The following is a 144179-nucleotide window of genomic DNA, read 5'->3' on the forward strand; positions in this document are numbered from 1 at the left end:
AGAGAGAGAGATGGAGTATGTGTGTGTATATGTTTGATAATGATGTTGCTGGTGAGGCTGGAATTGGTGGGAGGCAGGCTTGGTTTGGAAAATCTCACTCTTTCCATAGAGATAAAAGAGTGGAAATAATCCCCAGTCTCAGTGCTACAGCCTTAGAGGCTGCTTGAGTCTCAGGGGGCAGAGAGAGAGACCATGAGGGAACTGAAGGACCCTCTCACATCCTTGCTGTTCAAAGTGTTGTCCACACATCAGCAGCTATGGTGTCACCCGGGTGCTTGTTAGGTATGCAGGATCTCAGTTCCCACCCCAGATGTGCTGAATCAGAATCCACATTTAACAAAGTCTCCGGGTGATTCATGTGCGTAGTAAAGTTTGAGAAGCCCTGTCTTAGGAGACCAGGATGGAGTGGGGAGATGGAAAGGATCTGTCTTATTTCGACAGTGTGTCTTATAAGGGCTTGCCCAGCTTGTCAGTGTGCCATGGGCTTCAGAGCTAGAAGATGTTGACTTCTGTCCTGATGCCTTCTGTGCCTCGGGACAGTCCCTTGACCTTGTAGAGCTCCAGTGAAAGTGTTAGTCGTTCAGCTGTGTCTGACTCTTTGCAACCCCGTGGACTGTAGCCTACCAGTCTCCTCTGTTCATGGAATTCTCCAGGCAAGAATACTGGAGTGGGTAGCCATTCCGTTCTCCAGGGGATTTTCCCAACTCAGAGACTGAATCCAGGTCTCCTGCATTGCTAGCAGATTCTTTACTGTCTGAACCACCATTTGGCATCTAGTGTTACCATGAAGATTTAGAAGAATATAATAGTCTGGCACAAACCCGAGGGTCAATATTTGTAATTCTGTTGTTCTTCCCTCAAGACACTGAGGATTGTCCTCTCTGAAAAGGTGAGCAATCAGGAGGCAGTTCAATGGCAAAAGATAACCAAAGTCTGTTAAGCAATTTCTCTGTGTCAAGCTCACTACTAATTGTGTTCGCTAAGGGATTTTAGCCTGGAGCCAGGCTGCCTGGTGCAAAGCCTACTATGAGACAGTGGACTGGTTATATAACCCCTCAGTGCCTCAGTTTACGCATCTGTGATATGGGTTTATTATTAACTTCCTGTTTCTTTGTAAGCATTATATGAGTAGTTTTTCCTTGGTAACCCTTGGGGTTGGGGGGGTTGGATGTTAAAATCCATGGATGCTCAAGTGCCTTATATAAAATGGTGCCATATTTGCATATACCTATATGTACACTCTGATTATACTTTCAATCACCTCTAGATAACTTATAGTACCTAATACAATATAAATGCTATATGCTGCTGCTGCTAAGTCACATCAGTCGTGTCCAACTCTGTGTGACCCCATAGACGGCAGCCCACCAGGCTCCCCCGTCCCTGGGATTCTCCAGACAAGAACACCGGAGTGGGTTGCCATTTCCTTCTCCAGTGCATGAAAGTGAAAAATGAAAGTGAAGTCGCTCAGTCGTGTCCGACTCTTAGCGACCCCATGGACTGCAGCCCATCAGGCTGCTCCATCCATGGGATTTTCCAGGCAAGAGTACTGGAGTGGGGTGCCATTGCCTTCTCCGTAAATGCTATATAAACAGCTGTAAATACAATATATATGCTATATAAATAGTTGCAGCAAATTCAAGTTTTACTTTTTGGAACTTTCTGAAATTAAACTATTTTTGATCCCTCAGTTGGTTGAATCTGCAAATACAGTCCCTACGGATATATAGGGCCAAATGTAATACATACATGTTCAGTGCTTAATGGGGAGTCTCATATGTAATGAATAGTGAACAAACACACTTATTAACCCACTTATTTAACCCTCACTGCAGTCTCTGGAGGAGAGCAGTATTATCCTTATTCCATGGTTGAAAAGCTGTGAAGCTAAGAAAGTTGCCTAGGGCCACATGGCTGGGAAATGCTAGATCCAAGATTTGAACCCACATCTCTCAATCTCTGAGACCATGTACCTCATTAACTCATGGTTCTGTTCTGCTCACATTAAGAGGTCAGGAAAGTCACCCTGCAGCCAGACCAGCTGCCCTAGGAGTTGCTCTTGGCTTCCTTCCTTATGGTAGTCGAGGCAAAACCAAATGGAAGTGGAAGAAATCAAAGTGCCAGGAAGTGGAAAGGCACCCTTTCAAAGCACTTGTGCTGATATTTAACACATCCCTTTGAAATACTCTGCTCATAACCTATCAAGGGCAATTTGGAAACATGCGCTCACGGAAGAGAGCGTGGTTGCTTTTTGACACTGCTGTTTCTATTATATATACAGCAACAGCCATACCGGCTCGACCTGGACATGATTTATTTATGGGGCAGCCCAGCCCCAGCTGAGCTAGCCTTCCATGCTTGCGGTAGACTGCACTAGAAGAAAGGGAATGCACAATTTGGGGAGGTAATTATTTTTCCACGTGTTCATTAAAAAGAAGGAATTTTCCAATTACCGCTGGAATGAATAAAACTTTTGAAATAAAAAATTCAGATTAAAATCTAGAGAGAGTTTGTACTAGATTGGAAACCAAGAGTCTTGGGTTCCTTGTAGCTTAGTGTACTTTTCAGATCCCAGTCCTGTCTCTGTACCTTACCAGCTACTTCACTTGTCTGAGCTTCAGTTGCCACATCAGTAAGACCGGCATTCTGATTGTTCTGGGAAGATGTAATGAGATATCACACATAGAGAGCTTGATGCAAAACCTGGTATATTGTAGAGGTCTAATGAACTGTGGTGTTGGAGAAGACTCTTGAGAGTCCCTTGGACTGCAAGGAGATCCAACCAGTCCATTCTAAAGGAGATCAGCCCTGGATGTTATTTGGAAGGAATGATGCTAAAGCTGAAACTCCAGTACTTTGGCCACCTCATGCAAAGAGTTGACTTATTGGAAAAGACTCTGATGCTGCGAGGGATTGGGGGCAGGAGGAGAAGGGGACAACAGAGGATGAGATGGCTGGATGACATCACTGACTCGATGGACGTGAGTTTGAGTGAACTCCAGGAGTTGGTGACGGACAGGGAGGCCTGGCATGCTGCAATTCATGGGTCGCAAAGAGTCAGACACGACTGAGTGACTGAACTGAACTGAATGAATGTTTGGCTTCCCTGGTGGCTCAGTGGTAAAGAATCCACCTGTTAATGCAAGAGACTCAGATTCAGTCCCTGGGTTGGGAAGATCCCCTGGAGAAGGAAATGGCAACCACTCTAGTATCCTTGCCTGGAGAAATTCCATGGACAGAGGAGCCTGGTAGGCTACAGTCCATGTGGTCACAAAGAGTCAGATGCAACTTAGTGACTGAACAACAAATGCATGTTTGCTATTATTATAAACAGTTGCAGAAATGGCTTTGAGACTGAGGGCAAATAAGTTTTTTTTTTACGTGGTTTACCTTTTAAGGCTTCTCTAGCGGCTCAACGGTAAAGAATCTGCCTCCAATGCAAGAGACACAGGAGCTGCAATCCCTGGGTGGGGAAGATTCCCTGGAGGAGAAAATGGCAACCCACTCCAATATTCTTGCCCAGAAAATCCCATGGACAGAGAAGCCTGGTGGGCTACAGTCCAAAGGGTCGCAAAGAGTCGGACACAACTGAGCACACACACCCAGCACTTTTTAAAACTAAGAAAGTAAGGCAAGATTATTTTTAGGTTCCTTCTACATCAGCCATCAGTTCAGTTCAGTTCAGTTGCTCAGTCATGTCCCACTCTCTGTGACCCCATGAATTGCAGCACGCCAGGCCTCCCTGTCCATCACCAACTCCCAGAGTTCACTCAAACTCACGTCCATTGAGTCAGTGATGCCATCCAGCCATCTCATCCTGTCATCCCCTTCTCCTCCTGCCCCCAATCCCTCCCAGCATCAGGGTCTTTTTCAATAAGTCAACTCTTCGCATGAGGTGGCCAAAGTATTGGAGTTTCAGCTTTAGCATCAGTCCTTCCAAAGAACACCCAGGACTGCTCTCCTTTAGAATGGACTGGTTGGATCTCCTTGCAGTCCAAGGGACTCTCAGGAGTCTTCTCCAACACCACAGTTCAAAAGCATCAATTCTTCTGCACTCAGCTTTCTTCACAGTCCAACTCTCACATCCATACATGACCACTGGAAAAACCATAGCCTTGACTAGATGGACCTTTATTGGCAAAGTAATGTCTCTGCTTATTTGCACATTTTTCTTCTGAGGTCCTTTTGTCTGGGTCCCCTTATGAACAGGAGAAAGAATCTATTTCAAAAAAATCCATCTCTGTACCTGTCTATCTTATATCATACTATTGATATCAGATGCCCATTCCAAAAGGACGAAAAGGATAAATTCCCTCTTATTCCTCCTAAAGGAATAAGAGGAAAAAATTTCAAAACATTTCCATTCCTTGAGACTAAGCAGAAGGTAAACTTGTCATTTGAGTAGATACAGAGTTTGTGGGCAAGACCTTCTCTTTTTAACTTATTATAATCTTTATAAACACAGTACAGATCTTGGTCTCAGTTTAATTGCTGGATATTTCATGGATATCCGACTTTTCTTTCCTTTCTTCATTTATTGCTAGTTTGAAAGGAGTGGACTAAGTCTAATGAAATCCACCTTGCTACAAAGCTACCTCACAAAATGTTAAAGTCTATCTTCTTTCCCCCCTTAGACCAACATCTTGAAATATAATGGTGATTAATAACATTTTTATAGGAGGCATATTGTCTGAAATATTTTAATGGCTGTTGGTGAAATTTATTCTGTAAGATCTAGTAGAACGATGTAATTTCCATGAGTAATAGTTATCATGAATATTATGCTCCCTAGGAGGGAGAAGGGGGGAAGGAGAGAGGAGATGGAGATAAGGAAATGACTCTAACCTGACTGTGTGTTATTATAAATGAAGACAATTATTCCTTGCATTTGAATACTCTATATTATCTGATATATATTATATATATAATATCTGATGATATCTGATACATAACATAGTAACATATGTAATACGTTATATAATAATATAATAACACACAACCTTTTTTATTTCATCCTCACAGTCACTTTGTGAAAATGACATTTTCCCATTATTCAGCTGAGGATCTCAGTGTGTGTATGTGTGCTGAGTCTCCTGAGTCATGTCTGACTCTTTGCAACATGATGGACTCTCTGTCTCTGGGCTTCTCAGGCAAGAACAGTGGAGTGGGTCGCCGTGTCCACCTCCAGGGGATCCTCCCCACCCAGGGATCGAACCCGTATCTCTTAGGTCTCCTGCATTGGCAGCTGGGTTCTTTACCACTGAGCCACCTGGGAGGCTCTCAGAAGTTTGCCCAAATGCACCTCTGGTTAATGAAGAACTAAGGGTCCCACCCACTTTTCTAGACTCCAGGTTCAGTGCATAAACTGTAACACAGCTTTTCTGGCATGAATCCAATGCAATGGTTTACAGCCTGTTTTTCCCACCTTTTCTCCCCACCGCCTTCATGCCCCACAATTGACAAGTGGATTATTTGGTGGACAGAATATCCACATTAACTGAGAGTTGCTCCAGAGAAATACCCTTAGAGCTAATTTTCAGAAAGTTGGAACCCACTTTATTCTAAAAACTCCATAGGGGCAAAGAAATCTTTTGATTCAGAGAGCACTTCAAGATCTGATATGGTTTGAGCATCTTGTGGCTAAGAGCATCAACGGTTCTTTTAAAGTTCCAAGGAACCTTTCTGCTTGTTTCGAGCTCCCTGGTTGCTCATATTCTGAATAAGCAGATGTTTACTGAACTTCTGCCGTGCTCAGAGTAAATACTCTCCTTTTGCAGAGAAGGCCTCTTCGCTTTCTGCGTTTCCCTTGTGTTCTTCTAGCTTCTTGCTGTGTCGGCATATGTATTAGTCTAAGCAGCGCCATTTATTAATTAATTGATTATCTAGTTCAGCCGACTGTATTAAGCAGGAGGATTTATGACTGAATGTTCTGCGATGATGTTCCGTGGCCTGCCCACTTCTCGGGTGGAAAATCAGGGGTGCCAGGAACAGCTCCCTTAGTGCAGGGGAACCAGAGCAGTGGCTTTTCTGTTCCAACATAGCACCTCTGGAGCTCTAGCCAGGATTCTCCAGGCTGTGAAAGTTTGGCTGTCTACTCATCCACCTCTTCTTGGAGTGGTAGGAAGGAAGAAAAGGGAAGAGGAGGAGAGAGATTGAGACAGAGATAGATACAGAAAAGGGAAGAAGGGGAGAGGGGATGAGGAGGGGGATGGGTTCTGGGCAGGGATGTGTAGCATCTCCTGCTCAGCTTCCTCCAAAGCCCTTTGTCCTTCCAGTTGGGTGTCCTGCTTTGCATTCACAGCAGGTCTGTTTACAGGACTTTCTGTACAGAGAGAGAAAGTAGATTTTTTGCAGCATTTATATCTTTGCGGTGTGAGAGTAGTCCTAGGTGGATATAACTTGTGTAAATAAATTTGCTCATCGCTTTAACTGCAAGCAAAGTAAAATATTTCCTGGACCGCATTGTCTCTATCTCCCAGTCCCCCCTCCCTTTTTTTGGGGGGTGGGGGTAAGTCTTAGATTTGTTTGCTTGTCTGTTTATTTGATAAGTCTGTCAGTCTGTTAGTCTCGGGTAGAGGAAATAGAGAGGGTGTAAGAGGCTTTGAACTCTGCTTCTTAACAGGAAATAGATGTTAAGCCTACAGAGCATTTGGGGAAATGCAGAGAAGGGCAGTTGCGTCCACAACCCAAGGAGTGGCTGTGCCTGCATTACCAAGAAAAAAAGAAGCTCTGGGACTCGATTGATTACTGAATAAGGAAGAAGAGATACTGCTCGGGTAGATTTGCCAGAAGTCCTTGACTCTGAATCCTGGTGATAAATGTCAAGCTTCCTGTAGTCTCTCTGGGCAGCACCATCCATTCAGCCAACACCATGGGGAACAGAAAAGCAGTCACTTACATTAGAGCAAGGTCTCCTGCCAGCGCAGGGTGCTCTTGGTTGCTTCCTGGGTTAGGTTCAAAAACTTTCAGAGTCTTATGTTTATTTTAATGACTAATAGGCAGTGAAGTACAGCTGGCACATTGAACCCATGTTCTCAACAGTAATATAAAGTTTCCTTTTAAAATAAATTAAAATGTAGAGTCTACTTGAAGAGAAATATTAAGCAGATAACAGGGCGGCCGATATACCAATGCTGCAGAAAATTGTGAAGACAGTATGTCCTCCTTCCTGTGTTTAGGAAGTCGACTACAGGCTGTCTTGGAATCGTGCCTGGCCCCTGCTTCTGCCATAGAAGCTAAAAAACCAGTTACTTGCTTTCTGTGACCCCTGGAGGTTACAGTGTGAGCCTCAAACCCAAGTTCAGCCATTAACATGCTCCGTCCTAGGACCTTGAGTCTAGAGCTGCCCACACAAAGACATGGGCGTGGGGGAGGTAGAGACACTCTTACTGAACTTTTCCCAGCGTGAGATGTTAGCTGTTATTGTGGCTATCTACTTTCCCTTGATTCTTTCCCATTTTCAAAGTCTAATTTTCTATTTCTTCTTTATCGTGTGAGCAGTTGGATACTCTTCTGATAATCCCTCTCTTATTTAACTTAAATAGAGTCCATTTCTGTTGTTGATAACTTGGAACCTAATACCAGGAGGTGGTCTACCTAGAGCTTACAGCACAGATTTTGGAATCAAGCTCCATCGGTTCAAACAGAATCTGCCGCTGAGTAGTTGTGGGTTGTTAGGCAGATGCGTTTTTAAGCTTCTGCTTGAAAGTGTTAGTTGCTCAGCTGTGTCTGATTCTTTGTGCCCCCATGAACTGTAGCCTGCCAGGCTTCTGTGTCCATGGGATTCTCCAGGCAAGAATATTGGAGTGGGTAGCCATCCCCTTCTCCAGGGGATCTTCCTGACCTAGGGATCAAACTAGGGTCTTCCGAATTGCAGGAGGATTCTTTACTGTCTGACCCACCGGAGAAGCTTCTTTCTGCTTACCCATCTATAAAATGGGGATTATAACAGTGTCCACGTCAGAGAAACAACATAAGTGAAGTGAGATTAACATCTAAAACCAAATCTGTCACAGAACAGGCTACCTATTCAGATGGCCAGATTTGGAATAATAGAAGGGGTTTCTTAGGTGGTGCAGTGGTAAAGAATCCGCTTGCTAAGTCAGGGGATGCAAGAGATGCAGGTTTGATTTCTGGGTTAGGAAATCCCCTCGAGTAGGAAATGGCAACCTACTCCAGTATTCTTGCCTGGGTAATTCCGTGGACAGAGGAGCCTGACGGGCTATAGTTCATGGAGTCACAAAGTATCGAACACAACTGAACACACACACACATGCACACACAGAGGAAAGGTTGGGTTTAGACGCTTTGTGCTCACTCTTTTATTTTGTTTATTGGTTACTGTCTGTTTTCCTTTCAGTAGGACTTCACACGGGAAGGAATCTTTGTCTGGCCCACTGATCTACCTTAAATACCTAGAACAGTGCCTGCCACAGAGCAGCTACTCCATAAAATTATGTGAAAGAATGAATCAGTGAGACAGGGTTACTCTTATTTTTAAATCTCTCTCTTTAACTCTGCTTTTGCATTTTGGGCTGGGAGAAGCAAACGTCTGGATGAAAAAAGGAATTCGGGCTAATTAGCTTCAATTAGAACAGACACTCTCTGGGAACGGGGACAGCACCTCTTCCCTTCCTTCTATCCCTCACCCTCTCTTGTCCCTCCAGATCCACCTTCTTAGCGGTTTGTCCATCTTCCTTTCTCCTTCTGCAATCCAGTCACTCAGCAGAACTTGCTGCTTCGTCTTGAGACGTGCCATCAGGACTTGGAGGTCGCTGGGTAAAAGGACAAATGAACATGAAAATCTCATATTTAGAGAAGAGCCTTTTTTTCTAAGCCAGCCAAAGCTGCCTAGTCAATTCTCCGGAATATAATTTATGCAAATGAGGCTGTTGTCCAAATTATTAGAAACATGAATCCTGGCATCAGACAAACCTGGCTTTTAATCTTTCTACTCTGCCCTGATGTGGTGACTGTTGGGAATTCATTTTACCTCTTTAATGCCTTGGCATTCTCATATGCAAAATAGGGCTCCTGGTGGTACCCGCCCGCCTAGGGAAGTGATGAGCATTCAGTGCATGATGCAGCTCTGTGTGGTCCTGGTTCTGTGGGTTGACTGAGGCGGTCAGGGAGCAGTATTGTTGTTATTAATGTCTTCCCCGTGTCTCACCCCTTTCCAAGAACTAGGAGAAAGTGGTTTTATTTCCAAGGGCCAAATGCATCTTGGGGAGTCCTTCTTTTAAAGTTTTTTGGACAATTTTAGAGACGAGAATTTTGGTGCCCTCGAGAGTAGGAAGAGATTTCCCCTCCAAGAAAGCGTTTTGTTAGTTTTGTTTGCTTTGCCTTTTTTATGATTCTCCCCTCCCCCATTTTTGACATAGGGAGTTTTTTTACCCAGTTAAAGCATTTCTGACCTAAGGCTTTGGTGGCAAAAAAATGATGCGATTATCTAAATTATTCAATAAGAATCCTCAACTTCAGGGGGAAATGTGATGATTCCATTATTTGTACTTAGAAATGAGGATAGGTAAAGAGTAAAAGGCTCCAGGAATCCCAGAGAACAGGCTTAGTTCTTTCTGGTCAAGGGGAGACATGATACCCTACGAGATCCTACTGATGGTCTGGCTATACTCCTGGCCAGAGCTTCATCTCATTCCGTTCTCTTTGCTTTCTTTTCTTGACTTTTTCCAGCCTCTTTTATGCTTTTTTTTTTCATTAGCTGAATGACATCATATTTCTGCTACTTCGGGTCATTGGTATATTCTTTTCTCTCCTCAGTTAATTGACTTCTCTGCACCCTTCAGATGTCATCCTCTGATTACCTTCTCCCAAGCATCATTTTGGTATTGTGAGAGGGGAATAAATTAGCACCATATAAGTTAAGAAAAGGGCAAAGATTAATTCTGATGAAGATCAAAATACCACTTTTGTTAAGCCGGAAAAGCTAATGGAAAAGTTAATTTGGAAAATATAGCCTATTTCTGTGGTTGAGTGAGATTCTTGGTATTAAACCCAGAATTAACTAAGCTCACAGGTAGCCCTTGACCTCACAGGATCCCAGTGGCAGGCCTGCCTCCGTAAAACTTAAAGCATAATGCCAAAAGCACAAGCAACAAGTAAAACATAGATAAGCTGGACTACATCAAAATCAAAAACTTTTGGGGATGCCTCTGGCGATCCACTGGTTAAGAATCTGCCTTGCAATGCAGGGGATGTATGTTCTGATTCCTAGCTTAGGAACTAAGATCTCATATGCTGCAGGGCAGAGAGACCTGACAGAGCCAAATAAATAAATATATGTAAAGCAAAAACAAAAAACTTTTGTGCATCAAAGGACACTAGCAACAGAGTTAAAAACAATCCATGGAGTGGAGAAATTATTTGCAAATCACGTATCTGATAAGGAGTTAATATCCAGAATATATAAAGAATTCCTACAACTCAACAACAAACAGATGACATGATTAAAAAATGGGTAAAGGATTGAATAGACATTTCTCTAGAGAAGACATACAGCTGGTCAATAAGCACGTAAAAAGACGCTGAACATCACTAATAACAATGCACATCAAAACCACAATGGGATAACACTTCATATCTATTAGAATGACTATAATCAAAAAAGAGAAATCAAGAGTTGGTGAGTTTGTGGGAAAATTGAAATGCTTGTGCTTTGATGGTGGTCTTGTAAAATGGTATAGCCACTGTGTAAAACAACATGATAGTTGCTCAGAAAATTAAAAATAGAGTTGCCAGTCCACCCCTCAAAACTTGAAAGCAGGAATTCAGACAGATATGTGCACACCCACACTCAGAGCAGCACTATCTGCACTAGCCAAAAGGAAAGGCAACCTGAGTATCTATTGATGGCTGAATGGATAATGAGAATATGATTTTGTGTATATATATATATAGACACACACAATGGCATGCTTTTCAGCCTTACAATGAAAGGAAATTCTGACACCTGGTACAACATGGATGAACTTTGAGGATATTATGCTATGGAAATAGCTAGTCACAGAAAGACAGATACCGTGTGGTTTCACTTACATGAAGCGTCTAAAATAGTCAAACTCATAAAGACAGGAAGTGGAATGGTGGTTGCCAGGGTCTGGGGGAGAGGGAAGAATGGCAAATTATTTAATGGAGACAGAGTTTCAGTTTGGGAAGATGATGATGGTTGCATGAGAATGTGAAGGTACTAATGCCGTTGAATTGGTCATTGAAATGGTCAAAATGGTCCATTTCGACTTAACAATGGTCAAAACAGTAAATTTTGCCTTATGCATATTTTGCCAAAAAGACAAAGAGAAACTTAAGCATAGAAGAACAAGTCAAGTAGATGTTTCTGTGGTGGCTGCCTCCTAAGAGGAAGGAGAAGGAAACAGTGGGCTCAACAAAAGTTCTCTTCCTAACTCACCAGTGGAGAAGGAGGGGAGAGGGCAGGGCTGTTTCATTAACAGAATCCTCTCTACTTGAGAAGCTACATAGGGCTGGAGAAGTAGCATTTCCCCAACGCATCCTGAAAGGATTTATAGTCAGTTTTCTGTTTTGTTTTGTTTGCATAGAACCCTATATTTCTCGAGGGCCTCTTATCTCAGATTATAACTGTACTTCCGTTTGTGTAATCATTTACTACAGTTCAGTTCAGTCACTCAGGCGTGTCTGACTCTTTGCAACCCCATGGACTGCAGCGCACCAGTCCTCCCTGTCCATCACCAACTCCTGGAGCTTACTCAAACTCATGTCTATTGAGTTGGTGATGCCATCCAACCATCTCATCCTCTGTCATCCCCTTCTCCTCCCGCCTTCAATCTTTCCCAGCATCAGGGAATTTTCCAATGAGTCAGTTCTTCACATCAGGTGGTCAAAGTATTGGAGTTTCAGATTCAGCATCAGTCCTTCCAATAAATATTCAGGACTTATTTTCTTTAGGATGGACTGATTGGATCTCCTTGCAGTCCAAAGGACTCTCAAGAGTCTTCTCCAACACCACAGTTCAAAAGTATCAATTCTTCAGCACTCAGCTTTCTTTATAGTCCAACTCTTTTAACGTCCATACATGACTACTGGATAAACTATAGCTTTGACTAGATGGACCTTTGTTGGCAAAGTAATTCTCTGCCTTTTAATATGCTGTCTAGGTTGGTCATAACTTTTCTTCCAAGGAGCAAGTATTTTTAAATTTCATGGCTGCAGTCACCATCTGCAGTGATTTTGGAGCCCCCCCAAATAAAGTCTGTCATTGTTTCCATTGTTTCCCCATCTACTTGCCATAAGGTGATGGGACCAGGTGCCATGATCTTAGTTTTCTGAATGTTGAGTTTTAAGTCAACTTTTTCACTCTCCTCTTTCACTTCCATCAAGAGGCTCTTTAGTTCTTTTTCGCTTTCTGCCATAAGGGTGGTATCATCTGCATATCTGAGGTTATTGATATTTCTCCCAGCACTCTTCATTCCAGCTTGTGCTTTATCTAGCCTGGCATTTTTCATGATGTACTCTGCATGTAAGTTAAATAAGCAGGGTGACAATATATAGCTTTGACATACTCCTTTCTTGATTTGGAACCAGTCTATTGTTCCATGTCTAGTTCTAAGCGTTGCTTCTTGACCTGCATTACAAATATCTCAGGAGGCATGTTAGGTGGTCTGGTATTCCCATCTCATGAAGAAGTTTCCACAGTTTGTTGTGATCCACATAGTCAAAGGCTTTGGTGTAGTCAATAAAGCAGAAGTAGATGTTTTTCTGGAACTCTCTTGCTTTTTCAATGGTCCAACAGATGTTGGCAATTTGATTTCTGGTTTCTCTGCCTTTTCTAAATCCAGCTTGAACATCTGGAAGTTCTCGGTTCACGTACTGTTGAAGCCTGGCTAGGAAAATTTTGAGCATTACTTTGCTAGTGTGTGAGATGAGTGCAGTTGTGCAGTAGTTTGAACATTCTTTGTCATTCTGTTTCATTTACTACATAACCCTGTTATTAGGTTGAACCATATGAAATTGCTACCCTTGAAGTAAACCACGGTTGATTCCTGGCAATCTCATGTGGTTCAGTACTCGGTAGATAGTAAGTACTAGAAGGTAAAGGCTGGGTCTGATTTTGATAACTCATCCTACATGCGGGGCTCAGCACAGAGCTGCATAATGTCAGCACTTAGCAAATTATTATCCTCATAAACATAAGTCACTCTTTACTGACTAAATGGAATGGATGTCCCCATTAGATATTGCAAATTAAAAGGTGAAAAGCCTTAATTCTTTTTAAAAAATAGGAATAGAGTGAAATGTCTAATGTTGAGTATTAATGTCATAATATTTAATGGTCAAATATTAGTTACCAGTCATATATCCTGATTTTGTTGCCTTGAGTAGTATAAAGTAATAAAAATAAAATATCACTTTCTAGAATATTTAGGAGTGAATGTTTTCATGAATGATGAAGAGTCCATCTATGATTACTCACTTGCTTTAAGGAATAAACATTCATTTCATCAAACAAGATTGGGGCTCACCTTCTTGTTCCCCAGCATTCAACTGGATATTAAGCCTCAAGCCAAGATTCAAACCAATCCTGCTGGAATCCATACTCAGATACTTTCCCCCTATATTTTTGCCTTCTCCCATTGTGCCTGTTTTCATTTGAATTCAGTATTGCCTTTTCCTCTATTTTATTTCAGTTGGGCTGATTTTCTTTCAAGCAGTATCTGGAGCTGTGGGGTGTTATTGCAGAGTCAAATTTTTCCCTCTGTCCCTCCTTCTTTTCCTGTTACCTCACCCCAGACCCTATTGTTTGGATCCAAAGTTTATTTCTGGAAATGAAATTTCATTTCCACAGTTGTTTTTTTTTTCCCCCCTTTCCTGTAGTCTATGCAGAGAGGCAGACTAGCATAATGGTTAAAATGTAGGCTTTGGGATTAGACAATTTGGGCATGCTAGCTGTGTGACCTTTGGCAAGTTATTCAAGTTCTCTGTGCTTTAGTTCCCTGATTTCTACAATGAGGGTTCAAAGAGTTAATAGATACAAAGATCTTAGAACAGATTCTGGAATGTAGCCAGTATTAGTTCTTGTTGTTACTAATGATATAGTGACCATCACTTGAAACTTTGAGTGAAATCTTTCAGAAAGGCTTTCTAGGCAATCAGAGGCCAAACCCAGAAACAAATGAAAGCAAGAAAAGTCAGTCAACTAAAGTTCCAGAGGTGTTTGTTTGTAGAACTGGTTCTAAGATGGAAGAGGCAGGGATCAATTCTGAGTCTCAATGACAGGAAAAGGTGGTAGAAATAAAGAGAGGGAAAAGCCTAGTTATACGTCCTTCTGTGTAGTACAGGGAGGGTCAGCGAGGCGCACTGCTTCTCCAGCACTTCAGAGTTGTAGATATTGCGTCTAAAATATGGACTCAGTTTTAAATAGAGAAACAAGTGGCACCAAATCCAAATTAAAACAGGCAAACGAGAGAACAATTTCTGGGGATCGGGGCTGGAGCAAGCCAGCTGAGAGGGAGAAAACACAGGACTTGGCATGCTGTAGGCAAGCAGTAAGAGGTTGTGAGATGAATTTGTTGAATCATAGCAACGTAGCATTTGGAATTTGGAAGCTCAGAGATTATAGGCAAAAGTTGACATAACCCATCTCTAACGGACACTTCTACCTAGAAAATGAGATGGCACTGAGCCATCAGGTCCGGCTTAGATTCCAAGACATCAGAGGGAATGTGGACTCAGTGTGAGGCATGGAGAAATCCCTGGACACTCAGGAGAGCGGTTGCTCTGCATAACAATATCCCAAATCACCTTGAAGGCACTGAATGACCTCTGAGCTGGATAAAATATGGCCAAACCTTCTTAGTCATGATAGTGGCAAATGAGGATAATAATGATGATCAAGTCATTTCAGTGCCAGGCAGTGTTCTAAGCTCTTCAACTGTACAGACAACCCCACAAGCCAGGTACCACTCTCAGTCCTGGGTCTTTCAGATGAAATCTACTGTGGCAGCTGAATCCTAAGATGACGCCCATGATCTTTGCCCCCAGTTAAAATGTCCTGGTCAGTCCTTTCCTCTTTGGTGTAGAAGGACCTATAACTTTCTTCTAGCAGATAAAATATGGCAAAGGTCGTGGGTGGGGTATCACTTGCTTGTTTAAGCTATGTTATGTGGTGAGGGTGATGGCATGCTACTCCCTTCATTATATTATTTTATGTATCTGTATCTATCTATATAGATATTGATGGGTAGAGAGTTACATTTATTCTTTAGTGACTCTGAGAAGTCATTCTCACTTTGCTGTTAGCTTTAAAGAAGCCACCAAGAGTTCTACGGTTATAAGAAAATGAATTCTACCAACAATATGAATGCCCTTGGAAGCCGATGCTTCTCCAGTCAAACCTCTAGATGGGAGGGTAGCCAAGTGGACCCTGAGCTAACGGGCCAGCTAAGCCATGTCCAGGCTTCTGACCCATGGATACTGTGAGATAATGAATGTATGCTGTTTTAGGGTGCTAAGTGTATGGTGATTTGTTACACAGTAATAATAAAAAAAAAAAAAGTACATCTTTTGTAAGAAATTAGAGCAGTTGACCAACTTCTATGATTCAGATAATCCCCCAGTCTCTCAAGACAGCCAAAGCAGAGTAGGACAAATAAAAATGAGTCAAGGCCCCTTTGTTGTATGGAACTACCTTAGTCTGTAAATTTTCTCTATTTTTCCCGTGATGCCTCTGAGACATACTGAGCTCTTTCTCTTAGTTAGTCAGTGGCCCATCGCTCTCAGTACTTTGCTGTCATACTCTTGCATATAGTAGAACATGTGACTGTTTGTTACTCTCATTGAAACATAAGTTCAGTAAAGGCAGGAACTGAATCTGGCATCTTCAGCATTTAGCTCAGAGCTAAATACTTGTTAAATGAAAGTAGGAACATGTGAATGAGAAAATACTAATGGACACGGTCAGCGAAGGTCTAGTGATTAAGGCAAGAAAGCTGAAACATTAAGCAACGTGCCTAAGATAACTCTGAGACAAGTTGGGACCTGGGACCTGGGATTCTTTACTGCAGTGCATGCACCTGAACAAACATTTCCTCTTTAAGTAACAGAATACAAAGAAACTATTAATATAAGGGACTAGAAATAACTGCACACCCACAGGTTATTACGGACAGCAAGATGCAGAAAAGTAGAGCCTACCTGCCGCTTCTGAGGGGCCAAGAGCAAAAGCTGGGTGCTGAGCATGATCCCTGCACACAGCGCTACCAGGGGGGCGGGCAGACCGCATAAGTCGGCCCCACCCACTGATTTGCCCCCACCCCTCCCCCCATTTAAGGAACCAACTCACTCCCCTTGGAGAGTTTGCTCCCAGTAAAGCTTTGCCTGAATTCCTTGTCTCTCCTCTTATCAATTCAGCCCACTGGCCACATCCAGTCTGTCACCCATTTTTGTATCAACCATGGGTGACGCAGAAGTTTCTACATTTTTAAATGGTTGGGAAAACCAAAAAGCAATATTTTACAATGTGTGAAAATTATAGGAAGTTCAAATTTCACTTCCAGTAGTAAAGTTTTATTGGCACACGGCCCTGCCAATTTCTTTTCTTGTTGTCTAATGGCTGCTTTTATACCACAGTGGTGGCTGAGCAGTTATAACAAAAACCATATGGTCTGGAAAGCTTACAATGTTTGCTCTTTAGAACTTTGCAGAAGAAGTTGCCTCTGGAGTCAGGCTGTCTGGATTCCAACCCCAGCTCATTTCTGTGCTGTATAATCTTCTTGTTGTTCAGTCACTAAGTCTTGTCTGACTCTTTGTGACCCCATGGACTGCAGGACGCCAGGCTTCCCTGTCCTTCACTCCTGGAGCTTGCTCAAGCTCATGTCCATTGAGTCGGTGATGCCATCCAACCATCTCACCTTCTGTTGTCCCCTTTTCCTCCTGCCCTCAATCTTTCCCAGCATCAGGGTCTTTTCTAATCAGTTAAAGTTTTTTGGATTCTCAAAATGGAAATAAACTATAACCCAACTCTTAACACAATGTTGAGAATCACTCACAATGCATGTACAATTCTTAAGCACAAAGGAAGCTTCCAGTCAATGTTAGTTATCATAATCATCATTCCACTAGGCCATAGGATATCCAGTTCATTATGAAATTTTATCCTGTAGGAGAAATATTCATTTTATTTTAGATGGATGGATGGTGTTTCTATGTCCTTTTTGATTATCATGGTTAAGTTTCTAGTGACCAAGGACATCTTCCCTGCAGGTCTAGTGGTTAAGAATCTGCCTTACAATGCAGGGGATGTGGGTTCAATCCCTGGTCAGGGAACTAATATCCCACATGCCTTAGGATCTTATATCGTAAGCCTGCACACCGCAACTACTGAGTCTACTTGCCACAGTAAAGATCCTATATTCCACAACCAAGACCCGATGTAGCCAAATAAATAAATATTAACCAAAAAGATTCTGGTGACCAGGATGGGTTCACTTTATGCCCACTGAGCCACCATCCACTGCCAGTCCCTGCCAAACAGAACAATACCTTTCCCCAGATTATTTGCGGTGTGTGCGTGTGTGTGTATAATACACATTGCATTTGAGGATGGTATCCTTTTGGTAAAATGCCCTGCTTTGAAAGCCTCATGACCAGACAATATGGGGAATTTGGATCCAGATATGGGGCCAGGTTCTGATCTATAATATATTTGTCCTGGGAGCCAACATTTATATGACTTTTTCCTGGGAGGGAGTGAAAAAGGGGTTAAGGTAGTATTACCTATGAATAGTCAGAGTTAAAATACTTTCTACTAGCCTTTCTGGTACCTGAAATTCTCCTATTGAATTTTAATTGCTCATTTTAGACTGGAAGTATTCTGGTACCTAGTAGAGTGCCAAGGATATTGTAGATGCGTGAAACTGAACACGATGGTATAAGACTATTGTCATGCTAGAGGGTGGTCCAGTGAAGGGTAAATGTCTCAGAAGAGTCGGAATCTCACTTCCTTTTCTCTCCATGAGGCCGTTGGAGACATTTAGAGGAAAGAAGCCAATAGAAGTCATCTATGGACTGTTCTTTGAGAAAGTTTAACCTAGGTGTAATTGACTTTCAAACTCTGTGAGTTTGAACTCACAGTAGACAGTGATTGGCTTTGCTAGTGTTTCATTCCTGTGATTGGTGATCCCAGAGGTAGTGTAGCCCCACCAGAGAACCAGATGTTTGTATTTATAGAACTAATTAGCCCCAAGGTTCTTCCGAGTCAGAGTGTTGGAAGTCTAGCCATTAGACTAGATGGTCAGGTGAGCATGCAGTCAATGGTCTGCCCATCAGGCAACTTGTTCAGGGTATAGCACAGTGCCTCTTTTGGTCTTTGGAAATCATAGTTAATGTCTCCTGGTCATTATACTCTTCTCCAAAAAGGTCCACAGAAGGAAAATTTCGCTGAAGCAATGACCACTGGCTTCCATAAAGAATCCCATTCAAGGACCAGACTCTCACATCTGGAGCTAAAACAGTCAACCACAGAGGCTATAAACTTCAAAATAAAAGATTCCTTGGCCTCAGGCAGGGGGGCATTATAAATCTTGCTGAGAACTTGAAATGCTGGTTAAACTCATTATTTGCTGTTCAAGACTCTCCTCTTGTAGTTTTCATCCTTTGTTAAATTTATAATCTCTAAATCCTTAGCCAAGATCCAAGCCTTTAGGGAGGAAGCAGCCAGAAGATTTAAAACTTATCCTGTCCCCAGGGATGTTAATGTGAAATAGACTTTGGTAATACGTTCTTAATTGTCACCATAAATCAACATCGTACAATATGTTAAGTTTGCCCATGCAAATTGCTGGTTGGAGAGGAAAATGTTTAGGAGACAGCTGTAACTTTGATGAGACAAGTGGCCTGCCTCTGAGGATGTGGCCCAATAAACATACTAATTCACTCCCTAAATACCTACCTTCCTGCCATGCTCCTTACCCTCTGATAAAGTACCCCTGGCTGAGGGAAGAAGTGTTGAGTGTTGAAGTTTCAACACAGAGAGAAGGGCATTCCTGCCTCTGGGCTGTAGTTTTTCACTGAAATCTTCTGTACCTTAGGGATTTTTCCTTTAAAAGTGTCCTCTGGAATATGTCAGCAAGGAGATCCAATAGCAAGGAGATCCAACCAGTCCATTCTAAAGGAAATCAGTCCTGAATATTCATTGGAAGGACTGATGCTGAAGCTGAAACTCCAGTACTTTGGCCACCTGATGCAAAGAACTGACTCATTGGAAAAGACCCTGATGCTGGGAAAGATTGAAGGCAGGAAGAAAAGGGGATGACAGAGGATGAGATGGTTGGATGGCATCACCGACTCGATGGACATGAGTTTGGGTAAACTCTGGGAGTTGGTGATGGACAGGGAGGCCTGGCGTGCTGTGGTTCATGGGGTTGCAAAGAGTTGGACACTACTAAGTGACTGAACTGTACTGAACTGGAATGTGTTACCCAGCTTATGTAGTCTTTGAGGGTTTCTATAAGGAAATCCCAATTATTTTTTTCTTTGTGTGCATTTCCTTTCCAGTTAAACATAAAACATTCCTTTATCCATAAAACATTTGCTGCATACCTACTGTACACACTGTTCTTGGCGCGCAGATACAGCAGAGAGTAAGACAGAAAAGAACCCTACACTTAGGGGGCTTTATATTCCAGAGGAGGACAACAGACAACCTGTTTTTTTAAACTTTTAATTTATATTTGGCTGCCCTGGGTTTTCTTTGCTGCATGTGGGCTTTCTCTAGTGGTGAGCCGGGGCTACTGTTTGTTGTGGTGTGAGGGCTTCTCATTATGGTAGCTCCCCCTGTTGCGTTTTCTAGATCGTGTGGGCTTCAGTAGTTGTGGTACTCGGGCACAGTAGGTGTGGCCTACGAGCTTAGTTAGGGCTTCCCTCATAGCTCAGTCAGTAAAGAATCTGCCTGCAGTGCAGGAGACCCGGGTTCAATTCCTGGGTTGGGAAAATCCCCTGGAGAAGGAAATGGCAAGCCACTCCAGTATTCTTGCCTGGAGAATCCCATGGATAGAGGAGCCTGGCAGGCTACAGTCCATGCAGTCTCAAGAGTCGGAGACGATTTAGCAACTAAACCACCACCACCACCACCACCACGAGCTTAGTTGCTCCATGGCACTTGGGATCTTCCCGGACCAGGGATCGAACCTGTTGTCCCCTGAATTGGCAGGCAGGTTCTTAGCCACTGGCTGCTGCTGCTGCCAAGTCTTCAGTTGTGTCCGACTCTGTGTGACCCCCATAGATGGCAGCCCACTAGGCTCCTCTGTCCCTGGGATTCTCCAAACAAGAACACTGGAGTGGGTTGCCATTTCCTTCTCCAATGCATGAAAATGAAAAGTGAAAGTGGGTTGCCATTGCCTTCTCCCTTAACCACTGGACCACCAGGGAAATCTTCAGACAACTTATTTTTATGAATAAAAATATTAGGCTCTTTGGGTAGTTAAAGAAATCTTATCTGAATAGTTCACATCTGAGACCTGCAGGAAAAGAAGAAGCCAGACACAATCCAAGGGAACAGATGTAGAGGCCAGGTTAAACTAAGGGGCCCTAAAAAAATGAACTTGGCATATTTGATACACAGTGAAAAAGGCAAAAATGGCTAAAGTATCAATAGGAGGGACAGTGCAAAGAGAAGAGATTGAGGGGAAGGCCAGGGGTCAAATCCTAGAGGGTTGGCAATGGACTGTATCCTGAGCATGGAAGGGAGCCCTGCAGGTTTTAATGACATGATGTAATTTTAATTTTTAAGTCCAGTTCATTGTGCAGAGAATGACCTGTAGCAGGGAAACCGTCGAAGCTGGGAGGTCAATGAGAAGATTCTAGCAGTTTCTCAGGTGAGAGATGACAACCAGGATGAGACAGATGGAGTGAGGATAGAGAGGACGATGGATTTGAGGAAACAGAAGGCATCAAGAGTGACATTTTAGTTTTTGGCTGGTGTAGCCGGCTGCCTTTTACTGAAATGGGCAAGAAACAATTTGTTTTTGCTTGGGGTTTTATCTAGGGGACAGGAACTCAGCAGTTCAGTTCTGGCCTTGTTAAATTTGAGGTGACTAGAAGACACGGAAATCGGACTGCTGAGGCTGCAGGTCGTAAATGAGCCTGGAGCCCAAGGGACAAGTAAAGGGACAGAGTGAAAACCATTATGGGTGATTTGAAAGGCTCGCAGCTAAGCGACGGGAAACTGACAGCTTCCGTTAGCACCGGCTTTATTATTACAGGTGATTAGCTGAGCCCACAGCTGGCAGGGGTATTGAGCAAGTGAGAAAACAGATTGTTGAAAGCCTAAAATTCAAGCAACCCCCACTCATGTATCTAGGATCTCACTTGTATTCTTTCATGGTGCTTGCTTTATGCAAACTGCTAATTTTGTCATTCAATAAGTGTTTCTTGACCAGACACTGTGCTTAGCTCTTAGGAAAGGAATATAAATGAGAATATATATGTGTACTAATATAACTAATACATCAATATGAGAATATATAAGAATATATGATGTAACAATAAATATATGATTAGTATGTAATATACAACACACACATAAAGCATGTCACGATGACCCACATATTTATATACGTGTTTGTGCCATCTTGCGTGAGTGGTAAAAGAATAATGCAGGAGACGCGGGTTCGATTCCTGGGTGGGGAAGATCCCCTGGAGGAGGGCATGGCAACCCAGTCCAGTATTCTTGCCTGGAGACTTCCATGGACAGAGGAGCCTGGCAGGCTACAGTCCATGGGGTCCAAAGAGTCAGAAAGGCTCAGACATGACTGAAGCAACTTAGCACACATGCACACAAGCCATTTTGACCTCCTTTGTCAACTAAATTGTCATTGTCTTAAGGAAGCAGTTTTTTGTTTTAGGGAGTACTTTTACAAGGTTCAGGAGACCAAGATTTTGAGCCCAACTTTCAAGCTTGCTAGGTCTGTATTTTTTAAGTTATCATACAGGAAAAGTAATTTTTTGGTATTTCGTTGTATGAACTGTTAACACAAGTGTGTGTATTCATCCAACCACCACCACAATCAGGATACAGAGCAATTTCCATCCCAGAAAATTCCTTGTAGAATCACACTCTCCCCCAACTCCTGAGTCACCTCAGTGTAAGAGGGAGGGAGTTGGATTAAGTTATTTCTGAGTCTCGCTCACATTTCAGACTGACTGATCCATGAGCCCTGGTGCTTTGTTCATGTGGAAAAGGCCACAAAAGGGACATCAATGGAACAAGAAGAAGCTGAACTTAGGAGAATATATTGAACAGGAGTGGAGATGGCCTCAGAGAGAAGAGCAAAAAAAAGGTGATTGAATCTAGGTGCTGCTCACCTAGAATATATGCTTGTTCTGGTGAAAGGGCTGCGTTTATCCCAGTGTTCTCGTCCAGGAAGCAGGGACTAGAAACAGGTGGGCATGCAGTGATAGGTGAGGTCAGACATGCTTGAAGATACCCAGGTAACTCCAGAAGGAGGAGACCCCAAAGTTACTGAGACAGTTTCTACCTTCCCTGTTAAATGGGCTCTAAAATTACAGTTCAGTTAAAAAAAAATTATGGCATTTCTTGCTCCTCTCTTTTGGACTCTGATTTTTACCCAAAATGAAGAATAACTTAGAGGGAAAATTTAGTTTCTTGTCATTGATGGTGAATGTGCTGAGGCAGGAAATAGAAATATACACAGTTGCCAGGCTGCCAAGTAAATATTTGAGTCTGAGGGCTGCATGAAGTTACTACAAGGGTCTTCCCACGGGTACCTGATGTTCCGAGAAGGGAGAAAGAAAGCAGAATAACCATCTCCGGGCTTGCTGGTGGTGTTGAGCAGACCACACCAAGGACATGTTCGCCAGTCAGCATTTTGGCTTTTTCCTTCACAGGCTCCTTTTCCTGTATGGTATGGCACATTAAACTCAAACAATAACATCTTTCAGGACCCACAATGCATCATTAAGTAAGTTAAGGAGCTAATTAAAGGGGGGCCCTGTCTCCCTGCTTTCATTGTACTTAATCACCTGTGCCCCATTTCAGCCAGTGTTTCCCAGCCAGAAATTTGCTCATAAAACGATCTCACATTAGTCTGGCATGTTGGGTTTCATTTCCTCTTATGCAATTATCTGTTAGTAATTGGAGAAGGCATTACAGCAGAATAAATAATTGAACATAAATTAAACAGCGTTGGAGTCGCACTTGGGCTGAAGAGAGGTGCACGTGTCACATATTTAAAGTCTTGAGAGCGCAAAGCATCCTCTACCGGCAGCCAGCTGCCCTCTTCCGGTGGCATGGCCGGTCTACCGGCAGCCGGCTGCCCTCTTCCGGTGGCATGGCCGGGGGCGCGGGGTGGTCCTCGTTGTTGCACATCCTCTTTTTATAGATGAAATGCAGACCCCGAAATGGTCAGATCATCTGCTGAGATGTTAAAGGAGTTGGCAGCAAAGTCAGGAGACGTATAAGGGATTTCACAAGGTGGCCTTTATTTGGGGGAGAAATTTATCACAATCCAGGACCTCCTAGGCTCGGAAACATTCTGTATCAGCACAAGGGAGCAGAATATTCTCTCTCTGGGAGATTGATTCAATCAAGCTTGCAGACACGGAGAAAACACCCACTTGCCAACATATTCATTTGAAAGGAGGAAATATGCCAGCCTGGAGGCAGGGTCTCTGCATTGAATTGCACAGAAAGTGCCCTGCATAACTCCAGAGGGTACCGTTCATACTGGGATTCTTGCCAAGGGCATGCTTTTGTTTCCTGGAAAAGCCTTGTTCCCTAGAAAGCAAGTGGCCACTTGGTTTTACAGATGAAGAAACAAAGGCCAAGATAAATTGGTGATTACTGAAGAAACAGACGGCTCTCGTGGTAGAACTTGGGCTCAAACCTGGTTCTTCTGGTTCCTATCCAGTGTTAACTCTCATTGCACGCAGACTTTTTAGGTTACATCCCATATAATTCCATTTATATAACATTTTTGAAATGGTATAATTTTGGGAAGGGAGACAAGGTTTAGAGATGAGGAGGGGTGTGGGTAGGGAGTGAGGTGGATGTAATTTTAAAAGGTCAATCTGAAGGATACTTGAGGTGATGAAAATATTCGATGGTGGCTACATGTACCTACATATGTGATAAAATTTATACGACTAAACACAGATGTCCACATCCTCCCACAGACAAATGGATATAGATAACAATGTGGAAATCTGAATAAGACCAGTAGATTTTATTACTGTCAATATCCTTGTTATGATATTATACTATAGTTTAGTAAAATGTCACTATTGGGGAAAACCATGCAAAGTGCACACACTGTATTACTACTTACAACTGCACAGCCCAATTATCTCAGTAAAAATTTAAATTAAAAGGTAAATGAACTAAATTTCACTCAGCATTGGTAAGTCCCAGCGACGTTATGTTTTTCATGTTTGAAATATTTATTTAAAAATTCTTTAAAAACACTGTGATGTTTTTGTTATGAAACTTTTCAAACACATAGAAAAGTAGAAAAGACAGTAAAATGAACACCCATTTAGCTATCACCTAGCATTTGTCAGCATTTTGTCATATTATTCTAGATCATTTTAAAGTAAATACAAATACATAAATGCTTCACCTCTAATATGCAAATCTGGATCTTTAAAATATAAGATCATTTTCCTGTGGTAACTACTATACCGTTGTCACACCTAACAAAATTAATTCTTTAATATCATATTAATATAATATTGGCCCATATTCAAACTGCTCTAATTTTCTCAAATTGTATTTTATAATTATCATTATTTAAAGGGCTTTCCTCATAGCTCAGTTGGTAAAGAATCCGCCTGCAACGCGGGAGACCCCGGTTCGATTCCTGGGTCGGGAAGATCTGCTGGAGAAGGGATAGGCTACCTGCTCCAGTATTCTTGGGCTTCTCTTGTGGCTCAGCTGGTAAAGAATCCACCTGCAATGTGGGAGACTCAGGATCTAAATAGGAATAATGGATTACACATGGTTCCTATGTTTCTTACAACCCTTTAAGAGCTAGCGTCCATGTTCATACATTGATTACAATATCCCTAATAACCCAAGGACTGCCTTGGGATGGCTGTATTTTTGGGCAATGGTGCTCCATAAGACAATCTTATTAACACTACCTTATCTTTGTAGGGTGCTTCTTACCCAATGTGTTTATTATCTCATTTGATTCTGTTGGCAACACTGAATGCCCCAGTTTTCTCAGTTCTTACTTGAGATAATATGAGCTTTCAATCAAAGTAAGGAATTCATGAGCTGCTTCTTATTAACCCCTATATACAAATGGAGGAAATTGAATTTTAGAAAGGTGGTGACTTTCCCAAGGTCACCATTAGTGGCAGAACCAGACCTACTGGTTCAGTCATCTTCCTACTGTGTCAAGGACCACACAAGAGGAGAACGGGAAGCCGTGACACCCACACTGAGTTCCACTCGGCAGGCTCTGGGAACCCCACTACCACCGTGTGTTTGTAAGTGTGGCAGGCTTTCTCCTCTCTCTCTGTTTTTAGTGTTTATTATTTCATTATAAAATAATATATTTTATAATAATAAAATGATTATTTTATTGTTTGTTTCTAAACAAAACATCTATTTTGTTTAGATTTTGTTTGTTTGTTTTTTATTTTTTAATTGGAGGATAAGCAATGTTGTGTTGGTCTCTGCTGTACAACAATGCAAATCAGTCATAACAACTATATATATACATAGTTTTTTAAATGGAGGATAAGCAATGTTGTGTTGGTCTCTGCTGTACAACAATGCAAATCAGTCATAACAACTATATATATATTCCCTCCTTCTGTGCCTCCCTCCCACCGCCCCCCACCTCCTCCGCCATGTCTTTGTTCTCTGGCTGCCAAAGGCAGAAACACTACTTACCCAACGTGACTAGAGGACTGGAGGGCGGGGCTCCATCCCTGCCTCTGCTCTGACCCACTGTATCTGCAGGAGCTGCTGGTCCTTTGCCCACATCCCTCTGGCTCTCACCACTTCCATGGAAATTGGCTTAACTTTGAACTACTGGCACCTGTGTCTGCCTGAAGGCTCTCTGTGGTCACCAGATCCCACTTTGCCTCTGCTATTGGGAGGCTGGAAGGACTGGGAGATTAATACCTCAGAGAAGCACCAACCAATGATGACTGAAAGTTGGGGAGCAATACATACCTCTTGGTGTCTCCGTGGGGTGACTCTGAAGTGCATCTTCTGCCCTGGTCCCAGGCAGGCCAGGGGGGCTAAGCCCCAGGTGCCCACGGTGGTAACTCATCTCCTAACATCCTTTGTATTGGTTTCCTTCCCTTCTCTGTCTCACTTCTCCTTCCCCCACTCATGTGTCCTTGGATCACCTCCTAGTAAATCATTTTCACTCGAATCCTTCCTTCCAGAGGAACCCAAGTGAAGACGCTCCCCTAAATCTTTGGCTCGATCCACCAGGAGATGTGGCTTTTGTTTTCTTGGACACACAATTCATGTTGACCCATCAACTAAATGGTTTGGAATGAAAAAAAGATTGAGAACCCAGGAGGAAATGTTTCCTCCCATGCATGAAAGCTGAATGGCCTGGGTTATAGAGAGTTATCTGTGGTCAGATCTCACTTGGAAGGCAAATGAGATCCCTAAGGGTAGGGCACCCTTAAAAGATATTTCAACATATCCATTAAGAGAGGCCTATAAATTCTAGGACTATTATTCTGTTTTGGGAACTTTTCAGGTAAAATATTCCTTTTCTTTTTTTCTTGTAGGAAAAAGAAAGCTTGCATTAGACCTTGCTTTTAATTAACAACATGTAGTTAAACTAATATTGGTTCATTAGGCAGAATGAGAACTTGTGCCGATGCTAAGTTTCAAAGGGAGAAAGTACCAATCTGATACGTGTTGACCAGAAAGCATCATTTCTCAAGCAGCTTAGAAGGGGAAGGCCGGGCAATTTATTTAGATCATTAACCTTGGGAAATAGAACTAGAGCCCAGTGCAGGGTTTGTAAAAGGCTGCCTCATCCACTCAGGGATGATTTGCTTCCCAGCGGAAAAGGGAAGGTGGTGGAAAAGGCAGGACATCCGACAGTGTCTTGCTGCCCTCTGGGTGGTATGTGTCCCCCTCCAGCATCACCTGCCTCTTGGTGGAGCTGGTTGGGGTTTGCCATGCATTAGAACACATCCTGTCTGTGCTCAGATGTGCTGCTCTTTCCTTTGTTTGGGATGGTTTATGGGCTAAACTGGTGAAGAAACTGCCTGCCAATGCAGAAGATGAGGGTCCGATCCTTGGGTCAGGAAGCTCCCCTAGAGAAGGAAATGGCAACCTGCTCCAGTATTCTTGCCTGGAAAATCCCATGGTCAGAGGAGCCTGGTGGGCTATGGTCCATGGGGTCACTGTCTAGACACGACTGAACACACACCCCCCCACACACACATTGGTAAGTCTGTACAAAAAAACCTCGACAAGGATTTGTGGCTATAGCAACGGGACAGCAATTTGATCATCAGAAATCCCAGGCAGATCTACCCAAAGGGAAAGTAAAGAGTACAGGTAGACAAGCAGTGATCTGGCCTTTCCTGGGGGATGCAAGGTGGTGAGGGTGGCATGGCAGGTTAGGGGGGTGGCTGCAGCTCAGCTTCATTGCTTTATTAGCCCGTGTGCTCAGAATGTTAAAGCCTGACATTTTAAAAGTCTGTTTTTTCAACTTTTGGAAATATTTTATATTTTCTGGAGATTCACAAAGATGGCACAGATCATTCCTAGATACCCCTCCCCAGGCCCTTCTATTGTTGATAGCTGACATCATCCAGTACCTTTGTCAAAACTAAGAAACCAACGTGAGTGCATTCAGTTCAGTTCAGTCGCTCAGACGTGTCTGACTCTGTGACCCCATGGACTGCAGCACGCCAGGCCTCCCTGTCCATCACCAACTCCCAGAGTTCACTCAAACTCATGTCCATCTAGTCGATGATGCCATCCAACCATCTCATCCTCTGTCGTCCCCTTCTCCTCCTGCCTTCAATCTTGCCCAGCATCAGGCTCTTTTCCAGTGAGTCAGCTCTTTGCATCACGTAGTCAGAGTATCATGACCTTGAGAATTGTCAAGAGTACTGGTCTGTCCTTGATTGGGACTTCTCTGAGTTAGACCGATGTGGAGGGTTTGGAGAAGGACACGGCAGACTGGAATGTCCTTCTCATTCTGTCATGTTGGGGGGTCATGCCATCAATGTGACTTGTCACTGGTGAAATTAACCTGGTACCAGACTTGGATTTTGAAGTATCTGCTTTCCATTTTTTAGGTCAGGGACATGGTGGGGGAGGGGGGGGTGGTGAGGGGGTGGGGGGGTGGGGGGGAGGATGCTGTCTGAGAGTTGAGTCAAACAGCACATTCTCAAAAAGGAGAAGGACATCAGATCTGGGGCAAGGAGGCAAATCTGATGAGAACTAAGAGGATCCCATTCCACTCCTGGCCTTCACGGAGCACTGGAAGCAGTTAGACAACAGGACAAGATACACGAAGTAATCATGTTCCGACTTTGGACCCTGAATGTTCAGACACTTTTTGTGTAATACTCAAAAACTGGGAAAACTCAGTGTCCTTCCTCAAGTGAATGGATACATGAGTAGTGGTGAGTTCACCCAACGGGATACTCCTCAGCCACAGAAATGCAACATGGTGACTCCCAGCATCAGTCTGAATGAGGGAAGCCAGGCACAGTGGGACACGTACTGTGTGATTCCATTCACGGTAAACCCCAGAGCAGGAAGACTAGTCAATAGTGATGGGGCTGGCCACAAAGGGCATGAGAACATTCTTTAGGATGTTATATTTGATGGGATGGCGGTTATATGGGTCTATACATTTGCCAATGCTCAGTATGGATACAATTTATTGTACCTAAATTATACCTTCACGATGCTGATGTAAGAAGAAAGTAAATAAGGATAGAGTCAGGAAAGTAATTTTGAACCGAAGTTCTAGAGAGAGGAGAGGGGATGACAACAGGAGTGGAGGTCAGTACCTGGGAAGGTCAAAGGCAAGATGAAAAGAGGTAAGGAGGGGTTACTAGGAGAAGTTCAGACCAGGAATGTGAACCCCTCCAAGTGTGCTAAGGCCCCGTTGCAGGTGGTGTCTGGGACAGTGACTTATAGACCTGGCCTCCCTAGTTCTGCTTCCTAATCCTAGCCAGGTCTCCCCAAGGGTCCCCTCTCACAACACTTGGTGTTTAATTAGTCTATATCCCTGAGTTGACCATGCTTTTGTTTTGGTCAACTTAAAAATACAAACTAGAAGTACAGATAGAAAGTCAAATGGCTATTTACATTTAGTTCATTTAGTTTGGATGGCAATTTCAATGTGTATGTAAAAGAATATGTTATTTTAGAATGTGGCTTTTTTCTCACATGTGCATTTCATGAAACAGTTTCATTTGGACCCTGTGTCTGTGTGTGGTGTCTATGTCTCCATCCATCTTTTCCTCAGTTGCCCAGATCAGTTATTCTGTTAGTGAGCACCACCTTATGCTCACTCTAGTGGGGACCCATTTATCTCAACACTGGCAGGCCCTGGACGTGGCTGACAGGTGGGGGTGGTGGGAGGGGTTAGTTCGCCATTGGCTGGTGGCAGATTGAGCACAGCAGGGCTGGAGAGTCTAGCCACCCTCATAGAAGGGTACCCGCTCCCCTCAACTGTATGTAACATATCCTTAAAGCATCCTGCAAGAAGGGCCTCTCTGGCCAGTAAATGTGGCCAAACTGGTGGTCGCCAGAGGGGAGGAAGGTGGGAGGATGGATAAAACAGGCCAAAGGAATTTGGAGGTAGAAACATCCAGCTGTAAACTAAGTCAGTCATGGGGGTATAGCATACACATAAGGGATATAGTCAATAATATTGTGACAACTTGATATGGTGACAGGTGGCAATTGGATTTATTGTGGTGGTCATTTCATAATGTATAGAAATAGTAGTGAATTGCTATGTTGTGTATCTGAAACTAATATAATGTGGTATGTTAATTCTAACTCAAGAAAATTGGCCAGATAGATCACTTTCAGTTTTGGCCACCCAAGGGAAGTTTGTACACATGGCCTGTGAAGCCTGAAGCTCTCTTGGCAGCTACTTCTAGAATTAGTTTCTGAGTCTCCTCTAAAAAAGTCTGGGCCATGGGAAGAGCCCAGGGCTCCCTTGTGGCCTGTTAACTTACAGCTAACTAACTAAACTTGATTTTCTGGCAGTCAGGATACTCAGAAGAGGCTGTAGATGGAGTCTTGTGCTTTGGGGTCATACCCTTTATGAATTAGTTATTTCAAGACAGACAGCACTAACTAAAAATTGAATTAAAAAAAAACACTGAATATTTGTATAATCTTTGTTTAAAAAATCTGGTTTTGGATATTGAAATCAGTTAACCATGTAGGAAATTTCAGAGTTGTAAATATGGGGCCAGGAGACTTAAATATAATGTAACTATGACTGTAAAGAAAGCTACACTAGATAGATGCATACTTTTATAATGGTTGGAATTCTACCAGAGGGCTAAAACCTCTGATAACAATAGCTATTGTGTTCATTAATTGCTCCCTCTCCTTTTAAGTAAACACTATGTCCTGGACAACTTGTTATGACCTGGGGATAAAATAGTTGACATAGCAGTCTTGTACCCCCTTGATATGACTTAGTTATGAATGGGTTTCAAATCGTTGACACAGCAGTCTTGAACCCCCTTGAAATGATTTAGTTATGAATGGATTTCTGATCTGATACTTCCTCCTCCATCTGCCTGGCAGACTCCTACTCATCCTTTGAAAACCTTGTTGAAGCACTGCTCATTTTGGTGCAGTTTCCCCTAACATCTCCTCACCAGTCTTCCCCAGGCCCTGACAGAGAATTAACCCCTCCCTGCTCTATGCTATGCTGTACCTCTTAAGTGCTCCGTTTTCCATGCTGAATTGCAATGTTTTTATATGTGTCTCTCTTTCTTCCACTAGACTAAGAGCATCTTTGGGAAGAAACTATGTTTTTTCCATTTCTGTATCACATAGTAAGCACTCAGAAAATGTGCAGTGGCATTCTAAGCCCTGGGAGACTGGAATTCCACCTGTTGATTCCACTTCTCATACCCACACTGAGTTTCAGAGGTCCCCTAAGCCATTTGTCCTTTGCTACTCCAAGCAAGGAGCTTCCCTGGTGGCTCAGTGGTAAAGAATCCACCTGCCAGTGCAGGAGATGCGGATTTGATCCCTGGCTCAGGAAGATCCCCTGGAAGAAGAAAGGACAACTGACTCCACTATGCTTGCCTGGGAAATCCCACGGACAGAGGAGCCTGGTGGGCTACAGTCCATGGGTTTGCAAAAGAGTTGAACGCTACCCATTGACTAAACAACAAACAACAACAACAACCCCACCCCCAACCAAGGTGTTGGTCAGATCAGTCACTCTCCACTCCAGTTGCCTTCCCCAAAGTGCATTCCTTGAGAATCTGCTGCTTTGCCCACTCCTTGTGTTAGGGGAAGCACACTGATTAAAACTGCCCACGCTGGCCAGGCACCATAGTAACCATTTGCATGAGTTGTTTTATGACAGGAGATCCTGGTAAGGAATACGGAACTAATAAGCCACCATCAATCGGAAGAGTTCGGGAAAGGTTAAAAGGAGACACCGCGTGTCCGTCCAGTTCCCAGAATCCCTCTCACTAGCATCCATCTTGGGTGAGCGATGCGTACGCCACCAGGAAAGACTCTGAATTAGGATGATTGGCCAAAGACCACCTGGAAACTAATCCCATCACCATAAAACCCGAGACTGTGAGCCACGTGGCAGAGCAGTTCTCCTGGGTTCCCTTACCCTGCTGCTCTCCACCTGGGTGCCCTTTCCCAATAAAATCTCTTGCTTTGTCAGCACATGTGTCTCCTTGGACAATTCATTTCTGAGTTTTAGACAAGAGCCCAGTTTTGGGCCCTGGAAGGGGTCCCCCTTCCTGCAACATTTGTGGCTGGAGAGTTGTCTCCTTTTATTCGCACCAGAATCTCAGTGGTGTAGACAAGGCCTGTCATCCCTATCTGAGCTCAGAGAGATTGAATCATTTGTCCAAGTTATCTATTTAGCAAGTGGAAAGTAGGAACTCAGAGTTGGGTTTTCTGATTCCAAATCTAAACCTAACATACTTTTCAGAATGTGGGGGCTCCCTTGTCTATGTGCCCAGCGCTATGCATGTGTTATAGAGGAGATTAAGGAGATGAAGTTCATTTCCTAGAGGAACAAATGGGCACATTTGTAAAAATGCAAAGAGACAATATACAGTCAACTTGGAGAATAGAGGAAACAGAAGAGGAAGAAGCATAGCCCCTGATGGTCAGGGGCTGGCCTGGCAGCCACAGCTAGTCCTTGGTGCTCTCCTTTTGAACATTTTCACAAAAGAATGACATTGGACAAGGCCACCCTGTGGCTGAAATGGAGCAAGATAAACATGAGACCATTCCATAATTGTGTCTGAGCACAAAGCAAGACCCCTGTCAAGACCATACAAATGGCTAAGCATCTTTATTTCCTGCCTTATGGGCATGACTTCTGTTTCTTTATCAGTTATAGCTTTCAATTCAGTTCAGTTCAGTTCAGTCACTCAGTCGTGTCCGACTCTTTTCCACCCCATGAACCTCAGCATGCCAGGCCTCCCTGTCTGTCACCAACTCCTGGAGTCCACCCAAACCCATGTCCATCGAGTTGATGATGCCATCCAACCAATCTCATCTTCTGTCATCTCCTTCTCCTCCTGCCTTCAATCTTTCCCAGCATCAGAGTCTTTTCCAATGAGTCAGCTCTTCTCATCAGGCGGCCAAAGTATTGGAGTTTCAGCTTCAACATCAGTCCTTCCAATGAACACCCAGGATTGATCTCCTTTAGGATGGACTGGTTGGATCTCCTTGAAGTCCAAGGGACTCTCAAGAGTCTTCTCCAACACCACAGTTCAAAAGCATCAGTTCTTTGGCACTCAGCTTTCTTCACAGTCCAACTCTCACATCCATACATGACCTTTGGAAAAACCATAGCCTTTACTAGACAGACCTTTGTTGGCAAAGTAATGTCTCTGCTTTTTAATATGCTATCTAGGTTGGTCATAACTTTCCTTCCAAGGAGTATGCATCTTTTAATTTCATGGCTGCAATCAACATCTGCAGTGATTTTGGAGCCCAGAAAAATAAAGTCTGACACTGTTTCCACTGTTTCTCCATCTATTTGCCATGAAGTGATGGGACCAGATGCCATGATCTTAGTTTTCTGAATTTTGAGCTTTAAGCCAACTTTTTCACTTGCTTCTTTCACTTTCATCAAGAGGCTCTTTAGTTCTTCACTTTCTGCCATAAGGGTGGTGTCATCTGCATACCTGAGGTTATTGATATTTCTCCCGGCAATCTTGATTCCAGCTTGTGCTTCTTCCAGCCCAGCGTTTCTCATGATGTACTCCGCATAGAAGTTAAATAAGCAGGGTGACAGAATACAGCCTTGACGTACTCCTTTTCCTATTTGGAACTAGTCTGTTGTTCCATGTCCAGTTCTAACTGTTGCTTCCTGACCTGCATACAGGTTTCTCAAGAGGCAGGTCAGGTGGTCTGGTATTCCCACCTCTTTCAGAATTTTCCACAGTTTATTGTGATCCACATAGTCAAAGGCTTTGGCATAGTCAATAAAGCAGAAATAGATGTTTTTCTGGAACTCTTGCTTTTTTGATGACCCAGAGGATATTGGCAATTTGATCTCTGGTTCCTCTGCCTTTTCTAAAACCAGCTTGAACATCTGGAAGTTCATGGTTCATGTATTGCTGAAGCTTGGGTTGGAGAATCTTGAGCATTACTTTACTAGCTTGTGAGATGAGTGCAATTGTGCGGTAGTTTGAGCATTCTTTGGCATTGCCTTTCTTTGGGATTGGAATGAAAACCGACCTTTTCCAGTCCTGTGGCCACTGCTGAGTTTTCCAAATTTGCTGGCATATTGAGTGCAGCACTTTCACAGCATCATCTTTCAGGATTTGAAATGGCTCAACTGGTATTCCATCACCTCCACTAGCTTTGTTCATAGTGATGCTTTCTAAGGTCCATTTGACTTCACATTCCAGGATGTCTGGCTCTAGGTGAGTGATCACACCATCATGATTATCTGGGTCATGAAGATCTTTTTTGTACAGTTCTTCTATGTATTCTTGCCACCCCTTCTTAATATCTTCTGCTTCTGTTAGGTCCCTACAATTTCTGTCCTTTATAGTTCCCATCTTTGCATGAAATGTTCCCTTGGTAGCTCTAATTTTCTTGAAGAGATCTCTAGTCTTTCCCATTCCTATTTCGCATTCAAGCTCTATTTCTTTGCATTGATTGCTGAGGAAGGCTTTCTTATCTCTCCTTGCTATTCTTTGGAACTCTGCATTCAAATGGGTATATCTTTCCTTTTCTCCTTTGCTTTTTGCTTCCCTTCTTTTCACAGCTATTTGTAAGGCATCCTCAGACAGCCATTTTGCTTTTCTGCATTTCTTTTTCTTGGGGATGGTCTTGATTCCTGTCTCCTGTACTCCGTCCATAGTTCATCAGGCACCATCTCTGTCAGATCTAGTCCCTTAAATCTATTTCTCACTTCCACTGTATAGTCATAAGGGATTTGATTTAGGTCATACCTGAATGGTCTAGTGGTTTTCTCCACTTTCTTCAATTTCAGTCTGAATTTGGCAATAAGGAGTTCATGATCTGAGCCACAGTCAGCTCCCAGTCTTGTTTTTGCTGACTATATAGAGATTCTCCATCTTTGGCTGCAAAGAATGTGATCAATCTGATTTTGGTGTCGACCATCTGGTGATGTCCCTGTGTAGAGTCTTCTCTTGTGTTGTTGGAAGAGAATGCTTGCTATGACCATTACGTTCTCTTGGCAGAACTCTATTAGCCTTCATTCTGTACTCCAAAATTATAGCTTTAGTCTTACTTTGTTCCTCTGAATTTCTAGATAAGATTCATTAAGACACCCAGTCATGGAATTATCTCATGCTAAGTTCCCAACACATCCAACCCAGAGCAAAGCCCTGCTCCCTTGAAACCTCCCACAAATCCCACATCACCAGCCCCAATTCAAAAGTGAGTTCTTGCTATTAGTCTCTTGCTGAGATGCCCCATGTTCTCCTTGGTGTACCACCGCCACCCCCCCACCCTGCCCCGCCTCAGTACAGTGGGTCAATAAACACAGTTTTGTCTGATAAAAGTGTGTTCCTGATGGTCCTAGATGCATGGGCATCAGCAGATGGAATAATACTTAGCAGGACATGCTCAAGAAACACCAAATTAGTGATCCAGATACTTGTGAATCAAAGGATGCTACAGAAGACTTTGGGAAATCTTTGAATTCTAGTTTCCCCCGTTGATCTTGTCTCTTCCTTTCTGAAAGAAGCTGAGACCCTCTACTTCTTCTTCTTCCTGTTAGTCAAGGACCAGGGTGGAGAGCAGTATTCTCAACCTTGGTTACACTTTGGAACCACTTGGGTAGATTTGAAAACATAGATACCCGCATCCCAACTCCAGAGATCCTTGTTTAATTTATGCAGGGTGTGGCCTGGGCATCAGAATTTAAACTCCTAGGTGGGCTTCCCTGGTAGATCAGATGGTAAAGAATCTGCTTGCAAGGCAGGAGACTTAGGTTCTATCCCTGGTCCATGGAGTCACAAAGAGTTGAACACAACTGAGTGACTGATACTTTCACACTTTCACAGGTGAGACCAATATGCAGACAAATTTGAGAGTTTCTGGTACAGTGTGATGTGTGTGTGTGTGTGTGTGTGTGTGTGTGTGTGTCTAGAACAGAGTAAGAGGATGTGAATGTGTGCTTGACAATGAGTGCTATGCATGTGTTTGTGACATCATATGTGACAGAGTAGGAAAGTGCTTCTGTGTATCATGTAACATGAAGCTGTATGTGTCTGTGCCACGGTGGGCCATGCGTCTCTGTATGGGCCTGTGCCCTGTCTGTGCAGCTTTCTGGGAGACTGGAACATCATATGACTGTGGGGGCCCATTGCACCTGCAGGTGATTATGGGGAAGTCAGTGGAGGGTGTCTGTGTCAGGCTCGTTGGCAGTGGGGAGGCCTTGCTAATTGGGGAACTGGGTGGGGGCGGGAGTCCCAGCTAGCGAGGCAGTGCCTTGAGCAGCTGGTGAGAGAGCCTCTGAAACCCAGCAGTGTGGCATTCGGATACCCACGTGGGGAAGCTGTTCTTACGATTCCTATCCAGGTTTAATGACTTGGCAGGAAGGCGTTGGGAAAAGACGGACAGCAGGATTCTTCTTTCTTTAAAAACTCATTTCTCCAGGTAATTTTTTTGTCGACTAGTGGTTCTCAAACTTTTGAATGCATCAGAGTTGGCTGAAAAGCGTGTTAAAACACAGCTTCCTGGGTCCCCATCCCAGAGTTTCTGTTTCTGTACTTCTAGGGAGAGGTCTGAGAGCTTGCATTTCTTTTATCTTTTTGAAAATATTTATTTACTTGGGGCTTCCCAGTGGCGCTAGTGGTAAAGAATCTGCCTGCCAAGTGGGAGACACACATTTGATCCATGGGGTGAAAAGATCCTCTGGAGTAGGAAATGACAACCTCACTGCAGTATTCTTGCCTGGAAAATTCCATGGACAGAGGAGCCTAGCAGGCTACAGTCCACGGGGCTGCAGAGAGTCAGACATGACTGAGCAGCTGAGCACATGTACACATTTATTTATTTGGCTATGTTGGGTCTTAACTGCAGGATGCAGGATCTTCACTGTCATGTGGGATTTTTCCTTGTGGCACACAGACTGTCTAATTGTGGCGTGCGGGCTCAGTGTTGCAGCGTGCACGCTTAGTTACTCTGTAGCATGTGGGAATCTTAGTTCCCTGACCAGGGATCAAACCCACCTCCCCTGCACTGCAGGGTGGATTCTTAACCACTGGACCACCAGGGAAGTCCCAATCTTGCATTTCTAACACATTCCCAGGTGCTGCTGGTCTGGGGATCACCACTTTCAGAACCACTGGTTCTGACGTTTCTCCAGGTGACAGTTCATTGAAGCCAGCTGTGAAGTTTAAGAAAAATCCTTTTTCTAGTCCTTATGGACTGTTTTAATAAGAATCTGTGTGCATATGTGTGTGTGTGTCCCAAGTAATGGGAAGTTTCAAAAAATCCCCAGCTGATTCTAATATTCGACCAAGGCTGAAAAGCCTGGCATGTAAGCTTCATGAAGGTGTATGTTTCTATTTCTGTTTTGTTCACCGGTATGTCTCCAAGTGCCTAAGCATTGCCTGTCTCCCAGTAGATGCCCAATAAACATCTGCCAAATGAATGATGTTACTCACCAGGTACCTTCTCTCCAAGACTAAGAGTTACCTGTTAATTCAACATTGATCTGAGTACCTCCTGTAGGTAAGGAAGTGTTTCTTGCTCCATACTGAGGTTCGTAACTTGCTGGCATCTTTTGTGAAGGGCATACAAAGGTTGAATAGCCTGGGTCTTCTAAAGTTCCAGAGTTCAGAATGTTCATGACCAAGACCAAAATTTTAAGCTTAATCCTTTAGCTATCAGGGAAGGAAAAAAACAAAACAAAACAAAAAACAGTGATGAAGAGAGAAGAAGAGAGAATGGGCTGGCCACCATCAGCCACTCATCTGCATCATCCCAAGCACCCTGGTCCCAGTGACAGGGATAAGCTACTTCCAGTTCAGAATTCTTCCTGAGAAGGTGGATAAGACACATGTCATCATGACACCCTTGCTGTCAGGGCTGATGCTGCACATTTGGATTCCTAGTTAGAGCTCAGAGCTCTTTTTTCATCATTTATTCTGTTTATTCCTTACCTCATGTATTCATAACTAGATCTTGATGGTGCTGGATTGTTAGGAAAAGGGACAAATCTAAGAAGGAGGTGCTATACCTGGACCCTCTTTTTTAATGAGAATGTTTCCTTGCTGTATATTCATTCAGCAAATTTATTGAGTATTTGTAATGGGCCAGACTTTAGGAAGCAGGGAGCGTAAGCAAGACAGCACGTTCTGGAAGATTGTGATGATGGATGTGTTTTATATCTACACTGTCCACCGTCCCTGGTGATGGCCACTAGTCACATGCAGCTCTTGGGCACTTGAAATGCGGCTTGTTTGTCCAAGAAATAGACTTTTGTTTGGTTTTATCTGGCTTCCCTGATGGCTCAAGTGGTAAGGAATCTTCCTAGAAAGCTAGAGACAAGGGCTTGATCCTTGGATTGGGAAGATCCTGCAGAGAAGGAAATGGCTATCCACTCCAGTATCTTATCTGAATTAATTATTTAAAAAGTTTTTTTTTGATGTGAACCATTTTTATTATTTATTCTTCTCAGATCGTTTAAAATTTATTTGATTTTTATTTTATATTAGGGTATAGTTGATTTATAATGCTGTGTTAGTTTCAGATGTACAGCAAAATGGTTCAGTTATGCATACACATATATCCATTCTTTATTTTATCAGATTCTTTTCCTATATAGGTTATTACAGAGTGCTGAGTAGAGTTCTCTGTGCTATATAGTAGGTCCTTGTTGATTACTTATTTTTTAAAAAGTTATTCTTAATTGGAAGACAATAACTTTATAATATTGTGTTGGTTTCTGCTGATGTGGGCCATTTTTAAAATCTATACTGAATTTCTTGCAATATTGTTTCCGTTATTTCTGTTATTTATTTATTTTTTTGGGCCCTGAGGCATGTGGGATCCTATTTCCAGGGGTTAAACCTGTATCCCCTGCACTGGAGGTGAAGTCCTAGTCACTGGACCACCAGAAAAGTTTCTGAATTAATTTATACTTAAATTTCAAGGTATGTGTGTATGCTCAGTTGCTCAGTCGTGTCCAACTCTTTGCAAACCATGGACTACGGCCTGCCAGGTTCCTTTGTCCATGGAATTTGCTATTTAAAATGACTGATAACTATAAGGACCTACTGTATAGTTTAGAGAACTGTACTCAATACTTTGTAATGACCTATATGGGGAAAAAATCTAAAAAAGAGTGGATATATGTATAACTGATTCACTTACTGTACATCTGAAACTAACACAACATTGTAAATCAACTGTATGCTAATAAACTATTTTAAAAAAGTGACTACTATATTCAACAAGACAGGACTGGTGCACGAGAATGGCATGTCATCTAAATATACAATGACAACATTTATTATGTGCTTTGAAATAGAAATGAAAAAAGTGCTTTGAGAGTTTATATCAGAGGCACCAGACCTCATATAGGGGAAGAGGAAGGCTTCCCTGGAGAAGAGGTGTTTGAGATCTTGAGAATCTCCTCAACTTCAACTCAATGGGGCCCTCCAATATATTAGCATGAGGGGTCAGATGCTGCTTCGTTGTACATGCCTTTAATTGTCCTTGCTTTCTTCTCTTTCTAGGACAACTCCTATCACCTCCTTGTTAGCTCGTTTGCCCCTGGAAAAACATCCCCATGCAAATAAACCCATAAGAGGAGCCCTGAGCCCGCCAACACAAACATTTTATCACCATATTTAGGTAAGTAAAAAGACTTCACCATATATTATTTAGAGGTTATCACAGGATATATGCAATTTGTGTCCTGTTTTTTAACCTACCGTAGTGTGAATATATTCTCATGTTATTAAAAATTCTTCCTAATTGTATTTTTTGCTGGCTATCAGAACTTTCCATCCTCTGGCTATATACCATAATATATTTCATCAACTTCTTACCTTCAGCATTTGAGCACTATTTTCTTTTATTGCTATTATAAATAATGCTGTGATGAACAGCAGTGGCAGAAATCTGTGTTTACATTTCTGATTATTTGCTTAGGATAGTTTCTTATAGGAGAGGAGGATTGCTGAATCGAAAGTTATGAGGGTTTTGATTGTAAGGGTTTTCAAACCATATTGCAAAATTGCTTTCTAGAGAGTTTGTATCAATTAATCATCCCTTCATCAATGAAAGAGAATTACAGTGTATTCTGAGGTTCTCTTTTAAAATCGTATCAACCATGTCTACATGTTGCTACAGAGGCTTTATAACCATCATTTGTAGTGGCTGCATGAAGCTTGACTGCAGTGATGTACTGCAATCATCCTCTTTAAGAAGAGGTTGCTAATTGATGCTGTTCCTGCTGAGCTCTTCCTGGTCCTGCCAAATGGAGCGCCTCCATCAAGTCACAGCTGTTTGGAATCCATCTGGCCCTCCAGGGCTGTTCTGTCAACTTTCCACATCCATGGGTAGTATTTCTTAAGCACATACTTTCCTTTAATGATATTTCAAAAAGTGGGGGTTTCTTGGAGCAGAATCCAACCCACGTTGGCGACATGGGTCTTTGGCTAGGACAAAAGATATCTCAACTAGGGCATTCATTCTGCCTGATGCTGGTTGAAATGGATGAGAGCTGGAATGGGAGTCAGAAGATTTGGGATGAGACTGGATATTTTTTGGTGACATCTTGTGTGCTGTGGCTACCAATTGGAGATTTTCTGGTTTCAGTGGACAGAGACTTCACTCATACTACTTACAAAGAATAATTCACTGTGTCATGTAAATGAAGGTATCAGGGATGTTAGTTTCAGGTATGGCTGGATCCAGGGTTTCTACTAATGCTACAGCCTTGATTTGCTTTCCAGTATCTTCATTCTGTATATCTCTATATTGGTTCAGTTCTCAGAACACCCTTCTTACAGAGGATCACAAAAGTTGTTCTCAAATACCCTAGTACAAGAGTCAATAAATCATGACCCAGGGTCAAATACAGTCTGCTGCCTAATTTTTTAAACTAAATACTGGGACAAAGCATGCTTATTAGTATATATATGGTCTATGGCTACTTCTGTTCTGGAGCAGCAGAGAGTTCAGTAACTATGACAGAGACTATTTTTGTCTTCAGAGCCTAAAATATTTACTATCTGGTCCTTTACAGAAAACTTTTGCTGATACCTACTGTAATAAAAAGGATACTAATCCTCAGTCTCAAAAATTTATCCACACTTAATCAATTATTAGCTCCCCAGCAATCCTTGGTTTCATACCATAGTTTTTTTCCTAACCTCTTGAATCCAGAGGCCTGTTCTTGGAAATTCTAACTGGCTCAGGCAATAATCATTCTATACTATTTCCCTTAGTTCCACCTACCACAGAGAGGACATGTGTGGTCTTGTTCCTACTCCTGATCATACTTCCCAGCTCCTGCCAGTCAGGAGGAAAGGGCATCTAGACTGTTCTCTCACCCCAGGGGATCCCAGTTGTCCTCTCCTGTTATGGGGCAGCTTCAGCTATGAAGATACCATGCCTGCAGGAGTCTAAGTGCTTCTTACTCTTGAGGATGTTGAGTTCCTGAAAAATGGCTCATGGTGTCTGTCTTTGAATCTGATACATGGCTTTGGAGGTTGCTGAGATCAGTGATTTTTCAAACCCCATTCATGAATCAGACAAAAGTAGATTCCTTTTTTATTATTACTATTTTGAGTGAAGTTCAACAGAAAAAAAAAAAAAAGGTAAAATAAGTGTTTGATGTGTGTGTGTTAAAGTCATTAGAATCTTAACTGCCCTTCAATCTCATTTCCCTTTCCCCAGAAGTCCCTTAACTATAACTCTAGTGTTAAACCTGACACCAGCCTTAACCCTAACCTAACCCTACTCTTACCTACTCTAACATTACCTATTCTTATCTACTCAAACATTACCCAAATCTAACCTACCCATAACATTAACCTTGATCCAAGCTCAAAACCTTAACCCTAAACCTAAATCTTTTAAAAAAATTATTTATTTTTAATTGATGGCTAATTGCTTCACAGAACTAAACCTAAATCTTAGCCCTAACCTTCATTCTCAAATTTAAGTCTAGGACTTTGAGTTTGATAGCGATCATCTTAGAATAATTTCATTAGCCATGTTATTCAGTGGAATTTCCTGGTAATCTTGCACTGAAAGAGGTTAGTCAGAAGTTACATAAAAAAAGAGGGATGAGAAGAGTCATATTTACAATTATAAAGGAAGTGCATTGCTTGCTGGAAAAGCTTAGTGTTTCCACAGACACTCTCAGGTAAATAATTAGTTTAAGCAAGCAACAAGCATGTTCCCTTTATATCAAGATGAAGATATCACTTCTGCCTCACTTTCAGACCATGTGTAGAGTCCTCATGTTGGGGATAAGTGTCTGTTTGTGTTTTGGGTCATGTTGGATTGGAAGGTTATTTACCTGAATCTCAATTGATGCTGGTAGGACTACCTCCCGAAATTCATGGTTCTCTAACATCCAGGGTCAACAAAATCCATGTAAAGGGAAACTATAGGAAAGGAAAGAATATATTTGAGAAGGTAGAATAAAGGAGAGAAAAAGGATGGGACGGGTGAGAAGAAAGGATGGGAAATAATGAAAGAGAGATCCTAAGTCCCAGTCACTAATCTCAGTCTGGTCGGATGAGTCCTCTGCTTTCAGTTCTTCAATGGTTGTACAGTGTCTATAGGATAAAGCCCAGGTTGCTTGCCAGCACACACAATGAACATCATCTTGTACCACCCTATTCTGGAATCCTGTATTTCAGTGCTACCCATTTATATGAAGTTTCCCAACGTACCATGCTGTCATACTTCTGTTTATGCATGCTGTTCTCTCTTTCTGGAATGCTCTTACTCTTTTTATCTGTCTGGATAGATTCTCCATTTGGCCCCCTCTGACCCCCCTCCATGCTCCTTCACTGTGCCCCAGGCTCACGTCAATCATAGCACTCTTTCCTTCATTTAGCAAGCTCTACTCTGTGCCAGGTGCTGTGTTAGATGGTGAATATTAACAGTCAGTATCTCAGGAGGAGGAAATGGCAACCCATTCCAGTATTCTTGCCTGAGAAATCCCATGGACAGAGGAGCCTGGCGGGCTATAATCCATGGAGTCAGAGTCGCAAGGAATCGGATACAACTGAGTGACTGAGCATATACCATCTCAATCCCAAGTAGTTGTGGAAACAGATAAGTCACCAGGAAGTTACCCAGCCACACTGTGATATGGGATATTCAAGGGTGTTAGGCTCCCGGAGGAAGGCAGCTCCTCCAATCCTGGGGCTGAGTGTTCTAGGAGGGTGAGCAGCATGATGAAAGAGTGTGAAGAGAGAAAGACCTTGAAACCTGGAAGGTGTGAAAGCAGTTTAGGAAGATTTAGTCTGTGGTGAGAGTTAGGCAGGAGCCAGGTCATAAAGGGCTTTGCCAGCTGTATTAAATATTTGGATTCTATCCTTAGAATTGCAAGAAAACCACTGAAAATTTCAAGCAGAAGATTCACACAATAATAATGTACTTTGGCTATATTTGTTTTATTTTCTTGTTGTCTCCTACACTAATAATAATCTCAGCTAATGTTACTGGAGGATGCCATAAGAAAGATATTATGTTGAACTCTTCATACAGATTATCTCAGTTAAGGCTTGTCCAGAATCACTGCAGATTTCTCCAAAAATCACTGCAAACAGTGACTATAGCCTTGAATTAAAAGATGCTTGCTCCTTGAAAGGAAAGGTATAACAAACCTAGACAGCGTATTAAAAAGTGAAGACATCACTTTGCTGACAAAGGTCAGTATAGGCAAAGCTATGGTTTTTCCAGTAGTCACGTATGGGTGTAAGAGTTGGACCATAAAGAAGGCTGAGTGCCAAGAATCGATGCCTTCAAATTGTGGTACTTGAGAAGACTCGAGAGTCCCTTGGACTGCAAGGAAATCAAACCAGTCAATCTTAAAGGAAATCAACCATGAATACTCATTGGAAGGACTGATGCTGAAGCTGAAGCTCCAGCACTTTGGCCACCTGATGTGAAGAAGTGACTCGTTGGAAAAGACCGTGATGCTGGGAAAGATTGAAGGCAAAAGGAGAAGAGGGTGGCAGAGGATGAGATGGTTGGAGGGCATCACCAACTCAATGGACGTGAGTTTAAGCAAACTCCTAGAGATAGTGAAGGACAGGAAGCCTGGTGTGCTGCAGTCCATGGGGTTGCAAAGAGTTGGACACAACTCAGCAACTCAACAACAACAACAAAGCTTGTTACTATAAGATAGGTACTGCTGTATAAGTTTATTATTTCATCAAAAAGAGATTCAGAGAGATTAATTAACTTGTTAAATGCTTCTACCCATTAGAATAATTCAGCACTTCTTAATTATCTAAAATTGAGATATTCATAGTAGCTACTTGAGAGAACTCAGAGTATATTTACTTGTGTCATCTTATTCATCCACTTGATATTCTTGGAACTCTTGAAAAGGTGTAGTTTCCATTTCATGAATGATGACATCTAGGAGGTGATTTGGCCAGGTACTCCCAGGTGAGGTCTCAGTCTCTTGGACACTCAGCTCTTGAGGATTGACCCTATATTTCATTAGTCTTCATGGTTTGGGCTCCAGTGCACAGAAAGTATCTGGCTATAAAGGTTATGGTGAGCACATTTCTACACACAGGATTGAAAGAATAAGGTTCTTTTATCATTCTTGGGTGAGGAGCATGCTGGAAAATGAGGTGGAAGGGAGATCCCATCTCCATTGTTGTACCTGATGTTGCTCCAGTCAGGAAGGGGGTATCTGTTCTAGTTGGAGAAGCAAAGTACCTTAGATTTGGGTTTGTGAGACCTGGTCATCTCTGAGTTGTAGTGGCAGCTTTAGGGAAATTGTCCTCTTTCTTATTTTAATTCCTTCTTCCTTTTTCTGTTTTCCTTCCTCTTTCTACTGTTTCTTCTTTCTCCATCTCCTTCACCTGTACCAATGTCATCAACACACACAAATACAGCAGCGTGACAAACACTGTTCATCATGGTCTTACCACTGAATCATGTGTCTTTGGTGTCATTGTAATCATCATCATTATCATCTTCTACCATGTCCATCTTCATTAGCATCATTAACATCATCAGCATCAGCCCCCAGGAGCAATACTTCTACCACATCATCCTTAACACATCATTCTCTCATCATGGTCTTGTCTTTACATCATTGTTTTCGTCATTGTCCTGTTTATAATCGTCATCATCATTGCCACCATCATCACTCCCTTTAATGTGCCGGACACTGTGCTCGGCACTTTGTACGCAGAATCTCAGATCATTCACAAAAGTGACTTTTGTGCTTGACTATCCCCATTTTACAGATGACAACCCTGAGTCTCAAAAAGGTGAAGTAATTTTCCCAAGGTCACACTATCAACCTTGTTTCTTCTATAAAGTTGAAGACTATTCTATAGATACCAGATGTTCCAGTTTATTCTTAGGACTTAAGGAAATTACAAGGCTGAGCTCTTATTCTTTGTTAACTGAGGCTGCTATGAATCCCATGAAGGAGATTTAGAGTTCATATTCTCTGGTAACAGTTGTTCTCTGATTCAGAAGAGCTGTTCTTCTTTTGATTAACTGTTAAATTTATGTTTATGATTATGATTTCTAAATGGATGTTTAGAGTTGAACTGTTACAGATAATAAATCAGAGCCATGATTCAAGCCAGGATTTGCCTGACTCCAAAACACCATGCTATGTGACTTCCTTGGTGATTAAACCAAACATAAGTCCCATGGTTCCCAGTTCATGGTTATATATCTTACCTGTACACCTTGTTTGACACCCTTGAGTATTAAAATACTCCATGGCAACAGTTCTCCCTGGAAACCATACCTGAATGGATGGCATCATTTCCCAAACTCCCTTTTCCTTCTTTAGCCATCATCCAGCCCTTTTGAGGGTTAGTGGTAGTGGTGGTGTTCAGTCGCTAAGTTGCATCCAACTCTTTGCAACCCCATGGACTGCAACACGCCAAGCTCCCCTGTCCTTCACTATCTCCTGGAGTTTGCACAGATCCATGTCATTTGAGTCAGTGATGCTATCCAACCATCTCATCCTCTGCTGCCCCCTTCTCCTTTTACCTTCAATCTTTCCCAGCATCAGGGACTTTTTCAATGAATCAGTCCTTCGCATCAGGTGGCCAAAGTACTGGAGCTTCAGTTTCAGCATCAGTCTTTCCAGTAAATATTTAGGGTTGATTTCCTTTAGGATTGACTGGTTTGATCTCCTTGTAGTCCAAGGAACTCTCAAGAGTCTTCTCCAGCACCACAGTTTGAAAGCATCAATTCTTCGGTGCTCAGCCTTCTTTTTTTTTAAATTTTATTTTATTTTTAAACTTTACAATATTGTATTGGTTTTGGTACAACTCTTACACCCATATATGACTACTGTCATATATGGTGGAAAGATAGATGAGAATTCAAGTCCAGGTTCTAACACTACTGGCTGCCTGACTTGGAATAATTTGCTTCCATGGTCCTGAATTCCTTTATTCTTCATTTATAAAAGAGAAATAATGCCAACTGCTTCATAGTTATGAAATTTAAATGCGTCCATGTAAATTGTTTGACATGTATTAGATGTCAATAAGTGTTGACGTTAACTCATCAAAATGAACTCACCCTTCCTTCTTTTTTTCCTTTCAGAATCGTGCACTAAATGGCTGGTTGAAATCCTTAATATATAAGAGAGGGAGAGATAAAGCTGATAGATCTGAAATGGTTCAGTCTGTGGCTAGCAGAGGGTCCTTTGGCAAGTTGTTTAGCTTGGCTAAGAATCATTTTCCCTATTCCTTTAACATCCAGATGTCTGCTATTCACTGATCATATTCTTTGGGCCTCACGCCCTCAGGTAAAATCCATTCACACAAGACTCAAGCACAATTTACCAAAGAGGTTGTTGGGGAGACATAGCAATGAGCTATCATAATAAGTTACCACATCACAAGCAAACTGAAAACTTCCCAAGTGTATTACTATTATATTATGTCTGTGTTTTCCTTCTTCGACACCCAGTTTAGTGCTCTGGATCCCCTCCTCTTATCAGAGCAATTCTTCTCTGCCCCAAACTTGCAAATTCCACTCATAACTGAACTTGATAAAATAAGAGAATCAATGGTTAACTGTGGTCACCTTTTATCCAAGCCACTTTGGTGTTCTTCTCCTGTGACTTGCGCATAACTTTTTGGCCTCATTCACTACTTCAAGCTGTTAATTAAATTGTCTCCTAAATAAATATAGTGTTTTCTCCAAGAGATGTTATCATGTCAGTGGATAAGTGAATAAAATCTTGCTTCACCTCCTTACATGTAAAATGAGGGTTTTGGTCGGATGTAGACAGCTTCATTGTTTAAATCTGCTTATACTCCATAAATTGTAGGTTTGGGGATAACTGGGGAAGAGAAATACCATGGTGGTTTCAATATTTGTTTAAACATAAGTCTCAGATGCACACCCTCCCAGGCCTGGTTATAATTTCATTAGAATTAGAGCTCAGTATCCATTATTTTCATACAGTGTCCATGTCTATTTTGTTCCAGGTAGACATACAAAGGAGAAGGCAATGGCACCCCACTCCAGTACTCTTGCCTGGAAAATCCCAAGGAGCCTGGTGGGCTGCAGTCCATGGGGTCGCTAGAGTCGGACACGACTGAGCAACTTCACTTTCACTTTTCACTTTCCTGCATTGGAGAAGGAAATGGCAACCCACTCCAGTGTTCTTGCCTGGAGAATCCCAGGGACGGGGGAGCCTGGTGGGCTGCCGTCTCTGGGGTCACACAGAGTCGGACACGACTGAAGTGACTTAGCAGCAGCAGACATACAAATGAACTTTGGAATTTAGCCCCATCTATGACTTTATTTCTGCTTTTATCTCTCTTATCTGTTCATGCTGATTAATTAATTAAGCCATTAATTAACTACTGCATGTTTATAGGGTATATATGTGCTAGGCACTGTACTAAATACTAAAAATATGGGTCTTTATAATCTTGTGTATGTATGTGTGTGTGTGCCTTAATCAATAATTACACAATCAGGACACAATTGTGGTATATGCAGGAAGGAAAAAGCCTATGTGAGGAAACCTGTCCAGCGGTCCAGAGGAAACCTGGAGATGTCCGTTAGAAGTTTCCTGAGCTCCATGCCTCCATTGCTTGTTTTGAACACTGACCTTTCTCTCTGGACTTAAATTTTCAGTTCTTTAGGCAATCACAACAGACTCATTATGTGTTCTGGAGTGGGGATGATGAAAACACATGGACAGATGGATACGAACAGTGTAAGAGGCAAGTTCCCGGGGCTGAGACAAAGCAGGTGCTCACCTGGCCTAGAGATGATCTGGGAATGCTTCCTAGAAGAGGTGATAACCTGGGCTGCTTTGAAGGGCAGTTAGGAGCTAGACAGGCAAAACAGGGAAGGGGATGAAAGGTGGTCCAGGCAGAGGATATCATGTGAGTAAATGTTCAGGGAAGAGACACCATTGGGGAATAGCGTGTGTGTGTGTGTGAACACAGAAAGTTTCATTGAATGGCAACATCCATGGTGAGCAGTGAGGCTGAAAGGGGCAGCATTAGCCAGAACCTGGGATCAGAGCTGAGCATTACTGTAGAATTCTACAGAGAACGCAGAAGGACAGCCTCAACCACCCAGACACTCCCCTGCTTCATTCCAGGCGTCTCTTTAAACTCTTATTTGTTGAGTTCCGTTTTCTCATGGCTCTTTGTCTAAATATCTCTCCCTGTTTAGCCAGGTAATCTGGTCCTTCTCTGACAGTAACAAGGATGTGTATCTTGGGAGAGACTGCCCCGAGTGGCCAGAAATACTCCGGGGGGGGGGGGGGGGGGAGACAGTGGCGAAGTGTAAATCACAGAAGAAATATTGAACTTTGGGAGCCAGCAAACAATAATATGCCACTTTATTCTACTCCTGCCGGAGGTTTATATATGTTACTGTCACTTTTATACTGTTCTCCACCACTGGTAATTTTCTCTCAATCTAATTTTTATTTCCCAAGGGTCTACCAAGGTTAAAAGTGCTGGAAAACCAATGACTATTCTTTTGCCAAGGGATAGTAAATTAAATTAACCGTTACTGGTGGCCATCTCTGGTCAGAACTATTTATATGTAAATAGGTGAAGCCCCTCAAGGCTTTTTGCAGTTATTAGTTGTTCATTCCAGATGTTGATCATAGTACAATAGGTCATGAAGAAAACCCTTGGAACAGGGGAGGAATATCCCCCTGGTCTTCCATTGTACTAGCTAGCTTTCTGTAGCTCAAGCACCAGGAGCCCACAAACCTTTTCTGCCTGCTTAATGAGTTAAGAGTCTGGGAGTGAAGCTAATCTTGATTCCGGACTGACAGTGAAAACAAGAACACAGGGTTAAACCCTATTGCATAGGCATAGGTTGGCATCGTCCCGGGCTCTGTCCAATCAGAAGACTCATAATTTGCATAATGCTCCCTGGTTGGCCAGTACCAATTATATCTATAAGAGGCTCCTCCCCTCACGATTGGGGTGTGGCTTTTCCAGTGGGCGGGTCTCTTTTGAGGACTATTTATAGGCATATAGCACTCTCCCGCTGAGTGGCACCATGCTTATGGAAAATACAATAGCCTGATATGCTAACTTGGTATTTTTCGTTGGCTTTTCAATATTAGAGGATTACAGAGGATTGCTTCAAGTAGCAAACCCCAGAGCTTCATTCCATTCCTCATTCCCTTCTTCTTCTTCAGTATCAAAGAGACTCAACACTGGCATTCCTCTTTAAGCTCCCACCACCCACAGTTATCCTTTACTCTGTGGAACCAAATGATTTCTGGGCTGTTTTCCTAATTTATAGCCTGTTTCTATGCTTGCCGGTCCACTTGAATGGCTCATTAAATCAAGCTCTTCAAGAGAGGGACTTTAAAGAAGGAAAGAGGGGGCTTATTTGTTGAAATAAAAGAGAGAAGGTAGAAATTGTACCAGTATCTCAGCCTTGCCTCTGTTCTGCCATTCCTGCCGCATGGCGGATGACCCTTACAGGTCCTGGCAGGTCTGCCTCTGGGTAGGGCATTGCTCTTATTAATGGCACCATTACTTAGCTGAATGGTTTACCAATTTCTCCATTCTCTCCAAAGGTATATCCTGAGCTTGTTGAGAGAAGTAGGACTACTTTATCTCGGCTCCTGTAGAATTGTTTTCCTTTGAATTTCCCTTAGACACATGTTGATTTTCACCAGAGGCTGACCTTTGCTTCGGGGAACCCAACAGTATTCCCATTGTTGAGAGTTTTGCCCATCCAAAAGTTTTAGAATTAAATCCAGGTCCTTGTGTACAGTCCTGCCAAAGGAGTACATGGAAGCTGAAATCGAGCCAGAATCTGCTTGCTGTGCTGTTTTCTTTGACTCTTCCCGGAGGAAGAGATGTCTTCTTCCTTGCATTAAGGCTCAGTAAGCTTGCCTGTTCCCACCCAGGGGACACTTATTTTATTTTCAAATTGCATGTAGGCATTCTGTACTCAACAAGAGGAGCTTGTCCATGGAAGGGATGTGTGTGGAGGAGAGGGTGTTGGGGGGATCTTACTAGCTCTCCGAGGTGCACTTTACAGGTTAGTGGTGGTGCTTGCCCAGGAAAATGTCTGTTCTTCTTATGGAGCCAAATTAGGGATGATGTTCCCCTGATGTCTTGATTGCCAGGGGTCTCAGAATCAGTTTGTATAAATATGCAGAGTTGAAACATAAGTCTCTGCATGATATTTTCCCCAGGTTTGTCCTAACATCTGAGTGCTAATTGTGCCGTTCAGTTTTACTGAATTGGTATCCTGTATACTCTTTGGCAATAATTAAAGAAAAAAATAACTGATGCTGTGGCAAAAGTCAGTAGCCTGCAGAATGAATGGACCAGGTTCTTTTCAGCACAGGACGGTTCAAGCACATAGGAAATGCCTTCACTCTTCTTCTGCTAGCTCCCTACAGCAAAGTCACAAAGCAGTTCTCACTTTGCTCCAGGGTGTGGCCATTCTATGATAAACAGGGCGTAGAGTGTAAATCTCACAGCAGATTATCGGGATGAGGATGTTGATAAACTCACATTAAGACTGAGTTTGTTGGGGGAAAATATTTTCCCACAGACACCATGAAATTGTTTCAGAAAGAATGACGGCAGGAGAGGAAGCCCATTCTGTCACTGTCCCACCTGAGAGAGTGATGGCTGTGGACTAACCACCTCCTTCTTTCATCAGAACAGTAAGGAATGTTCCCCAAAGCAAAATTCCTGCCCAAATTGCTTTACACACTGAGTCAGTATCATTTAATTGTACGTCTTTCTGTACAAATCAAACAAACCAGCCAGATACATATGTGAATGACTGTATTCATACAGGCAACGGAAGAGGGTTTATCTCTATACTGGAGAAATTGGTATAAACGAACTGTGAGGAAATCCTCCTTTAAATGATGCACACGTGTTAGGCTGCAGGGCTCATAAATTAGCCTTTTGGAGAGTCCAATCATAATCGAATATGCTTACTATTCAGACATTGTAATCTGAGCATTAAAGATCTTGAACAAAGATCACGATCTTGGAAGGTATTAGATAAAAGAAATACTCCCCCAGAATTGCATTTATTAGCTCCTGATTTCTGATTTATGTTTCATTAGCCTGTGGTGATAAGTATGGAACCATGGAAAAGAAAAGCACGGATCCTCACTTTGGAACATTAAATTCAGATTTTTGACGATAACCTATTTTTGTGCTGCTATTAGGGGAGAGCCAGCTTGTACCCACATCCAGTTATTAATCTGTGAAATGTTTTCTCTCTAGTGTGTTATGTTCTTTCTAAGTCTGCTGCACTTAACCGTCACCAACTAAGTGGGTTATTAAATGGGAGCAAGAAATGAATCAATCAAGTATATTCAAATGCTCCGTCTCCAGCATTGTTCTTTGACTTCATTATTTAGGCATTAAATTCCATGCAACACTGGATGTAATTATCAATACAGAGGGGCTTGATTTGTGGGCGATGAGTTTTTTTTGGCAATTACAGCTTTAGGTTTACAAGCACACCAGAAATCCTTGCTGCATGATAATACCATTAGCATGGATTCCATAATCATGTCTTTCAGGGGATCACAGCTAGCTGTGTCGGGGGAGCTGACATTTTCATTAGAGAATGAGTTGGTCTTTGTAGTAGTTCATGAAACTCTTTGCACACCTAGCCGCTGGTGACACTGTTTTGGTGTGGAAAGACACCTTGCTCGGCACCATAAGGCAATGGATCTTACTCTATTTACCCAGCTTAGTCAGAAAGAAAAACATGATCATGCATCATGTTAAGAGCCAGACTGCCTGGGTTTGAATTCTGACTCTACTGCTTCCTAGCTGTTTGACCTTAGGCAAGTTAACGTCACCTCTCTGTGCTTCAGCGTTCTCATGGGAACATGGGATAACAGTAATAATAGTATTGTCTCAGTTTTAGCTTCCTTGGAAGCAGACACTGAGACAAAGATTTGGGTGCAAGTAATTTATCTGGAAGGTTCAACCAGGCTCCTCTGCCTATGGAATTCTCCAGGCAAGAATACTGGAGTGGGTAGCTGTTCCCTTCTCCAAAGGATCTTCCTGACTCAGATTGAACCGGGGTCTCCTGCACTGCCGGCAGATTCTTTACCATCTGAGCCACCAGGGAAGCCCTACTTTATCTGGAAAATTCAGAAAACATGGGTAGGTGAGTGGAGAAGTGAGACAGGGAAGGGAAGGCAGTCCTAAAGGTGGTATCATTCCGCCTACTGCCAGTGAGACAGCAGTGGAAGTCACGCCGGGAGGTGCTGATGGACACTGCGTGATATGCAGCTCAGAGTTATCCTTCTGGTAGGAGGAGTGAGCTGGGGTATTAGTTAGCTGTTGAACGATGTTCCCAGGGCAGGGGCAGCTGCGCATGGCGCACGGGAGGATGAAGCCAACTTCAGCAGCCCAAGAACCCTGGCAAAGAATCCAGGGGCTGGAGGCTGGGTGTTAGGCTCACATGCCCTGCAGTGCTCCAAGCACCTACCTCCTCGAGTCGTTTAACAGGCTCAGCGAGCCCAGCTATGATAAGCCAGTGTAAGCACTTACTACCCCTACCTCATGGGCTGGAGTGAGCACTGAACGAGACTGGGTAAGTAAAGCCTGAACCAGCACAGCGCTGGCAGAGATAAAGTGCTCTGCAAGTGTTTGTTAAACAAAATACCTGTATTGATCTCTATGTGCCTTTATTTCATTAGCTTCTTTAATCCTCTCAACTAGCCCTTGAAGGTGAGTGTTAGTATCAGTTTTTTCTGGAAGAGGTCACAGGAGATAAGTTAGCAATCAGAGCATAAATTTGGGGTCTCAGCACAGGAAGCACTGTGGTTGAATCTGGCTTCTGCTCACTAGCTGTGAGATCTTGGACAAGTGGCTGAACTCTTCTAAGCCTCAGTTTCCTCATCTGTGCAATGGGTACAGTAAAAGGACTTTCTCAAAAGGCTGTTGTGACCATCAGAAAAGATAAATGCTTGTGAAGATCTTCAAAGTGCCTAATAATTAGTAGCAAGAGCAATCATTGTCATTATTATCAGGAGTAGATGTAATAGTAAGAGACAGATTAAAAAGAATGAAATAATACAATTTGCAGTGACATGGGTAGACCTAGAGAATACTGAGTGATGTAAGTCAGATGGAGAAGAAATATCGTATGGCATCCCTTATATGTGGAATCTCAAAAGAAATGATACAAATGAACTTACAAAATAGAAACAGAAATAGACTCACAGACTTAGAGAAAGAACTTATGGTTGTGGGGAAGAGGGGGAAGGTGGAGGGGAGGATGGGGGAAGGGATAGTGAGGGAGTTTGTACACATTGCTATATTTTAAATGGATAACCAACAAGGACCTACTGTATAGCACATGGAACTCCGCTTGATGTTATGTGGCGGCCTGGATGGGAGGGGAGTTTAGGGGAGAATGGATACATGTATATGTATGGCTGAGTCCCTTTGCTGTTCACCTAAAACTATCATAACATTGTTAATTGGCTATATTCTAATACAAAATAAAAAGTTCAATTAAAATAGTAAGAGGCAGACCCAAGATTTGAACCTAGGTCTGTTTGACCATATCTTATCCCATTGGTTCTGACTAGATTACCTGATAGGTATCCTTTAGAAGGGCTTCCCAGGTGGCATTAGTGGTAAGAACCCTTCTGCCAATGCAGGAGACCTAAGAGACATGGGTTTGATCCCTGGATGGGGAATATCCCCTGTAGGAGGGCATGACAACCCACTCCAGAGGAGCCTGGTGAGCTACAGTCCATAAGGTTGCAGAGTCGGACACGACTGAAGTGACTTAGCATGCACACACACATCCTTTAGAAGGAATGGTGGGCAGCTTCTACAATGGCTCCCAGTGGTCCCCATCTCCTGGTATTCGTGTTCCTGTATGATCCTCTCCCCTTGAGTGTGGGCTGGTCCTAGGGCCTGGCTTCTGATGAACAGAACACAGCAAAAGGGATGGGATGGCACTTCTAAGATTAGGTAACTAAAAGGTTAGGTTGCTGCTATCCAGTCTGCACTCTCTTCCTCACTCGCTGACTCTGATGGAAGCCCGTTGCTATGTTGTGAACTGTCAGTTGGAGGATGGAGAAGCCCCCTGGCACCAGTTTCTGCCCACAGCTAGAGAGGAACCTGAGGCCCTTAGTCCAGTACCCCCGAGAAACTGAATCCTACCAACAACCATGTGGGTGGTCTAGGGGGTGGAGCCTTCTCTAATCAGGCCCGAGATGACTGCAGTCCCGGCTGATATCTTGACAGCAGTCTTGTCAGAGCCTGAATTAAACGGCTCAGCTAAGTGATACCTGGATTCCTTGCCCACAGGAACTGTGAGTTGATAAATGTTGTCATTTGAAGCACTAAGTGTTGGGGTAATTTCTTATGTAGCAGTAGATCACTGATTAATACAGAAGGTATTAATTTGTTCTGAGGTTTCTTCTACTTCCAAGAATTGATAAAAGTTGATATCCAGGCGTAGGGGTCAGTCAGTTTGGTCAGTCAGCAGAGTATAAATGAAAGCTATAGTCCTTGGGTCTGGCTTCTCAACGTCCTAAAGGGCAGTTCCTTTTTGTTCTAATGGGACCTCGAGAGATGAAGGTCAAAATAATGATATGGTACAGGTCAAAAATGGTGCTTTACACTAGTAGCTTTTAAACCTTTTTGATCCATGGAACTCTTCGTTTGAATCAAATTTTGCAGGAGAAGGTCCACCATGGGAACTAGGAAAATAAGATGCTGTCCTAGTGGGAGGAAGATGGAGTCCAGGGCCTATTTGGTGTCTAAAGGATCCCAGTGTGCACACATGCTAAGTCACTGCAGTCGTGGCTGACTCTTTTCGACCCTATGATCTGTAGCCTACCAGGATTCTCTGTCCATGGGATTCTCTAGGCATGCATACTGGAATGAGTTGCCATGCCCTCCTCCAGGGGATCTTCCTGACCCGAGGATCGAACCTGCATCTCTTATGTCTCCTGCATTGGCAGGCAGGTTCTTTATCACTAGCACCACCTGGGAAGCCCAAAGTGCTCCTGAGGATAGGTCTAAAGCCGCTGCCTAGGCCTTGTTCCTCAAGAGAGACACAGATAATGAGATAAAATAAGCACAAGCCAGCGCATCTGCTGAACAGGCAGGAAGGATATTGTGTCAGGGAGTCCAAGAGTCAGGAGGGCCAGCTTTCAGATGCGAAGACTTCCAGGTAGTCAAGCCTGGCACCGTCAGATAGAATACAGACCTGTGGGCTCTACAGTCTTGTCTTATGGTAGGAACCTTTGAAGGCTCTGGTAATGAGAGTGAGAACAGACAGTCATCCCTTGGTGTCTGCTGGGGGTAGGGTAAGGGGTGGGATGGGGATCAGTTCCAGGACACTCAAGTCCCTCATATAGAGTTTGCATATAACCTATGCACATCTTCGTGTATCCTTTAAGTCACCTCTAGATTACTTGAATCATCTCTAGATTACTCACTTATAATACTTAATACAATGTTAATGCTATATGAATAGTTACTGTCATGTGGCAAATTCAAGTTGTGCTTTTTTGTACTTTCTAGAATTAAAAAAAATTTTTTTGATCTGTGGTTGATTGAATCCTCAGATATACCTACAGATACTCAGGGCCAACTATATAAGGCTTCATTTGGAGGCTTGAATATCAATAGGGAGGGAATACATGGCTGGAAATGGAAAGGCCCTGCTTCCTATTTTAGATTGTGAGAAACTTCACCTGCTGAAGATTGCCCTGTGATGGGAAATATAACACATGGACACTTCAGATAAGGATGTGATAAACAGTTGGATGTAAATGTATTTCTTAAGCTTGCCTGATGATCAGAGCTATGAGATAGACAGAATTCGATTCTCTAGGGAAGGGGCCTGAGACGCTATAGTTTGAACCAGTGCCCTGGATGAGTACCAGTCCAGTGGAGACACAGGCATTTGATACAGGAGTACTTATTCCTGGTTTAATAGACTCACCTATTAAAACGTTTAATACAATGACTAGAAGGTGTCAGGCACTATAGTGGCTCCAGGAATGCAAAGAAAAATGATACGTGGTCCCTACTCTTTGAAGTGAAGTGAAAGTCACTCAGTTGTGTCCAACTCTGCCTCCCCATGGACTATACAGTCAATGGAATTCTCCAGGACAGAATCCTGGAGTGGGTAGCCTTTCCCTTTTCCAGGGGATGTTCCCAACCCAGGGACCAAACCCAGGTCTCCCACATCGTGGGCGGATTCTTTACCAGGTGAGCCATAAGGGAAGTCCAAGAATATGGGAGTGGGTAGCCTATCCTTTCTCCAGGGAATCTTGCTGACCCAGGAACTGAACCAGGGTCTCCTGCATTGCAGGCAGATTCTTTATTAACTGAGCTATTAGGGAAGCCCCTGCTCCTTAGGGGACCACATATGGGTCTGGAAATCAAAAAGCAAGCGTCTTTTCCAATGTGGCAGGATGAGATAGATCTATGACAGAGGGAATAAAAAAGCAAAGGCAACTAATACATACGATTGTCCCTAGCTCACCTAAATTATTTCTTTGTGGTTATTTAAAGTGAATATAATATAATTCAAATATGTCCTTGTCCACTCCTTCTTGGGGATATCCTTGTTCATCTGATTGTTCCAAGGATTTCAATGGCTGCACCTCCCTGTCCTCCTGGAATTCTAATTAGCAAGTCAAGGGGAATGGGCTGGATTTTCACACATCCTTTCCCCAAGAAGGACTTCGGTCGCACAGTCTCAGTTTTCCTGCCTGCTGTGTTCCTTCCTCAGACACAAAATTACCACCAGCTCCAGGAAATGAGCCCCTTGAAGGAAAATGATTAGCCTTGGCCTCAAAGTGCTTGCAGAAGGTTTGCAAACAATACAACTAGAAAGTATGAAGAACGGGATTGGGTTGCCTTCTCTTTTAAAAAATGATTGGATCCCCCTATCTTCTGAAGATGAATATTTCTGCTGGGCAGATTTGCTTTGTAAATTACAAACTCAAGTGGCTTTTTTTTCTTCTTGCTGCTTCAGTGAACCAGGAATTAAACATATTTGCAATCAAATAAAATGTGAGGGCCCTTGACGGGTTGGAATTCCGACAGCGCTGGGGCTCAGATGCGTAGGAAGGACATGACAGTGTGGGCACTATTGTTCCTCGTGTGCTTGTGGGGATCTTCTGGGGAACAAGGTGCTGTATTAGTGATGGAATGATACAGTAGTGACTGAGAGAGACAGGTCACTATCTTCAAGGCCTGAAAGTTGAGGGATGACATAGATTTTATATAAATCATAAGAAATAGAATATATATAAGTGCTAAGATGAAGAAAGCAGGCAGTCAACACATTGAATGTCTGTCTACTCAATAATGCCAGGCTTGTTTCTAGCAGTCACCAAAATAGACAAAAATCACTGTCTTCATAGAAGTGTTTATTTCTGGGTGTATATGTGTCTCGTGGGAGATAAGTGCCATCATTTTCTCATTTATTTTGATTGTCAAATGGTGAGTGTTGTGAAGACCATGAAAAAAGAGAGGGTAAAGAATGTGTGTGTTTTGTTTGCCTACACGCACGCATACATTTGTGTGTGTTTTGTGCAAATACATGTTAATGTGTGTACATTTGGTGGAGAATATAATTTTAGATTAGTGGGTGAATTTGTTTTCTCTTGTTGCTCTAGTAAGTTACCATAAATCCAGTAGCTTAAAATAGCATAAGTGCATTGTATCACAGTTCCAGAGGTCAAAAGTTTAAATGGATGCAGCAGGCCTGCATCCCTTCTGTAAGCTCTCTGGGGGAATCCATTTTATTGCCTGTTCTAGCTTCTGAAGGCCACCTGCATTCCTTAGCTCATGGCCCCCTCCTCCACTTCAAAGCCAGCATCTTAGCATCTTCCAATGTCTCTCTGACTCTGATCCTCTTGCCTTCCTCTTATAAGAACCCTTGTGATTACATCGGGCCCACCTTGATAGTTCAGAACAGTCTTCTCCTGCTGAGATTTAACTTAATCACGTATACAAAGTCCATTTTACCACATAGTGCAACCTGTTCATAGGTTCCTGGGATTAGGACCTGGATGTCTTCAGGGGATCATTATTTAGCCAACCACAGTGGCTAAGAAAAGCCTCACGAAGGAGCTATTTGATCAAGGTCCCAAAGGAGGTGAGGGTGAGAATAAAGCAGATTGCTGAGGGCAAGCAGGTTATAAGAAGAGGAAATAGTAGGTGAGTCTGAAGAGTGACTGGAAAGTTTGAGGAAAAGCACAGGGTCCAGTGTGGCTGGAGGAGTGGAGTGATGGGGAGAGTGATGCAAAAAGGGTTAAAGAAATGATGGGACTCAATTATGCAGAATCTCGGTATAGGAACTGGCTTGCACTCAGAATGAGATGGGATCCAGTGAACCCATTGAGTATTGAGCTTCAGAGCTGCATGTGGGTAGAGCACCTAAGTCAGACTTAGAGGAAGGAAAATATAACTAAGATCTGTGAGCTTCCCAGAGAAATTAGTATGAATTATAGATAGCATTTATTGAGTGCTTTGTGGCTTCCCAGGTGGCACTAGTGGTAAAGAACCCGTCTGCCAATGCAGGAGACATACGAGACGGGGTTTTGATCCCTGGATCGGGAAGATCCCCTGGAGGAAGAAATGGCAACCCGCTCCAGTATTCTTGCTGGGATAATCCCACAGACATGGGGTTGCAAAGAGTCGGACATGACTGAAGTGACTTAGCACAGCAGCACACATGTCTTCTATTCTGCTAAGTACCTTCTAGACCTTGTAACACTCATGGAAATTGTTTACCCTTTAAATAAGTCCATAATGCCTCAGATTGTCTTGAGGCAGACAGATTTCTTGTTATTTTACAGAAGGAGAAACTAAGGCTGATGAGGATTAGTATTAGGGCAAATCGCTAATAAATATGACGAAGCCAGAATTTGAGCTTGGGTCCTTCGTACTCTGGGGTCTAGACTCTTGTATCTATTGCTTTATTTGGCTGCCTCCCAGTTGAAGGAGGAACATGGGTCAGCCTAAGAGACCACTGCTACTTGGAAAGGAGAGTTGCAAACCTGATTCAAGAAGGAGCTTGCTGGGATTTCTCTGACAGTCCAGTGGTTAAGAATCTGTGCTTTCAGGCAGCATGTGTTCAATCCCTGGTCAGAGAACCAGGATCCTGCATGCGACACAGCACAACCAAAAAAATAATAAATAAATAAATTTAAGTAATCATTTTAAAAAAAAAGGACCTTGCTTTTCCTTTTGGTTTTGAAAATTTGAGAGCAAGGTGTGAAGTTACGGAGGCAGAAGCATCTCAGGAAGGATCAAGAACCACTGTTTCATGACCCATGTATCTTTTCATGAATTGGGATGCCAGCTGGGGAAGGGGCCAGAGGCAGGCACTTCTGCTCTGGGCAGCCCAGGTGAGTAATGCTGGGGAGAGTGCCAGGTGTATTCATTTATGGAGTCCTGACTGTGCCAGGAGCTGGGGACTCATCATGGAACAGGACAGAAGTTCTCTGTGATCATGATCCTTGCTCTTTGGGTGGAAGACACAAAACAGCGTAGGATGAGGAAAAATTCTGATTAAGTGAAAACAAGGTAATGTGATGGAGAATAATTCAGGGACAATTTAGATGGTGGTCGTGGGGTGGGGGTGGGGGGGGGGTCTCTCCATAGAGATGAGCTTGCCTTGCGACTGGAGAATGAAAAGGCAGCATCTATGGGAAAAGCCAAAGAAAAAGTGCTTAGAGGCAACAGTGCACGTGGAAGGTCTGTGCTGGGGATGAGTTCGGAGTGACTGAGGAACGGAGATTGGTACCCGTGTCTGGGGCTGAGTGAGAGAGGCTGGCGATAAGCAAGTAGATGTCAACCTGAACAGGCCTTGTAAAGCTTGATCATAAGTTTGGAGTTTGTTCTCCATGGGATTAGAAGATCAATGGTGGTTCAGGGCAGGGCTCTGCCTTAATCTGATTTACATTTTAAAAAGCTGGCTCTGGGTGTGAGGTAGTCTGGAGAGAGGATAAACCGGAGCTTGGGGTGGAGTGATGTGTCAGGGGAGGTTAGGGAGACGTTGATGGATCACGAAATGGGGAGAGGGGAGAAGAAGGAAGCAGAGGTGATTCTAAGCTTTTGGTTTGAACGAGGTGGATGGTGATGGTGATTGGAGAGGACCAGAGAAGAAAATGATGTGAAACTGGGGGAAGCAGGGAGCAGTAAAGCAAAGAATCAGGGGCCTCAGACGGAATTAGAAGGCAAGATGGAGGAACTTCCGTGGCGGTCCAGTAGTTAAGACTTCGATTTCCGGTGCACAGGGTCGTGGAGCTGAGATTCCACATGCCTTGTGGCCAAAAAACCAAAGCATTAAAAAAAAAAAAAAAACAGAAGCAATATTGTAAGAAATTGAAGAAAGACTGAAAATAGTCCACCTCAAAGAAATCTTTAAACAAACAAACAAACAAACAAAAAGACGACAAAATGGAGGAGTCAAGGTACATAGAGAGACCCAGGCAGAGATAGCAGAGCTGAGCAGGATGAAGAGTGGGTTGAAGCTATGGTTGATTCATGTTGATATTTGGTAGAAACCCACACAATACTGTAAAGCAATTATCCTTCAATTAAAAAAAAAAAAAAAAAAAGAGTGGGTTGAAGGAGGCTAAGGAGGTGGCCACCCAGCAGGGCACTGCTTACCCATGCTCTCGGCATCTGGCATTTTTAGGGAACTGAACTTACTTTTGCCAGCATGCGGGACTCCACCGAGCTGCTTGAAGCTCGTCAAGGACTCTACCAAGGAGTGGATGTGGTAGGAAAAGACCTGGCAGTTTAATGCATTTGGAGACTAGAGAGGGATAAAATCTACCTGGAAGATGCGTATGAGCCCTTCCAGAGGTGAGTTGGGGACCATTCCCACACAATGTGGAGACTCAAGTAAGCAGATATTCAGTGAGCTGAACACCCCTTTGTTTTGAGATGGAGAACAGACTTTCAGAATGAGGGAGGGGAGTTGTTTACAACACAATAAGAACATCAAAACAGTAAACCTGGGTAGCAATTTGGGCGTTCCAAAGCACTTGCTGTTTTTCACTGGGGCTATTTTCCTTTATTTAACAGACTCTTGATTGAAGTATAATATATATTCAGAAAAGCACAGTTACATAAGTGAGCAGCTCAATGAATTTTCAAAAACTGAATACACTCATATAATGATCACCCAGACCAAGAATTAAAACAGCTTTTGCCAAAGCACACTAGAATGACTATTTCTTTGAGGTCTCTCATGTTGATGCCCCAAATCAAGCAACCAGACCCACTTAAATCAGTCAGCCCCAATGGGGTGTGCGTGGAAGGTCGGTTCCTTGTGCCTTCCAGGTCTGCCTGAATCCCTCATCCCTTGCCTGTGTTCTGTTCACTTGCAGCTCACCTGACTTGCCCAGCTTTCTCATATGAGATACCAGTGGGACTTCCTTGGTGGTCCAGTGGTTAGGAATCCACCATCCAAGGCAGGGGACACCGGTTCAATCCCTGGTTGGGGAGCTAAGATTCCACATGCCTAGGGGTAACTAAGCCTGTGGGCCACAACTACTGAGCCCCAGCACTCCAGAGCCCATGTGCTGCAATTAAGACCTGATGCAGTCAAACTGAATGAGTACATTGGAAAAAAAAAAAAAAAAAAAAAAAAAGGAGACTAACTTTTCAGTTTCTTGGGTTCTTTCATTGATCAAGGACATAGCCCCCTTCACAGAGCCTCCTCCTTAATCAACTTTATCCCAAACATGTAGATATGCATATTTTACCTCTTCTTTGTTTCAGGTAGCTGGAAGCACTACACAGAACCTGGAATTTTTAGGACAAGCCTTCAATTTTTAGGTCTGAGAAGATAATGTAGGTGAAGAATGAATTGAATAAAGAATGAGGTATTTTAATTAAAATCTTTTTGGAGGGAGAGAAGTCAAAGATTCTTTGGTGTGCCAAGGAATGCAAAATGCTTCTGTGGTTTCTTCTTTTCCTCAGATTTGAATATCCTGCAAGGCAGGGGGCATGGCATGCTGGCACCTGATGGGGAAGACCAGGGGCCCTGGAGTCAGTGAGACTGAGGTTCAGGTCCTCCCTCTGATTCTTGCCAGGTGTGTGAACTTGATGATTTTTTTTTTTTTATTGAGCCTCTCCAAGCCTCTGTTTTTCCATCTTATAAAAAGGAGATCATAACAGGTACCATTTCAAAGGAAAGTTATGACAGTTAAAGAAGAGATCACATGTAAAGGGTTTGGCACAGAGTGTATTACCACTAGACTGATTATTCTGATCATTAAAGGAATAATAATTGCCATTAGAACAATGTTAAAATTACTGCTAATGCTGTTATTATGGTTATTATTACTGTTGCCATTTGGCAGGTGGTGAAACTGAGACCCAGATTAAGTGACTTGTCCAAGGCCACGGGGCAATGCCTGTCCCTTGACTTTTAAGCCAGCGCTCTCTGCGCTCAGCACGGTTCCCCCATTAAGCCCACCCAGGCCCCCTTCCCAGCCCATCTGGTCACCAACGGCAGCTCTGATGAAGCAACGGGGGCAGCTGCCAGCCTGAGAAGAGAGACTGGCCAGCCCTGTGTGCCGGGCATCATTTAATTAGATGACCTCTGAAGCTGGCTTTTCCAGTCTACCGTCCGGCCTCCAGAAGAGCAGCATTAAGGAGTTAATGGGGCTTGGCGGAGGCAATGGGCCATCTGTTCTTAATTACCCAAAGTGCACGAGGCCGAGGGCAGGCTGGCACGGGGGCAGCGGGGCACTGCCAGCCTGGCTGCCCTCTGTCAGCTGCCTGGCCTCATGCCTCCCTCCATCCCTGGGTCCTCAAGTCCCTCAGTTTCCCTTCTCCTGTTTCTCCTGCCTCTGAGGCGGAGAAGCAGAAGTTTGTGTTCAGGAACCGCAAGTGATGGGAGTAGGAGATGGGGTAACTTGCGTTTGGTTCTCCAGATGCAGAGCCTGAGGCATGGATTCCTGTGCCAGTGACTTTTGGAAGATGAGGGGCTGAAAGGGGAGTGATGGAAGCAGGATGGGGCAGAGGAACCAAGCAGGATGGAGGTTAGTGTCACACTGGGGAGCTCTGGAGCTTGAATCCAGCACAGAGTTGGTCCTGCCTCAGTGCAACAGGCTGATGCAGTTCCCTGGAGAGGGCTGTGGGCAGCTGTGTGTTGCTGTCAGTGAAGACTCACAGCAGGTGGAGGAGGGGCGCACTCGCCAGAAAGGAAAGCTGGGCAGGGTACCAAGAGGAGGCTACCTGGCAGACCCTTGAGAAAGAATCTCCTTTGGAAAGGAAACAAGCCTGTTCTCAGCTTCCTTTTTCACCCCTGACAGGAAGGGGAAAAATTATGTCCCTCACTCCCCAAGCCTTGATCCTTTCTGCTTTTCCTCCAAGGCAGATGTTCTAGCTGTTGAAGAGGATGGACTTTGCATGCAGGTGTGGGTTTGAGTCTTGGTTCTTGTGCCCACTAGCAGCTGACCTTGGGAAACATATGTGACAATTCTGCTCAGTCTCCTTGCCTGTAAAATGGGAATAATAGTATTTGTTACCTTTTGGGGCTTTCTGTGAAGATTTAGTGAGGTGGTGCTTGTAAGGTACTCAGAACATGTCAGCATTAACTAATAACTCCTTAATTGACCTCTCCTTTTTCTTTCTATTATTATTACTGTTGTTGTTGGTAGAGGTGGTGGTGTTGCTATCCCCTGGCAAGGTAATGGGCTTGGTTTGGAGTGGGACCCAATTCCACTTAGGAGAAGAACCAAGACCCATTCCCAGATGATGCTGTGAGTTTTTTTGAGATAGTCATAAAAATTCACATTTGCCAAGAGGCACATGAAAAGATCTTAATGTGTGTATGTGTATATATACACTACATCTTGTATAGAAAAGAATGAATTTTTTCCATTTGTAAGAACATCATTGGGCTTGAAGGCTGTCATGCTTAGTGAAATAATTCAGACAGAGAAAGGCAAATACTGTATATTATCACTTATATGTGGAGTCTAAAAAGTAAAACAAACTAGTAAACATAACAAAAAAAGAAACAGACTCACAGATGAAGAGAACAAACCGGTGGTTACTAGTGGGGAGAGGGAAGCAGGGAGGGGCAAGATAAGGGTGGAGAATTAAGAGGTACAACCTATACAACCTACTATGTGTAAAATAAGTTACAAAGATAGATTGCATAGTGCAGGGAATATACGCAATGTGTTACATTAACTATAAATGGAATATAATCTTTAAAAATTGTAAATCAAAAAGAAATTGAAAATCACTGTGTTGTACACCTGAAACTTACATAATATTGTGAATCAACTAGACCTCAATGAAAAATCCATGTTTGCATGTGTTGGGGGCTCCTTGGTCTTCCCCTGTGACCCCTCAAGAAGAACTGTGATGGAGGAGAAAATACGTAGTCAGACAGCCCCAGGATCCCTGGGGGGGCAGTCTGCCTCCTGTAAGCTGTGTGGCCTTAGACACAGATTTATTATCCATAAAATACCCAGCTAGCAGTGGTGTTGTGAAGAGTAAACGAGATGATGCCTTGAGCCTACGTCACGTGCACTGTGGAAATGCACGGTCTGGGCTAGTCTGGTGTTCTGGCACATTGTAGTTGCTTAAAATAGGTTTCTCTTCTCACAATAATGCTGGTATATTGTCACTTCTCTTTTGGACTGCAAACCATTTTGCTGGTCTCTGGTCTCAGCCACAGCTTCCAGCCTCTTAGATTCTGAAGCCCTGGAATCAAGGTCTCCGCTACAGTGCTTCTGATCAAGGCTTTGGCTGCTCCAGGCTACTGGGTGCTCAGCTATGGGACAGAGTTGGGTTCAAAGCCTTGTTCTGCCACTTTGTGAGTTGCTTCCTTAATCTTTTGGATCCTGTGTCATCTGTAAAATGGAACCAATATGTTCTTCTCAACATTGTTGTACAGTTTAAATTAGATAATGCAGTTTAGTCCAGAAACTATCCTATAGTGAAAGGAAAACTAACACCAAATGATGTAATTAATGATCTCAAGGAAGAACCCCATCTTTGTGGCCGTTTCATCAGGGCTTTTTAGTGATTCTCGATAGTTGAGTTAACATGCAGAGCTGCCACGGCCACCTCCATTTGATGGCTCCAGGCTGGATCCATTTGCACCCTTAGATCTTGGCTCTTGTGTCCAGCTTTCTGGTGCACACCGCGGGCTGTGACGATGAACCGAATTGTGAAGGAGTGAGTGTTGCATGCCCCTGTGATTATGGTAGGGTTTGATGCGGGATCCCTGTGGTCTGATGGTGGTGTTTAGAGACGAAGTGTCGGGCTTGTGAGTGGACTGTCGGGTACCTTGGCCAGTATTACAGCTTGATTATAAATTCACTGCAGAGCTCCTCATTGCTGTTCTGAAAATAATATCCCTCCCTCCCTTCCCTCTTGTCTGGCAGGAGCTGAGGTTGCCATTAGTGCTGTTTACCAGACATTTCCAACTTCCTCATTTTCAGTCCTTGGCTAGGCTTATATTTCCTCATTTACTTTAAAACTGGATATGGACCTGAGACTTCCTGTGGTTCCAGTAAACCTCCACTGACAAGTAAGAAACCAGTGTTTGCACTATCCACTGACATCTGGGGTTTGCTTGTTAATTCAGCATCACTGATGTATCCTGACCCGCACACCCGATGGATGCTTGCAAGACCCACAAAGCAGGGGACTCTGCCTGGTTTGTTCACTGTCCTAGTCCCAGGACCTAGCATAGTGCCTGGCACATCTAAGCAGTTGATCAATCCTTGTTGAAGAGTGAAAGAAAGGCCTTAGGACCACCAGATCTGTTTGATTCTGTTTTTATCACTCATCAGCTACATGAACTTTGGCAATTCACTTAACCTTCATAATTCTTAAATTTTCTAATTCTTGCAGTGGGAGTGTTGTTCCTTGCAATGTTACTGTAGGATTTATTCTGATAACGTGGAAGTTTCTGACACACAGTGGGTACCCAATACATGATGGTTAACAAAAGTCTTTTGCTTTGAACAGAGAAGGAAGATGGATGCAGGAGAGGGGACTGAACCTGTTCAAGTATTTCTTTCTGTAAGAAGGATTAGGGTGGGAAGGGGCTTGTGGGCAGCACTGATGAGGGAAGGAGACCCCAGTGACAAGAGGGTCTGGAAACAAGGAGTTGGGGGAGGGGAATGATGGAGGAGATTCACGCAGATCTCACTCTCTCCAGAGTCCAAGAGAACTAATTCAAATGGCACAAAACATCCCCAAATATTTGAGCAGAAGCCATAGCTAGTACGTTTTTAATTACCCTGCCAATAAAGATTCCTGGGCAGAACGGTCTTCGATGCATAGTAATGTTTTGCAATGTTTTTAGTAATTGGGTTAAGATAATTTATTAGAGTCCTGACTGGATGTGTTTCAATAATTGCTAAGACTGGAATATTAGCCTTCCCTCCCTGAATGCAAATCACTCCCCAATGGGCCAAAGCATTGGAGAATAGAGTTCTGAATATGGAAGTCATTTGGAGACAAATTCTGAGGGCTGACCGTAGCACCAATGTGAATACTGACTTTAAATTGCACTTGGAGGCTCCCTGAACTGCAAGCCCTGTATTGGGGGGCCTGTTCTGCTGGTGGGGTCACAAGCTGTGGCAGGGTGACCTCCTACAGTTTCTGTTAAAGGAAACCTGAGTGCAGATGGGAGATGAGGAGGGTTGGCCAGGGCCCCACTGAGGTCAGTAGTTGCATGAGAGACAGAGCTAATGACTGAAACAGAGATTTCCCTCATCTCTGTTTTCTCTGCTGAGCTTGTTGGGGAGAAAACAAGCTAACCCTCTTTAAGAAAAATAATCAGCAGAAGTATTAACAGAGGAATTGAGAGGATGAGGGTCTTGCTGGGGGGGTGGGGCATGTTTGCAATCAAGATTTAAAAGTAATAAACTTCCTAAGGTTAATTTGGTTTTTCTGGCAAGAGCACAGCACTAAGAAAAAGAACCCAGTAAAAGTTTTGCATTGTTGGAAATAACAATAGCAGTGGGAGTTGCAATGTGGAATGTTGATAGTGCCAGACAGGGTCCTGAGCACGTTGTTGTAGGCAACTCATTTAATCCTCACTGCAGTGCAATGAGGGGAGGTGTTATTATCCCCACCAAGAATTTGCATCTTGGAGAAATGAAGCATGTTGACTAAGGTCTCCCTTTTTAACAAGCGGAGAAGCCAGAGTTTGAACCAAGACCTTGGAACCCTGAACTCCTGCATTGGACCACCAGACCCTATTCCAGCCACCACTTAACAGTCACTGTGTTTTGGGTCCATTACATGCACTGGTACATTTAACTGTTGAAATGTTCATTCAGATGTCTGTCACTGCAGTTTGGAAGACAAGGAACAGAGGAGTAAGATCTGTGGATGTCTGATTAGTGGTGAGGTTGGTGTTAATGAGAAGGGTGGTAGTGACTTAAGTAGGAGTGGGAAGGCATATTGGGTGTGAGAGGCAGAGAAAATTTTAAAAAGTTGTAGACCTAGAAAAATACCCATAGACCTTAACTTGCTCATTCATAAAATGAGTCTGATAATTGCACCAGCTTCAAAGGTACTTAGTGCCATGCTTGACACAGAAGTGCTTAAATATTGGGTATTAATATTGCTCATAGGGGATAATAATTGGGATATTCTTAATACTTAAGAAATGTGAAAGCATAATAATTGTTCACTTCCATTTGGAAAGTTGATTAACCTACATCTTTAAAGAGTAAATAAACCTTTGTAAATATCTCCCAAGCACAGGAAAAACAATTAAGACATAATAGCCAACTGTAGGGCCACAGGAAAGGAATGAAAGTCACTGTATCCTGGTGTAAATTGCAAAATAACCTGAGTCTGACCTTTATTATTCCACTTTTAGATCTCTTGGGGCTGCCTGGGGGTAGATATGTTCATGGAAGGCCGTGAAAAACACAAGTAAGAATGGGGTTGCTGTGCAGAGTTACACTTTCCATCACCCTGAGTGCGGACAGCATCTCCTGTCATCCACACAAGTGTGCAAGATAGGTAAAGAGGAGAGTACGATGCCCATTGTACAGGTGAACAATGACATTTAAAGAGGACAGGGGACTTTCTTATGATTACAGAATGACCAAGGGCTAGAGGCTCAAGCCTAAAGTCTTCTACACTGGGGACTTCACTGGAGTTCCAGTGGTTGAGAATCTGCCTTCCAATACAGGGGGCACCGATTCCATCCCTGGTTGGGGAATGAAGATCCCATATGCTGCGGAATAAGTAAGTCTGTTTGCCACAACTACTGAGCCCACGTGCTCTAGAGTCTGTGTTCCGCAACTGGAGAAAACCCCCATGCCCCAGTGAAAGCCCCCATGCCCAAAATGAAAAGTAGAGTCTTCTCACTTTGGATCTCCTGAACTTTCCTCATCCTTCCCAAGAGTCCTGGGGGCGGGAAGTGGGAGCTGGACTTGTTGGAAGTGGCATGAATCTATCACCGCCCCCATTGTCGCCATCACCACGGGACCTGCTGGGAAAACTGACACCATCACCACCTTCACGGTCAAGGCAGTTCTACCAGAGGAGCTCTCATATCAGTTAAGAGGTTGTTCATCAGTCCCTTATCCTCCCCCAGTGAAGAAGGAGAGTCTGTACAAAAAGAGGTAGTTACAGCTTCCCCCAAAGTTTCCTAATAGATAATAAATTATGAAGAGAACATTCTTTGCTGTGTAATTAATGGAAATTTACCAATTTTAAGCTTCCTTTGGGAAATTTTCCATGTCAAATGAATTTGTCCATGGGGCTCGAGAGGGAGGCTATCACAAGAGTTCCAACGTGTTCTTCTTCATTAGTCGGCTGCTGGAGGTTAAATTTTTAGTCACGTCTTTGGATGGCTTTGATCTCTCATGACAGTGTTAACTCTATTTGCTCCTTGGTATCACTCCGGTATTTTAAAATAGTCTTTTGAGATAGCCTTGCTAATTATTTTGCTGGAAGTTTAATTAAATCTTGTCACAGAGGAATATGCTGTCTTGGGGAATGGCTGCTAAACATAAGTCAAATTGCTAAGAAAAAGGCAGGCAGAGAAGATCTATATGCCTACAAAGAGTCGTGCAGAAGATAGATTTCAATATGAAAGGACACGTGATTGATCGAAGTTCAAATCCGTTTCTTTGAACTATTCCAAGATTGTTTTAATTTATATTTGGAACCAGATGTAATCCATCAATTCATGTTTTTATTTAGTTCTACTCTGGGATCATAACAATAAATAGGCAAGATCACCTCCTTCATGGGGTGCATAGTTATGGTAGGGGAGGAATACAGACAGGCAGAAGTGTTGTGTTTTAAATATAGAAAGTCAGATGTACAAGAATATTCATTGGGGTGGTGTTGGTGATGGGAAAATTCGGGGGAAAAAAGCCTTCTAAAAGAATGAAGTAGGTTCAACGTATTATAAGGAATGTTCTCCAAGATATATTTAAGAAGAAAGAAAAGGAACTGAATAGTATAGAAAAGGGAGTGACAAAGTTTTTCTTAAAAGGTCACATGGTAACTATAATATTTTATGATCTGTTATGATCTGTGCTTTCCTCATGTGAAAGTATCAATAGACAACATATAAAGGGCTAAGCATGTGTTTCAATAAACCTTTATGCATACTAGAATTTGAGTTTCAAAAATTTTTCATATGTCACAAAATGTTGCTCTTTATTCTCCCTAGTCATTAAAAATTATAAAAATCATTCTGGGTTTGCTGGCCATACCAGAAACAGGAGGCAGACTGGATTTGACTTGGAGCCATAGTTTTGCATACCCCTGATGTAGAACTCTTGAGAGTCCCTTGGACTGCAAGGATATCCAACCAGTCCATTCTGAAGGAGATCAGCCCTGGGATTTCTTTGGAAGGAATGATGCTAAAGCTGAAACTCCAGTACTTTGGCCACCTCATGTGAAGAGTTGACTCATTGGAAAAGACTCTGATGCTGGGAGGAATTGGGGTCAGGAGGAGAAGGGGACGACAGAGGATGAGATGGCTGGATGGCATCACTGACTCGATGGACGTGAGTCTGAGTGAACTCCGGGAGCTGGTGATGGACAGGGAGGCCTGGCATGCTGCGATTCATGGGATCTCAAAGAGTCGGACATGACTGAGCGACTGATCTGAACTGATGTAGAATATGTTGTCACTTGTGTATAGATGCACTCTCACACACCACACACACTTATACCTATACACACCAAATATGATAGGTGCAATGTGTTTGAAATACCTCTTGAACAAACCTCAACAAATTTAAGAGGAGGGAAATTAACCACATCTGACCACAATGACATGGAACTAGAAATCAGTCACAGAAAGAGAAAGGAGAAAACATGATTACCTGGAGACTAAAAATCATGCTACTAAAAACCAGTGGGTCAATGATGAAATCAAGGCTACAATTTTAAAACACCTTGAGAAAAATGAAAACACAACCATACAAAATCTAGAGCATGCAGCAAAAGCAGTTCTTAGAGGGAAGCACGTAGTGACACAGACTCTCCTCAAAGACAAGAGAAATCTCAAATAAACAACCTTGCATACCACCTAAAAGAATTAGAAAAAAGAATGAACAAAACCTAAGGTCAGCAGAGGAAAGAAAATCATAAATATCTGAGAGGAAAGAAATAAAACAGAGATTGAAATACCTCTTGGGGATTCATTATTCCCTCAGAAGCCAATTTTTTTTTCATGGCACCCTTTGGGTTATGAAGCTAAGCCATAGGCCTTTTGTCCTGGAGGAGAGAGCCACATGGAATGGAACAGAGAGATTCAGTCTTGAGTCTCAAAGTGACATTTCTTTTTTGCCCCAATGAATTGAATGGCAAGAAAACAATCTTTGAAGCCAAACTTCACTGAGATGAAATTTTGTATATTTTTTGTTTGCCCTTTCTAAACTCCAAAAAGCTGTTTACAAACCAGGGTGCAAGCCTGGCCAACTGAGAGCATGGAGTTTCATAACCAGTCATTGTGTCCTGCTTGCTGGAGGTGCTATAGGAAGCCCCTGTGGTCCTGGAAGGAGCAACAGAGATGATGGGAAGGAGAAAGACCTGTGTGTCGCAAATGCATGCTTCCTGATGTATACACCAGAAGTAGCATTAGAATCAGGAAGATAAATCTGGGGGGTCTTTCAGAGCTTGGTGGGGCACTTTCCTGATTTCCTGCAGTGCAGAGTAAATATTTTCACACCCTTGGCATTTGCCAGAGAGGAGTATGGGGGAATGGATTCCCTGAAACCCTGTGTCCAGAGGTCCCCATGAATTCCAGCAGGGGGATGTGAAGATGCTGGGGGAACTTATGGACCATCTGGGGTCAGAGCCAGGAGGGCTCAGAAGATATGGACTTGGCAACAAGAGGCAAATGGCCCAAATTACAAGTGGGTCCCAGGATGATAGTCCAAACGTTGAGAGATCTGCCTTCCCATCTAGAGACACCAGAGACAGACCAGTCCTGGCCATACTGTTGCACATTCCAGAAAAGTCCAGAAGGAGGGTCCAGAAGGAATCCTCAGGTGGGCCTGAGGGTTCCGTCTCCTACTCCTCTGAGGATGCATACACATTCTTCTGACCCCGGGTAACTTCTTGTGGAAGATAGCAACAGTTTTGTATGGAGTTTGAACCTCAGACTTGATTGAATACTATTCCTAAAAAGTCTGAACCAACTGTTTTAAACTTCCTGATATGAGGATAAAAAAAAACAAAACAAAAAAATTGTCACATTATGTTAATAAGGCCTAGTCCAGTAATGGCACATTGAGTGGCCTGGCAGTGAAATCTTTTCAGTTCTGGGAATGATCATTCCTAGCACTATGGGGCAAAATGGCCATGAAATGCCCTTCATACCATGGTCAAATCTATGACCCTGAAGGGACCCTGCCAACTGAAAATTGGCACTTGCCTTCCATCTCTGTAAGGATCCACTGCAGCTGCTGACCTTCAACATCCCCTGAAAGGAGTTCAGGGTGGGGATCAGGAACGAGGCACTCTGTGCTCTGGGGAAAACTGGCAGAACAGGCCTTCAGATAGACATTTTCAGAAGATTTTATGAGTCCAAATTCTTGCATCTTTTCATATCCAGAAAAGCACTAAAATCCCTAGTGTGGCATCTGCTTTGGCCGTTGAGGAGAGAAATGCTTTGGAAGTAAACATGGCGTAACTGTGACAGTCGTCTGTGTCAGACTCAGAAACCACCAGCTATCCTCAAAGCAGTGTGTGCTGGAGTTGTAAGCGAGCAGGACGTCATGGATAACGGTCAAATTTAAGATTAAACCTCGTTACTGAACCTTTGTTCCTTTTCTTGTTCAAAACTTGTTCTCCTCAAGATTGAGCATGTGAAAGAAAAGGGGGAGAATTGTAACTGAGCAGGACCCAGTGGGGCTTTCCCAGGACAAACGTTGCCCCACACCCTCTACTTTAGCTCCTCTCTGAAGTCCCTTGATAGTAGCATTTGATGAACATTTCTAAGCTGTTTTACAGATATGAAAACCCCACCAAATGGAAGATGTTAACTACTTGATGACCAAGAGCACGTAGCCCCCAGACCCCCCAGGCTTCCGGGAGCCTAAGGACTGATAATGTTAGCCCCTGTGACAGCACCCTGCTACCTCACCATCAGCCAGTCAGAGATTTGTGCATGAGGTCATCTCAGACCCTATGATCTGCCTCTCTCACCTGGCCTTTAAAAATGCTTTTCCAAAACCCTTCAGGGAGCTCAGGTTTTTGAGACCCTGAGCCACCCTTCTCCTTGCTTGGTCCTGCAATAAACCCTTCTCTGCTCCAAACTCAAAAACAAAACAAACAATCCCGCCTCCCCCCAACACCTGGCACATACACTGTTTTTCACATTACTGGTGAAATGGGGCTCTGAGCAAGGCTAAGTCGGGGAACATAAAGTTTGCTAATTTTAAAACAGATTTTATTTTACTTTTAAAGCTGTTTAGGTTTACGGCAAAGTTGAGAGGAAGATACAGAGATTTACCGTACACTTCCTGCTCCAGTGCACAGCCTCCCTCGTAATCAACACCACTCACCGAAGTAATACATTTTTTAAAAATAAGGTTGAACCTGTACAGACATCAAAATCATCCAAAGTTCATAGTTTACCTTAGGGTTCACTCTTGGTGGTGTACATTCTGTGGGTTTTGACAAAAGTATAATGACATGTCCCTGGTGGCTCAGACAGTAAAGAATCTGCCTCATATGTTGGAGACCCAGCTTCAATCCCTGGGTTGGGAAGATCCCCTGGAGAAAGGAATAGCAACCCACTCCACTATTCTTGCCTGGAGAATTCCATGACAGAGGAGCCTGGCAAGCTACAGTCCATGGGGTTGCAAACAGTCGGACACGACTGAGCGATTAACACTTTTAACTTTTTTCACTTCATGATGACATGTATCTAGCTTTATAATATACACAGTATTATCAATGCCCTAAAATCCTCTGTGTTCTGCTGATTCATCTCACCCACCAACTGTACCCCTGGCAATCACAGATCATTTTGTCATTTCTGCCTTTTCCAGAATATCATATAGTTGGAAGCTCACAGTATGAATGAAGCCTTTACAGATGGGCTTCTTCCATTTTGTAATACACATCAAAGATTCCTCTAGGTCTTTTCATGGCTTAATAGTGCACTTCTTTTTCATGCTAATAATATTTCATTGTTTGCATGAAATTCAGTTTATTTATTCATTCACCTGGGGCTTCCCAGGTGGCACTAGTGGTAAAGAACCCACCTGCCAATGCAGGAGACAGAAGAGACTTTGGTTTGATCCCTGGGTCAGAAAGATCTCTTGGAGGAGGGTATGGCAACCCACTCCAGTATTCTTGCCTGAAGAATCCCATGGACAGAGGAGCCTGGCAGGCAGGCTACAGTCCTTAGGGCTGCAAAGAGTCAGAGACAACTGAAACAACTTAGCACACACACATTCATTCACCTGCCGAAAAGTGAAAGGGAAAGTATTACTTGCTCAGTCATTTCCAACTCTGTAATCCCATCAGCTATAGCCTGCCAGGCTCCTCTGTCCATGGAATTCTCTAGGCAAGAATACTGGAAAAGCCCTCACCTACTGAAGGACATCCTGTTTGCTTTTAAGTTTTGGCAATTATGAATAAAGATGCCATAAACCTCCACATGCAAGTATATGTACAAACATAGGTTTTTGACCCCTTTGGGTAAATACCAAGGAGAGTAGGGAAAACCACTAGACCATTCAGGTATGACCTAAATCAAATCCTTTATGATTATATAGTGGAAGTGACCTATAGATTCAAGGGATTAGATCTGATAGAGTACCTGAAGAACTATGGATGGAGGTTAGTGACATGGTAGAGGAGGCAGTGATCAAGATCATCCCCAAGAAAAAGAAATGCAAAAAGGCATAATAGTTGTCTGAGGATGCCTTACAAATAGCTGAGAAAAGAAGAGAAACTAAAGGGAAAGGAGACCAAAAAGATATACCCATCTTAATGCAGAGTTCCAAAAAATAGCAAGGAGAGATAAGAAAGCCTTCATCAGTGATCAATGCAAAGAGTTGCTAGCAAAGTAATGCTCAAAATTCTCCAAGCAAGGCTTCAACAGTACATGAACTGAGAACTTCCAGATGTTCAAGCTGGATTTAGAAAAGGCAGAGGAACAAGAGATCAAATTGCCAACATCTGTTGGATCATAGAAAAAGCAAGAGAGTTTTAGGAAAACATCTACTTCTGCTTTATTGACTATGCCAAAGCCTTTGACTGTGTGGATCACAACAAACTGTGGAAAATTCTTCAAGAGATGGGAATACAGACCACCTGACCTGCCTCCTGAGAAATCTGTATGTAGGTCAAGAAGCAACAGTTAGAACCAGACATGGAACAACGGACTGGTTCCAAATTGGGAAAGGAGTACATCAAGGCTGTATTGTCACCCTGCTTATTTAACTTATATGCAGAATATATCATGTGAAATCCCAGGCTGGATGAAGTGCAAGCTGGAATCAAGATTTCCTGGAGAAATATCAATAACCTCAGATACACAGATGACACTACCCTTATGGCAGAAAGCTATGAGGAACTAAAGAGCCTCTTGATGAAAGTGAAAGAGGAGAGTGAAAAAGCTGGTTTAAAACTCAACATTCAAAAAACAAAGATCATGGCGTCCGGTCTCATTACTTCATGGAAATAGATGGGGAAACAATGGAAACTGTGACAGACTTTATTTTTTTGGGCTCCAAAATCACTGCAGATGGTGACTGCAGCCATGACATTAAAAGATGCTTGCTCCTTGGAAGAAAAGCTATGACCAACCCAGACAGCATATGAAAAAGCAGAGACATTACTTTACCCACAAAGTCCGTCTAGTCAAAGCTCTAGTTTTGTCAGTAGTCATGTATGGATGTGAGAATTGGACCAAAAAGAAAGCTGAGCACCAAAGAATCGATGCTTTTGAACTGTGGTGCTGGAGAATACTCTTGAGAGTCCCTTGGACTTCAAGGAGATCAAACCAGTCAATCTGAAAGGAAATCAACCCTGAATATTCATTGGAAGAACTGATGCTGAAGCTGAAACTCCAATACTTGGGCCACCTGATGCAAAGAGCTGACTCATTGGAAAAGACCCTGATGCTGGGAAAGATTGAAGGCAGGAGGAGAAGAGGATGACAGAGGATGAGATGGTTGGATGGCATCACCGACTCAATGGACATGAGTTTGAGCAAGCTCTGGGAGTTGGTGATGGACAGGGAAGCCTGGCTTCCTGCAGTCCATGGGGTTGCAAAGAGTTGGATATGACTGAGGGACTGAACTGAACTGATAAGTTTTTGACTCCTTTGGGTAAATACCAAGAAGTGAGATTGCTGGATCACATGATAAAAGTATGGTTAGCTGCATAAGAAACTGCCAAACTGTCTTCCAAAGAATTTTACAACCTTTCATTCCCACGAGCAATGAATTAGTATTCCTATTGCTGCACATTCTTGTCGGTGTTGTAGATTTTGGTCATTTTAATAGGTATGTAACAGGATCTCACTGTCTCTTTAGTGTACATTTCCCTGAAGACAAATGATGTGGAGCCTCTTTTTATATGCTCATTTGCTACTTGTCTATCTTCTTTGGTGAGGTGTCTGTTGAGGCTTTGACCCATTTTTTAATCAAGTTGTTTGCTTTGTTATTGCTGAGTTTTAAGGGTTCCTTGTATGCTTTGGATTATAGTCTTTAATCAAATGTTTCTTTTGCAAATATTTTCTCCCAGTCTGAAGCTTGTCTTCTCACAGGATTGAAGTTTTTAATTTGAACAAAGTCCAGCTTATCAGTTATTTCTTTCATGGATTGTGTCTTTGGTGTTGTATCTAAAAAGGCATCACCAGACCCAAGGTCATCTAGATTTTTGCCTATTATATCGTCTAGGAGTTTCATAGTTTTGTGTTTTCCATTTAGATTTATGATCCATTTTAACTTAATTTTTGTGAAGAGTGTGAAGTCTGTATCTAGATATATTTTTTTATTTTTTTGCCTGCCCAGTTATTCCAGGACCATTTATGATGAAACTGTCTTTTTGCCACTGTTTTCTCTTTTCTTCTTTGTCTAAGATCCATTGACTATATTTGCTGCCTTTTTTGTACATGAAGTTGTAGTGGGTGAAGTTTGATGCGCCTATACATAATGCTTACATTTGTGTCTCACACCTCTGAAAGTATAAATAAGGTTTGCAGTTGTCTCTGGGATGTGAATCCTCGGGATCAGGAGGTGAGAGAGGACTTACTGTTTCCTTCTTTCTCGTACTACTTAGAAACAATCACTGCAGTCCAAACAAGAGGTGGCAGTAGTCTTTCATATCATAGTTTGATGCTTGGAATTAATTCTTTAAGTGAAGGGTGTGAGCAGAGCAATGTCCTGGTGAAGGTTGTAACTGAACAGGTTGCCTAATCATTAATTGATTCCAATTTTAGTGTATATGTTGCCAAAGTAAGCCTAATCACTAATTGAGAAAAGAGCTCAGCAGGGGGAATACTGGGGGCAGGAAGGTCTTTTAGGAGGCTGTTGTCATCATCCAGGAGACAGAAGGTGAGGGTGGGAATTGGGACAGGAACAGCTGTGTGAAAAAGGAGCACAGAGATTTTCGCGGTAATAGGAATAAGCTCAGATCCACAGAAGACAAAGAAGAGGTCAAAGAAACAGTAGGCGTCACAGAAATTGTAAATGGAGAAGAGACAAAGTAATCAGATGCAGTGCCCGTCTCTTTTATGGTTGTGTGTATTACCCATCTCTTACATTGAAAGTAGTTTCAATCTATCTTTACTGCATCTCTGGAAAATGCTAAAAAGGGGTTATGTACATATTGTACAACAAAATCATCAGTCAACTTCTTTCCCCCTCCTCTCCCTGTCCTTCCTTTCCCTGCCTTAATTCCTCTCTCCCTTGCCCACCGCCACCAGCAGGCGAAGCAGTGACCCCAATTCCTCATCATTCCTTCCAACCCTCCCCAATCTTTCTCTTTTCAAACTTAGTCTTTCTTAGATTTTCTCCTCCTTGTCCCCTGACTCACAACATTTTGGATCTGTGCCCTTTCTGATATCAGTTATTCTAGCCTTCCTGGCTCCTTTCTCTTCTTTAGTTTTGCTAAGTGATTAGAACAGGCCGAGAGTCAGAATCCCTGGGTGTGCCTCCTGGCTCTGCAACTAACTAGTTAAGTGACTCAGGCAAGAACTGTAACTCTCTAAACATCTGCATCCTCACGTGTGGAAAGGGGACAAAGGATCATAGCACCTCTTTCACTGGGTAGTTATAAGGATTAAATAAGATAATGCTTATAAAGTTCATCACAGTGCTTGACATATTACAAACTCGGATTAAATAGTAACAATTATAACAGTTGATACTGCCTTGATTCACCCAAGAAATGCCCAGATTTAATCAGCAGCTGCTTGAGCAAAAATAGTGAAACCTCCAAAACAAAATTAAACAAGCAAAGAAACAAACAGAAAAAAAAAATCTCCAAACAGAACGACTGCAAACCCTTCTTATAATATGGATCAGAGAAAGACTTTGAGTACTCAAAGAGTTTGTGTTTATTTTCACTTACAAATATCATATGTGTGGGATCTAGAAAAATGGTATAAATGAGCCTATTTTTAAACTAGAAATAGACGCATAGTTGTAGAAAACAAACATATGGACACCAAGGCGGCAGGGGGTGGGGTGGGGAAGGGGTTGGATGAACTGGAAGATTGGGGTTTACATATACATACTACTAGGTATAAAACATCCGTCAGGTCATAGATAAAGCAAGGGAATTCCAGAAAAACATCTACTTCTGCTTCATTGACTATGCTAAAGCCTTTTACTGTGTGGATCACAACAAACTGGAAAATTCTTCAAGGGATGGGAATACCACCTTACCTGCCTCCTGAGAAACCTGTATGCAGGTCAAGAAGCAACAGTTAGAACCAGACATGGAACAACAGACTGGTTCCAAGTAGGAAAAGGAGTATGTCAAGGATGTATATTGTCTCCCTGCTTATTTAACTTATATGTAGAGTACATCATGCAAAATGCCAGGCTGGATGAAGCTCAAACTGGAATCAAGATTGCTGGGAGAAATATCAATAACCTCAATATGCAGATGACACCATCCTTATGGCAGAAACCGAAGAGGAACTAAAAGAGCCTATTGATGAAGGAGCTGGCTTAAAACTCAACAATCAAAAAACTAAGATTACGGCATCTAGTCCCATTGCTTCATGGCAAATAGATGGGGAAACAATGGAAACAGTGACAGACTTTGTTTCCTTGGGCTCTAAAGTCACTGTGGACAGTGACTACAGCCATGAAATTAAAATATGCTTCTTGGAAGAAAAGCTCTGACAAACCTAGATAGTGGATTAGAAAGCAGAGACATTAGTTTCCTGACAAAGGTCCGTCTAGTCAAAGCTGTGGTTTTTCCAGTGGTAATGTATGGATGTGAGAGTTGGACCATAGAGAAGGCTGAGCACTGAAGAACTGTTGCTTTTGAACTGTGGTGCTGGAGAAGACTCTTGAGAGTTCTTTGGACAGAAAGAAGATCAAACCAGTCAATCCTAAAGGAAATCAACCCTGGATACTCATTGGAAAGATTGATGCTGAAATGGGAGCTCCAGCACTCTGGCCACCTGATGTGAAGAAGTGACTCATTGGAAAAGACCCTGATGCTGGGAAAGATTGAAGGCAGGAGGAGAAGGGGATGACAGAGAATAAGACGGTTGGATGACATCACTGATTCAGTGGACATGAGTTTTAGCCAAACTCCAGGAGATTTTGAAGGAGAGGGAAGCCTGGAGTACCTCAGTTCATGGGATCACAAAGAGTCAGATAGAACAGAGTGACTGAATAACAACAACAGAGTATAAAACAGATAGCTATGGAACCAACTGTATAGCACAGAGCACTCTACTCGATGCTCGGTGGTGATCTAAATGGGAAGGAAGCCCCCAAAAGAGGAGATATACGTGTACATACAGTTGATTCACTTTGCTGTACAGCAGAGACTAACACCACATTATAAGGCAGCTCTACTCCAATAAATATTCATAAAAATATATCATAATGACTCTTTCCCTGTTTTGCCACGTAAGAAATGACTCCCAAATTAGCAGTTATAAGCAGCACAGTTTCTGTGGATGGGGAAATCCAGGAATGGCTTAGCCGGACCCTGTGCTTCGGGGTCTCTCACAGTCTGCAGTCAAGTTGTTGGCTGGAACTTTAACATCTCAAGTTCAGCTGGAGCAAAGTCTGCACTCAAGCCCACTCAGTGTTTCTTGGTGGGATTTGCTTCCTCATCAGCTGTCAGACAGTGTCTCAGCTCATTGCTGTCTATTGGCAGAGGCCATGCTTTCCTCTCTGCAGTGAGCAGACTGCTCCCCAGCTTACTCAGTGTTTTTTGGTGGGATTTGCTTCCTCATCAGCTGTCAGGCAGAGAGTCTCAGCTCGTTGCTGGCTATTGGCAGAGGACATCCTTTCTTCTCTGCAGTGTGGCCCTCTCCACCAGAGCAAGCCTGTGAGAAGAGCCAGAGAGAATATGAACAAGATGGGAACCAGTCTTTTGTGACCTAATAACCGAGGTGCAGCCCATCACTCTTGCCTCGTTCTATTTGTTAGAAGAGAATCTCCCGATTTGGCTCACACATAAGGGGAGGAGATCATTAGGGGATTATGTTGAAGCTTTCTGCCATAGTCCCCTAATCTCTTCTCCTGTGTCCCATCCCCTAATCCCAGTTGTCTTCTAAGAATACATCCCACTGCACCTGGATCCCACTGTGCCTGATCACTCACTGGATATTATTGTCAAATTTCAGGAGCTTCTCCATCCTGATCTTCGCTGGTGCCTCCTGGAGTCTCCTTCTCTCAGTGTAAATCTGGAGATTAGGACAGTGTCAGTCCCGCTGCAGAGAGGGGCAAGGTAGTCTGGTGCCATTGGTGATTGCTCAGTGTTCTGACTCCTATTCTGAAAAAAAGTGTGGGAATTGACATCAGGGTGGCCAGTTGAAGGGCCATTTGCATGTTTCTGGAAGATGCTACAATGAAATTTCCCTCTTCCACAAAGATCAGAGATGGGAAAAATGAAGGATGCTCATAGTGAGGGGCATTGATTATGGAGAATTATGTATATTAACTGTCTATTATCATTACTGGTAATTATCATTGTATTATGAGACTGCTGGTGAGGAGAGAAGATGGGCTTGTCTTTTCTGAAATTAGACTCATTTTTTTTCCCACTGGGGCTGCTGCTTTGGGACATTTCCAGTGAATCCAGCATCAGGAAAGAGGAATTCCAAATGCAAATTTAAAACTGGAGCTAGGGCTTCCCTGGTGGCGCAGTGGTAAAGAATCTACCTGCCAATCCAAGAGCCATGGGTTTGATCCCTGATCCGGGAAGATCCTATGTGCCTCAGAGCAACTAAGCCCTTGCACCACAACTATTGAGCCTGGGCTCGAAAGCCCTGGAAGTGCAGCTACTGAAGCCCGCACGCCCTAGAACCCGTGCCCCGCAACAATAGAAGCCACTGCAAAAAGAAACCTGTGCAACACAAGTAGAGAGTAGGTAGGCCCTGTTCACTGTACTTAAGAAAAGCTCACACAGCAACGAAGACCCAGCACAGCCAAAAATAAATTAAAAAAATAAAATTATTAAAAAAACAAACCCTGGAGCTAAAGTAGGGACAACTCAGTGTGCCTCTGAGGCCTCTAGTCAGACAACAAAGGACTTAGACATGGTTTAGAAGAGATAGCAGGAAAGCAAGAGAAACCTAAGGCATTCTAATAAGGAAAAACTATTACTGTAGTTCTGCTTCGAATAATACTAATTAATCTATGCTCTCAGGTATAAGTAATAGAAAAATTCAGACAAGACTTAAATGAGACTTTTTTCACATGTCAGGAAGTCTACTGGTGTATAGCCACTCATGTTGTTTCAATAGTTCAACAATAAGAGGCCAGAATTTTGTGATTCCTCTTCCCCCATGGCCACAAAATAGCTGCTGTGCTCCTAACATCAGATCTGTGTTCAAGTCAGGAAGAAGGAGACAGGGATGGCACCAGCTGCAAGAGTTGCTTCTATCAGGAAAGCAAAAACATTTCTTAGAACCTGTCCCTTCCCTCAATACTAGGGTTGCACCAAGGTGCAAGGAGATCCAATTGAGTATTTAACTTTCTTCTGTTGCAATAGTGGGGGAAAGTTAAATACTCTGGATCCCCTTGTACCTTGGTGCAACCCTAGTAATGTTGTGATAGTAGAAAGTGGCAAGAGAACATATACTAGTATGTCAGGCTTTGACTCACTCTCTGTCTGTTGTCCAGAGCCTGATCTTTTGATTATGATGCAATTTTGCACAATTCTGCAAGTATTTACTGAGAGGCTCCTGCCTGTCAGCCTCTGTGTTGGGAGCAAGGAGCATGAGAATTCCTGTGCTTGAAGTGACATTGTAGAAGCAAGGTTGAGGCAGGCAGGGAGGCCTTGTTGCAGGGACTAAATGAGGGCGCCTTGGTCAGCGCTTAACGCATGCTTATCATGTCGTCATTTGCCAGATCAGTGGTCATTTCTCTTGTCTATTTTTTTTTTTTTAGATTTTAGTTTTTTTTTTTTAAGCTTTTTACATTTTTAAAAAAGCTTTTAAGGTATAATTTACATATTATAAAATTCTCCTATTTTAATAGCACAATTATAAGTTGTAAATATATAGAGTTGTGCAACCATCATCACAACCCAACTTTAGAACACTTTCATCACCCTGAAAATATCCCTTCTGCTGTTTTGTGGTCACTACCATTCCTATCCCCAGCCCCAAGTAACCATACTTTTTGTTCTGTCTCATGGATTGAGCTTTGCTATATTTCATATGGAATTATACAATATGTGGTCATATGCATTGTCTAGCATCTTTCACTCAGCATAATATTTTTGAGGTTCATCCATGTTATAGCATATTTCAGTGCCTCATCCCTTTTCATTTCTGATTTGTATTCCATTGTTTGGGTATACCACATTTTGTTTATTTCTTCTCCAGTTGTTGGGATTTGGGTGGTTTCGATTTTTGGCTATTTTTGGTAACACTATTGTGAGCATTCATCTGAAAGTTTTCTGTGGGCATGTTTTCACTTCTCTTGGGTAGACGCTTAGAAATGATATTGCTGGGTCCTTTCTACATATGGTAAATTTCATTTAACATTGTAAGAAACTGCTGCTGCTAAGTCACTCCAGTCGTGTCCGACTCTGTGCGACCCCATAGATGGCAGCCCACCAGGCTCCCCTGTCCCTGGGATTCTCCAGGCAAGAATACTGGAGTGGGTTGCCATTTCCTTCTCCAAAGAAACTGCTACTGTTTTCTAAAGCAACTGAATCATTATAGATTTCACATATATAATAGCATTATTTAGGGGTTTCCATATCTGATTGCGTCTTACTACCAAAGGTAGAACAGAGTAGAACTCTGGTTTCAGGATCTAGTCTCTATGATCTACTATTATGACTTGTGTGGCTTTGAATAGGCTATTGCCTCTGTTTTCTGCTTTTAAAATGGAAATAATAATACCTGATTTGTATGGTGGTTGAGGGGACTAAATCAGGTTACTGGTCCAGTGTCTATCATACAGCTCTTCCCAGGTGGCTCAGTAGTAAAGAATCCACCTGCTGACACAGGAGACACGAGTGCAATCCCTGGGTTGGGAAAATCCCCTGGAGTAGAAAATGGCAACTCACTCCAGTATTCTTGCCTGGAAAATGCCATGGATTGAGGAGCCTGGTGGGCTACAGTCCATGGGGTCTCAGAGTTGGACACTAATGAGTGACTGAGCACACTCACAGGTCTATCATACAGCAATGTTTGTATTAACTCTTGTCACTGTGAGTAAATCTATGTGTTCATTGGTTGGTTTGTTTTGAAAAAGTATTCTTACCTGTTGTAAAGTTCAGTTCAGTCACTCAGTTGTGTCCATTTCTTTGTGACCCCCATAGACTGCAGCATGCTAGGCCTCCCTGTCCATCACCAACTCCCAGAGTTTACCCAAACTCATGTCCATTGAGTTGGTGATGCCATCCAACCATCTCATCCTCTGTCGTCCCCTTCTCCTCCCACCTTCAGTCTTTCCCAGCATCAGGGTCTTTTCCAGTGAGTCAGTTCTTTGCATCAGGTGGCCAAAGAATTGGAGTTTCAGCTTCAACATCAGTCCTTCCAATTAACACTCAGGACTGATCTCCTTTAGGATGGACTGGTTGGATCTCCTTGCAGTCCAAGGGACTCTCAAAGTAGACAGAAAAAAAAAAACCTTCTATATTTGGATTCAATAAATTAGTACAACTTGCCCCATTTGGGGAAGTGATTTGGTACAGGCTTCTAGTCTTGAGGACATACAAGGTATTGGGTTGGTAAATCTCTCTGGAAACAAAGTGGGTGACTTCATGTCTGACCCCAGCCCCAATTCCTCCAGTTCTCCAGCCACATTCTTGGGCTTTTTTTCTGGGATCCCTGGGTGCTGTGTTCCGTTTTTCTGTGTCTGTTTTTCCCAGTGCAGTTTTCTGCCCTTTCCCAGGTGGTTCACAGGGAACCATCTGCCTTTTAAGAGCTCTGCTCATCTTTGACCCAGGGCCAACCTCCCCCCACCCCCCATCACTCAGGAAGTGCCATTGTACCTGAGTGCCAAAGTCATTTCTGTGCGATATGATAGTTAGAAAGATTGTACTGTAGTTCCTGAAACATAAAATGTGTTCTGCAACCGACGAGAAATAGAGCATCACGTGGCTCCAGTCATTTGGAACAACTGATCGTGGCCTATCACGTGAGCTCATTGCCGCACACGGCTTTCAATTAAAGCAAACAAACCAAAAGAACCAAGAGAAAAGTACCAGGAAAAAGCAATTTGCAAGTTGTTCAATATTTGTTTTGAATTTCTACCTTATTCTGAATGCCTTCTTGTAACAAGAGCACGATTTCTTCTGTCTCCTGCCCCCTCTTTCCTTCCCTCCCTCCTTCTTTCTCTTTTCGCTGAAGGTGAGAGGTGCTGTCTTGATATCCTGAGGGATGTCCAACTGATGAACATTTAGCTTGTTTCCAGCACACAGACTGTGTCACCTCAAGGTCGAATAGGATTGCTGGCTCTTTCTTCCTTTAAAGAGGATTACTGCAAGTTGCTATTTTAAAGAGACTCAGAGAATTCCACTTTGGGTGCAAATGCAAGAGAGCTGAGTTCCAGGCTCTGAGATGGTCCTGCTGGGGGTGCAGAGTTGGGTTCATGCGCTCCCTTCATCTGTATTGTCCGTGAGGCTGTAGGCAGATGTATCCCTTCACCTCCGAGGGCAGGTCCAGTCATTCTCAATGGGACATTTTTTGGCATCACTGCATCCTCATCTACATTTTTAATAAACTCACTGATGACTAATATAAGGGGGTAGTTGCTAAGAAATCCCTTTGAGAGCCAGGGGCTTGGAGCCTCCCTCCTCACTGTGGTCCACAGACTGGCAATGCTGGCATCACCTGGATTTTGTTAGAAAGACAGCTGGGACATCCTGAGGCCAGATCTGCGTTTTAACTATAGCTCTGGGTTACTTGTAGGCACAGGACACTTAAAAAACACTGGAAGCAGTGGTCTTCAGCTGTATCTTTGGTCTCACCCAGGGGCTTGTTAGAAATGCAAATTCTCTCAAAGTATCCCACCCTCGGCTTCTCCCACTGAGTCCGAAAGTTTGTTCTTTACATCTTTGTCTCCTTTGCTGCGCTGCATGTAGGAGCATTGACATCGTCTTTCTAAATTCCATATACATGCCTTAATATACAGTATTAGTCTTTCTCTTGCTGACCTACTTCACTCTGTTTAATAGGCTTCAGGTTCATCCACTTTATGAGAACTGACTCAAATGCATTCCTTTTCCTAGCTGAGTAATATTCCATTGTGCCATATGTAAACCACATGACCAGTGCAAGGTTGATGCATGAAGCAGGGCACCCAAATCCAGTGCTATGGGACAACCCAGAACGATAGGAAGGGGAGGGAGGCGGGGGGTAGGCGTCAGGATGGGGGGGACACATATATGCCTGTGGGTGATTCATATTGATATATGACAAAAATGATCACATACTATAAAGTAATGACCCTCCAACTAAAATAAATTAATTAAAAAAAAAAGAAATGCAAACTCTCAAGCCTGCTGAATCAGAAACCCTAGGATGGGTCCAGCCATGGAGATTTTAACAAGCCCTCTAGGGGATTCTGATGCATGCGCAAGTGTGAGAATCACTGATTTACAGTTTTTTTTTTTTAACAAACTGTTTTCTCTTCAGGTGTGCTAGGCTGTATCTTACATTTATATCTGTGAACACAGTAGCCTGACCTTTGAATTACTGCATCAAATAGTTCATTCACTTCCATATGCCCCAAGTGTTGGGACTCCATGAGTAGGAGACAAGAATTAAGTAGGATTGATGGTCTCTAGCCCAGAAAACTCAATTGGTTTGTCTTTCCCATCAAGGGAAAGTATCTGAATGGCAGTTTTCTCAGAGAAATCTCCTTGCTCCAGGGTGAAAATAGACACGTTGGAAAGGAAGGCATTTTCCCCTACTCTTCCAGGTTCTTCTGGCTGGTCTTGACATGAGACAGAGTAACAGGAGAAAACCAAACAAAAGTTGAATAACATGTGTGCATGGGAGAGACCCTGAGTAACTGGGTAACTTGCTAAAGTGGCCAAAATCATCACCTTAAATATCGTCTTTAGCTAAAGACAAAAGGGGACGTTGGGGTAGCGGTTTTTGACTTCCAGGGGGGAAAGGCAGTTTATATGGAGATGGAAAAACATTTGTTTGATAAATTTGTTTGGTAAACAAATGTTTGCTGGGTTGGGCAGAGACAGTGGGACACAGGAAGAAATTTTAATACAGACTTGGCTAGGTTCCTTCCTGCCCACACACCTGCTTCGTACTATTGTGGAAAATAGAGCCCATTGGCCCAAACCCAAAGCATGGACTTGGAGACTCGAGGTGCAGCGGGAAGCGAGGCTTTAATGATGGTCTTACAGGATGGCCTCTGGTGGGCAGGCACAGCCATGGCAGTTACAACAAGCATTTTATATTTTGGCATGCAAGGTCCCTCCGCCAGTTCCTCATTGGTTGAGTACTATGGGGTGAACATTCTTTCCGAACATCACCTAAGTTCATTCCCCTCGTCTTTATGGGCTGGCCCCCTCCCTCACATCTTGTCTCCCCGTTTCTTGTGCACTTATTCCCGCTCTTATGTTTTGAATTCACCAATAGAATGAGCCTGTGTGAAAACTCTAAGCATTCCACTCTCCCTTTGTTTGCCTAGACTTTCCCGCTTTGTAACCCTTATGGCTGTTACATCAGCAAGCTGTCACTCAAAAGGTAGCTATCCTTGAAAATGGATCACTTTAAGTTTTTATTTCTTACACTATCATGATATATGGTGACGCTTCCTTCCTGGAACAGGTCCTCTATCTACATTCTTTTTAGACAGTAAGGAGAAGGTCAAAGGTTCTTCCTGAGTTTGGGGGGGTGTCTTAAAAATAATCAGTCTTGGGATTTCCCTGGTGGTCCAGTGGCTAAGGCTCCATGCTCCCAGTGCAAGGGGGCAGAGTTTGATCCCTGCTCAGGGAACTAGATCCCATATGCCACAACTAAGAGTTCGCATGCCACAACTAAAAAAGATCATGCATTCTGAAACTAAACTATCCCACAAGCAGGAACAAAGATCCTACGTGCTGCAACTAAGACCTGGTACAGCCACATAGTTTTAAAAGTAATAATTAGCCTAAATTAATCCTCATGCCAAATCGACGCTGGTAGCATGCTGTAGGGCAGTCTGACTGTAACCTGGTATGATGTGGCATGCTTCTTAGGGCATGTCTTCAAGGGGCTGATCTCATTTACCAAAAGAGAAGAATGCTGTTGCCTCTCTCCTAGCTGGTAGATCTCTTGTAAATTCCAAAAGGATGTCTGAATGCGTAAATGCTTGGAGAAGTGAAAGATGCTTTATAAATACACAAAATTATGCGTGTTATGAGTGGAATGTGGAGTAGGATGGAAGAAAGAGTTGGAGCTACATGTCTTGAGGGAAGGGAATTTAAAGAAAAAATTATCTCCATTATGTGTTTAACACTGACAAGGATATGGTCCCCCACAAAGTTCATGTCTGAAATTAACTCTATTTATTTATATAATTGGGGCTTCCCCAGTGACTCATTGGTAAAGAATCTGCCTGCAATTCAGGAGATGCAGGAGACTCTGGTTTGATCCCTGGGTCAGGAAGATCCCCTAGAGGAGGAAATGGCAACCTGCTCCAGTATTCTTGCCTGAAGAATCCCATGGACAGAGGAGCCTGGTGGGCTGCAGTCCATAGGCTCACAAAGAGTTGGACATGACTGAAGTGACTAAGCACACACACATTTATGTAATTACTTGTATGCATTTTAAGGTGTACAACATGATGTTTTGTATATGTACACATATGCATAAGTGAAATGATTACTATAGTGAATCTAATTCACATTTCTATCTCTTCATCTCATTCCCAATTTTTGCCATGTGGACTTTGATTTACACCATCATCAGGTAGAGGCAGTTTTACAGCTAGGCACACAAGCTCTGCCATAGACTCACTACATCAGAATTTCTGGTGTGGGGTCTGGAAACCTGTCCTTAAATCAGCATTCTAGACTATCCTGTTGGAAACTACTGCTTTAGCCTCTGGGTGTCAGGGATGCAAGCCTGTGCTGTGTCATTGCTCTCCTGCCCTGGCAGAAATCACTAATCAATCACAGCTCTCTTCATTTCGGCCCAGACATGGCCTCTGGGTCCTTCTGGATGCCAGGCAACCACTTCTGTTAATCAAGGTAGAATGCCAGAGAACCTTTGGTAGGGAAACTAAGAGAAATCTATTTTCTTGGAATGGGTTTGTTTCATCTCAGTTTTGGAGAAAGGGGACAGAAATTGGTTTTGGTTGTGGGTCAAGTTAAAATAAAACAGATTGAAGTTAGGATAAGGTCCAAGGATATCTTCATGGCTCAGGAATAACCAAAGGGGTCGACATGGCCTTGCTGGGGGGCGGGGTGGATAGCAGAGAGAGAACCTGCTGAACTGGAGGGAGGAGGGGAGAGATACGCAGATGACCTTCCACTTTGTCATGGATTCTGGTCCTCTTGCAAGAACTTTGGTACCAGTTATGAACTGAACGTGGTCTCCCTCCCAAATTCATATCTTGAAGCCCTGATTACCAGTGGGTTGTTTTAGGAGGTAATGAGGAGGTAATTTAGGAGGGAATAAGGTTTTAGGAGGAAGCTTAAATGAGGTCATGAGGTGGAGCCCCCGTGATAGGATTAGTGCTCTTATAAGAAAAGAAAGAAACACCAGAGCTTCTTTCCTCTCTCTCTCTCTCCATCATGTGAGCACACAGTGAGACAGGCGGGGATGTCTGCGACCCCAGAAGTGGGCCAAGAACTGAATCTGTTGGCACTGTGGTCTTTGACTTCCCAGCCTCCAGAACTGTGAGGATTAAATCTCTGTTGTGAAAGCCACCCAGTCTACGGCATTTTGTCATGAGATGGCTAAGGCAGTGCCGTTAGTACATTAGACAGAGCAGAGGGGTGAAGACCGTGGCCTCGGGTTTGCTGCTTTGCGGCCTCCGAGCCTTGTTCCCAGACAGAGGGGATGAAGGTGAAGAATCTTTTCTAGATGAAAACATTCTTCTTTTAAAATATTTATTTATTTCTGTACCTGGCTGTGCTGCATCTTAGCCGCAGCATGCAGGATCTTTAGTTGCAGCATGAGAACTCTCATTTGCGGCATGTGAGATCTAATTCCCTGACCAGGGATCAAACTCTGGGCCCCCTGCATTGAGAGTGCAGAGTCTTAGCCACTGAACCACTGTGGAAACCCCTAGTGAGAAGATTCTTGAGAACACAGTCCATCTCCTTCCATTTTATAGAAGTAGAAATTCCTGTCTGGGAAGATGATGTGACCAATGTAAGGTCACAAAGCATATTTGTGGTAGAGCCCAGATGAATATATATGGTTCTCAGCCTCTAGCTTATTGCCCTTCCTTTTCCTTTCTCTGGTGCTCAGAGTGTTTCTGGAACCTTCAGCTGTATTTGGATCTTCAGAACCACTCATACAAAACTTCCCCAAATAGCATTGAAGTGGACATTTGCTAATCACAGTCTCCTGGAAACATTCACAGTGAGATTAGAGAGGGAGTTGAACAAGTCTCCATGGTCTCCATTGGGACTGAAAATGGAACCTGCAGAGTGGGAAATTAAAACAGGGTCTTTGGGTAGAGAAAAGAGGGAGAGAAGAAGGCGGCTTCTCTTATCTTCCAGCCACATGTGAACTCTGTCATCAGAGCTTCAGTTTTTGATAAGCTCAGCACATCTTATTGCTGCCTCTGACACAGGCATTGATCATTTCTTAAACTGTGCTCTGGGAGGCACACCCCCACCCCCTCGCCTTTGGATGGCCCTTGCATCGCCTTTTCATCCCTCCCCCTTTATTTGCTGATGTTGACTGTACGTGCAGAGAAGGCAGCTTTCAAAAATACATCTTTTTAATAACTTGTCTTCCAGGAGAGGAGGAAAGGGGTATGCATCTATGCTTGGGTGGGTTGCTGAGATGTCTAACATCTCCTCGCACAGGGAGCCTCTGACAAAGAAAAATGGGCCTTGCGTTTGATACTTACATCCAGCCCAGTCAATGAGGCTGGATTGTGGATACAGCAGTGGAAAGGCCTGGATCAAGCAGCCTGGTTGCAATGGATTCCATGGAAGACTTTAAATAACCCTGATGGGCCATGCAGATGCTGATATCATACTTGCATTTTCTGTTGTTTTCTCAAGAATTAAAAATCCTAGTCAAACATCTTATCATCAGTCAGGGTGGTGACTTGAAAAAATTTGATGACTCCTCAGCTTGTGTGACCAAATCTGAAAGCAGTGTATTACTGTTCCCTAATAGTAAGGCATACATACAATTCAGCTTTATGCTCTTTAGGGATGGGAGTGTTCAGTGCTTAGTCTGATTGATCAGGTGGGATGGAAAGATTTCGAGAGCTAATTACCTTCCACACGGGAAACCCTTTATTACTTGGATGACCTTTTTGGAAACCAAGGACAACTAATGGCCCTTCTCAGATTTTGCTGGAAGAATAGTGTAGCCAGAAACAGCAGGAATGGAAAGAATGGCTTTGGATGGAAGCATGAACGATTTCATGTGTTGTTTCTGCCTTTACATGTGGTTACTGCTTAATATCTACAGAGCACTTTAGGTTTACTGAGTCATTCTACATTTTCCACTTAGAGATTTTAAACGTCTTTGAGATCTTGGTAGTGTTGTTATTAATGCTTCCAACTGACAGACGAAAACCTCAGGGAGGCCAAGGGACTTGTCTAAGATCACACAGCTGGCAACTGGCTGAGTTGTGAATTCAACTCAGGGCTTCTGAATTATTTTGTTGTAAATCCCACCATTTTTTCCCCTCTAAGGTGGCTATTAATTAAGCTTTTTGCAGATGTCCTCTATTTATGAAAAAAAATCATTGGAATGAGCTCAGTAGTGAAACAGATATAAAGGAAAATGGCCGAGTATTCTTCAAGAAAGCCCAGGAAGAGTCATGGATGGCTGTGCAAGTTGCTTACTGCACAGTGGTAACACTGAAGTCCAGCCTGTGATCTCTTTGTCCAGCCCTGAGCACTAAAGTGAGGTATGTCCACCTAGAGGAGGGCATGGCTCGGCTCTGACCATCAGACACAGTGTGCCTGTTACATCGCATGGTGCATCTGTAGGGATGAGGCAGCTACTTTCTAATTTGCATAAAGATTCCCTATGAGCTCTAAGTCACCTTCATTGTTGTTTAGTTGATAAGTTGTGTCTGACTCTTTGTGACCCCATGAACTGCAGCATGACACGCTTCCATGTCCTTCACTATCTCCCAGAGTTTGTTCAAACTCAAGTCCATTGAGTCAGTGATGCCATTCCACCATCTCATCCTCTGTTGCCCCTGTCTCCTCCGGCCCTCAATCTTTGCTAGCATCAGGGTCTTTTCCAATGTGTCAGCTCTTCACATCAGGTGGCCAAAGTATTGGAACTTCAGCTTCAGCATCAGTCCTTCCAATGAATATTCAGGGTTGATTTCCTTTAGGATGGATTGGTTTGATCTCCTTTCAGTCCAAAGGACTCTCAAGAGCCTTCTCCAACACCACAGTTGAAAAACATAAATTCTTTGATGCTCAGCTTTCTTTATGGTCCAAATCTCACATCCATACATGACTACTGGAAAAACTATGCTTTGACTCTATGGACCTTTGTCCACCTTGCTCTCTATTAAATACTGAGGCCTGAAATGCTCAGAGTTCTATTTAGTGATGGAAGTTAAGATTGTGTTTATCCTTCAGTAGGGTTAGAGGAGACTTGCTCCTCTCTTAAAAAAAAAATGGATTTAGGTTGGATGATACTAAAAACTTATTATTTGCTCCTAAGAAATATATGTTTCTTTTCCTAGACATTTGTTTAGAGGTGATCAGGGCTCCGGAATCCCTCCCGAAGGGCAGTCTGATCAAGCCTGATCTCTTTTCCTCAAGCTGGAGAAAGGATTTTGAACATGAGTTAGACTGGCCTTGATATAGCCCTTCCAGCTTAGTGACTAACCTTAGACATTTAGAAGTATGCTGTGAAGTCGTTTAATGCCTTGTCTGGACCTTTGAGGGTGGAGTCTGCTGTGTTTTTGGAGTGGGGATTTCTTCTGAAGGAAGGGTCTGTACCATGGTCAACATCCTGGGGTGGAAATTGAGAAGGTCTTGGGCTGAGGAGGGGACTCCTTTGCATCTGGGGCTGGGCAGAGTAGGAACTCCATTTGTAGGATTTTCACTAGAGAGGCAGTGATTCTAGTGGCAGCCATGAGTTCTTCTCTGTGAAAAATTTTGAAGTCTTCCCCAATTTGGTAAAGATTTGTTAAAATTGTATGACCTAATCTTGGTTCTGCTTCAAGAGGGATGTTAGTAGAGGGAATTCTCTCCAAGGGTAAAAAATAAGAGTTGGCACAGATTTTACTGAATAAATCTGATCAAATACATCCCTCTAAAATTTGTTCCCAAAGCTCTTTGACCCTTTAAAAGGGAATGACTGAGGGAGCCTCTTGCCAAAACATTTGCTTTAATGTTAACATACTGGAGAGACATCATGCTACCATGTTGGAGACAAGTTGGTCTGGTTTCAAACACCAGCTCTGTAACTTACAGGCAAGTGATTTCCTTTCTGAGCCTCAGTGTCCTCCCCTGAAACATGACCATGTTAATCTCCACCTCAAAGATGTGCAGTGAAGCTAATCTTTAAGAAAGGAGCCTAGTGTCAGGCACACAGAGGTGCTCAAAGAATATTAGCTCCCTTCTTGTAAGAAAAAAGAGGTCTTTTAAGATAAAACAAAGAGTTCTCAGTGTTCTTCAGTCATACCAAAAAAGTATAAAGCTAACTCCATGTCAACTAGGGATTTGATTGCATTTTCTATGAAGAATCAGAGAGTAAATATGTTCTACTTTGCAGTCACACCGTCTCTGTTGCACCCACTCAGCTCTGCCACAGTAGGAGGAAGACAACCAAAGACAATGGATACACAAATGGGTGTGACTGTGTTCCAATAAAACTTTATTTACAAAAGACAAGTGGAAGACTGGATTTAGCCCTCGGGGTGTAGTTTGCAGACCCTTGACCTGGGCAGTATTTGTCTCAGAGCCTGTGTTTTGGTTCATAAGCTTTGTCCACTCTCCTAATACCCTTTCTGGGAGTCATTTTTGTTCTCTGTCCCTTTTCTCTTATGGGCAATGTACACAGTCACTTAATAAATGAGGATGTCAAGGAGACGCCTGATTTTCAAATAAGCAGGGAGGGTACATGGCTAAGCCCCAATGCACAGCACAGTGGGTGCAGAGCTGGCCTAGCACACACTCCCTCAGCTCTTCCTCCCAGAATCCGTCTCTTTGTTTAACTCACTGACCCATCTTGCCCCCTTGCAAATCAACTGGATTTGAAATGGCACCTTTAGCATATTTTTAAATCTTTTGCCCTACTTTTCCACATTCATCTGTGGATGGTAGAAAGTTTTCAAATTAAGTGTCACTGCTCAAAGTCAAAAATTAATTAATTAGTCAGTGGCCAGACATGTGCAATGCCCAGAATGCTTATCAGTCAGCCTCAAAAGCTTTGCTAATTAGAAAGAAGTCAGGGTGGAACCAGGCAGATCAAAGAGCCCAGTCCCTCTCTCTTAGAACTTCTATCACACTGGTCCTGGAATTCTAATCAGTTCCACCATTTAAATAAATTCTATGGGCTGGGTCTTGTTTTGTTGAGTGTACAATGTGCAAGTGGGGATTCATCACAAGTGTTTCCAGTTTGCAAGTACCTCTACGTGGAACACAGCCTTCAATAAAAGAGACTTCAATGTGTCCTTCCAAACACAACCCACAAGGTAGGTACCATATACAAATTGCTCAACTTTCCGAAAGAAAGAAAAAAAGAAAGTGAAGTCACTCAGTTGTGTCCGACTCTTTGCGGCCCCATGGACTGTAGCCTACCAGCCTCCTCTGCCCATGGGATTTTCCAGGCAACTTTCTGAAGTGCGATGAAACACTTCGCACCTGAAACTTTACCCTTCTTTAGTGTAAAACCTTTTGCTCAGTGTCTTTGTTTGAGCAAGCATAAGGCTGTGCGTATAGCTTGACAGGCATTTTTTTTTCAGCCTAATAAAATTTTATTTCATTAATCAGTGACAGCACTTTTAAAAACAACTTTACTGAGGCATAATTTTTTTTTTTTTTTTTTACAAGTTTTTATTTCTCTTGGGTATATATCTAGGCATGGGATTGCTGGGTCATATGATAACTCTATGTTTAACCTTTTGAGGAGCTGTTAGACTATTTTCCAAAGCAGCTTACATATTGTTCATAGTTCTTGATTTCTCTTGTTTTTCTTTTTGTGTGTGTGTGTGTGATAATTTTTTTTAAATTTTATTTTATTTTTAAACTTTACAATATTGTATCGGTTTTGCCAAATATCGAAATGAATCCACCACAGGTATACATGTGTTCCCCATCCTGAACCCTCCTCCCTCCTCCCTCCCCATACCATCCCTCTGGGTCGTCCCAGTGCACCAGCCCCAAGCATCCAGTATCGTGCATCGAACCTGGACTGGCGACTCGTTCCATAATTTGCATACTATAAAGTTCACCTATATTAAGTGCACAATTGAATGATTTTTTTTTAGCAAATTTACTGAGTTGTGCAGTCATCACGACAATTCAGTTTCACAAACTTTGCATCACTTTAGTAGAAACCCTCATACCCATGAACAATTAGCCCCTAATCCTAACACAGATCCTGGCAACCGCTAAGTCTACGCTCTGTCCCTATATGCTTACCTGGTTTTTCATTTCTTTATAAGCAGAATTATACAATGTGTGGTCTTTTGTGCCTGACTTCTTTCACTGAGCAAAATGTATTTGCAGTTCACCCATGTTGTAGCACGTATCAATATTTCATTTTTTAAAATTGCTGGAAAATAATTCATTGTACAGCTCTACATTTTATTTATCCATTCATCTGTTGATGAATTTGGGGGTTGTTTTCAGGTTTGGGTTATTATGAATAATGCTGCTATGAACATTCACTATGGCCGTGTGTTTTCTAAAGGTGAAATTGTTGGCATATATGATAAATTTGACCTTTGAAAAACTGCTAAACCTTTTTTCCAAACAGCTGCACAACTTTACGTTTCCATCAGAAAAATCGAAGGGTTCCCGCTGGTCCAAGTTCTCACCAACACTAGTTATTGTCTTTCTTTTGGTCGTAGTCATCCAAGTGGGTTTGAAACAGTAACTTACTGTGGTTTTAATATAATAATGATTTGATAGCAACCTAATTGAATAGAATGAATTTTACCAGTATCTCCCACTGTATCTTTGGAAGAACATTAGGGCCATGAGATGCCTTATAAGTAAAGGGGTTCTCTGGGCCATAAGTTTGGGAAATACCACCAATTATTTCTACCTCTATTCATTGTTTACTGAGTTGAGAGCTCTGGCAAGTTCTGTAATGGGGAAACTTGTCTGAATTTATTTACTCAGCACTTCTTAAATTTGTCTGAAAATAGAAAATATGAAACCATGATGGAAACAGATTTTAGGAAGTGCTAATGGTGCTGGAGAAGGCTCTTGAGTGTTCCTTGTACAGCAAGGAGACCAAACCAGTCAATTCTAAAGGAAATCAACCCTGAATCTTCATTGGGAAGACTGATGCTGAAGCTGAAGCTCCAATACTTTGGCTACCTGATGTGAAGAGCTGACTCTTTGGAAAAGACCCTGGTACTCGGAAAGATTGAGAGCAGGAGGAGAAGGGGACAACAGAGGATGAGATGGTTGGACGATATCATTGACTTAATGGACATCAGTTTGAGGAAATTCCAGAAGATAGTGAAGGATGTGGAAGCCTGGCATGCTGCAGTCCACGGGGTTGCAAGGAGTTGATAGGACTGAGTGACTGAACAGCAACAACAAACGTCTTCCTGTTTCTCAGACTCTGTCTCACTGGAGAGAGTGGACAGTGGGCTCACCCGTGTCTCCATACTGTGATCTTTGTCCTGCAGGAAGCTGACTGACTCAGAGAGGAGACCAGGATCCCCTTTATCTTCCTGGAGTTCTATTTCATTTCCCAACGTCACCCACACAACCTCCTCCAGCAATGTTAGATTTCTGCAAAGTGTGGACTTAGAGGAAGAGAGTGGAAAGATCTGGCTTGTGTAATACAAAGGAAGGTTTTTCTCTAGGTCTTGACATTGTTTTGGTAAAGGAGAGAGGTGAAAGGAGGGTATTCATGTCACAAGCTTCATTGGGCTCATTAGTATCAAGGAATGGCTTAAATTGGTGATTCCCCCCAAAATATGTCCAGCTGGAACCTGCGAATATGAACTTATCTGGAAAAAAGTCTTTGCAGAAGTGACCAAGTTAGGGATGTTGAGTTGGGACTCATCCTGGATTAAGATGGTCCCTAAATCCAATGGCATGTGTCCTTTTAAGAGAAGGAGAAAGGACACCACAAAGCTTGGGGAAGTTATGCTGCCACAAGCCAAGGAATGCTGGACTCCCTAGAAGCTGGAAGAGGCAAGGAACTATTCTTCCTTAGAAACTTTGGAGGAAGTGTGGCCCCGCAGACATCTTGACTTTGGAATTCTGGCCTGCAGAACTGTGTGAGAATGCATGTCTGTTAGATTAAGCCTCCGTGCTTGTGGTCATTTGTTACGGCAGCCCTAGAAAACTAACATAGACCTGATGCATATGGAGCATAATGACAAGAAGATGGTCAATGGGATGGGAGAGTTCAAGTCCTTTTTTTCAGCCTACAAGGGGTACTGAACCCAGATGGAGAAGCAGATAACATTGGACAGATCTGAGAAATCATAGGTCAAAACACAGACTTATTACCTTGGAGAAAAAAAGTGAAAAGGGGGCATTCAAGGAAAAGTAGAAGCAGAGGCAGAAAGAGGAAGGGGGAAGAAAGAAGAGACAGAAGAAAATCAGTGAACCTATCCTTGGAGCCATGAGTCAGTCTAGTGCCGGTTAGAGATTCTTAGTCATATAGACTGAGAAGCAGAGGGTCCCAGAGCTGATGCCCAGTGGAGAAGGTGGCACGTCTGAGAACAAGTCTGGGAAACACAGTCTGGGACTATCAAGGGCTGCCTTTTGGTTACCTGCTTTTCAGAACCTGGCTGACAGCTTCTCTGCAGAGGAGGAGGAGGTGGTCGTGTCATTGCTGCTGGTGGATGGGGTTAGAGTATATGAGATGGGATGAAGTTTTACTTTGTTCCAGAAGTAAATCTCTCATGTTCTGTTCTGAGAGATTCTTATTTATGGCTCTAACAGCTGCTTAGGAATCACCTCCAGTTGGCTAATTATGACAGTATCTATGTTTATTTATCATAGCTCCAGCCACAGGATTATGTGCTTTATATACATACCACATTTTTCTCCCATCATAACCCTATGTGTGTGAGTCACTCAGTCATGCCTGCCTCCTTGCGACCCCACGGACTGTAGACCACCAGTCTCCTCTGTCTGTGGAATTCTCTACGCAAGAACACTGGAATGGGTAGCCATTTCCTTTTCCAGAGGATTGTTCTGACCCAGGGATCAAATCCAGGTCTCCTGCATTGCAGGCAGACTCTTTACCATCTGAACCACCCGGAAAGCCCTGTGAGGTAGGTATTATTTGTGTCCCCTTTCTTTTAAGATGAGGAAACTGAGGCTCAGACAGATTAAATGACTTGCCCAACATCCAATAGCTAATACAGGAAAGGTAGGATTCCAGTCTCAGTTAATCTGATTCCATTGCCAAGGTGTTCAACCGCTCTAGGCTATGAGACCAAATTTCCCTGGATCCTGTGGGAGAAAGAAAGCTGGGTCCACTCTAGCTCCAGACTTCTTACTCCAGACCGAAGAAAGTTCACAACAATACGGAATATTCACAGTGTTCTTACTGAATAATCTTGGTGCTTTGATTTATATATGGGCATAGATGCTGGCTACAGGGAGGTGCTTCTTGTTGTAATTATGGTGGTGAAGCACTGGGTGGGGTAGAAAATTCAGACAGTCTGGAAATCCAGTCCTGGCTCCAGTAAAGACTGAGTACCTATGGGAAAATCACTGGCTTTCTTATTTGTAAAAAGGACATAGCTCTCTGATGCCTAACTTGCATAGATGTTCTGAGTTAAACAACTATATCTATCCATCTCTCTATCTATCTACTTAGCAAAGAGCTAAACTTGCATCAAGTTGGCACATAGCAGACACTGAAGACATGATAGATCTTAATGTTACCCTTATTTTCATTTTTGTTATAACTTCAGCAGGCTTATGGGATGGATATTTGTGCCCTCAAAGTTTAACTAAAATTACTGACCCAAAGCAATGCCCCACATATTTAAGGGGCATTAAATAAAATGTATTTTGAGGCTTGTTAGTTTTAAACATCACTACTGACTTTTTTATCTGGCTGAACAACCTGAAAATGGAATAAACATTAGAAGCCACATGAAGACAGTTGACAGCCCCCTGTGTGCCTCAAAGTATGTAAATTTTGCTGATGCTTTTTAAGCACGACTTGGAGAAAAAATTACCCATTACAGTGGCTTCTCTAACTTAGGTTAGAGGCCTCCTTGGCTCAGGAAGGCACTGCCCTGTAGCCACCAGCTTCAGTTTCAGGGCTGGAGAGATGATGAGGGGAGGGGGAGAGGGAGGGCAGGTCAGGCACTCTGGCAGGTATGGCAGGAATCGAGTTGTAAATAACTCAGGGAATGTTAGCGGATGGGACGAGTGGCATTTGAAATAATAAGCGAGCCCTCTCTGAGCAGTCACTCCGCCTAACCTTTTGGAAAATTACACTGACCTGCATCTTAGCAAAGGGTATTTATCAAAAGGAGAGCTGGCTGTACTTGCAGAATCCATGGTGAGGAGGTATTTACAGCAGGAGGTTTGACACGTGAAAGGGCTTGGTGACCTTGGGGTGAGCCCTTGTGGTCTTGGAATTGCTTCCTGTTCAGACCGGTATTTTGGGGAAGACCTATCGTGGAGGGAGCAAACTCAGACATCTTTTTTCATATTAGTGGAGTTGCCATAAGCAAAAAGAACCTTGGTCAACAGGAAGGGAGATGTTCCATATAACTCATTGGCTGCTACTCAACTCTAGCCAGTTGTAGCTATGTGGACCTGTAGACCCCGTGTTGTACAACCTTCTGTTTATTTCCTGTCCCCCTCTACCTTTACCCCTTCTAGCCTAGAATCCTAGAATGTACATGTCTCCATTTAAAGCTTTGGGAAATTATATTTTTTTAAACATCATGCAGGCCAACTATGTGAGGCTCAGATTAAATGTGTCCCTCGCCAACTGGTAGGAACCAGTTTGTGAACTTTGATGTAATGAACTTAAGCCAATGCAAACTAGGAGGTGCTTTGTGGGCATGTCAGAACACTGTTTTCGAACTTCAGTTTGGGACCCATGAGGAGATCATGACATTGGTTTAGTGAGGCATTATTGCCTTTTTCATTTTAAGTAAAATAGAATGTCACAATGTATTACCTGTTATGTCGATGATTAGTTTTATGTGTCAACTTGACCAGGCTAAAGGATACCCAGAGAGCTAGTAAACATAATTTCTGGGTGTCTGTGTGAGGATGTCAGTGGAAGAGATCGACATCTGAATCAGAAGGTCGTGTAAAGATCTTCCTCACCAACGTGGTGGGCATCATCCAACCACTGTGGCCTCAAATAGAACAGAAAGGTGAAGGAAGGGCAAATTCATCCTGTTTTAGCTAAGGCACCCATCCTTTCCTGGTTCTCAGACGTCCAGGCTCAGACAGGGATTTACACCATCAGCTCTTCTGATTCTCAAGCCTTTAGACTTGGACTGAATACACCAATGGATTTCTTGGTTTCCCAGCTTCCAGATGGCAAATTGTAGGACTTCTCGGTCTCCACAACCACTTGAGCCAATTCCTATAGTAAACCTGCTCATCTTTCTATCTATCCATTTATCCATCCATCCATCCATCCATCTATCTCCTATTGGTTCTGTTTCTCTGGAGAACCTTAGTATGTGCAAAACCCACAGATTTATATCATGTCTGAGTAGAGCTGCAATAGAACAAGAATCATCACATTTAACCTCCCTCCTTCTCCCCAGGTGACCTTTGAGGTTCCTCAGAGAAAAGTGTGAAAACGATGGGTCTAGGGAATTTTAGAGGCTGTTTCTGCCCTTGGTTCTGGGGTTGGAACTCAATGATGCTACTGTGCTGTTTCATCAAGGAGCAGTGTAACTTAGCCATGAGCGTGGGAAACCGCCTTGTTTGGGCCAGATGTTTGGTGAGAGTCAAGCGGGCATGGGCCTGCAGCCCTACAAGAGCAGAATTTGAATGCTGAGCCCTTCCAGGTGAGCAGACCCTGAAACATGGCTCATGGTGTCCCCAAACATAGGAAACCAGTTGTGTACACTTATATCACCATTTTATTCATGAGAAACATGAGATCCACCTGAGACAAACTGCTGCCTGTCAGGGCAATCCTTTTTGCCTATTTACCTGTGCATGTTTATCAGGAGGTGTTTGACAGAACTCAGGAACAAAAGGAACTGGATTCTCTCGACTGGCATTGCTTTCTGGTGGTTGGGGCTGTGAGGATGATTATAGGAGGGAGGGTCAACGTTGCTCGGACATTGCCTGGTTGGAGCAAGCCCCTTCTTCCTTGAACAGTGGTGATACATAGCCTTTTAGGATATAATTTCCCCCTCCTTATTTTACAGAAAGAAAATGAAAGCTCAGAGAGGTTAAGTGTGTGGAAATAGCGACTTGAACGATGTCAGAAGTAATTTCTGTCCATCTCTCATCTTTGCCTCTGGGCTGCACATTAGCATAAAGCTTTATGCAGCCCTCTTATTGCAGGCAAGTCTTCTCCCTGTCATTGAAAACGTAGATGCCAGCAGATCCCATTTTTTCTTCCCCCTCACACAGTTTTAACTACCTAGGGAGAGCATTTCTGATTTCCTTTTTCTTGATTCCAGAATTTCTAAGGATTGGAACTGGTTGGCTCAGCTCATTCTAGGAGCTCACCACTGTTCTGTCAACTAAGGCAAGGAGTCCTGCAGCGCCAGGTCCTGGCAGCTCCAGTCGGAACTGTACGGATACAGTTGGGGGAAAGGGTGATTCCACAAGTAAGGATGGGGGTGGGAGATAGTGCTGGACAGGAAAGATAAACCCACAGATATTGGCTGTAAGAGTCATAGTCATTCATAGTGCGTTATTTTCTCAAAACCTCTCTATGGGACCACATTCACTTGTGAATTTACTTTATTCATTCATTCATTCAACCATTATTTAGTCACCATCTAGAAGGTAACTGATATGTTGCAACCTGTCTTGTGATTCTAAAACATTGAGTCAAAATAGAATAAAGACAGAAAATAAGGAGGGATGTGATGGTGCCAGAGAGAAAAAACAGTGCATTTTTCTTCAAGTGCCTAGTATGGTGTGTTTTATCTGTTTAACTATCTCCCTTCACCGGACTGGATATTCCATCAGGGCAGAAATGTCATCTTATTGATAATTATAAAATCCTCTGAGAATCTTTAATACATAGTCCAGTGTAAACAGGACGGTGGAGGGGTTATAAGCAGTGACTCTGAAGTCAGATGTTGTAGGTTCAAATCTTGGCTTCACTGCTTCCTTGATATCTGACCCTGGGAAAGTTACTTAACTTCTCAGTGCTAAAGTTTCCTCATCTATGAAATGGGGATATTGAGAGCTACTACCTCACAGGGTATGTAAGTATTAAATGAGCTTATATAGGTGAAATACTTCAAAGAGCTCCATGACACTTAGTCAATGCTGGATAAATCTGAGTTCTTATGACCGCTTGTTCTTTGAAGAAGGAATAGGAGAATCCTGATTGGAGGAAATGCTTGGCTTTGGAGCTGATGCAGGGCCTTCTTTTCTCCTCTCAGTGCAACAAGTCACAGACTGAGCAGCATTCAGAACATTCTCCAAGCTCACAGTGTCACACAGAATGTATTTTTCTTGGCTGCCCCTTCACCTGGAGGGCAAGGAGCAATGAAGCAATCAAGCTCCAAATAAAAGTTGCAATAGAGTTTTCTTTTCCCCTTCAAAGAATCCTTCAGCTGTGGCATTGTGTGCAGTTTCTGCATAGGGGGTATTGATAATGTGCCATATTTCATTATATTCAGCGCTGTATTTTGTGAACAAAGTGAGAAGATTTGCTAATGTGCCTGGGGGACTCTCTGTTATCCAAATGGAGAGTATCCAGGCGGAAAGGCCACCTGTGGATGGAGCTGGGTTACATTCAAGAGGCATGCTCCAGCTGGGCTCATCTTAAAGACACCTTAGCTTCTGCACACAGCAGTTGGAATGTGTGTGTGTGCGCACGCTCAGTCGTGTCTGACTCTTTGCGACCCCATGGACTGTAGCCTACCAGGCTCCTCTCTCCGTGGGATTTCCCAGGCAAGAATATTGGAGTGGGTTGCCATTCCCTTCTCCAGGGGATCTTCCTGACCCAATGATCGAACTTGTGTCTCTTGCACTGGCAGGCAGATTCTAGGGCTGCTATTGGAAATTAACCTGCCATTAAGTATAGACTCTTGGAGAGTGTTTTTCAAGTTTTAATAAGCCTACAGATCACCAGGACCTTGTTATAGTGCAGAGTCTGATTCAGTAGCTTGAGGTAGCATCTGGGATTCTTTCTGACAGGTGCCTAAGTGAGGCTGAGGTTGAACCATGCACCACACTTCAAGGTCCAAGGATGTTGCTTACCCTCGGTCGTCCTGGCCTGTTTATATCCTGTTTACTTATCCTAACATTGCTTGCTCAGATTAGCCACACTGTAAGGTTTGATCATCCTTTGTTTCTCTCATCATATATTCAACAAATGTGTATGGAGCACCACCTCTGTTCCTGGTTTGCTATGACACATGAATGCATTCCAAACCAGTGTTTCTCAGCCTTGGCACTATTGACGTTTCGGGCTTTGTTTCGGGGGCTGTCTTGCACATTTTAGAATGTTTTGCATTAGCATCCCTGGCCTCTACCCACTAGATGTCAGTAGTGTCCCCTCCCCCAAGTTGTGACAACCGTAAACGTCTGCAGACACTGCCCAGTGTCCCGTGGGAGACAAAATCACCCTGAACGAAGAATCACTGAATCAACTCGAAGTTGTTGACCTGTGACAACCGTAACTACTCCTAGGTAAAGTAAATACTTGTTCCAACATAATGCTGTGTACAAAGTGCTGTCAGGTATGATCTTGTCTGAGCCTTGTAGGACATGCAGTTTCCCCCGATGAAGCGGCTGCTGTTTCATGGTAGAGTTTAGACTTGAACCCGGGTCTTCTGGGATTAAACTCTGAGCTCTCCCCACTCCTCCACACTGCTTTCTTTGTGATTTCCTGCCTGTCTTTGGTTTAGAGGAGCTGCTGGGCATTCTTGGTTTGGTGATTTTCTCTTTCAGCTTATATTAGTAAGATAATAATTACAGTATTTCTTCGTATATTTAAAGATGTAGAATAGTTCAGTGATTAAGAGCCCTCTGGAGCCAGCTGGTGCCACTAACAGTTATTAAAAAATTTTTTTTATTGAAGTGTAGTTGATTTATAGTGTGGTGCCAATCACTGCTGTACAGCAAAGTGACTCAGAGATACATGTGTATACATTCTTTTAAATATTCTTTTCCATTATGGTTTAATCACAGGATATCGAATATAGTTCCCTGTTATTTTAACTCTATAGGTTTCTGTCTGTTTGGGCTGCTATTAACAAGCATCATAGACTGAGTGGCTTAAGAACAGAAATTCATTTCTTACAGTTTTGGAGTCTGAGCAGTGCAAGCTCGTGGTGCTGGCAGGTTTGGTGTCTGGTGATCGCCCTCATCCTGATTCATAAACTTTCATCTTTTCACTGTGTCTTCCCGTGGTTGGAGGGGTAGAGCACTCTGGGTGTCTCTTTTATAAGAGCACTACCACATTCATGAAGGCTCTGCCCTCATGACCTAATCACATCCAAGGGTCCCACCTCTTAATACCATCACATTGTGGATTAGGTGTTAATGTAAGAATTCAGGGGAGACACAAACATTCTGTCCATAGCTGTCTGAGTCTGCCCTAATCATATATGCAATGGGGATAAAAGCAAGTACCTCATAGTGGTGGTGATGATGTTGGCGGGAGATAGAGGGGTGCTTGAGGCTCTTGTATGTACATAGACTGCTTTGCTACTTGCTTTGTATAACCTATTGGTTTTCTTCACTGTTTAAGACTCTCATGGTGGCCAGATCCTACCAATCTCTATTCCAGGATTCTGACTGATGGGTTCCCCCACAAAGCACATGATTCCCTTTGTATTGGTAGCTGCCCAATTCCCTTAAACACTTCCTAAACTGAGTGTCCAGTTACACATTGAATGAGAACGTGGCCTGGGGCTAGCAGAGCTTCCTAGTCTTCCTGCTTGAAACTGAAGATAGTTGAGCTGCCATCTAACTGTAGGAGTGTGAGGCCAGTAGGTTTATGGGACACAGAAGACAGGAGAGGGGTGTCTGGGGTGTGTTCAAAGAGGAAGTTTTGCACAGTGGTCCTAACAACCTCTGAGGCCTTGCCCTTCAGTAAACTGAGATCCATCCAGTAGGTGTTGCTCTCTGATCAATTGTGTTAGTCCTTCCTAACTATTTAACTATCCGGGGCTTCCCTGATAGCTCAGTTGGTAAAGAATCCACCTGCAATGCAGGAGACCCTGGTTCAATCCCTGGGTTGGGAAGTTCCGCTGGAGAAGGGATAGTCTACCTGCTCCAGTATTCTCAGGCATCCCTTGTGGCTCAGCTGGTAAAGAAACCATCTGCAATGCAGGAGACCTGGGTTTGATCCCTGGGTTGGGAATATCCCCTGGAGAAAGGAAAGGCTACCCACTCCAGTATTCTGGCCTGGAGGATTCCATGGACTGTACAGTCCATGGGGTCGCAAAGAGTCAGACACAACTGAGTGACTTTCACTTTCTTGGGGAGGACTGAGGAGTCGAGAGAGTTTGGCAGCCTCCCTCCCACAAGAACAGAGAGTTGTCCTCTCTGCTGTGAGCCAAGGAGGAAACGTGGGATAAGGAGAAGGGTCTGCCCTTAACATTCACCTTGGTTTTTAGGAGTGAGGGAAATGACCTCATTTTCTCTTCACCCAAGTCAGTTTTCATCCCTTTGGCATCTTGTTACTATTCACTCGCTCGATCATTTAATTGCTTCCTCCAGGTGGCTGGTGGGATCACAACTGCTCCTCATTGGACCCCCTCTGCTTCCAGCAATTATCCCTGTCTCCCCCTGGAGCAGCACCATATGCCAGAGTGGAGCTTGTAGAGGACCGGGGACAGGCTTTTGGGGAGGTTTTAATTTAGTGTCGTCATCGACAGTGGTGCCCTTGTGTAAAATGCTCATGTAGAATACACTTACATACAACAAGAAGTTTTTATTGTCTTTGTTTTTAATGCTATTCCATTTTTGTTGTGCATTTCCCTGCATTTTGCTATTTTCACTTAGCAGTACCTGTGTAACTGCTGAAGAATTTTAATGCTATACTAAGAACAAAAGGAAGCTATTGGAAGTTTTTGAACATGGGGGTGTATTTTGTTCTTTAGAAGATTATTCCAGATTAAGTCCAGCAGCATCTGTGGTGAAACATCCCTAGACCCCAGCCTCCCAATCCCTGCTGAGACCTCCTGTTTTCAATTTTTTATACCAACACCTTAGGTTTTCTAGACAACCCCCCAAAGCCAACTTTCCTCATCTCAAATATTCTCACACTCAGACTATCTGCCACCCACCCACCCACCTCTCCCCAAAGTTCCATCACTCACTGTTCTCTTTGTACTCACTTGTAATTTCTATATCTGAAGAACTGATTTGCTTTTAACTTTACTTCTTTGAAGTCCTAGTCCTTTGAATTATTTTCACTTCTTTTATTCTTGTGGAAGATTCCTAATGGTTGTTTTTGTGAGTATCAGCAACAGGGAATTTGCTCCCAGCAAATACATCCTGCCAGTGTTGTCTCAGTGAATGGGTGAGTTTAGAGTTTAAAAGAATCTGAGGAATCATATAAGATAATTGCCCAAACAAGGCAAGAATTCATTTTTAGAGCTGCTTAATGGTCATCAAATGGACACTTCTAGGGACTGGGAACTTACTATCTCTAAGCCATTTTATTTTATCATTGGACAGTCTTTTATTTTTAGCCAAATGAATTGAATTTATTCATGTCTAATTGTACCCAAGGTACATTTATTTTATTTTCAATGGGCAGTTTTGAGTATTAGACTTTTTCCTTATATTTTCCCTTCTTCTAATGGGTCACTCTTCTCAACCTCTAACTTATGCTTCTAAAATCAGAGTATTCCCATTTTACTTCTTAATATCTAATTGTAATTTTCTCAAACCACAGTGACTGTTTTCTCCTAAGGCCTTAGCTCAGCTTTAAGTTTTTATAGTTTTATTGAGGTATGATTGACATACAGTAAACAGCACATATTTAAAGTGTAGAATTTGATGAGTCTTAACCTATTCATCGGAGAAGGCAATGGCACCCCACTCCAATACTCTTGCCTGGAAAATCCCATGGACGGAGGAGCCTGGAAGGCTGCAGTCCATGGGGTCGCTGAGGGTCGGACACGACTAAGCGACTTCACTTTCACTTTTCACTTTCATGCGTTGGAGAAGGAAATGGCAACCCACTCCAGTGTTCTTTCCTGGAAAGTCCCAGGGACGGGGGAGCCTGGTGGGTTGCCGTCTATGGGGTCGCACAGAGTCGGACACGACTGAAGCGACTTAGCAGCAGCAGTAACCTATTCATACACCTGTGAAACCATCATCACGATAAAAATAATGACTATATTTAATCACCTCTTCCCATTTCTTCTTGCCTCTTTATAGTGTTTCCTCCCTAGTCCTCTCTATACACCCCTAAGGAAGCCCTGATCTACTTTTTCAGCCCTGATCTATTATAGATGACTTGGTATTTTCTGTGATTTTATAAAGATAGAAAGTACATACTCTTTTCTTGCCTAGTTACTTCCACTGAGCACCATTTCTTTGAGACTCATGCATGTTTTTGTGTTAATCAATATTCATCACTTTTTATTGCTGAGTAGTATTCTAGTGAGGGCTTCCCTGGTCACTCAGCAATAAAAAATCTGCCTGCCAATGCAGGGGACCCGGATTTGGTCCCTGGGTTGGAAAGAGCCCTTGCAGAAGGAAATGGCAACCCACTCCAATATACTTGCCTGGGAAATCCCATGGACAGAGGAGCCTGGTGGGCCACAGATCATGGGGTCACAAAGAGTCGGACACGACTTAACAATTAAACAATGAAAACAACAACAGTGTTCTAGTGAACAGACATACCACAGCTTGTTTAGCCATTCACTTGTTCAAGGTCATCTGCTTATTTCTAGTTGTTGGCTGTTACAAATAAAATTTCCATGAACATTTGTATAAAAAGCCTATATGAATATATGCTTTTATTTCTACATAAATACTTAGGACTAGAATGGCTGGATCATACAGTAGGTTTATGTTTAACTTTGTAAGAAGCTGCTAAATTGTTTTCCAAGTCATTGTGCCATTTTGTATTCCTATCAGCAATGTATGTGAGTTTGAGTAAACTCTGGGAGTTGGTGATGGACAGGGAGGCCTGGTTGTGCTGCAGTCCATGGGGTCACAGAGTCGGACACGACTGAGTGACTGAACTGAACTGAACACCAATGTATGGCAGTTCCAGTTCCTCCTCATTTCCACTACTCCACTTGTGTATGGCTAGTCATTTTGCTTTTAAGCTCTGCTCATTTTCATCCTGTGATCTTAGAATACATTGGACAGAACTTTACTTCCCCAAAGAGCTGTGACAGGCTGTCCACCATTTTTGTTTTTTTAATAGTTTTAAAGTGCCTGACTATATTGAATTATCTATCCAACAAAAATTACTGGGACCTGATATCTGTCAAGCCTTAGGTTACTCAGGATACTTATATGGAGGCAACGAGGTCATTTTCTAGACTTGAGACATGGATTGTAATGGAGTGGAAAGGGGGGTATGAAGCAACAGGATATGTTCTTATACCACACTTGGTTCAGTATTACTTGGATACAGGGTGTGAGCTGAAGCTCCAATCCTTTGGCCACCTGATGCCAAGAGCTGACTCATTGGAAAAGAACTTGATGCTGGAAAAGATTGAGGGCAGGAGGAGAAGAGGGCAACAGAAGATGAGATGGTTGGATGGTGTCATTGACTCAATGGACATGTGTTTGAACAAACTCTGGGAGACTGTGAAGGACAGGGAAGCCTAGCGTGCTGCAGTCCATGGGGTCACAAAGACTTGGGCACGACTTAACGACTGAAAAATGGCAACAAGAGCAGCAGTGTGCAGGTGGCAAGGGCCAAGATGAGGCAGGTCCCTGGGTGCTACGAGGTTGGTGACAGAGGAACCTGGAGGACTGTCACGTGTGGACCTGCCCTCTGACAGTAAATGAAAAGGTTCTCTTGAGGTACAAACCTTACCACCTATCTCTCTGTTGATTTATCTTCTTCTTTCAATTCCCTTGGGTGTATTTGGAGCCTTCCTGTCTGTTTTAAGTTCCACGGATCTTTGGCGTTAAAAACCCAAATGGTGCCAACTGTGGTTGGGCCCCTTGGCTGTGCTCTCTGGGTTGGACTGTGGTTTTCAAGGTGTTAGTACTGAAAAGGAAGGTGTGTCCCTATAGAAATGGCCTTTGGTTTGGGCTGCGTATTACCTGCCAGAGCCCTGCAGGGATGCAGTTTCCTGGGGTGTCCATTCTGCAAGATGCTGAGAGAAGCCACCTGGGTAAATAGAAGCAAAGTGAGAGGCCGGACCTTGGTCTTTTATCTGTGTATCTGTGCAGCGCTGACATTTAGCAGGACATACCAGTACAGTTACCCCATTGTTAAAATGTTAAAAGACTTCCAGGGCTTCCCTGGTGGCTCAATGGTAAAGAACCTGCTTGCAAATGCAGGAGACACACGTTGGATCCCTGATCTGGGAAGATTCCACATGCCTCGGAACAACTAAGCCCATGCACCACAACTATTAAGCCAGTGCTCTAGAGCCTGGGAGCTGCAACTACTGAAGCCTGGGTGCCCTAGAGCCTGTGCTCCACAATGAAAGAAGCCGCCACAATGAGAAAGCCAGGCATCACAACTGGAGAGTAGCCCCCACTCGCCGCAACTAGAGAAAAGCAAGTGCAGCAACAAAGACCCAGCACAGCCAAAAATAAATAGATAAATAAAAGTTAAAAAAAAGACTTCCATATTTGTTGGTATATAGCAGCTTCTCTAGGAGAAGGCAACGGCAACCCACTCCAGTACTCTTGCCTGGAAAATCCCATGGATGGAGGAGCCTGGTGGGCTGCATGCAGTCCATGGGGTCGCTAAGAGTTGGGCACAACTGAGCGATTTCATTTTCACTTTTCATTTCATGCATTGGAGAAGGAAATGGCAACCCACTCCAGTGTTCTTGCCTGGAGAATCCCAGGGACGGGGGAGCCTAGTGCGCTGCCGTCTATGGGGTCGCACAGAGTTGGACACGACTGAAGCGACTTAGCAGCAGTAGCAGCAGCAGCAGCTTCTCTGTGTCCCAGTAATTCAGACCTCCTGCCTTCACAAAAGGGGTGCCAGGACCCTAATACAACAGTTGATACCCTTCTCAATTGATCAGTCCCCATAATAGTTTCTATGAAAGTGAAAGTCATAATTGCTCACTTGTGTTTGACTCTTTGTGACCGCACAGACTGTAGCCCGCCACACTCTATCCATGGAATTCTCCAGGCAAAGATACTGGAGTGGGTGGCCATTCTCTTGTCTGGGGGAACTTACTGACTCAGGGATTGAACCCAGGTAGTTTTTATGGTTATTAAATATTAAAAATTTTGATCATCTTCAAAAAACCCCAATATGCAACCAAAAAGAAAAAGATTATGTCAGTCTGATCTAATATATATATGTCACACTGTGCTGGAGGTGGTACTTAATGTATTTAGAAACTAAAGCATTCTAGAGTCTCTCGCTAATCAGCATAAATATTTCACCAATAAACCAGAGATGTCTGCAGAGAAACCATATCATGGGGAATCACTCAGGCAGACCTAAATGAGCACTTCAATGGTGGTTTATATTTTGCAGACCCTCAAGACAGTCAGTGTCAACTTCCAAGTCAGTGACTGATTTTTCCTAGCAGGGGCTATTTCCTTTGATCCTGACTAGCAGTTGTTTTGCAACCAAAGTTAAAGGTTTTTTTTGGTTAAATTCAATATAATTTTCATCACACTTGATTTTTAGACACCGAAATTGCCCATAATTATATCTGTCCTATCGCTATGGTAATATGGACAATTATAATGGATTATCCTTTTGTTTTCCTGGTCATTTGTTGATGCCTTTTTTGTTGTAAGGATGTGAAAACATAAGGCAATTTCACCAATTACTGGTAATGTTATTCAGATATTTAATTTATTTTCTTCATGCATAATCAGCCATAAATACATTTTAGCTAATGGAGATGACAAGGGTATAATATAATTTGAGCCCAAACAAATTCAAAATAACATTAGGAAGGAAACACAAAACAGTGGGAAGGAAAGAAATAGGAGACAATCTGTCTTTAGTCTCCCTTATGCCAGATCTTCTAATGTGGACCAGGTCTTCTGGGTTAATCTGTTCCTTGGGTTATTATAAAATGGTGAAAGGGCCTAGTAAAATATGTGGTGCATAGTAGGTACATAATAAATCATTTTCCTTTCCTTTCTATCTAGAAATGGAGTTGACTGTGTACTTGGCATTTGCTATGGATTGAATATTTGTGTCCCCTACCCCCAGTATCATATGTTGAAGTCTAAGCCCCAATGTGATGGTATCAGGAGGTGGGGCTCTTGGCAGGTAATTAGGTCATAAGAATGTAACCCTCATGGATGGGATTAGTGCCCCTTTAAGATGAAACAGAAACATTACTTTGCCAACAAAGGTCCGTCTAGTCAAGGCTATGGTTTTTCCAGTGGTCATGTATGGATGTGAGAGTTGGACTGTGAAGAAAGCTGAGCACCGAAGAATTGATGCTTTTAAACTGTGGTGTTGGAGAAGACTCTTGAGAGTCCCTTGGACTGCAAGGAGATCCAACCAGTCCATCGTAAAGGAGATCAGTCCTGGGTGTTCATTGGAAGGACTGATGCTGAAGCTGAAACTCCAATACTTTGGCCACCTCATGCGAAGAGTTGACTCATTGGAAAAGACCCTGATGCTGGGAAAGATTGAGGGCAGGAGGAGAAGGGGATGACAGAGGATGAGATGGTTGGATGGCATCACTGACTCGATGGACATGGGTTTGGGTGGACTCCAGGAGTTGGTGATGGACAGGGAGGCCTGGTGTGCTGCGATTCATGGGGTCGCAAAGAGTCGGACACGACTGAGCGACTGAACTGAACTGAACTGAAGATGAAACATCAGGTAGATGACCTCTTTCTCTCTCTCTCAGCCACAGGAGGATACAAGGAAAGATGTCATCTGCAAACCAGGAAAAGGGCTTCCACCATGCACCAGATCTGCTAGCGCTTTGATCTTAGATTTCCCAGTATTCCGAACTGCTAGTAAATAAATCCTTGATGTTAAACCCAGTCTATAGTATTTTTGTTATAGCAGCCTGCACTGATTAAGTTGGTGTTGTTTCATCTGAGACCATTCAAACTCTTCCTTCTACCCTCCAGCTCTGTGGCCAAACCTTAGGGTGCAGGAAGAGGTACCTCATCAACCACAGGAATATTGATTGGAACTAGAGTCAGAATCTCAGTCTAGAGATAAAGAAAGTACAAAAATAGAGCTTTCTGCTGCCAATCCCCAGGAAGTGCCCCCCAAATAAAACAAAACCTGCTGTCACCCCATCTTATCTCAGTTGCACATTCTATCTGAGTGCCTGCCTGCTACAGATTTCAATTATGGACTACCTTTTTACTTCAGTTTCTTTAGTTTGCACAGGCTTGGTAAATGCAGGAAAATTTCTTCTCACTGGAGAAGGCTCCCATCAGCTGCCCAACTTCACTCTAAACCCTTCCTTTTGGAATACTTATTATACCAGTGAGAAACTCATTTAGTCGCTAATCTGTCTTTAACACCTGCTAATCTCCATTTCTGTCAAAGAAACTGTGTAACCCAGTTTCTGGCTGTCTTCCATCTGGGGTGGCACTGGGGAACAGGGGGCAACCAATCCTCAGTTCTGGACACACTCCTATTTTTTTTAACTCCAGGAAGACCCACATTGGATGATTTAAAATTTTCGCCTTGCTCAGAGGAAAGTGTGTGAACGAATTATGAGCATGTGGATCTATCCAAAGGGCCTTCTTGCCATGCTGCTGCGTCTTGGCATTCTCTTTGGTTCAGCAAGGTCCTAGTAGCACCAGTGACTAAATCTGGAGCTCTTTCCTTGCCTTATAATAAGAGATGATTTTGGTCACATTTATATCCTAAATCGGAGAAGGCAATGGCAATGCACTCCAGTACTCTTGCCTGGAAAATCCCATGGACGGAGGAGCCTGGTAGGCTGCAGTCCATGGGGTCTCGAGGAGTTGGACACGACTAAGCGAGTTCACTTTCACTTTTCATTTTCATGCATTGGAGAGGGAAATGGCAACCCACTCCAGTGTTCTTGCCTGGAGAATCCCAGGGACAGCGGAGCTTGGTGGGCTGTCGTCTATGGGGTCGCACAGAGTCAGACATGACTGAAGGGACTTAGCAGCAGCAGCAGCAGCAGCAGCATATCCTGAAATAAGGAGAGATGTGGGCATCTGGGGCTTTGGTGAGAGAGTCAGGGATAGCTTGGCACTTGCCAAGCTTAGCAGGGGAGACATAGAAAGTTTTCAAATGTCCAAAGAGCATTTTCCTTGCTTCCATTCTGAAACCAATGGAGCAGCAACTGCCAATGTGCTCATCCTCCGTGGCCGGTTTCTTTTGCTGCTTGCTTTTTCTTCCACACACTCGGGCAGGAGGACCTTGCTGTCTGCCTCGATCTCTGGAAGCAGAATCATGTGTTTTAAGCCTGTCGAACAATTGCACGCTTGAGGGGCGTTAAATGAGAATGTGGAGCTGCCGAGTGGCATCATCAATCACGCATAACTCCCCAAATAAGTAAATGTCTATTTACCCCCTTACTGTTGTGTTCAAGAAAAGCATTCTACATTCTGACTCTACTTTCCAATATTCATACCATTTTATGTGGCATCTTTTTATTATTTATTTTCTGTTTCCCAAAGAGGAGAAGGGAGTGGATGAAGGTGTGAGGAGCTGAGCAAAGGATCCATTTACAATTTTGGAGGGGCCCTTTGAGACTGGAACTGATGTTACAGACCTAAGATGAAGAGGTCCACTTAATAGATTGAAATCACAAGAGCTACCCATTTACCACTAGACTTCTGGCTCACAGAATTACTGAAAGAAGAGCATGATGCTATCGGAAGACAGAATTCTGACTCCAAGCTAGTGCTGTGTACCCCTGCGATGCAGTTGTAACTGCTTGGTCACCAAATCATGAACGGGGAAGTGCTGGTGGTTGGATATGAACCACGACATCGTGGGCATCTGGCTGATTACACATGAACTGTGATCGCTTTCTCTCCATGTTCTGTTTTGTGGAGTAGCAACTATTTCAAAATTGAGTCACAAGTGTGCACACATACATATTATGTCCTCAGTTTTTCAAACATTGTGCTTTTCTGGAAGGAAGAAATCTAAACACTGAGCATTTGTATACTCACACCAGCCATGGATGAGAGTTCCAGTTGTTCCATATCTTTGCCAACTTCTGGGGTTGTCAACCTTTTACTTTAATCATTCAAGTGGGTATCAAGTGCATCTAATTAAGATCTTTAATTTACATTCCCTAAGAATTTAATGACATTGAGTTCTTTAATGACACTTGTTGGTTATTTGTGTATCTACTTCTGTGAAGCATCTGTTCAAATATTTTGTGACTTTTAAGCTATTTCCTTGCTCATTTGTAAAATTGTTGACTTATGGTTCTTTTGTATATTCTGGACACAAGTCCATTGTCCCATAGTGATGTTGTAAACATATTTCCCAACCTGTGCCTTGCTTATTCATTGTCTTACTAATGTATTTTGATGAGCAGAAATTTTATTTCTTATAAAGTATAATTTTTCAAAATTTACTTTTTAGGGTTATGTTTTTGGTGCCCTGTTCAATAAAACCTTTATCCACCCACAGTCATGAGAATTTTCTCATGTTTTTTTCTAGATGTGTTAAGGTCCTGAGTTTTATGTCTAAATCCACGATTAATAGTCAACTAATTTTTGTTTATGGGTAGAAAGGGGTATAAAGTTTTATATATATATATATATATATATATTTTTTTTTTTTTTTTTTTGGAGAAGGCAATGGCAAGCCACTCCAGTACTCTTGCCTAGAAAATCCCATGGATGGAGGAGCCTGGTGGGCTGCAGTCCATGGGGTCCCTACGAGTCGGTCGCGACTGAGCAACTTCACTTTCACTTTTCACTTTCACGCAATGGAGAAGGAAATGGCAACCCACTCCAGTGTTCTTGCCTGGAGAATCCCAGGGATGGCAGAGCCTGGTAGGCTGCTGTCTATGGGGTCGCACAGAGTCGGACACAACTGAAGGGACTTAGCAGCAGCAGTAGCAGTATATATATATATATATGGAGAAGGCAATGGCATCCCACTCTAGTACTCTTGCCTGGAAAATCCCATGGATGGAGGAGCCTGGTGAGCTGCAGTCCATGGGGTCTCTGGGAGTCGAACACAACTGAGCGACTTCACTTTCACTTTTCACTTTCATGCATTGGAGAAGGCAATGGCAACCCACTCCAGTGTTCTTGCCTGGAGAATCCCAGGGATGGAGGAGCCTGGTGGGCTGCCGTCTATGGGGTTGCACAGAGTCGGAAATGACTGAAGTGATTCAGCAGCATATATATATATATATAAAATTCAGTTGTTTTAGCAACATTTGTTAAAAAGATGTATTTTATCCCATAGAACTGACTTCGCATTTTTATGAAAAAAATCAACTGACCAAAGAAGTATTGTATATTTCTACACACTCTATTCTTTTCCACTGATTTAGTTTTCTATCCTACTCTCCAACTATTAACATATCTTTGTAGCTTTAGAATAAGACTTGAAACTAGAAATTGTTAGTTCTTCAGCTTTTTAAAAATATTTTAATTTTTGCTTTATTTTTCAAATTTATTTAGTCACTCTTTAAAAAATTTAGGACAAATGTATATCTATGGGTGATTTGTGTTGATACTTGGCAGAAAACAACAAAATTCTGGAAAGCAATTATCTTCCAAATAAAAAAATAATGTGTTTTTTTTTTTTTTTTTTTTGGCTGCACTACGCAGCTTGTGGAATCCCAGTTCCCTAACCAGGGACTAAGCCTGTGCCCTCTGGGGGTGGAAACACAAAGTTTCCAACCACTGAACCACCAGGGAAGTCTCAGTTCTTCGGCTTTGTTGTTCATCTTTTTCAATATTGTTTTGGTTATTCTACATCTATAGTATTGCCATATAAATTTAAAAATTATCTTGTGTTTTTGTAATGAGTCTTGTATACCAATTTAGGGTCAGTGAATATCTTAACAATATTGAGTCTTCCAATCTATGAAAATTGTATAACTCAGTTCAGTTTCTGTTCAGTTGCTCAGTCGTCTCCAACTATTTGCAACCCCATGGACTGCAGCACACCAGGCTTCCCTGTCCATCACCAACTCTCAGAGCTTGCTCAAACTCATGTCCATCAAGTTGGTGATGACATCCAACCATCTCATCTTCTGTTGTTCCCTTCTCTGCCCACCTTCAGTCTTTCCCAGCATCAGGGTCTTTTCCAATGAGTCAGTTCTTCACATCAGGTGACCAAAGTATTGGAGTTTCAACTTTGGCATCAGTCCTTCTATTCAGGACTGATTTCTTTTAGGATTGACTGGTTGGATCTCCTTTCAGTCCAAGGGACTCTCAAGAGTCTTCTCCAACACCACAGTTCAAAAGCATCAATTCTTTAGTGCTCAACTTTCTTTATGGTCCAACTCTCACATCCATACATGACTACTGGAAAAACCATAGCTTTAACTAGATGGACCTTTGTCGGCAAAGTAATGTCTCTCCTTTTTAATGTGCTGTCTAGGTTGGTCATAGCTTTTCTTCCAAGGAGCAAGCATCTTTTAATTTCATGGCTGCAGTCACCATCTGCAGAGATTGTGGAGCCCAAGAAAATAAAGTCTGTCACTATTTCCATTGCATCCCCATCTATTTGCTATGAAGTGATGGGATCGGATGCCATGATCTTAGTTTTTTGAATGTTGAGTTTTAAGCCAGTTTTTCACTTTCCTTTTTCACTTTCATCAAGAGGCTCTTTAGTTCCTCTTTGGTTTCTGTCATAAGGGTGGTGTCATCTGCATATCTGAGGTTATGGATATTTCTCCTAGCAATCTTGACTCCAGCTTGTGCTTCACCCAGCCTGGCATTTGGCATGATGTGCTCTGCATTTAAGTTAAATAAGCAGGGTGACAAAATACAACCTTGACGTACTCCTTTCCCAATTTGGAACCAATCCCAGTTCTAATTGTTGCTTCTTGACCTGCATACAGATTTCTCAGGAGGCAGGTAAGGTGATCTAGTATTCCCATCTCTTGAAGAATTTTCCACAGTTTGTTGTGATCCACACAGTCAAAGTCTTTGGTGTAGTCAACAAAGCAAAAGTAGATGTTTTTCTGGAATTCTCTTGCTTTTTTGATGCTCCAATGGATGTTGGCAATTTGATCTCTTGTTCCTCTGCCTTTTCTAAATCCAGCTTGACCATCTGGAAGTTCACTGTTCATGTACTGTTGAAGCCTTGCATGGAGAATTTTGAGCATTATTTTGCTAGCGTGTGAGATGAGTGCAATTGTGCAGTAGTTTGAACATTCTTTGGCATCATCTTTCTTTGGGATTGGAAGGAAAACTGACCTTTTCCAGTCCTGTGGCCACTGCTGAGTTTTCCATATTTGCTGGCATATTGAATGCAGCATTTTCACATCATCATCTTTTAGGATCATTTCAGCATCATCTTTTAGGATCTGAAATAGCTCAGCTGAATTCCATTGTATAACTAACTCCCAGCTATTCAGGATTTTGATTTTAAGTGACATTTTGTGTTTAGGTGTCTTGCACATATTTCATTAGGTGTTTTTTCTATACTTTTTTATCATTTTGATGTTATTAAAAATTATATTGCTTTTTTGTTGAGACAACTTCAAACTTTTCAAAAATTTAAAAGTAGAGAACAAAGAAAGTTTTCTCCAGGAGTATTTGAGAATAAGTTTCCAACACTATATCCTATCACCCCCTCAAACTTTATGTTTATTTCCTAAAACAAGGACATTACCCTAAATAACCACAGCACAACCATCAAAACAGGAAATCAGCAAGAATACATTATTAACATATAATCCTCAGACTCTGTTCAAGTTTTGTCAGTTGTCCCCAAGATGCTCTTTATAGTAAAATGATCTGATTCTTTAATTATTAGGTGTACTGTTCTGAAAAAATTCCTCAGTCTTTCATTTTTATGACCTTGACAGATTTTACTTTATAGAGCTTAGGTTGATCTGATCTTCCTTTTGATTCGATTCAGGTTATTCATCTTTGGCAGAAATATCACAGAAATAAGTCTATATTCTTATTATATCCTACAAGTATTACATAGCTTTAATTTGTTCTATTACTGATGATTTTACTACAATGTGCCTATTAGGCTTCTCCACTGTAAATTTACTGTTTCCATGATCCAGCAGATTTTTCTGGGCTCCAAAATCACTACAGATGATGACTGCAGCCATGAAATTAAAAGATGCTTGCTCCTTGGAAGAAAAGCTATGACCAACCTAGACAGCATTTTAAAAAGCAGAGACATTACTTTGCCGACAAAGGTCCGTCTAGTCAAAGTTACGGTTTTCCCAGTAGTTATGTATGGATGTGAGAGTTGGACCATAAAGAAAGCTTAGCACCGAAGAATTGATGCTTTTGAACTGTGGTGTTGGAGAAGACTCTTGAGAGTCCCTTGGACTGAAAAGAGATCAAAGTAGTCAAATCCTAAAGGAAATCAGTCCTGAATATTCATTGGAAGGACGGATGCTGAAGCTGATGCTCCAATACTTTGGCCACATGCTGTCAAGAGCTGACATATTAGAAAAAACCCTGGTGTTGGGAAAGATGAAGGCAGGAGGAGAAGGGGATGACAGAGGATGAAATGGTCGGATGGTATCACCGACTCGATGGCCATGAGTTTGAGCAAGCTCTGGGAGTTGGTGATGGACAGGGAAGCCTGCTGTGCTGCAGCCCATGGGGTTGCAGAGAGTCGGACACGACTGAGCCACTGAGCAACAGCAGCACTAGCACACTCAGTTGCATCCAGCACCGCAGAGTTCATTCCAATTTTCTCCCTTTCCTGTTAGTAATCCCTTTACTGACAGTGAGAAACTTCACTTCCGTTACCCTCAATGTTTTGACTTATTTCTTCAATCCACCTCTAGGTGCCAAAATCATCATTGCTACCACCCCTGCACACCCTACTCATACTCCCTCACCTTGTACCAGGCAGCTCTCCCACATCCATGCCTTGCTCAGCATACACGGGCTCTGGTGCCCCACATCAGCCACCTTCCCATGTACAGATAACTGTTTCACTCTGCTGAGGTTTGGACCCTTTTAACTGGGGTCAGACTCTCATGTAAATGTCCTCTTTATTATGCTTGGGCTTCAATACCATGTACCGTCCCATTACAACTTTGCCCTACTTCCCTGCGGGGATACTTAGCCACGTTCAGCCCCACTTAATGACTTTTGAGCAGAATTATCCAGGAAGGAAAGGGGAAAGGAAGAGAAAAGAACTAGTAAGTCTAAAAATTTCAATTTGTTTATTGCTTATATGTGGTTATATATTAATAATTATTTTTTCATATCTACCTTATATCCCATCACTTTGTTAAATTTACTAATTAATTTTAGAGTTTGGAAGAGTTGTTTGGACATTCTACATACACAATCATGTAACCTGCAAATAATTAGGATTTTGTCTTTTTTCTAATCTTAATACTTTTTATTTCTTTTACTTTTTATTGCACTACATATGATTTCTAGGATAATGGTGAATACAAGTGACGAGAGCAGACTTTATCGCCTTGCCTTTATCTGGGGGAAAGGATTAACATTAAGTATGGTAAGAGATATGATGGTAGCTGTAAGTTTTTCACAGATTTGCTTTTCAGCTTGGGAATTTTTTTTTTTTTTTCTTATGCCAGTTTGCTGAGTTTTTAAATCATGAAAAGGTATTACGGCCTCTATGGGCATGATTATATAACTTTTTTCTTTCACTAATGTTATATATTGCATGGATTGATTTTTTTGAATGTTAAATAAATCTTATATTCCTTGGATAAATCTTACTTGGTCATGGTGTATTAACTTTCAAAACTATTACTGAATTCTTTCTGCTAAGATTTTTCAGAAGAATTTTTACATTTCTTCAGGAGGTGTTTGGTGTGCAGTTTTCTGTAGTAATCTTTGTCAACTGTAAATATCAGGGTTATGTGGGCCTCCTAAAATGAGTTAGAAAGTATTTTGTCTTCTGTTTTCCAAGAGAATTGAGTAGAATTGATGTAGTTTCTTTTTTAAAAGTTTTGTAGAAGGAATTCCCTACTGGTCCAGTAGCTAAGACTCTGTGCTCCTAATGCAGGGGGCCCTGGTTTGATCCCTGGTCAGAGAAATGGATCCCATGTGCCACAAATAAGCATTCGCATGCCACAAAGAAGACGGAAGATCCTGTGTGCTGCAACTAGGACCAGTCCAGGCAAAAAAGAAAAACAAAATTTGTGGGCTTTCCTAGTGATATCATCTAGGTCTAAAGCTTTCTTTATTTTTAACTGTGAAGTTAATTTTTTAATACATATGAGACTATTCAGATTTATTTCTTATTCTTTTTTTTAAAAATTTTATTTTATTTTTAAACTTTACAATATTGTATTGGTTTTGCCAAATATCGAAATGAATCCGCCACAGGTATACATGTGTTCCCCATCCCGAACCCTCCTCCCTCCTCCCTCCCCATACCATCCCTCCGGGTCGTCCCAGTGCACCAGCCCCAAGCATCCAGCATCATGCATCGAACCTGGACTGGCGACTTGTTTCATATATAATATTATACATATTTCAATGCCATTCTCCCAAATCATCTCACCCTCTCCCTCTCCCACAGAGTCCAAAAGACTGTTCTATACATCAGTGTCTCTTTTGCTGTCTCTTATACAGGGTTATTGTTACCATCTTTCTAAATTCCATATATATGTGTTAGTATACTGTATTGGTGTTTTTCTTTCTGGCTTACTTCACTCTATATAATAGGCTCCACATTTGAATCAGTTCTAATGAGGTGAATGAAACTGGAGCTTATTTCTTCTTCTGACAGTTTTAATAATCTGTTTTCCAAGGAGGCTGCCCATTTCATTAAATTTTTTTTTAATTTAATTTTTTAACTTTACAATATTGTATTGGTTTTGCCATATATCAACATGAATCTGCCACAGGTATACACGTGTTCCCCATAGGAAGGGGCCTATAATATCATTAAAGTTTTTGAATTTGGCATATTTTTGTTCAAAAACCTCCCTGACCATCCTTTTAATGTCTATGTTATCTGTAATGGTGTTCTTCTTTTTATATTTCTCTTCTGGATAATTTTTTATTTTCTCCTTTTTATTTCAATCTTGGTAGGAATTTATCAATTTCATTAGTCTTTTTAAAATTCAAATTTGTGACTTTATTTTTTTCCTCCATTGTTTCCCTGTTTTCTGCTTTGCTAATTTTTGCTCTTTATGTTCTCTTCCCTTCTGCTTACTTTGTTCTTTTTCTAGTTTGTTAAGGTAAAATTTTGCTTAAGAGATTGAAGAATAGAGGACGATGCAAAGAAATATTTTGTAGGCCAAGCAGTTTCAGTTCCAACTATCCTACTTTTCCACTGCTGCATGAGGGCTGCCATAGACAAAATGTAAATGAGTGGTTGTGCCTGTGTTCCAAAACAAGGTTATTTGTAAAAACAGACAGCAGGGCTTCTATGGTGATACAGTGGTTAAGAATCTGCTTGCCAATGCAAGGGACACAGGTTCCATCCCCGGTCTGGGAAGATTGTACATGCCACAGGACAAATAAACCTATGCACTGAAACTTTTGAGCCCACAAGCCTATATGCACCACAATGAGAAGGCCCCAGCCCCAAATGAAGAGTAACCCCTGTTCCCTGCAACTAGAGAAAGCCTGTGCTGCAACAAAGACCCAGCACAGCCAAAAATAAACAAACAGGCAGCAAACTGGATTTAGCCCATGGGTATAGTTTACTGACACCTGTCTTAAATTATTGATTTTAAAACTGTGTCGTTTTCATAAAATAAGCATTCAATACCCCAAATTTTCCTCTGAGAACTGCTTTAGCTGCATCTCATAAATTTCGATATGCTCTATTTTCATTATTATTCAATCCACAATATTTTCTGATTTTACTCATCATTTTTCCTTTGACTTATGAGTTACTTATAAACGTGTTATTTAATTGACAACTTGGGGATTTTCCACATACTTTATTTTTTATTGAATTGTAATTTACTGCTATTGTGATTAGAGAACATCTTCTGTATGACTTACTATTTTTATATTTATTAAGTTCTTGGAGAATGTTCCATGTCAATATACTTTATATGTTTGAAGTTCTGTTGTTAGGCCCATTAACATTTAGGGTTGTTAAGTCTATTTGATGAGTGGATACTTTTATAATTGTGAAATGTTCCTCTAAAAGAGATGGGAATACCCGACCACCTGACCTGCCTCCTGAGAAATCTGTATGCAGGTCAAGAAGCAACAGTTAGAAACGAACATGGAACAACAGACTTGTTCCAAACTGGGAAAGGAGTATGCCAAAGCTGTATATTGTCACCCTGCTTATTTAACTTACATGCAGAGTACATTATAAGAAATGTTGGGCTAAGATGAAGCACAAGCTAGAATCAAGATTGCCGGGAGAAATATCAATAACCTCAGATATGCAGATGACACCACCTTTATGGCAGAAAGTGAAAGGGAACTAAAAAGCCTCTTGATGAAAGTCAAAGAGGAAAGTGAAAAAGCTGGCTTAAAACTCAACATTCAAAAAACTAAGATCATGGCATCTGGTCCCATCACTTCATGGCAAATAGATGGGGAAACAATGGAAAGAGTGACAGACTATTTTCTTGGGCTCCTAAATCACTGCAGATGGTGACTGCAGCCATGAAATTAAAAGATGCTTGCTCCTTGGAAGAAAAGCTATGACCAACCTAGACAGCATATTAAAAAGCAAAGACATTACTCTGCCAGCAAAGATCCATCGAGTCAAAGCTATGGTTTTTCCAGTAGTCATATATGGATGTGAGAGTTTGACCATAAAGAAAGCTGAGTGCTGAAGAATTGATGCTTTTGAATGGTGGTATTGGAGAAGACTCTTGAGAGTCCCTTGGACTGAAAGGAAATCAACCAATGAATCCTAAAGGAAATCAGTCCTGAATGTTCATTAGAAGGACTGATGCTGAAGCTGAAGCTCCAATACTTTAGCCACCTGATGTGAAGAACTGACTCATTGGAAAATTCCCTGATGCTGGGAAAGATTTAAAGCAGAAGGAGATGGGGATGACAGAGGATGAGATGGTTGGATGGCATCACTGACTCGATGGACATGTGTTTGAGCAAGTTTTGGGAGTTGGTGATGAACAGGGAAGCCTGGTGTGTTGCAGTCCATGGGGTCACAAAGAATCGGACACAACTGAGTGACTTAAGTGAACTGATCCATAATAGTACTATTTTCTCCAATTTTAAATTGTTTGATATTAATATTGACATTACAGCTTCCTTGTGCTTGGTGTTTATATGGTATACATTTATATCAAGTTGTATTTTTCTTGATAATTAAAATGTATTGTTGTTGTTTGTAATATTTAGTTATTACATTTTTTCCCCTCAGCCATCTGACAATCTCTGCCATCTAACTGGGTAGTTTTGTAATTTAATGTAATTATTAATGTGATTGAGTATTAGTATGTTTTCTTTGGTATAGCTTGAGTGAGTTATTTTCATCTTTTGGGTGAGAACAACTGTCACTCATGATTTTCTATGTCTGAAATGGAAGGAAATCCACTGATTTTCTTCTGAGTACTAAAATTTCCAGATAAATTTGACACACAACACAAAAAAATGTTAATTACACTGCCTTGATTGCATGTAGTACCTTGTATGTAGTACCTTGATTACAATAATGACTTGGATTCTCCATCCATCCCTATATCTACAACCTTTGAAATATGGTGTTGTAGCTCATTTCATAAAAGGGTGGAACTTGTTTCCTTTACCCTTAAAATGAGCTCTTCATGTTAATTGCTTTGGCCAGTAGAATGTGAATGAAGTGACAGTGTGTCAGTATTGAGACTAGACCTCAGTAGGCTTTGTACTTTCTACCTTTCTTCTTGAACTCTGTCTTGCTGTTGCTGTCTAGCCTGATGGATGTAGAAATTCCAGGACTTGGCCACTCCTCCTCTCCTGCCAACAGTCAATCAATCACCTGCTATATAGTGCTATCCTTGACCAGGTAACTCCTGATGACTTTGCCAGCTGACTGCAGACACAAGGTCAAGCCACCGAAGCATTGCTCAGGTCAGTAAAATCTCCCTGCTTATCAACAGACTCCTCAGCAATAATATGTGCTTATTGTTTTAAGCCATCAGTACAAGTGATAACACTGCTTACATTCCCTTCCTGCACATGAACAATGGAATTATACTCTCTTAAAGGAGATCAGTCCTAGGTGTTCATTGGAAGGTCTGATGTAGAAGCTGAAACTCCAATACTTTGGCCCCCTGAGGCGAAGAGCTGACTCATTTGAAAAGACCCTGATGCTGGGAAAGATTGAGGGCAGGAGGAGAAGGAGACGACAGAGGATGAGATGGTTGGATGGCATCATCGACTCAATGAACATGAGTTTGGGTGGGCTCCGGGAGTTGGTGTTGGACAGGGAGGCCTGGCGTGCTGCAGTTCATGGGGTCACAAAGAGTTGGACACAACTGAGCGACTGAACTGAACTGAACTGAATAAGGAGGAGGTGAATTCTGTGTAGTCCTGGAAGTCTTGCTGAAGCATCCAGACATCTGCATGGGATAGGAAGAAAGCAGTTACTTTTTTCAACTGCCTGCATGAGAGTTCCACTTGGGGAGAAACTGTTTTTATTTGGAAAAATACAGTAGAAGACTTCTAATCTGATATAATTAGAACTGGTAGTTGGCTGGCTAATCTAGCAGAAGAATGAGAGCTGCCTATTAGCCAAAAGGTCTCTGGTTTCTGTGGGGAGCAGTCAGTGTGTTTTGCAGAGGAAATGGAGAGTGTTGCTTATTTTGATAAAGTGGATTTAGGAACATTGTTTCTGTAGCTTTTGGCTCCCCTCTTTATGGAAAGAAAGGGTCTAGGTAGATATCCTAAGAAGAGAAAGAATCATTATTAGGTGTAAAAGTCTGAGTTCCGAATCACAGATGTGGAAAAGATACCTTTCATTCATTCATTAATGCAGAAGACTTTACTATATTTTTCCAAACAAATGAGGATTTATTGAGCCCCCTCTTGGGAGCTTGATAAAATTAGGAATTTATTACATTCACCCACTATATCCGAAGCACATTAGTGTCTGGCCAGATTGAGTACCAACCACTGGTTGAATTTATAAGTAGGAGGGAATTTATATCATTTGTTTGAAACAGAGTAAAAACTAATAATTTTCAATCTGGCAGCTGAGTTTCTTTTAGGGAGAGACCTATTGCTATTTAAATAGCTTCATACAGATCACTTGAGTTTGGAAGGCATAGTTAGGAAAGAGACAGTGAAATAAAGAGATTGTGAAAACTGTCCTGCACAAGAGATTAACAGAATGTAGGGAGGTACCTTATGGATTGCGTGGAGCAAAGAAAGGCTGAGACAAGGAAGGAGAGAGAAAACGGGGCTGAGATGGGTGGTCCGTGGGAATTCTCTTGGCAGACAGGGAGATCGAAGGAATTTTTTATTTTTTGATAGGTGGAGGTGAAAGTGTGGAAATTTTTGTATTAACCTTCAGTTTAAAAAGCTTTAAGTCCTCTGGAGTAGGAAATGGAAACCTACTCCAGTATTCTTGCCTAGAAAATTCCATGGAACATGGCGGGCTATACAATCCATGGGGTCACAAAGAGTCAGACGTGACTAAGCACTCACTCACGTTAAAAAGCTTTATACCTGTGGTACACCAAAAAGGAGTCCTTAAAGAAGTCACTTTTGGTTTGGTCTCTGGTTTAGAAGTTGTGAAGCTTGGAGTGTGTTAAGTGCTTTAAGTGAGGTGATTTGCCGCTACAGCTTTTGGTGTGGTGTAAACTTTTCTTCATTGTCACAAATTTTCAAAAAAAGTCTGCCACACTTACAGCCTGAGGTTCACAGATGGAGACTGGTGTCTGGTAATAGTGCGGAAATGGGCAGACACTGTGTTTATGCACAAACTGAATGGCCTCACCTGAATTACGGGATTCTGAGCTAGAAACGATTCAGTGATGGTGACAACCCCAACATTTCAAGAATCTCCATAGATGGGGGTCAGCACTGAGCTTTTCTCCAGCACCTGGCAGGCTTCCCTGGCGGCTCAGACAGTAAAGAAGTCGCCTGCAATGCAGGAGACCTGGGTTCAATCCCTGAGTTGGGAAGATCCCCTGGAGAAGGGCATGGCAACCCACTCCAGTACTCTTGCCTGGAGAATTCCATGGACAGAGGAGCCTGGTGGGCTACAGTCCATGGGATCACAAAGAGTTGGACTCAACTGAGCGACTTTCACCACTCATTCACCCAGAACATGGCACATGGCTTGAGTGAATTTCATTTGAATTTCAAAGGAATGAGTGTTTCAGGGAAGCTAACAGGATGACATGGGTATCATTTTATTGTTTACTTATTTTAAAATAATATCTTACCTTTATTCTATTTTTTCATTTTTGTGGGGGAGGCCATACCATGTGGCATGTGGGATCTTAGTTCTCCAACCAGGGATCAAACCCTCACCCCCTGCATTGGAAGTGCAGAGTCTTAACCACTGGACCACCAGGGTAGTCCTTACCTTTATTTTTTTAATGTTTGTATGTGTTTATATGGGCCTCAAAGCCTATAAGTACATATCCTGTGACACACACGTGTATGTATATATTATCAAGCTGCTAAGGATGGGGAAGTGTGGAATTAGGGTAGGAGACACATTCCTTTTTTTGTATTTCCATTATAATGGATTACTTGACAAACATATTTCTGGATATCATCTGCATTTTTATAATTTAACTTTTATTTTTAATTATGTAACACAAAAGCACAAAACTTTCAAATACATATTATGGGGATAAAAAATATGACAGACCCAATTTATTTTATTTTTATTTATTTTTTATTTTTTAAATATAAATTTATTTTAATTGGAGGCTAATTACAATATTGTATTGGTTTTGCCATACATCAACATGAATCCACCAGGGGTGTACATGCGTTCCCCATCCTGAACCCCCCTCCCACCTCCCTCCCCATCCCATCCCCCTGGGTCATCCCAGTGCACCAGCCCCGAGCATCCTGTCTCATGCATCGAACCTGGACTGGTGATTCGTTTCACATATGATATTATACATGTTTCAATGCCATTCTCCCAAATCATCCCACCCTCGCCCTCTCCTACAGAGTCCAATGACAGACCCAATTTAAAAACAAACCTTGCTATTTATAAGAGCTGCATTGCCAAAAGAAAGGAGGAGAAGGCTGTGAGCCAGTGGCTGGGAACCACCGATCCTTAGTGCACTGATTTTATATGTTCTCTTTGATACCTAAGTACAACCCAAGATTCAACCTGTCCCCACCCCACTCCAGGACCTGCTTTGAGAACAACAGAGTAGAAAGGGGCCTCGGGACACCTGGAGCACTGGTCCACTTGAACCTGTGCTCAGGAGTCCTGAGATAGGCCACAGTATTTGGAGGCATGCCATCCTCTTCTTCATGCGAATAGAAGGGGAAAAAGTAGAAGCAGTGACAGATTTTATTTTCTTGGGCTCCAAAATCACTGCAGATGGTGACTGCAGCCATAAAATTAAAAGACACTTGCTCCTTGGGAGGAAAGCTATGACAAACCTAGAAAGCGGATTAAAAAGTAAAAATATCACTTTGCAGACAAAAGGTCCATATAGTCAAAGCTATGGGTTTTCCAGTAATCATGTATGGATGTGGGAGTTGGATCATAAAGGAGACTGAGGACTGTAGAACTGATGCTTTCAAATTGTGATGCTGAAGAAGTCTCTTGAGAGTCCCTTGGACTGCAAGGAGATAAAGCCAATCAAGCCTAAAGGAAATAAACCCTGAATACTCATTTGAAGGACTGATGCTGAAGCTTGAATACTGTGGCCATCTGATGTGAAGAGCGGAGTTATTGGCAAAGACCCTGATGCTCAGGAAGACTGAAGGTAAAAGGAGAAGAGGGCAGCAGAGGATGAGATGGTTAGATGGCATCACCAACTCCATGGACATGAATCTGAGCAAACTCCAGGAAATAGTGAAAGACAGGAAAGCATGGCATGCTGTAGTCCATGGGGTCGCAAAGAGGAGGACATGACTTAGCAACTGAACAACATCCTATTCTTGTCATGACTTGTCCATCTCAAACTCCAGGTAGCTGATAGAGCATGAACTCTGTTTCCCTGTTGGTAGAGATGCAGCACCCATGGGATAACCATACATCATTTTAGATAAGACTTGCTTATTAAGAAAACAGACCTTTTAGAAGACTGCCAAGTTGATGGGCACAAGATAGGAATAAGCAAATTTTCCGGAGAAGATGGCTCCAAAGGAACTTTTTACCTTCATGCCCTACTTCTCATTAATGCAACTGGATAAGGCATAAGGAGACACCCTGCTGTTTTTTTTCTGCTTTAATGTATACTCAAAGTCTAGTTTGCAGCTTTAAGTACCTGTTTAAAAAAACAAAAACAAAACATATATTTGTTTCTTCTCAAATTAGTGATAAATTCTTATCATTTCTTAATTGATGAAGTCTGTGCAAACATCATTCTCTTTTATCATTGTTCTCTATTCTCTCTCCCATCCTAAGGTTTGAATTAGGAGAATTTACAAAGACTTATTTTTCAGGATGTTTTTAGCAAAATCATATGGTTTTAATGTTTTTATAGTTAGAAAATTTCCCCCTTGCTCACTTGAGTATCACCCAACCTTCTCATAATAAACATAATTGAAGTCTCAATATAGTGTTCAGTCAGTCACTCTGAATAGACATGGGTGAAAGGCAAGCTGGCTTCTGGCACTTTTAAAGAGTTTTCGTCATTGAAGGACCTCGTTATAAAGGTCTGCAGCATAAGTGTCAGATCAGAGCAGGAGCCCTGGGGTAAAAAGTATGTCTTACTCCCTTAGCCCCACCCTTGGCGTTTGTTTCTTGGAGAAGGTGAGTACCTTCTCCTAGGGGTTTTCTGACTGAGGAAGCAGGGGGACCCTGATGCATGCCACACCTCTTCCCTCCCCCCTGCCACCCAAATTTTTGGGACAGTACCTTTAAGATGGAGGCTTGGGCACCTGGAAGAGAATAAGTTCCTGGCCATTAAAATGTGGTGTACTACTGAAATTCTAGGGTTCAGTGCACCCCATGTGGACTTGCCTTGCTTGCACACAATGCGTCTGCCACAGCTTCTGTCCATGAACTTACAGAGCGTCTTACTGACCACCATGGTATTGCACACAGCTTTGAGCCAATCAAAGAAGTCGTTTCATAGCAAAGGAAATGCAGCAGTGGACCCACGCTCATGGAATTCATTGGTCTTTTCATGTTCCCTAGCGTCCTGCCAGAGAACATATTTTGTATAATTTTGGAGACAACTTTTTATCTATTTTTATATTAATAAATCACTTATGTGTACATTGGAGAAGGAAATGGCAACCCACTCCAGTATTCTTACCTGGAGAATCCCATGGACAGAGAGTCCTGGTGGGCTACAATCCATGGGGTCACAAAGAGTCGGACATGACTGAGTGACTAAGCAAGCATGTGTGTATATGAGAAATATGTGTATTCTGAGGTTGTTTGGTGTACTGATTTATAAATGTCAGTTATCTCAAATTGGTTGAGGGTGTTTTTCAACATGTCTATGTCTCTGTTTTTTTGTCTGCATTTTTCTAAGAAAGATATGATTTCATTTAGTTTTATTTTTTGTTTCTCCTGTCAACTTTGGCTCCATATGTTTTGAGACTAGGTTATTAGGTGCATGCAAATTTATCTTTCTGGCGGATTACCTCTTTCATCATTATGAAATGTTCTTTATCTCTAATATACGGCTTGCCATGAATTCTACTTTGTCAGAAATGACAATTACACATTGGGTCCAAACTAGAGTTCTATACTCACTCCCAAAATTCCTCTAAAGTAAACGTAGAAAAAAATACATTTTCAGACAAAAAAAAAAAAAAAAAAAACTAAGAGATAAAATTACAGCAGATTGGGAATAGACAAAGTGCTAAAGGGAATTTTTCATGTAGAAAAAAAAAAAATGACCCTGAAGGAAATTATAGAAACAGGAAGGAATAAAGATTTCTGGAAAGACAGACATGTGATTAAATCTAAATGGATACTGACACACAGTATATCTTTGGTATATTTTTCCATTTTTTAAATTTTTACTCTTCTATATATTTATATTAAAGGTATCTTAAAGCAGCATTTAATTGGTTCTTTTTGTCCAAGTTGACGATCTCTTTTTTAATTGATATATTTAGTTTGTTTATACTTAATATTAATTACTAAAATATTTACATTTAAATATACTGTCATATTTTTGTTTCATCTGTTTACAATTTTTTGTTTTCTTTTGAATTAATGTTTTACTTCTATTTACATCTCCTATCCCTTGTTTCATTGTTGTCATGTATTTTAATTCTAAAAATATATTGTACTACATAACATACTATCGATGTTTTAGCAGTCAATATCCGTTTAGATTTAATCACATGTCTGTCTTTCCAGAAATCTTTATTCCTTCCTGTTTCTATAATTTCCTCCAGGGTCATTTTTTTTTTTTTTTCTACATGAAAAATTCCCTTTAGCACTTTCTCTAGTCCCAATCTGCTGTAATTTTATCTCTTAGTTTTTTTTTTTTTTGGTCTGAAAATGTATTTTTTTTCTACGTTTACTTTAGAGGAATTTTGGGAGTGAGTATAGAACTCTAGTTTGGCCATTGTTTTCTGTCATAATTTTAAGGATGCTGCTTCAATATCTTAGTTCCTATCACTTCTATTGGAGAAGGCAATGGCACCCCACTCCAGTACTCTTGCCTGGAAAATCCCATGGACGGAGGAGCCTGGAAGGCTGCAGTCCATGGGGTTGCTAAGAGTTGGGCACGACAGAGCGACTTCACTTTCACTTTTCACTTTCATGCATTAGAGAAGGAAATGGCAACCCACTCCAGTGTTCTTGCCTGGAGAATCCCAGGGACAGGGGAGCCTGGTGGGCTGCCATCTATGGGGTCGCACAGAGTTAGACACGACTGAAGAGGCTTAGCAGCAGCAGCAACAACACTTCTATTAATATATCAGCTATTTAGTTTTATTGATACTTCTTGAAAGTAAAAATGACTTTTCTCTCCTGTAGCTGCTTTTTGCAAGCTTTTCTTTCTTTGATTTGGAACAGTGTGTCCAGATATTTTGTTTTATATTCATTTCCTCTCAGTGTTTGTAGAGATTTTGGAAATCTGTAGAATTATCTTCCATCATTTTGGAAAATTCCTAATCCTAATCTTCAAATAGTGCTTTTTTATCTTTTCTATTCATTCCTTCTGAGACTCTATACATTTCTTAACTGATTTCACTACACCCCACGGGTCATTTATCTATTTTCTGTATTGTTCCTGTCTGTGCCTCAACTTGGATATATTCTAATTTTTTACCTTTCATTTCATTACTCTTCCTTTCTCTGTTTTATCTTCTGTTAAAATCACTACTGAATTATAAATATGAGTTACTCTATTTTTAAATTTTAGAATTTCCATTTGTTCATTTCTTATGGATTCTAATTCTGTTATACATTCTCCATGGATTTCTATTTTTGGACAAAATAATATGTATAATAACTCAGGATCTGTATCATCTCTGGTATAGTTTCTGTTGTCTGATAACTTTTTGGAGAATGGTGGATGTTTTGTATGAAAGTAGTAGAGACTCTGCACAATATTATCTTCTTCTACAGGATATGTAATTTTCTCCTGGCAGCCAGAAAGAACATAAGCAGGTCACCTTACTTTGGTAGAAACCTGCTTTCAGATTTCGTAAGGACTACCTATATTCCCAGCTTGTCCATTCTCCTAAGGTATAATGCTTAATCCAAGGAACCAGCCTATTGGAAGTTTCAGTTCAAATTGTGTTTTATTTTTCCTATCTCTAATTAGCGCCTACTCTCTTTGGCATCCTCGGAACTCCAAATTTTGTCTCGGCAACTCTGGCTTTTTGGCACATGTTTTCTTCTCGGATTCTCAGCATCTTGCTTCATGTGTGTGCATTTTTGAAGCTTTGCATATGGTCTTGAGGGAAAATTGCAGGTAGAATTTTTGGCTCACTTCTCACTAGTACACTTTTTCCCCAGGGTCATGGGTCTTAGAAGATCCTCGAATATTTGGAAGTTAAGCAATGCACTTACTAAATGACACATGCCTTTGTCGTCCTGTACTTTAATGTTGACCTCCCAGCTTTGTAAGGTAGCTGCAAGTTCTAGGTTGTGGCATTCTATTTGGCCTCTGTGCCCTGGACTATGAAACATCTCGAGGGGAAAAAAGTCAGTGATCAGTATCTCTCCATGATCTTACCATCCTGCTTCCCTGACTTTCAGTGCTTCAAATCCCCTTTCTGGGGGTATTTTACCTGGATTTTGCGGTTATTATTGGCAGAGGATTTAGCGTGATGTGAGCCACTGTCACAGCAGAAAGTAGAAGCTGGGGCACATTCCTTTTATGATTTAAATTACAAGTCGCTGAAACCACATATTATGATAATGTCTTTCTTCCTTACCTGGATCCTTTGTCCTATGGTACTTCTAACAAAGAAGGAGTGCGAACACTCTTCAGGAAAGCAGATTTGCTCTCCTATATTGAGGAGATAAAAGGAAGAACAGAAATCCTCCTCAGCTGGCTGAGGACTCATGCTGTTTTTGGCTTCGGTAATTGTCATTTTCACATGGTCACCCTTGAAACACCTGCATTTCCGGCTTAAAGTCGGGCAGAAAACCAGCAGTGACCTGAGATTACACTGCCTGCCCAAACGCGATGACCCAGTTTATCTTTCCACTGCATAAAGTCACCTGAGTCATGTGTTGGACCTCTGTGGGTACCGATGAGGAAAAGGAATGATCTTTTCTGTGACATATTGTTTTGTCTGCTCTCTTGCCAACATGTTCCTAGGCTCCCAGAGCTCTGGTAAACACAGATCTTACAAAACATGTGCACATCCACACACATATATGGGTGCACACATGCACACATTATTCTTTCTCACTACCTCTCTCTTGCAATTATCTTCCAAGGCAAACCCCATTTGCAGGATAGCTAGAGCTAGGAGAATTTCTATCCTCAGCCACATGGTGCCTATAATCAGCTCTCCTCACTTACCTCAATCACCTCCCCTGGCCCTAAGAAAGAGAAACACTGTATTCTTTCAGGTGTGAGGACCACACCCTTGATCTATCCTAGGATGAATGACATCTTTCTAGAGAAACGCTCTTTTTTTTTATACCGATGTAGTGTGGCTCATTTTCCTCTTTTATTTTAAGCAAACACCTAATCTGTCTTAACATTTTCTTCCTCCACCCCCTCCCACATTTAACACTCCATCTTGTACTATGTTGGACTATGTAGATCTATGTTATTCTTCTGTAACATTTGTGCAATATTTATTATTTGACCATAGCTCTTTTTCTATCCCATTGGGAAAAGTAAGTGTGTTTTTCTCATGCTGCTGCTGCTAAGTCGCTTCAGTCATGTCTGACTCTGTGCGACCCCATACACGGCAGCCCACCAGGCTTCCCCGTCCCTGGGATTCTCCAGGCAAGAATACTGGAGTGGGTTGCCATTTCCTTCTCCAATGCATGAAAGTGAAAAGTGAAAAGTGAAAGTGAATTTGCTCAGTTGTGTCCGACTCCTAGCGACCCCATGGACTGCAGCCCACTAGGCTCCTCTGTCCATGGGATTTTCCAGGCAAGAGTACTGGAGTGGGGTGCCATTGCCTTCTCTGTTTTTCTCATAGTTCTGGCAATTTTCTGACTACAAGGAACATATGTCTCCACCACTCAGCCTTAGTTGATAATTTGAAATGCTAGGGTTAAGAATAAAATAACCTAAAAGGCAGTGGCATGTAATGGCATAGAGTACTGGATTTGAAGGAAGGAGATAGTTGGGTTGATTCTCCAGATTTATACTCTTATTAATTCACATACCCCCAAAATGACCTTAAACTTGAATCACTAAAGACCTGACTTCATAATCTAGACCATGAGGATAGCTTGCTTATGTTACCATGCTTCTGTGAGCACAAAATGTAGGGAATACAACATACAAGCCGGTAGTAAAATCTGAGAAGTGGGAAAAATATCTATACCATGCTTAGCTTCATCTGCAGAGCTGTTTGTTTGGTAGGTACAGATATGATTATTGTGAAAAAGCTTAATTCCTGGGGCCAGAAGACCTCCATCCTATCTATTCTATTCAATGCCAAAATGACATTGGATTCTCTCTGAGCCTTAATTTCCTCATCCATGGAATTTCAACAGTAATGTCTGCTTTAAAGAGCTGTCATAAAGGTCATAATGAAATAGAATCCAAGGAATTCTTTGGAAGATATTAGGCTTCTTTAAGAGATAGAAAACTGAGGTACTGAGAGGTTCAATTGCCCAAATTCTCATGGGTTGAAGACAGTAGAGTTAGTATTTAATGGCACATAAATTAGAGTCTATGATCTTAGGAACAGGATTATTTGAGCTTGTTTAAATGTAAACATAAACAAGATTATAAAAGCATAGAATAGCTCATTAAAATCAAATGTAAGAAAGTAGATAGACTTTATGAAGAGGAATGAGAAGAGGAACCATTAAATTGATCAGTCAGCATGTCTGATTCTCTTGTCTTTCTCTTTCTCATTTCTTTCATCGCTACTTATTTTGGTCGGTTTGCATCCTTCTCTGTCTTGCTTTGCAAACCAGCTTTCTCAATTCTGTATTTGTTTAATAGAATATGGCTGGCTCACAATCATAGATTTTGTTGTTACCATTCCATCCACTTTTGGAGACTGACTTGTGGAAACAATCCCACATTTCAAATATCTGAGAAACCTGATTGGTTCAGCTCATCATCAATCATCTTGAGTGGGGTGGGGACAGAATGTCCCAATATAAGTAGCATTCCTGGAAATCTAACCGTGTGTGGAAACAGAGGGTGGTCAAGGAGACAGAGGATGGTCAAAGAGACAAGAATACTGATTCATTGGCTGACTCTACAAGATTTCCATTCTGTAGGCATTTAGTGGTAAATGTTTTATGTTTAAAACAGTTGACTTGATGTACAGTATTCTATGAACTTTACTAGTTGTATAGATTTATTAGACATATACATTATAATCAGGATATAGAATGGCATCCAAAACTCTCTCATGCTATCCCACTGTAATCACACCCCAACCCCAGTTCCCAGTAACCACTGATTTGTTCTTCATTGTTAAAATTAAAACAAAGGCTTTCTTGAGTGATTGCTGGATTCCCAACAATGTGTCTCAGTAGAGGTCCTTGTACAAGATGAAGCTGAAATTTTCCTCACGGTTGTAGCATTGGTGTATATCAGTGTGCTCATACATTTGCTCCCCAAATATTAGCTCATGAAATGTCATCTTGAATTAACTGTCCCCACCTCCAACATGATCCAAATATAGGGCCAGGAAGATTACTGGTTATCCCAATGTTTAAGAATTACTCAATCAATATTTATTGCATGTTAATAACAGGTACTTAGTAATGTTCAAGGGAAAAATCAGTATAAATGATAAAAATCCCCATCCTCTGTAACTTATGTTGTAGAGGGATTACAGTCTAACATGGAAATAATATATAACAAACATCAAGTCATTTACGTCACACAGAAGCTAAAGTCTCCATGTTGCTGGTCTCTTACCTTTGGGTCTCTTCTTGGGTCATCTTCTAGGGGTTCAGGTCCAGGTGTCTGTCATGTTCCAAATCTCAACACAGCACTTAATTCCTTTGCATATGAAAAATTGTCCCAAACTGGGTTTGAGACAGGTTTTTTTTTTTTTTTTTTTTTTCATGATGTATTTCACAGCCTCCTACTGGGAAAGAAATAAAGATTTGTGATAAAATGCTTAAGCAGTTTACGTTAAACTTTAATGAGATTAAGACTTCTTCTGGGAAACTACCTACCCACCTGCTTAGCTGACTGTCAGTCAAGTTTCTAATGATCTTCTTAACCAGACGTTCTTTTTACATGTATCCAGTCTAACTATTGGAGAAGGAAATGGCAACCCACTCCGGTGTTCTTGCCTGGAGAATCCCAGGGACGGGGGAGCCTGGTGGGCTGCCGTCTATGGGGTCGCACAGAGTCAGACACGACTGAAGTGACTTAGCAGCAGTCTAACTGTGACTGTCTCACCTTCCTCTTCCTGTTGAATGCGTCTTCCAAGGTCAAGCAAGATCTCTCTTTTGCACAAGTTTTTAATAAAATATCGAGCTATGCTCATAGCTATATTATCTGTTAGGCTATTTTAAATGTTTTAAAAAATTTACTGCTTATTCTGAGCCTTCTGTCAAAAAAAAAAAAAAAAGAATACTATAGTTATGCAAGGTGTTAACCATTGGGGAAAACTGACAATAGCATATGAAATGTCTCTGTATGATTTCTTATAACTGTCTGTGAATCTACAATTACCTCAAAACAAAAAGTAAAAGAAAGGAAGGAGATGCCTCCCCCCTTGCTTTCTCTGCTTTTCCTCATCTGTTTCCTCTGTGCCTCTATGGCATTTTCCTCTGCTGTCTAGAGAGTCACTTCTGCTTTCCATCGGGGTCTCTCTTCCTATCAGTCCTATTGTAGCCCGTGGCCCACCAGGTTCCTCTGTCCATGGGATTCTCCAGGAAAGAATACTGGGTTGGGTAGCCATTCCCGTCTCCAGGGGATCTTCCCGACTCAGGGATCATAGCCAGGTCTCTTGCATTGCAGGCAGATTCTTTACTGTCTGAGCCACTAGGGAAGCCTGCAGTCCTCCTACTCTTTCCTATATCTATGCTGTTTTCTTATATGTTATAGCTATGTTATATACTCATCTCTGTGCTTATATTTTCTCATTAAGGTTTAAGGTCATAAATTATAAAAGTTTTACTTTGCGCTTGCCTTTTCCACATAGGAGGTGCTCATGAAATGTTTGTTGAATTAAATTAAAATTTAAATAGCTGACACCCTTGATATCTGTTCAGGGAACTGTACCTCTATGTTAGTACCTAAGGAAGGGGAATAAGGTGAGTCCGGAGAGTCCTTTGGTTGCTTTTTGCTGAGGAGTGTGGACCAGTGCTTCTCAGTCTTCACCTGAAATCATCTGGGTGGCTCTTAAGAAATAACCAGTGCCCAGGCTCCCCAGCAATTATATTTAATCCATCTGAGGTGGGTGCAGTATCAGTATTTTTAAAAGCTGGCTTGGTCAAATGTGCAGCCAGGCTTGAGGACCACTGTTCTAGATCATTAATTTCTAGTCTCATTTTCCCTCGAAATATGCTTGGGGGAGACAGCCTTTTGTACTGCTAAAAGTGACTGACCACAGAGAGGATTTTCACCCAGAAGTGGAGATGGAAAGTGACTAAGAACAGGATGGATAGTTTGAAAGAATTCCCCAGCAATTCCAGTATGCCTTTTAGAAGCCACTCACTCACTCCCCATTCACATCTCTCACTACTGCAATAGTTTCTAGAACATTTATTTATTCCACAAATACTAACTCATCTCCACCCTTTATAAGAGACATCCTCTTCTAGCAGCTGGGAGCACATAGCCTACAGCTGGAGCCTGGACTCGAGTTCTGTATCTATCTCTCAGTCTCAGTTTGTTACTGCAGTTCATTATGCAGTAATAAACACAGTAGTAATAAAACCTATCTCATAGGATTGTTGTCAGGGTTAAACAATAATTCATGGAAAATATTTAGACTACAATGGGCCTCTTGTAATTGAACAATGTATGGAAACTGTTGGCTTCCTTCCTTCTCCTCCTCATTATTGTTATTAGTATTTTTCCAGGCATGATGCACACTGAGTACTATGAGGTAGTACAGAATCAAACTGACTCTTCCTCACAGAGTTCTCTGGAAAAGCAGGCATTACATAACAGCACGCAGCATCACTGCACATCAGTATTCAGTGATCCCTGTTCCAAAATGTGGAACAAAATCTTTGTTCTCCAAGTGTCATCTTATACGGTCCCCTTGTTATCTTTGCAGTGGTTGCGATGATAGCACCCTGCATTGAAGAGCTGGTTTCCACTTTAACACTGGACTTTAAAACGTCCAGGTTTGAAGGATTTCTTTGTCCATCATCAGAGTAGAGCAGAAGGGAAGGTTGGTTCGCACACTCAGCCTTTTCCAGTCTGGGCTGGGCTGACTTGGCCAGATCCCTGACTGAGCCCCGTTTCTTAAATCCAACCTAGGGATCTCAGCAGTGCTATATCTTCTCTCTGTCATTAATTAACCCAGCACGACATGCTGTCCCCTTAAACCACTGTGCTTTGTCCCCAGCAAAGTACTTGGCTTGCCAGGACATGATGAGTTGGCATATAAATTGAAGTTGTTGTTCCTCGGTTGTAAGACGAAGGGTGGGGGAACATTTGGAATGCTGTGAAATAGACATCCAGTGAGTTTCATTCTTCATAAGCATGGCACAGTGTTAAATTTTTCAGAGCGCTGTGCCTCTGTGCCATCAACTTGGGATTTTCTGTCTGAATTTATTGAGAGTATAGAGTCACAGAAGGTGATTAACATAAATTGCATCCTCTATTTCTGCCTGTTGTTGTCTCATAAGTTGCATGGAAACATTTTTTTAACACCCATTCAAACTAGCTGTCTTTGAATCCTGACTCTGCCACTCACTTGAGTGGCCCTGAGTCTATGGCCTCAGTTTTCTTATCTGTTAAATGGGTATGATGACACTACCTATTTCCAAGGGTTGTTATAGGACTGGATGAATTAATAAATATAAGTGCCTTGCATAATTGCTGGCACACTGTAGGCATCCAATGACTATGAACTATTTTTATTTTATTACAGATATGATTATTAGCTAGATCTTTATAATTATTCTTCTTTTTAAAAAGTGTTACACCTTTATTTTTTATGTTTTTTTCCTATGTGAACCACTTAAAAAGTCTTTATTGAATTTATTAAAATATTGTTTCTGTTTTATGTTTTGGATTTTTGGCCATGAGGCATGTGGAATCTTAGTTCCCTGACCAGGGATTGAAACCGCACTTCCCGCATTGAAAGATGAAGTCTTAACCACTGGGATGCCAGGGAAGTCCTTACATTTTTTAATAATTATTCTTAGAGAAAGGTTATGGGAACTAATATTTTAAACCAAACAGTGAGTCGCTTACCTCTTTCAGGTCAATTTTCAGATAAGAAAAATGAAGCTTAGAGGGGTCAAGTAACCACTTCAAAAGTCAGAATCATCCAAAATAAAGGAAAAAGTGAGACTTTGAACTGACACATGCTTGACTTCACAATACTTATCATTCAAACACAATTTTAAGCACTTTCAGAAAAGGAGCCTCCCAGGCGTCTGGGTCTGCTATGGGAAGTCGCATGCCTCATATTCCCTCTCATGGTTGAAACCTTGAAAAGCTTTGAGCACATTTAAAGTACCCTGTGTATCTTCCCACTGATTTTTTCCAGTGTTACCACAAGTGCATCTAATGATACCGTCACAGTCAGTGCTTCTGACACGGCTTTTATTTGTCTTACGAACTAAATGAAGCTCAGAGAGGATAGTTGTGGGGTAATTATTAGAAATTTCCCCAATTATCAGATTCTAAAATGAGATTTTCCTACTAGTCATATTTCACAGAAGTTCATCTGTCCCTTCTATATCCAGATAATTTCCAAGTACTGTTGGTTTTTCCTCCTGAATACCTCTGCAGTCTGCACTCCTGCTTGCCCCTCTCCAAGTCATTCTTCACATTGAAGCCAAAGTGATCTTTCAGAAACGCTAAGTTATTGTCACATCCCCTGCTCAGGATCCCCAGGGCTCTAGGAGTGGAGCTGGATGCTGTCCACGATGCTGGTCCCCATGCCACCCTGTACACTAAGGCATCCCACTGTGCTCCAGGCAAGGAGGGTGGCATATGCAAAGGGCTCTAGCAACTTTTCCAGAACCTTCCTGCGTCTCTCCTCGGTTACTCTGCCAGCTCCAATCACACTTTCTCACATTATCACTCCTGCCTGGGAGCTGTGACAGATTCCTGGAACACATTTCTGCTTTCCATCCCACTTCTTAACTAACTCTCATCGTTAGTGTTCAGCTCAAATGCTCCCACCTCAAGAAAATGTTTTCTGATCACTCAGTTTAGGTAGACTTCCCAACATTCATAGATAAAGTAGCCTATAGTTCTCTTCTGAAGCATTTCTCATGATTGTGATTGAATATTCAATTGCATAATGGTTTGTTTGATCCCTTCCACAGCATAGAAACCCCACAAAGACAGCGATAATGTCTTTCTTATTCTCTCCTGCATATATTCCCACCTCTTTGCAGAGTAGGTCTTGAATAAGTATTTGTTGAGTGAATAAATAGACTGTAGGGGCATACTGGTTTTTTTCTCTTTTAAAAGAAGCTGTGATCTGATTGATAAGCTTTCCTCTCTTATATCAAAGCAGGATTCCAGAAGTGTCTACTTTTTAAGCAGGCTTAATCTCATTACCAGATATATTTGGGAGAAAATCCAATTAAAGCATACTGTGCAGCTTGGTCACTAAGGGTGACCATCATTACCCAGGTCGAGAAAACCGAGTTATGTGCAGTGGCCTTTCCAGGTGAATCTCTGCTTCAGGCCAACTTCTCCAATATGATTATCTTGCTTTAATATGTACACACACTGTCTCTAACAAATTGCTTTAATAATCATCATCTCCAGCAGAACAGACCTGTAAAGGAGGACTTTTTCCTTGACTAGTGTAATGGAATAGACCAATGCCATAATTGGAAGAGCTAGAAACGGGGCACCACTGACTGTTCTTTCTTTCCAGAGTTAGCTTTTGTTGAATCCTTTCTTAATTTTCAGTGATTTGTTGTTCAGTTGCTCAGTTGTGTCCAACTCTTTGCATCCACATGGACTACAGCTCACCAGGCTTCCCTGTCCTTCACTATCTCCCAGGGTTTGCTCAAACGCATGTCCATTGAGTCAGTGATGCCACCCAACCATCTCATCCTCTGTCTTCCCCTTCTCCCCCTGCCATCAATCTTCTCAGCATCAGGGTCTTTTCCAATGAATCAGCCCTTTGCATCAAGTGGCCAAAATATTGGAGCTTCAGCTTCAGCATCAGTCCTTCCAATGAATATTTAGGATTGATTTCCTTTAGGGATTGACTGGTTTGATCTCCTTTCAGTCAAGAGTCTTCTCCAGCACCACAGTTCAAAAGCATCAGTTCTTTGGCGCTCAGCCTTCATTACAGTCCAACTCTCACATCCATATATAACTACTGGAAAAACCATAGCTATGGCTGTACACACCTTTGTCAGCAAAATGATGTCTCTGCTTTTTATTTTCAGTGATAAAATCATTTTTCTTGCATCCCATTTCTTGCAATCTGGCAATGGTCTTGGCTTCCACAATATATAGGTACCATGAACTCATTCATGCCCCCTGTAAAACACCCCCCTCCCCATTGCTGCAGGCACACTTGTGGGCTCCAGGGGTTAAGAGCAGATTCATCAATGACTGTAAGTAGGAGCACTAATGTCCATATCATTCACTCCACTGTGATGATTGAAAAATGCCTTTAGTTTGGGAGTTATCATTCTGCATGGATTCTCAGTGGAATTAACTCATGATCCCTTGCTGTTTCTGGCCAAATTTCGGAAGAGATGCTCTAAGTAGATTGGATGGGATAAAAACAAAGACCTATCTGAGAAGTTTAATGGCAGTATCTCCTAAATCTTGTAAAACTTATGAATAAGGAAAGGGAATCATAAGGCAAAAAATAACAATGAGAAAAAAACTAGATGCAAAATCCAATACTTGTTTCAGAGCTGAAATTTCTGGTAATTTTTTTTTTTTAATGTTAGGGTCATTTTTTAATTGAAGTATAGTTGATATATAACGTTATTTAAATTACAGGTGTACGATGTAGTCATTCACAAATTTTAAAGTTTATTCTCTGTTTATAGTTATTATAAAATATTTGCTATATTCCTCATGTTGTACAATATTGAAATTCACGGTATTTAGATGGTTGTGACACCGTGTTGCTCTGACATACCCATTCCTCCAAGGAGAGCATCAGGAACAGATAATGCTAGCTGTTTCACTTGGATAAAATCTGGCAAAGTTACTTATCTTGGCCACCTGGATTCTGAGATTGGATTATGAGCATGCCTTCTTAGAGGGAGGAAGGGCCCTTTGATATTCACCATTCCTGCTAAGGTTAAGAAATAACAATAATGACATGATGATATTTTTGAGCATTTCTAAAGTACCAGGAACTAAGTGAATTTTACGTCATCCCTCAAAAAACTCTATCAAGTAGGTTTTATGATTAACCGCATTTCACATAAGAGTCTGAAACTCAGAGTGTTCCAGTAACTTTATGCTGGGCACATTCTAGTGAGCAGTAGAGGCAAATTTTTGATCCGTGTTTGACAAATTCCCAGTCTAATATGTTAAGCACCACTGTATGCCTTTACTGTATAAAGGTAACCAACTCCATTTAGTCAGGAGAGGACCACCCTCTGACTTCCTCCTTAAACCCTTCTTTCTAAATAAATCTATAGCTGGGCGATAAAAGAACCCCTTCCCTGGAGTAATTTCCTGTTCCCTATGAGCTAAAAGAATTGAGCCACAAGTATACTTTTTAGTATGTGGAGCTGAAAACCTCTGCACTTCCTGGTAAATATTAAATCATAAGCTGGGGGTGGTTTTCCTTCTCTGGAATGAGCTGTATAAGGGAGTAAAATCAAACAGCCTCCCTTGCGAAATTGGTTATTTAAAGGAGTTTCTTCTTTTTTCTTGCTTAACACTCCTGGATATTATGCAAAATTCCTTCTAGAGATCTTCCTAATAAAATAAAACAGTTGTTTCCATCTAATGGGATTAGTTTAAAAAATGCTATAGCGATGAGTCCACTCTGACAGCAAACTCACCATGAGCAAAGCTACTGGAAGAGAAGGAAGCCTGAATTGTTACCTATTAAATTAACCACCAGAGGGGCTGCACATGGAGTTCAAGCAAAGTGTATTGCCAAAGGTAAAGCTAAATAATTTAAATATGTGTGCCCCTAATGAAAATCAAGTTTCTTGATTTAAGCCCTCTTCCTAGAATGGAAAGGCAAAGCATGAGGGTTTTTAAAAACTGTCTGTTACATCTTTGGTTACTAAACCATTTATTTAAAATAAAATGCTTAGGTGTTACAACACAGAAATACTATGGTCTTTTATCCTCACACATGATCTGAGGAGTCATCAGTGCAAGTGACAGACAGTTCACCCTGAACTGGCTAATCCATAAAGATAATTCGTTGGCTCACAAACCTGAATAGTCAAGGGCTTGACTGGGCCTCCAGTTTAATGTGATCCTGAGTTTAAGTAATAACATCAGAACTAATCTCTCTCCCTTTCTTTTCTTTGTGTCGACCCTAAGACCAGCCAAAAATAAAAACGTGTCATCTTGTAGGCGACTGTTCAAAGTCCTGAGATTGCAACTCATTGACTCTGATTGTGCTATATGCCCAGCTCAAACGAGTTATTACGACCAGATGGATGTGGCGGTCAGGCTTGTGTCAACGCCTGGAATTGGAGCTCCCTGAATTTATGGACTGACAGTAAGGAAGGGAGTATACCCCTGGAAACTATTCCAGAAAAGGAGGGAATAGACACTAGGTGGTAAAAAAATAGTGAAACAACAAGACCAAAAAGTCCATTAGAACCAACAGGGTATAGAAGGTTTATGATTGTAAACAATGTGGTATCTGCATCTGAAGAGACCATCCAAAGTTTGAGTACTTTATCAGCAGTGTGTGGAGAATATAGATAAGAAATCACATGCAGAAATGGAATAGAACTAATAAGAGAATTCAGCAAGGTTGTAGGATATAAGAACAATATACAAAAAAATGTTGTATTCATATATACCATCAGTGAATAATCTAAAAAGAATGGAGAAAAATTACATTTACAGGAGCATCAAAAAGAATAAAATACTTAGGAATAAATTTTACAAAGCAAGTATAAGACTTATTAAATTAAAACCAAAAAACATTGTTGAAAGAAATTGAAGAAG

General features: G+C 42.2%; 1 long non-coding RNA gene across 1 annotated transcript; it reads left to right on the top strand.

Annotated features, from left to right (window-relative positions):
* Nucleotides 1-36184: 36184 nt before the first annotated feature.
* LOC129637607 (uncharacterized) lies at nt 36185-114720 on the top strand. Its single transcript, XR_008707545.1, has 4 exons — nt 36185-36334; nt 37308-37414; nt 39424-39541; nt 113752-114720. It is a non-coding gene; the product is annotated as an uncharacterized LOC129637607 (long non-coding RNA).
* The last annotated feature ends 29459 nt before the right edge of the window (nt 114721-144179 follow it).

This window comes from Bubalus kerabau, chromosome 23, assembly GCF_029407905.1.
Source record: "Bubalus kerabau isolate K-KA32 ecotype Philippines breed swamp buffalo chromosome 23, PCC_UOA_SB_1v2, whole genome shotgun sequence".
In the NCBI taxonomy this organism is placed as follows: Eukaryota; Metazoa; Chordata; class Mammalia; order Artiodactyla; family Bovidae; genus Bubalus; species Bubalus kerabau.